The sequence below is a fragment of the Nannobrachium achirus genome (assembly GCF_963921795.1).
Source record: "Nannobrachium achirus genome assembly, chromosome: 18".
Taxonomy (NCBI): domain Eukaryota; kingdom Metazoa; phylum Chordata; class Actinopteri; order Myctophiformes; family Myctophidae; genus Nannobrachium; species Nannobrachium achirus.
The window spans coordinates 27,972,531-28,116,709 of record NC_137825.1 but is presented as its reverse complement, the minus strand read 5'-3'; the positions used below and the strand labels follow the sequence as shown (position 1 = coordinate 28,116,709).

Genomic DNA, 144,179 nt, shown 5'->3' with positions numbered 1-144,179 from the left:
CCTACTCGGGTTTGTGTAAAACACGCCCCTTGCGGCTTGGGAGCTGCAGTTTAATTTAACTGATAAAAGAATTTAAAATGTTGAGGTAATTGTAGTGTGTTGTAAATCAAACTACAATCTAATACATAATATACACTTTTCTACTGGGGATTTTCCATAAATTGTTATCACTTTGAGGAGTACATGTGTGTGTCTGTACTCTGTAAAGGCCCATTCCCACTGGGCCAGATAACAGATATCTGGAGATATTTCTCCAGATATTTTTCCATTCAAAGTGGATGGTAGATACAGATAAAAAAAAATATCTACCACAGATATTTGCCACAGATACTTTTATCTGTGGCAAATATTTTTTTATCTGTATCTACCATCCACTTTGCATGGAAAAATATCTGGAGAAATATCTCCAGATATCTGTTATCTGGCCCAGTGGGAATGGGCCTTAACTCTGAGAGTGTACATACGGACCAGTAACCATTTGTACACTCAGAGTTAGGATCTTATAGAGTTTGTGATTCAATATTTCCTTTGTAACTGACTTTTTAATATCAGCCATCATGGGTTCATGGCTTTGATTCAAGAGTTTCATTTGAGATTAAGTCAGTCACAGTCTCAACTGTCTTCCTCACCAAAGATTGTGAGACGCACGTCATTTGAACACTGTTTTATCAGCTGCTTCCCATCGGAATGGGGCTTCTTTGCCTTGGCAAAGTGGAGGCTGACTTGGTATGATGCCATCATTGCTGCTCTGTTCCGGTTTAATGACAGGTAGATGACGAGAAAGAGGATATTATTAACAATCACCACTCTCACTTAACAGTATTCCACCTGGAAATACAGCATTTTATGAAAAGTGCACATTTAATAACAAATAAATATATTTTTTTATTCAGATTTTGACTGAAAATATATTTATATATCACCCTTAATTATTTTCTCCCTCCATTATTGTCTGTATGTGATAGAGACACACACAGGCGCACATATACACACCTCTGTTGAGAATGCGTCACACGATGTTGAGAATGCGTCATTTGGAGATGATCCAATTTGTTCATTTTTAAACTCTTGAGGCCTCTCCCCTGTACTTAGAATGGCGTTGTTGAAGCCAACGTTACATTGACAAACTCTTCCTTGTATTTTCGTTTCCACATCATGCATGTGGTTGACAGTGTTTTATACATTTGTGTAATTCTTCCATCTATCCTGGCAGGATACTATGCCCGCGTTCGAGGGGTGAACCACCTCCTTGATGCGTTCATCAGAAAGACGGAGTGTAACTGTCAGATTATCAACTTGGGTGCTGGTCTAGACACCACATTCTGGAGGCTAAAGGTACACATCAAGGCAGCCATGTTGACTGCCAGAGCATTGTAATAATATAGTAATCCTATATTATATTAGTAATACTATACTGAAGTATGTAGAGTGTGAGTGGTTAAATACCAGTAAGACTCCCTAATCGGGAGATAAGCGACCGTCAGGTAGCATGTATACCCTGCAAAAAGCAACTTCATGGTGGCGCTGCAAAAGTGTGACGTGACGGACAGACTGACTGACAGACAGACGGTTTAGATAGTAACTGCGACCTGACGGTCGCAAAAACTGGTCCTTGCACGGTCGCAAAAACTGGTCCTTTGCACTGTAGAATGGCAATGGAAACAAAAGTGAGGATATCAACCCCAATTGGACCCCTACATGACTACAACTAACCCAACAATATTATATTGTTGGGCTTTTCGTCATGATTACTGATCCTAGATTATAACTAGTCTATATTGTGTGTGTGTGTGTGTGTGTGTGTGTGTGTGTGTGTGCGTGTGCGTGCGTGTGCGTGTGTTTTCACACGGCTTACAGGATGAAGATCTCCTGCCGAAAAAGTATTTTGAAGTTGACTTCCCAGTGGTGGTGGCACGGAAGATCCACAGTATAAAGTAAGGCAATAGTGCTATTGGCTTATTTGTTTGTAATACTGTTGCAGTAGCAAGATAAGTTATGTGTCTATGACAAACAACTTATCTATATTTGGGTATAAAAGGGACACACACACACACACACACACACACACACACCTGAATGTATAGGACCTGTAGCGGGAGACAGAGCCACTCACAATTTATTTAAAGCTCCACTTAATGATACACCCCCCTCCCCCAGAGGTAAACAAAGTGTTAACAATGTTGTGTCTAGAAATGTAATGTTACTGTTTTTCTCCAATTAGGACAAAACCATCTCTATCGAAACCCCTCATCGAAACCCACTCCACAGACTCCTTATTATTAGGTAATAAACTGAAAAACACATTTCTAGTCATTCAACAAATAGACTTGTGTTGTGTTATTAGATTTCTTTTTCTACTAGTCTCATATTTACTGCACTAGACCTAAACTTGTTTTAGTTTGCATGCACCTGATTTCTTTTTTACAGTACATAATGCATGAAATACATGAATAAAATGACAACGCTCTTCATTCTTGGCTGAAACTCTTTCAACCCTTCTATATACAAAGAAAAATCCTTAGTGTTAATTTATCCTTTTGTACCTCAGAGAGTGTACAACTATGTGCGATTCCATTTGGTAAAATGTGTTTAGAGTTAAATGAACAGACTTTTACTGTGTTGTTTTCTGTGTTTGTGGAACTTCAGACAGCCATAGCCTTGACTCAGACCGATTCTGCATCATTGGAGCGGACCTCAGAGACATCTCGAGTCTAGACGAGAAACTCAAGAAGTTCCAGATAAACCCAGAGTGAGTTAAAATACATGACTTGTTGTCCAAAACTATTACTAACCAGGAAATGGAAAAGAAATAACCTGTGTTTGAATGGATCCAGTGTAGTTATTATTAAGTCTCAAGCTCTTGTTAATACCTTTCACTGGTTAAATATTTATAAAGCCCACAGACAGACTTAAACACTTTGACTCAAAAACTTTACATGCTCACAATGCAGCTTTTGCGACACTGTATGACAAAGTATGGCATTAATTTACAGAAAGAAATTTGGAGATACAGGGTTTCTGCCCAACAGCAATATGATATTTTTCAGACTGTGTCCCAGAAAAAATATTGGCAACCTTTGGGGTCTGTTTGTGTCATGTATTGTCCAGGTACCAAGCTGATATTGTATGTTGGGTAAGTTCAACTTAGCATAATTGGAATCATATTCATGTCATAACTGTGTGTTGAGTCTGTCTTAAAGCTGAATTTCAATCATATTGCAGCTAAATAAACCTTTTTGTTATCACATGCTCCGTCTGCTCTGGTGCGTTGTCCTCTTAAAACATAAACATTTGACAAGTGTCAAGATACGTCTTTTTTTTATTTTGCCTTACAAGAGGACAAACGCTTCGGCTATCCAGCCTACTGTACGTCAGTGTGTGGAATTGGAGGTATCTACCTTTTTCCTGTTGTGTCAGAGTCCTCTATCTATGGAATTGATTCCTTAAGTCAGTTTTTCATGAGCATGAAATATATGTTTTGATTATTTTCAGAATTAGACTTTTTAGACAAGAATCCCAAATCAACTTTTCAATCAAAAACCTGTAGGGTTGTTGTGGGACATTGTTTGAACTGTTTGTCTACATGATTTGAACGTAATGTCTCTTCCCCTTGAAAAGCTTAAAAAAAGAAGAAAAAAAAGAAAGGAAAAAAAAACATTTTTTAAAGTTGTTCACAAAAAGAAAACCCTGTAGGGTCCCTCAATCAGTCTTTTTATGCCATGCAGCTTTTACTGAACTGTGTATGAAACTATATAGATGTTGAAGTGTACCCACTCAAACTATTATAAACCCAATCGATGCAGGACTTGTAGCCTTCGTGTATAGTTTAAATAATATGTGTGAGATTTCATTAATGCTAAATAAAAATGTGTTTGAAATGTCTTTTGAAGACCAATTTAACTGTAACAGTGGTGCAGACAGCAGTGTCTTAGTGCAGTAGGAAGTTGTGACAAGGGTATGTGATGTGACACTACACTGTCTGGCAGACCTTCCTAAATGAATTTCTCATTTTTATAAGACTGGGAAATCGTACCATGCAGTTCCTCCCAATGACGGCAATCGCATCCCTGAGGAACTGTTCAATTATCCATGAGTTGTCTCATCTCTGCATCAAAGAGCTGAGCTTTGGCATTGCATTGAAGATGTGGAAAAAGTGGCCTTTATTCACTGGCTCTTTTCCCTTTGTAAAATGAATTAAACCTGTTATTTTCAGTTATATTAGCCAATTTCCCTGTTAAATTATAAAAGTGGAATAATGCCAGCACTCACGGAATGCCCTTCAGGTACTTGTTCTTTTAGATCGGGCAACAGCGCACAAACAGGTTTTCGGCACAATGCCTTCCTGTTAAAACATGCCTAGTCATTCTCTTATAACATCACTTTGTATTCTCCTCCAGGCTGCCTACACTGCTTGTGTCAGAGTGTGTTCTGGTCTACATGACCCCTGCCCAGTCCTCCAACCTGTTGCACTGGGCTGCAGACAACTTTCACACTGCCATGTTTATCAACTATGAACAGGTAACTGTAACTACTGTAAGACCTTTTGATGGTACAGACGAGCGTAGTGCTTGGGGAATTCTTCAACGCACAATGTGTTATAAGATCAATAATGTGGAGAAAGGTTCTTGAATAATATTTAACTGAGGTCATAATTTGTGACATGCTCTCACAAAACCTAAAAGCTTTTGAAATGGATGTTTGAATGAAATTCGCAAGATGCTGGGAAATATCACAAACCACTAGTTGTTGGGCTGGTGTCTTATGTTTTCCATAATTTTGAAGAATGTAAATTTTACATTCTTTCAGGAACTGTTGGTTGTCAAAGCTACTGACTTACTACTCTTCTTCTTATATATTTGGTATTCTTCTAAACAGTACTCTCTGTTTTAATCCAGGTGAACATGATGGATCGTTTTGGCCATGTCATGATTGAGAACCTACAGCGCAGACAGTGTAACCTGGCAGGAGTAGAGGCCTGCCAGTCTCTGGAATCCCAGGTAAATCATATTATCCTCTGCCTCACGAGCTGATAGCAATGCTAATTGATGTTTCAATTAGCATTGCTGCAACATGCTTGTTTTTGACATTTCTCAGTAACTATAATGCAGATTTATAAGAAGGATTTTCTACTAAACAAGTAGAGGCATTGCTTAATGTCAACAAAGAATAAAATAGGTGAATGATCAATGATCAGCCTTGCTAATTGCTAAAGTGATACAAACATCCAGTTATAATACTCACATGGTGGAAAGGAAAGGTCATGGCCCAACTGATAATTTAAAGAAGGTTAATTGATCTCCCACTCAATAGATGTGTTGCTTGTACATTAATGTGTGTGCGTGTGTGTGTGTCCTTTTCAGAAAGAGCGGTTTCTAAAGACTGGTTGGGAGCATGCAGATGCTCTGGACATGATGACTATATACGGTGTTCTTCCACAGGAAGACATAATAAGGTAACACAGATCCACCTCAACCAAGAGTAATAGACAGATATGGGATACACCAGACAGACAGTTAACCTTTCTGACAAAACATTTTCTGAAACTTTGAGAGGGATAGTTGACCAATCCCAAATGGGCGCATTGCTGCATAAAATATACAGGTGTTATGGGCACCTTTCAAAACGTGAAAGGTCTGAACATTGCTCTGGATGTGAGCCTGGAATGTAAACATAGAATTCCATGGTTTACAAAGTTATATTCAAAAACACATCAGTGTGTTGTCTCATTCTATTACGTGTATTACAGTAGGTCTTATTTACTGTTGTGTGTCATTTCCTTCCAGAATTGAACACCTGGAGTTCCTCGATGAGAAGGAACTGTTACAACAACTCCTTCAGCACTACAGCATCTGCTGGGCCACCAAAGACAAGCTTAAACTGGGTAAGGGTTTTCAAGAAGCAATTTGCGTGTACCGTTATTTCACAGTTATCTAAATATACATACATATGTATGTATATGTGTTTAAAAATATTGCACACTTCAGATTCAGTCTGAGACTGAGACACCTAGTGCTACAAAAAGGGTCTCTCATGAAGACACATCATACACTGTTTCTCATGAAAACACAGGGCTGTCAGAGCTGTCAGTGTGGCTGTCAGAGCCCTGAAAGAGAGAAAAAAAAGAAAGATAAGATTTATTCATCTGTAAATAACCATTCTTGTCACATACACACACACACACACACACACACACACACACACACACACACACACACCTCCTTGGCAGTCCATCGTTGTTGAAGACGACGTAGCTACCTTGTGGTGTGCTAAGTTTGTCAGTGGTTATCTTTGCTGGCGACGATGCCACAGTCGGTGACTATCAAGCCCGATTCTGGAACCACATATCCTGCCACAGTCAGGGCATGTGAGGTCTGGATCAGGTGGATGAGATGGTACTGGATCAGCATGGAGGTGTCTTTGCTGGTGCCGCTCCATCCTATGTTGGGTGCGTTTCTCCTCAAGGTGTGTGACCCCTTCGTGGCATGAAGAAGGCCAGAGTGGCTGATTAGCTGCAGCTGACTCCAGGCCGTTGGGTTTGATGTTGCACCTATTTAGAGTCTGTTTCAGCTGGTCTTTATACCGCAGCTTTGGACCACCAGGCTTCCTTCTGGCTGACAAGAGCTGTCCATGAAGCACCTGACGGCAGCCAGGCATCCGGATGACGTGGCCGACCCACCGGAGTTGCCTCTTTGCTAAGGTTGCCTCGATGCGTTGGAGAATGTCAGTGTGTGGAACACGTTCCTGCCAGGTGATGCCAAGGATGCGTTGAAGGCATCTGATGTTAAATGCATCAAGGAATCTCATGTGACGTCAATAGACAGTCCAGGCTTCTTACCCATATATATAGCAGTGTAGACATGCAGACTGCCCTGTAGACTTTCGTTGGTGTTCTTAGGTGGTTGTTTTCAAACACACCAGAGCACAGTCTGCCAAATGCATAGGATGCTTGGTTGATATAGGCCTGGATGTTATCATCAATTTGGCAGGAGGGTGTCAGTATGCTGCAGAGGTAGCTGGACAACCTGGACACACACACACTCACACACACACACACACACACACACACACACACACACACACACACACGTTTATGTATATCATACCCCCCCCCCACACATGTTTTTTCATATTCCCTAATTCTGCACATTGCACATTCCCCATCACTTATGCAAGGTTTAATCATTGTTTAACCTTATTCTTAAAATATCATTACAAACCATCCAGTGTTATCTCTAATTTGATCTTGCTGCTGTTAGCAGCATATTGTTGCTTGTACTGTACCTGTATGAGTGAGTGACAAATGATTGTCTCTTCTTGACACACTAGATGTTGCAGCATACACTGAATGTTGCAGAGATGAAACCACTGAGCTTGTTGATATGATGGACCATCTAACCCAGGGGTTCACAGACGTCTCTATGCTACCCTAAAAATAGAGATAAAATCTAAAAAAGAAATTAAGAAAGATTGTAGATGTTATTTCTGACAATTTTCCTCCATACCTTAGAAATTCCCTGCGGTGCAGTTGATATCCAGGTATTAATGTAACCATCTGCATCTGTTCCAGTAGTGCTGCTGGCTGTAACGTGTACACTGCTTTAGTCAGAGCAAACAGTGTGAGCGTTGGTGGCCGGGTCTGGGTTCCATAACTCTGAATTCTTTTGGTCTATGTTTTTTGTTTTGTTCAGGGAGCCCCGGTCGTTCTGGTGTCAGGCTTTATTCATTCATCCTTTCATCCCATAAATCCACTCCTCCCCAACGATAGGACTAGCATGGTCTATGCATGCGTCAGCAGTCATTGCACTGCTTTATACCGTTCCTGGAGCATTTGGCTATAAAGCCATGTCATGTTTTGTTTCCTCAGGTCTGTCACAGGTGTCGTTTTGAGTGGGAAATCACAGTGCTGGTCAGACTAGCATGGGGATCGGTGCGTGCCACAATCAGCAATTGGCAGAGGAAGAGGAAGGAGAGGCATAGGGTAGAGGACGCTGTCTCCTCCACCACGCTTGTCCTCTCTGGAAGCAGTAAACGTGTGGATTCTCTAAGCATCAGCAGAAATGGCCCTTCTTTGTTTTATTTGCGTCCCAAGTGTTCGCAGCATTTTTTTTGGTGCCATGATTAAGAGGAGGTGATTGACGTGACAAGGAGTGACACTACAGAGTGTAGGACTGGAGCATATCCTGTATAAAGGAATGGATTAGATCTGCTCTGATTACTGGATGACATTAGTTGATTTTTTTTGTTACACACAAGTTAACAACTTAGTCACACCTGCCTAGTACTGAGTAGGGCCCCCTTTTGCTGGCTGCTTGGACCACTGCACCAATAATGCTGTGTTCAGGGAAGCTTAGATTAAGCATCTTTCCCACGCTAATGCTTAGGCCTGATTTATACATAGTTGTACGTCAGTGTCACACTCTGAAAATAGCATCAGAATCTACAAGCTCACAACAAATTGAAGCGTGACATGTTATGAGCTTGTAGATCAGCTATTTTTGGTATGCAACACCAGCACACAACTAAGTATAAAACAATTGGGCAATTAGTCTATCAGTAAATTAACCTCTTGACCCTGTCTGAATACCTAGTATACAGTATTTGCTTTTTGGAAGAGCAGGCTGTTTGTGTCCACAAGCAGGTGTAAATGATCATGTGTCCACTCTGTGTAAGCCATTTTAATGTTATGAATGATTGAAGAATGTAAAGTTTTAAGAACTTCAGAGATCTTGTGATTGTCTCTAGGGTTGCCACATGTCCAGGAATGTTGTTGTCGGTACAGGGAGAAAATGACAATGTCCAGGAATGTTAGTATTTTTGAGTGTTGTCATACTATATGTATGCCAATTAGATGTACAGCTGCCAGTTTTACTTTGTTCCTTCTTCCTACATGGAATTTGGCCCATAAACTAAATATCACTTATCTTATGTGGAAATCTCACAGAGGTTATGCTGCTATGGAACGATTTACCATAAGATTTTGCCTATACTGTTCTAAATGTATATCGTTTTGTTTACCACGACTAATTTTAGTCTTCCAGGAACTCACAAAGCTGACTAATTCACTAAACTGGCTTCTGCATTAGGCATATGTAAAACCTGGAACCCCTTCAAATATGGAAAATAGACTGAAGTAAAAGAAAAATAATAAGTTTCACTCTGCTTAACTCTGATTCAGGTGGCAACCCTAATTGTACCTGTCTGTGTTATTTGTCTTTCAGTGTGCCAATGTTTGTTTCATTTATTTATTTATAAGTTGTACTTCCCAGAAAGATAAAGTATTTTCATAAAACATCAGAAATCGGGAACTATGTTCACCTGCATGCGTCTTTAGTTTTTAGTATTGAATTGCCTGATTTGCATTAAATGCCAATGCTGGCTTATTTGTATTTGCCTGTAACACATTTTCTATGAAAAGAAAGAAAAATAAATGTGATAGTGACGACTATTTTTCTTCAAATATTTGAAACTGCAATACCAATTTCTCATAGATGATGAATGCTTATCTGGTGCAGTTGAATAAAGACATCATTTTTGTGTAAACGCCGTTACATGATCATTTTAACAACGTGGTGCCCTCAGAACATTATAAACTTCTTTGACTTTTAATCCATGTTGGTGTTGCAGGCTGAATTCAAAATGGATGAAATTGGGACCCTGTGTCACTCATCTGCTCATAATAAACGCATAATGTCACTTGGTGATTATAAAGGTATTTTGATTTGACCATTGACATAAAATGTCAATCAAGTACATATGGCATTCAGGCTGCATGCAGGCTGCATGCATGAAACGTCAAGCAGTATTAATGCAATCTGAAGACGCTGGATGTTATTTAATGCAGAAGTCAGCATAATCTGTTGAGGGTGAGATTAAAATGTAATCTCAGAAGGAAGATGTCATTGATTCATCAGTAAAACACCTTTATATCAGGTAGCTCATTAACTTGTCAGCTCTACTCCTTTTCACCAAGAAACAATAAGCCAATGTGACCTTGTTTTAACTCTCAATGGTGACATTTGACCATAATGGACAACCTTTTGCATAAGTTAAAATATATTTTTCACCAAAAGGATTCTGCATACAATAGTATGATATTTATTTTGAAATGCATTTAGTAAAACGGCTCAAGTTGTGATCATTCTGGATAGTGTTGACTGCTGTTGTAATGATAAGCCATCCCTCATACTTCCATCTGTGTTCTTTGATAGCCAATAACTCCAAAGCTAATAATTTCTATGGATTAGCGCCAATAACAATGAGAGCTTGAATAATACTGAGTAGGTGGGGCAACAGAAAAAACAGGGATGTGCATGTGTCCTTTCCTGTCTGCATCAGGAAGACGTCCACAACTTCTCTGAGCAATTGACTTGTAGAACCAGCAGGTGCACCTGGCACACCACCACAACAGCAGTCAAGATGTCTGGTACAGAGACGAAGGCGGAGGTATTCACCATAGCCGGGGAGATGCCGACAGAGCAAGCCAAGAGAAAAAGCAAGAAGGTCTCGATCTTTGAAAACGGTGTCCAGCCATGTCTGGCCGAGTTGATGGGGACTACCCTCTTTGTGTTCGCTGGTTGTGCCTCTGTGATGGATAACACTGCTCCACACTCCATCCAGCCTGCTTTGGCACATGGGCTGGCACTTGCATTGCTCATCGCAGCATTTGGAGAGATCAGGTAAGGCACCAGAGTGTGTAAGCTTGATTTGTGAACTATGTAAGCCTTAATGGGAACTTGATCTTGAATGTAATATTGATTGAGTAGTGTTTTAAATCAGTGGGCTGTTGCTCATAAGTTGGGGTTTGGAAGGGTTGCAATGCCTTAACAGCATGGCATCTTTATTTTTTATGAGGCAGAAGATTTTATGATCAGTTTATGTTCCCAAAATATTAGGAAGGTGCTACTGTTGCCCAGAGCTTATGTGCTGGTTAAAGAAATGTGACATTTAAATATGTTACCTTTGTCTCTTTGGAGATAAAATCCCATACAAATTTCTCCTGTAAGGAACAGAATTAAATCTGCCATTTGATGTATGTTGTTATATTTGGAGAATGATGTACATTAGGCCAATGGCCATATACATATCTATGTTTAGGTGAAATCACTGGTTCTCAAAGTGGGGTCCAGGGACCCTCAGGGTCCTTGGGGGCGTTCCACGGGGTCCCCAGCTAAATTAACTGATTTGACACGTAAGCTTGCAAGCTGGTATCTTCGAAAGACTTAGACAAATCTTGTCAAATCACCTCTTATGAGAGTCCCTGGCTCAAAAGACATATTTGCAAATACAAAGAAACCCAGGTTTGAGACTTTCATACAGTACTTGCAGTATCGCTAATTAATTTACATGTGAGAGAAGGTGTCCTAAGATAATACACTCTATGGTTTCAGTGGAGGGCACTTCAACCCTGCGGTGTCTATGAGTGTGTACCTGTGTGGAGGATTGAAGCTCGCCCTCCTGTTGCCCTATGTCCTGGCTCAGCTAACTGGAGGAATGATTGGTGCTGCTTTGGCCCGGGTAAGAGTCAACTGGTTTATAATGCCTCACAATGACAATATGTTCAGTTCATATTTATCCTTTCATATTACTGGATTAGTCATATATATTATTTTTAGACTTATTTTTTAATTTTTTGTATTTGTTTTGTTTTGTTTTGTTTGTTTGTTTTTGCCCAAAAAATACTATATTGATTAATTTCTTTCTATATATTCTTATGCTCGTACATGTAGTTTCCCCGCACCTGCTGTTCCAGCCTTGGCCAGAAGGGGATGGCTGCTTCAATATTTACAAGCCGTTCTGGGGGCTTGGCCCAGGGTCACATTGGCAAAGCTTTGTGGGGCGCTTAATGAAATTAACGAAATAAATAAATAGCACCGCTCACTTCACTCTAGGTGTGACACTTCACTCTAGGTGTGATTTTTTTTACTTTTTTTTAATCACTCAGCATTGGTAAACTCAAACTGTGAATTGCTGTACTTTAAACATAGCTTATACCAAAGGTATTACATTATTCAAAAGTGGACTATTATTCTCTTTGTTTTCTGTTTTCTTTTTATAATTTTGAACCAGAGGGGGTATGATGGTGCTTATACGGGACATGCAGGTCACCTTGTACAAAAAGTCTGTGTGGGGGTATGGGGAGGGGGTTAAGAAGCCTCTAACCGGAGGAAGAGACTCTTTGTCCTTACAAGTAGGCAACCACACACACACACACACACACACACACACACACACACACACACACACGTGCGTGCGTGCGTGCATGCGTGTGTGTGCAATGTAATGTCTCCTAATCTATTTGTTTAATAAAAAATAAAAAAGTTGGGTCACAAAAAAAGTGGACTGTCTATTAGACACAATTCTTTCAACTATTCAAGAATCAAGACATTGTCAAAAGACAATTATTGGGTTATTTTGGCAAATTATCTGGGCTCTGTTGTTATTTCTACGTTATAATAATGAGTTGAGCACTGTCAGCTTATGATTTAGCACTGATGGTCTCCCATAATGACCTGAACCAAGAAAGACTGTCCCAGAACAGAACAGGTGGGGGTGGTGTTGGTCCACTGAAACTTGTAGGCAGGAAATACTTTCATGTCTTAAAATGGCTTCCAGTATGGGCCAGAATAACAAAGTTTAGTCTCAACATGATAACTGATTGTTTGAGGAACTCATGTTTACATCTGAACTTCTTTCGCAAATCCACAGACACTGTTCATTGTGACATTTCTGTCAAAGGACACAGTATTAACGTCGTATCAGAATTTAAATATCTTGAATCAAGACTCAAATGTGACATTTTAAAAAACATGTTACAAATGTAGCCTACACAATCAAATTCAATCTGTCTATTTTCAGGCACTGCTAAACTCTTCATGCATGCTCACACATAACATACTGCTTCACAAACAGGGTCACAGACAAATGACTTTACTGACATTAAAAACACTTGACCGAAAGCCCAATTGTAACCACCATTGCCATATAGTTCAAAAGTACAATTTATTTAATTTTGATAGCTTTTAACATTGTCCAGATGATTGTCAAGCTTTTAAATGGGCTTGCACCTCTTCCACTGAAACAGTTCATAGAGCTATGGGAAAGTGTTGGCAGAGCAACAAGGGCAAATACCAGAGGGGACTGCAATGTACTGTTCAGATGTAGTGTGTTGGGTGAAACAGTCTTCTCTGTTAGAGCCTCCCATCACTGGAATAGTCTCCCTGCCAGTAAGAGAGGTCACCAACTGGACTTTGTGTGTATGGGTAATTAGCAGCTGTATTTGTCACTAGGGTCATTTCTCATAATTTGTTAATTGTTCTGTCTCCTGTATGTTGTCTTTTACTGTATTGATTGTTTTGGATGGATGTGAAAACTCGCATATTGATTAATTAATGTGCACTGTCCCAGGTAAGTGTATGTACAGTATACATAAATAAATAAATGAAACTAGCTGAACACATACATAGTCCCTGAAATATTTGCCAGGAGCCACCACAGTAATAAATACAAGGAGGGCGCGATAAACACGATAGGCTGTAAGATCTTATGTCAGAAAAGCAGGTTATTTGACTAATCTATAGATTCTATTCTATGTTATATGACTATTGAACAGGATATAATTATAATACAATATAACTAACCTAATCTCTCTTGTATGTCCAGGTAATTTTCCCCACTGCACGGTACGAGTTGTTTTCCGGCGGTGCCTTCATTCAAGTGAAAGGCTCAGAGTTCTTTGCTGGAGCCATTGTGGCTGAACTGATGACGACCTTCTTCCTCACCTTGGTGGTGTGCATGGTAGCTGTCAACAGCCGTACCCGTTCCATGCTGGCTCCCTTTGTCATCGGCCTTACTCTGACTACTGATATACTGTCTACGTAAGGCTCAGAGCACCTTCATCTACATCTCCACATTGTAGGGTTGGGTAGCTTAGTTTCAGCGGTGTCAGTATCAGGGAATATTTCTATGTTCAGAATTATTTTATATTTTTTTGCAGCATGGCTATTAGCAGACGAGGGTTGGTCTGTCTGTCTGTCTGTCTGTGTGTGTGTGTGTGTGTGTGTGTGTGTGTGTGTGTGTGTGTGTCTGTCTGTCTGTCTGTCTGTCTGTCTGTCTGTCTGTCTGTCTGATTTCTGTTATTTGTTTCAGGACACATTCTCAGAAATGTTGCAAAAATAAATAATATTTCAGACCCATCCCCCAACCACTACATGTGATACTTTATCAAGGAAGTAGACCTCATATAGCCTACTAAACTAATTCAAAATGGGTCATGACCAAGTTGTCAGTGAGGTTGTTGATCTATGCCCATGCACAAGTATGCACATGAATACTTTACAGTTATCATTAGAAATCTGCTCCCATCTTTGTTTTGCTTTTCTTGACAAGCACACAACCCCTCATGCCGCAAGACGTTGTGTCTGCTATTTTCACTAGTCTTGTGCGACAGTCTTGTATGATGAAGCAGGGCTTTACTTTACGAAAAAAACATACACGTTTGAAACTTGGAGATATGAGGTTTCTGCCCGACAGTGACGAAATGCATCTTTGTATGAGAAGCCATCCAGTGTGTTCACACCCAATATTTGTGGTTTCAGAGCATCGGTATCTGGAGGCTGTACGAACCCAGCCAGAGCCTTCGGTGCTGCAGTGGCAGCCAACTTTTGGGATCATCACTGGATCTACTGGGTCGGACCCTTCATTGGAGCACTGCTCTCTGTCAGCTTCGTCAGGTATCGCACAAATTGTTACGATTGTCGCAAGTTCATACCAACGAGTTTATTATATCTGCTATTTTGGAATAATATAAAACAATGGTTAAAGTGGTTAAAGTTATTGTGATGCTGTATTTACTACATTAGCTGGGGACACCCCTGGAAGTGTGTCTTCTGTTTATTCTCTCCCTGTTCTTTTCTCTCTCTCTTTCTCTTGCCCTCCACTCTCTTTGAAAATTAGACTGTTAAACGTATATGCCCATATATGAACATATCAGTTAGATCAGAGGTTATGGGCTGATGAGCTGTATTAATAGTAGTGTAGATGTAGTGTGCGTCTATGAAACCCACACAATAAGTGTTGTAAGCTTTCCAAATGGTTGTCCTAAAGGGCATTCAGTACTGTACTACAGCAGTAATATAATTGGTTGCTGTTGCTTGATTGGACAAAGATCTTCTCTCTCCCAACACTACCACTTGCCTCCTTCATACCTCCTATTGATTTAATGTATTCAAATCTTATTTTAAACTTTGCCTCAGTTAAAAGTCTCTCGGGTGGAAGGCATAAGGTGTTCCCCCCCCCCCCCCCTTCCCCCCCTTCCCCCCCAAAAGCTCTATATTTTTCTAATTATTTGCAAACACTGTATAAATGGGACTGTGCGGAAGGAGGTGGAACCAGCGCAGAACAAGGAGGAAGGAGCCTCCTAGTTGGTTGGTCAGAGACCAATCAGAAGGCTGTGATAATGGATTTTAGTCTAGACAAACATTACAACAGAGTTCAGTGTCTGGTCAAGGAAGCTTTGATAAAATGCATTGTTATAATTTGGATTAACTTTTTTATCCGCTGGGCTACCTGCTTCGAAGACACCTCTGTTTTCCAACTGGATTTTTTCTTTTTCTGGATTTAAAACTTCCAATTTTGTACTTGGCCCTAGGCCAAAGTGTCACAATGAAAGTATATTAATATCTGGCTGGTGACTGTGACAGTAGTCTATGCTAGTACAGGGGTAGCCTGGCTGGCTTGGCCAGACTATATACTAATGCAGCTGGCAGTATACAGTCTATCCCCTCCTTGTTTTAACATGGGTGGATTGTCTAGCTGCGCTAGGCTAGTACAGGGGTGGGAATTTGTTTTCCAGGTGGCCATACTGACATTGAAGTGAAGTGAGTGAAGGGCCACACATTGGACAACAAATCTATATCAGATCTGCGTCAATTTGGTAGACATGACAAATTGCATAACAGTGCGCTATTTGCCAGGCCAAGAAAGCCTGTGTCCTTGTTTCACAACACAGGAATGGTCTGATACAAAATGTTGGCTTTTTCTTTACAGCTGTATTATGTCACTCTGGTGGTGACACTTGGAAACAAAGGTGTTAACTTATTGCTCATCTATCAATGGCAGTTCTGACATCCCTATACTTATTTCTTTGTGTTCTTTATTGCAGATTGTTGTTTGGAGACCAGGCGACTCGGGTCTTGTTGAAAGAAGACTAGAGAAGGCCTCCCATTTTTTTAAATCATTTAAAGAAAATGCATTACACTTTTTCATGCACCCTTTTTCTTGGGAGGCTGAGGGGAAGTCAGAGATTGGATTGTATAACTGAAAACTGTCCATCACTGGGGTCATTCAAATGTAGAGCATTTAATTTCAATTAGGCCTCTTTTCAGAAGAAACAGGGGGTGGTGGGGAATGTTTGAAAACATTCACCTATAATGACATGCCCAAAATAGGGATTGAAAGTGGTTAATAAATGTATGATCGCAGACTCAACAAAATGCATACATGTGTCACATGGTCGGGAATGGATTGAGATGCACTCAGTGACAGTGTTGATCTGAAATCGGATTAATCTAATAATGATTAAAATAATGTTCCAAGTTGGGGAAAATATGCATAAAATAACTGAATTTAATGAGGTTAAATATGTACACTAGGGCAGGGGTTTTCAAAGTGGGTGACGGGGCACCCTGGGGTGCCGCAAGATAATTCGATATGTGGAATTTATTTGGACATAAAAAAAACATTTAATATCATTTTAAACGTGAAGTACAAAGTTAAGTTAAGTTCTAACCAAAATGGCTATTATCTGCATGTTTTCCTTAACATAATACAACATACATAATCGCTATAAAATATAGCCATATACCATTAAAAATAAGATGCTGGGAGTGAAAATTATGAATATAATGTAGGGACGCCTCAGATGAAAAAAAAATATTTATAGGGGTTCCCTGAGCCAAAAACGTTTGGGAACCCCTGCACTAGGGGATGGCAAGTGCCATACCCCTGAGACCCCAAATGACACCCCTGTTGTGAACTGAATCTTTCTTTAGTGGCTGGAGCAATTTATATTGAAGGGAATATCCGCACTCTCTTAAACGCTGAGGAAGGCCAGTAGGCCGAAACGCGTCCGTTTCTCTAAATAGACTGCTGCTGCTGTGCATGCTTAAATAAATAAATAATTTTAAAAAGTCATCATTCAAGAGAGTGCGGATATTCCCTTCATTCTGAATTCTACTAGAATCTGCACCCAAAGAAACTACAGACCTCCCCACAAGACTCCAGCAGAGAGCGCGCCTTCTCCTAATGGTACTGAACCAGTTAGGAGTTCTATTGTTCTGGAGCAATTTATATGAAATGTAATAATACAATCTATACTGACAAATGATTAAATGTTTCTGTTATCAGTTTACTGTCTTTTTATAATCATTGTTTGGTTCAAAGTTCTTGAATGGAAAACCATGCTACTATAATTTTATTACTTTGCAAGGACAAGGCACTGACTTGCACAATAAAGCTAGATTAAAGTCATGATAAAGCAAGTGCCCTTGTCTACCCTTAAATATAACATACTGTAGCAATGTACAGTCTCCTTCTTATCTTGAAATGTTTCTACACCCATCGTACCCCATGGCACCCCCATGGATGTATGCTATGCCACAGACCGAAGTTTGTGGATCTGCACACCAACAATGATGATGGTCATGATGGACGTGCGGAATCGAGTCCTGTGCATGTCTGCCTAACTCCAATATCACCAAATTCCACCTACATCCGGTATACTGCAGGGAAGAAGCTTTGATCATCCCATGTCCTTCGCCGCTGTTTGCTCAATTAATATCAGTTAAGATTAGCAGCTTCACTACCTTTTCAATACCACCTTACACACTGTCACTTTGATCCCTTCATGCAACTGTACAGCTTTATCTACACACTGGCTTGACAATTTGACAAGAAGTTCTTTGTAATAAAGATTGAGGTCATTCAACGTGCTTAATGATACACTGTCTGTAACAGGCCCTCTTTGAGGTTTTATGACATGTGGTAATATCAGTCCAGCTCTGCCAGATTTTGCTATTCATAGTTGGTCACACAGACCATATATAATCACAGGTGCCAGTGTTGGGTCTGACAGTCCACAGAGAGTCACGGACTGTTGGTTTGTTGTTACATTAGGCCTATATCACAGGCAGGTCAAGAATACCTTTTTACCTACGATGGCATCTGAAAAAATGGAGATGGAGGATACTGACTCCACACTGATGGAGAAGGGCAAGAAGCCGCCTGCTGCCAGACCTCCCAACAAGTTCGAGACGGTGTTCCAGCCCTGCCTGGCAGAGATTGTGGGGACCATGTTTTTTGTCTTCATTGGATGTGTGTCTGTCATAGAAAATGTGCCTGCAGCAGGAAGGTTGCAGCCAGCCTTGGTGCATGGACTGGCTGTGGCAGTGATGGTTGCTGTCATGGACAACATTAGGTATTTGTTGGCTTGTTTGTTTGTTTTTTCAAATAAAATAGATGCCATGGGTGGATAATTATGCCTCCTTTGGAAAATACTAAATGCATATTCACAATAGAATTGCATCACCTGCAGTGCACATGGGCTTAACTTTCAATGGCCATATGGCACCTGCTCTTGCTTTTTGTTTCTCACTCTTAATTTCTCACTCCACTCCCAGTGGTTCCCATTTCAACCCACCTTTCACCATAGCCATTTACCTGTGTGGAGGCATGGAGCTAATGATGGTGGGGCCCTATCTCGTCAGTCAACTCATTGGAGGTGTCCTGGGAGCTGGAATGGCGAAGGTCAGTGTCAAATCCATAGCCATTGGTAAATGAACCACTTGAACCCTAGCATCCCTATACTGGGGTGAACATTCCTCAAAAATAGCAGATCGACAAGCTATGCGACAATAACATGTCACATTGCAATACAATGAACTTGATCAGCTATTTATGGTGAAGCAATTTGGTGGCGGGTCAATAAAGGTCAACATGGTTTAAGTAAATATAAGATTTAATATAAAGCCATGGCTACATAATTATTCAAGTGAAACTGCTGTATAGTATGATGAACACTTTCTAGCTGTGAAATTATGCATTTTGTGTTTTCTTGAAGTTTAGCCCTTTGTTTCTTACAAATTGCTTACTTTGCTTATGGCAGTCCATCAATGTCGACGATGATGTTGCTATAAGTTAGAATTATGTGTATGGGAATTTAACATATAAACATATAGTCCAAATATATAGTACAAAACTGTGATGTTATTATAAATATTTCACCATAGATCATGACACCTGCTGACCGTTACTTCAATGCCACTGGGGCTGCTTTCGACATTCTCAAGTCAGAAAACCAGCTAGCAGGCGCCCTCTTTGGAGAAATTGCCATGACCTGCTTAATCACTATGGTGGTGCTGCTGGTGGCAGTCAACAAAAAGACAAAAACCCCTTTGGCTCCCTTCCTAGTGGGCTGCACTGTCATCATCAACGTCCTGGCTGGGTGAGATAATGTGGCTGTGTCCAACTTTGGCCTTGAAATGAACAGTGATCTCAGTAACTTGAATACTTTTTTGGATAATTTCACATTCACTCCACTACATTTCCAAGACAAATATTGCACTTTGACTCTACTATATTTCCAGAAATGGGAAAAGTACATTATGAATACTTAAACCGTATTTCAAAGCAATGCTGATATATAAAAAGCTAAATGTAGGCTATTTGTCATTTTTATTTTTACTTATATTTGAGCTACTGCTCTACAGAGCAGAGAGTTGCAGTTAATTCCATGGCAATCCAGCCAGAAGCGTTGGATGGCTGGACGAACCAACCGACGGACATAGCAATCCTTACAGCTAAAACCTAAACAGCTGTATCTGTCTTCACCTGTAAAACAACATTTCCACCATTTTACCATGGTCTTGTCTTCTTAAATAAGACATGAAATATATAAAATAAATATATATTTAGGCAAATTCAGATGTAGCAAACAACTTTCCCCTAAAAAGCTCTCATTGTGCTCTCTGTTCTGATCCAGTGGAGATGTATCGGGGACATGCTTGAACCCTGCCAGGGCCTTTGGTCCAGCTGTGATGACCAACTATTGGACCTACCACTGGGTTTACTGGGTTGGACCAATAGGAGGAGGCTTGGTGGCTGCTGGACTTCTCAGGTAGGTGCCATGTATGCCTTCATGCTGTGTAACAAAGACAAAACACAAAGATCTTGATTTATTTATTCATTTATTTTATTACAGGACCATCCTTGGTGATGAAAAGATTCGGCTTATTATGAAGTGATAAACGTCTCCTCTGTGTAGATGTTTCCCTCCTGAAATGTGATGTCGGTAAAATGTCAGTACTTGAAGATGTCATTTCACTTGTAGTCTCTATTGTGTTCTCTATTGCTTTTCTATTGTTTTCCATTTTTTCTTCTTCTGAAGAAGTATCACTTATTGTCAATTAAAACAAGGTAACTGAAATGTGTCCTTTTTGCATATCTCATAGACACACACGCATGCATGCACATTGCACACACACACACACACACACACGCACACACACGCACGCACACACACACACGCACGCACACACACACACACGCACACACACACACACACACACACACACACACACACACACACACACACACACACACACACACACACTCTCTCTCTCTCTCTCTCTCTCTCTCTCTCACACACACGCACGCACGCACACACACACACACACACTCGGTTTCGTCAGTGGGTCAGACCTTTGGAGGATTGCGGTTTAGAGCCTTAATTGGCATTGGGAAAACACCCTGCATTCCATGCTGTTGTTTGGACCAGTAATATTTGTGTTACTGGTAGGTCGCTATTGGGCAATGCTGACCTGCCATGCACCCAACACACTCTCTCTCTCTCTCTCTCTCTCTTTCTCTGACCAAAGTTGTCTCGTATAAACCACAATTGTGGGAGTCAACAGTCTGGCTTGAGACTAGGGAAATAGGGACTGAGGTGTTGCAAAAGTGTGACATCTTGTGGCTGAATGTCATCTAGTTCCCCTTTAAAGGACTACTTTACCCATTTCCAATAAATGTTCATATAATTAAGCCCTCACTAATGGTCATCATAAGATGACACCATTTCTATCTACTGGTTCCATGTTTCAGTCTCAGAGGAGGGCTGTGGACAGTGCAGAAACCTTCCTACCAATGATATCATCAGTAGGTGGTTTGGTAATATTTCAAAAAAAGATTTCAAACTTTTGAAACTGTAATAGCTTGGATTACCCAGTGATAATATCATTTTATGAAGTGTCCCACCACTGAAACACAGAGTGCGTAGGTGGGAATTGTGCCATATGCCACATCTAGGCAAACAAAACACAAGCAGCATACATGAAGCAGCATCACTCAGAGAGAGAGAGAAAAGAATAGGCAGAATATGCTGCTTGTGCAGTAGAAAAACGTTTGCAGCAGATACAGAATCACATTTGTGCAGGTGTGAGAGACATGGGTGGCTTAGCAGCCGATATCAAACATAATGTGCCCAATAAGCGATAGTGCATTTGCAGCAGCAATGGAGTGCAATCATTTTAATATGTACACGATAGGCTAATGTGATCATTCTTGTGTGACAACCTTGTCACCAAGACTGACATGGCGACAGGCCCGTCGGACAGGGCTCAGCACTAGATTGCCTAATTGTCGGTTTTGAGATCTGAGATGTTTTGGATGATGGTAGGTAAGTGGTAAGTCCATCCATTAAAATGCGAGGTTGGATAGGTCTACAGTTAGCTGCAGGAGAGGTCAATAAAAAGCAATCATACACTTTTCTTTGCACCATCCAGATAATTCATGGTCATATTTAAAAGTCACCTCAGGAACCCTATGGAGTTCAAGTGACTTTTTTTCCCCCTCATAACATTTTTATCGATTTGAATCTCAAGCAGCTCAAAATCAACATCATTGAACTCCTGTATCCCCCACCCTTATCCTTTTACCCACCTTTCATCATCCCATCCATTCCCAACCCTTCCTCCTTCCACAATCCATTGTATCATTAAGTCAGAAAATCTTTCAGAGATATGAAATGTGTCCATAGTGAAAGTGTGCCTTGTTGAATATGGTAAATGGTTGATGAAAACAGTTCCAGATAAGCAATGTCCAAAAAGCTCTGTAGCCAGTGTGTGATGTCGTGTGGAGGTTTCCACCGTTGGACTATTTGTTATCATTTGGGCTGCTGTAAGTTATGTCGGACACTTAAAGTGACATGTGATGAGGAGTGATGAAAATGATACTTCACAGTTCGTCAAAAGTGTACTGACATTTTTAAAACCTTGTCACTATCGTCAATCTTAGGTGCCGGCTACATGAAGCTGGATATTTCTGAATCTAGACATTTTTTGGTGCTGTTGGGGCTTGCAGCCACACAAAGCTGGATATTTCGGCCGCAAAACTGGATATTTTTGAATTTGGATAAATAAGTGGAGAGATTGAAAAATATCTGATTCACTGGATCCGTGTAGAAGGGAACCCGGATATCTCTGAAGACCTTACTGTGTGTGTGCTTGTTAGACCTAGATATCTTTGTCGTGTGGACCTAGATATTTTTCTATGTGGATATCTGAAAAACCGGGATATATGAAATATCCAGCTCTGTGTGGACCTAGATATTTCTTCTATGTGGATATCTGAAAAACCGAGATATATGAAAAATCCAGCTCCGTGTAGCCATGGCCTTAGTTCCTTGCTAAAATCATGATTCTTGCCAGCAAAGGGCATTCCCTTTGGGGATTCCTGATAGACTTCACACCCTCCCATGCTGGTCATAATTTACCAGTGCTTAGCAAGGTTTCCGTAATTTGTCCTAAATTTAGCAGTTGATTCGCTTCTTAACTTGTTTAATTGCAATTCCCTGCTACAAGAGAGTTTGTCTATAAAACTGGAGCTAGATTATTCGCGTAAAATTGTGGCATAGGACCGTGTGAAATGGATCTGTGTTGTGGCAAGTTGCACCATCAAAAACCCTGTCCCTTTCTGGAGGGTGGTAGGCTACTGGCTATATCATCGACATAATGCTGGGTGAGATAGTAATGCGGCTATGGCCAACTTTAGTCTTGAGATAAGAGGGTATCCCCCCTCCCCCTGCCTTTAGGTTAAATAGGCCTATGTTTTTTATATTCCATATATGGTCTAATGTTTGAAGACTCTATGTTATAGTTGCATAGTACGATAGTAGTGATGGACATCTGAATTTATAGATGATATGCAGTTGTATGTTGGGTAATTGTTCGTGTTATGTTATGTTGAATAGAGAGCGCTATTGGATAGCCAGAATGTCCTTAACAAAAAAAAAAAAGAATCCTGTTTCCCAATGTGTTTTGTTTTTTCTATCATGTAAAAAGGGTTTCTATAGAAACCAATTATAAAAAAAAATCTGTAATATCTTTAACTTCATGCTTCTTAGGTTCCACCTTAATTTGGCCTTCTCTCTACCATCTGTCCAGAGCTAGGAATCCACCCTGTGTGTTTTAGATTTTCTCGATTCACACCTCTTTATTGTGATCGATGCTAGATTGTGCAAAACAAAAAAGACCAACATATTGACCATCGAATAAAGGACAAGGTTTAAGTTTTGTATCAATTACATTATTTATTATTTTCTTAATGATAAGGATAATGTAGCCTTTCACTCGGTGGACTGCGTCTGGCGTGCAGTCTATCCAGGACAGGCGCGCCTTATCTGTACTTGTCAGAGCAGGGCTACGAGGTTCAGGAACTTATCCATAGTAGCCAAGTGCATAACAGGAGTGAACTCATCCCGTATTGAGTCTGACAGTCCACAGAGAGTCGTGGACAGTTGGTTTGTTGTTACATTACTATATAACAGGCAGGTTAAGAATACCTTTTTTACTCACGATGGCATCTGAAAAAATGGAGATGGAGGATATTGACTCCACACTGGAGAAGGGTGAGAAGCCGCCTGCCGCCAGACCTCCCAACAAGTTCGAGAAGGTGTTCCAGCCCTGCCTGGCAGAGATTGTGGGGACCATGTTTTTTGTGTTTATTGGCTGTGTGTCTGTCATAGAAAATGTGCCTGCAGCAGGAAGGTTGCAGCCGGCGTTGGTGCATGGACTGGCTGTGGCAGTGTTGGTTGCTGTCATGGCAAACATCAGGTTGTTTTTCAAATACACTGACACTAAGTATTGTTGATTCTCATTGTCTTATTATGCATCCTTTGGAAAATTGCATCACCTGCAGTGCACATAGGCTTAACTTGCAATGGCCATATGGCACCTGCTCTTGCTCTTTGTTTTTCACTCTTCATTTCTCACTCCACTCCCAGTGGTTCCCATTTCAACCCACCTCTCACCATAGCCATTTACCTGTGTGGAGGCATGGAGCGAATGATGGTGGGGCCCTATCTTGCCAGTCAACTCATTGGAGGTGTCCTGGGAGCTGGAATGGCGAAGGTCAGTGTCAAATCCATAGCCATTGGTAAATTAACCACTTGAACCCTAGCGTCCCACTCCCTATACTGGGGTGAACATTCTTCAAAAATAGCAGATTGATAAGCTCATCATAACGCATCGCATTGCAACACAGAGACCTTGATGATCAGCTATTTTCATTGAAGCAGGAAAAAGGGCAGTCAATATAGGTCAAAAAAGTACATACAGTTTAAGTAAATACTTTCTATCTGTGAAATGATGCATTATGTGGTGTTTTGTTGTTGGGTCTTGTGGGAGTGACTTTGAACAGCGTAGTTTAGCCTATTTGTTTCTTACAAACTATTACATTTAACATATGGCTGGTACTGTACATACAAATCTGTATCTGTGTAATATTTCACCTTATAGATCATGACACCTGCCGACCGTTACTTCAATGCCACTGGGGCCGCTTTCAAAATTCTCAAGTCAGAAAACCAGCTAGCAGGTGCCATCTTTGGAGAAATTGTCATGACCTGCTTAATCACTATGGTGGTGCTGCTGGTGGCAGTCAACCAAAAGACAAAAACCCCTTTGGCTCCGTTCCTAGTGGGCTGCACTGTCATCATCATCATCCTGGCTGGGTGAGATAATGTGGCTGTGGCCAACTTTGGCCTTGAAATGAACAGTGATCTCAGTAACTTGAATACTGTACTTAAGTGCATTTTTTAAATATATCATCATGTATTACATTTTTTTTATTTTTGGATATGACTTTCACTTTCACTCCACTACATTTCCAAGACTTGACTTTTCAATATTTAAATATTTGTTGTGCTCTGTGTTCTGATCCAGTGGAGATGTATCAGGGGCATGCTTGAACCCTGCCAGGGGCCCAGGGCCTTTGGTCCAGCTGTGATGGCCAACTATTGGACCTACCACTGGGTTTACTGGGTTGGACCAATAGGAGGAGGCCTGCTGGCTACTGGACTTCTCAGGTAGGTGCCATGTATGCTTTCCCATGTGCTGTGTAACAAAAGAAATTAAAAATACAAATAAAAATGTTTTTATTTTTTATTACAGGACCATCCTTGGTGACGAAAAGATGCGGCTTATTATAAAGTGATACACTTTGCCTTCATCCCTTCTGAAATGTTGCTCATAACTTTATCCACCGTCCAGCAGACATCTTCAACTACTAGTTCATGTTATGTCAAAGAAAGAACCCTATTGGATTTAAAAAAAAAATCTCCTAAAACATGATCATCAGGTAGGCCTATTATAATTATACTTGGAGGATGATTTTTTTCAAAAAAGTGTACAGAAAGTGTTACAATTATGTTTTTATGTATACTTGTTTTTTAGGTGGGTGGTGAGGGTGACCCAGCTGAAATTAGCAGCTGTTGCCGAGTGGAAAAAAGGGGAGGGGATGATTTTATGATCATTACAGCAGTGTATTTCAATTGGGCCTTTTGACTCAGAGGCTTTCAGCTTTCAGGAATAAAACAAAAATAGAGAAGACATATTTGTGTAATGTTAATAGACACATACAAAACAGAAAAAGTACAAAACATAATTGCACCACCTCTTTAAATACTTTGGCCCCTAATGGCCTGAATGTCCATTTTTATTTCGTTTTTTTACTGTCAAAAAAAGAAGGGAAAAAAGTTTTGATAGAAAACTATTTGTAATTATTTTTCTGTAAAATCTTTAACTTAATTTGACCTTCTCTTCCAATGTCAGTTCCAGAGCTAAGAATCTACCCTTGATTTTCTCATTTCACATTTCACACCACTTTATTGTGATCGATACTAAATTGTGCTGTTTATTCCCCTGGTATTTACATAATTTAACATAGTTTGACATTCCAAGTTGTATTTTTAATATATACTAGCCTACAGCCCCTTGGTGTGAAGCAGACAGACTGTGATGTTGACGCCCATTCGTGATGTAAATCGCATCACAGGACAGCCGCCTACAGGCCAAAATTTGGGAAAATATTTTAAACATTTGGGGATTATGAGAAGTAGAGACACATCTGAAGGTGATAAAGTTGATGTTGGGCAAGGTACATGCGTTATTGATTTTTGTATTGTGTTTTTTAGACAATTGAGCAACTGCTGAACGTGGAGTTACAGATGGACGGTCGGACCAACCAGCATACACACTATTTTTTGGGGCGATTCTAATTAGGTTGTGGGATTTTGTATAGAATTTATTGCTTGTGCTTGATTATCTTAATTTTCATTCTAATCAATAAGTGATAAATACTCACCCTATACCTCAGGGCTTTTTTATTTATTGACTGACCTTACTGTATATATGACTTCCTGTGTAAACCCTGAGGAAGACCTGTGGTTGAAACATAGTTTAATAAACAATGTACAGTATCAGGTCATGGCTACGAGTGTGCGTCCTCATCCATTTGATTCGATTTTACCTCCACAATAGACTAATAGTGTGGGACCTTGCTTTATTATACCAGGGGTCAGCAACCTTTTTGAAATGAAGTGCCATGTTTTTATTTTCTAGATAGTCAGTGTGCCTTGTCAACATCAATTTTAATGAGACCCCATCAAAATTCTGACATCAGGACATCATATGACTCAGAGCAATAATCCACCTATTTCCCCGACTCCCTCCTTAGTCAGAGTTCAGAGTTTTAATGAATGTAGAATTATGTGCAGGCTGTAATTTGCTGTAAATTATTTGACTTCATTTAATTGACCCCGTTTAAAAAATACATTTGATTTTAAAATAAAAATATTCTCTCTTACTTCTGCCAGTGTGCCAGTGATCACTCTCCCCTGCGCCAATGTTGCCACCCGCGCCTAAGGTTGCCTACTCCTGCTATATAACTATATACAGTAGGGGGGCCTACTGTGTTTTCTTGTCCACAAATGCAGTATAATTTGGATAGCATGTTGTCAGGCATTCCCCTACTTTGTAGCAAGGTTGTCTTTGCACTCTATTTACTTGCATTTAAAGGAGTAGTTCACCCACAAAATGACTTTTTTTTCTATTGATTAGTCACGCCATGGAGACTAGAGTTCAATAATATTTTTAGTTTTTTTGTCGCATTACTAAGACAAAAAGGTGATAACAATAAATGTACCCCCATTCGTTCCGGATGGGGACCCGTTTCGAAACGGGTCCCCATCCGGAATCAATGGGGGTAAATTTACTCGAATCCAATTTTTGTCTTAGGAATGTGACAAAAAACAAAAAATATTATTGAACTCTAGTCTCCATGGCGTGACTAATCAATAGAAAAAAAGTCATTTTGGGGGTGAACTACTCCTTTAAGTAAATTATTCGTTTAAAGGCATCTTCTAAATTGCAAATTGACTAATAGTCAAATTAGTCTGGTTGCCCATGCAGCAGGGCAACCAGACTATAGCCCTGAGGAAACTTTATTCTGTTTCTAGAATAACGAAAGGTTTGACCCCTACTCCTCCCACAGTTTTCGCGCCACACACTTGTGCCATATGTCAAATCGACGGCTTCATCAGGAATTTGCAATTTTGCTAAGAGAAAAGTTGTATTGTTTAATTGATATTAATTTATTAGTGAATTAATTTTCCCCACTGACTTTAATTAAAATTTTAACTTTTCCCAAATATGGAGATGACTGACATCACAGACCACATGAGACCATATATGGGCAATGGGCATTCCCCCCGAAAACGTTAATATTAAGTCCATATATGTATATGGATATATATTAAAGGACGAAATAAATAAAATGTCCATATATGGGCATTCCCAGATGATGCCCTGTTAGGCCCTGTTGGGTACGGGGATATACCCAGGCATCTGGATGCATTTAGTTCATTGACACACTAAAAGCAGCTGGCTCTGACTGGTTCCACATAGGTCAAATCAGCCCAGAGCCCAGTAATGCATTACAATGCTCAAGATGCAGCACTTACTGGTAAACAAACATAGCCCCCAAAATAATGGAAATTCACTTCCCAAAACTCAAATATGATTTGAACCACAGCCTGGGGCAACCACACTTGCAATTTCACAAATTGCAAATTTATTTTTGGCCCAATTTGCCCAAATAATAAATTAACTATAATATTGATTTAAAAACAATTAATACGATCTGCTTACCTATATACAGTATATATATGAGCCTAATCTATTTCTTTTTAAAGAAATACAAATTTTGCTAAATTCACCTATTCTATATCAATCTCTACCTATTATCATTCTATGATTATTATTATGAGTGCAAAAAATACCAACATATTGACACAACGAATAAAGGACAATGTTTAAGTTTTGTATCAATTACATTTATTTATTATTTTCACCAGGAATGACAGAATGGCCTTTCACTCGGCGGATTGCGGCTGGCGTGCAGTGCAGTCTATCCAGGGCAGGCGCACCTTATCTGTACTTGTCAGAGAGGGCCAGAGCTACGAGGTTCAGGAACTTGTCAAAGGCCAAGTGCATAACAGGAGTGAACTCATCGGGGAAAGCTTTGGCAATCGTCAAATGAAGGTTGTAGATCAGGTACTGTGGACAATAAAGAAAGCGTATATTTAAATCGTGATTGTATATAGGCTACATTAATAATGTGACCTCAAAATCTGAACAAAAATCGATGCTATCACAGTGGGATGTTATAGTGTAACTTTCGCTTGAGAATATACAGGCTAAAACATATTTATAGCGATGTATACGCCTGTCTTAATTAGCTAATTTGACAGGACGGATTTTATTTTTATTTTTTCCATCTCATCTGCACAAATAATTATCAACCACCACTGCAACAGATAGTTACTTAACTTATCCCATAGCACAGTGACTGTCTTGCGCTCACCTTGTAGTTGACGGGATCCACGCGGAGCTGGAAGGCGTGCTGCTCGCTCAGAGACAGCATGTCTTCGTCGAGGGTGTCCATGTTGGCCACAGCGTCTGTGATGGCCCTCATGACATTGTTGGCCTGTTTCTTCACGTGGGGGCTCTTCGGGCCCAGGTCGGCTCCCCAGTGAGCGAAGTAGGTCTTGGTGTGAGGATTATTGTAGAACATCCTGTCGAGAAGTGATCAGAAAATATTTATGAGAGAGAAATTCGATTTGTTTTCGCCTAGACGTTGCATTTGTCAGTATAGTCTACAGCGTACTTTCACTGAACTGTATATATTTATCAATATGTAACGCTATGCATACCTGGAAATTGCCTCGACTCCGATCGATTCTGATCTCCTTTGCACCATGGCCCACCCGACCTTGACCAGGGCCTTGTCTTTACTGTTCAGACTCATGGTGACGGTTCTCTCTCTGTTTCTGGTTCAACAGGGGAATGGAGAGCACTGGGGTGGTCCGCGCAACCCAACATGCTTTTATATTCTCATGGTGTCGGGATGGGCGCTTCTTGAAGCGGTGCCAAGTCAGTGACGCAGGCTCACCCACCCATCGCCCATCTTCAGCTGATAGGCCTATAATACAGTCTTCATATGGAGGAGAGCCAACAGTTGAACAATGTAGGTTAGTAGGCCTATAGGCTATATGTATATGCATTGCCCGAAGAATGGGGAAAATAGTCGAACGAAATGGTGTGTGTGGGGGGGAATTATCTCCATGTAAAATTATCTCCATATAATGCTTGCTTATTTCATGTTTTCTTCAGCTGCACGCAACCAAATTCAACTTTAGTCTCTCAGAATATAATATAATATATATATATATATATATATATATATATATATATATATATATATATATATATATATATATATATATATAAAATGAATTCTTATTCTTCCTGTTGGCCTACATGCAAATAATTAGCTGCACATCATCATTACAAGAAAAGACGTGTCTAACAGCATACTTCTTCCATCTCTCACCCACCCTCTAGTTTGGTCGTTGCACAATGCGTTTGACATTCTCATTCTCTCAGCATATTCTTATCAACTTATTCTCGTTGAATCATCTGAATATATCAACACACAAATCACACTATATGACATGGACTAGTAGTGGTTTGAATATAGCCATATAGGCCTAGCCAAACTGCCAAACTCATCAACATGACTGCAGTGCATACATAGGCCTATATATAATATATATATATATATGTATATATATATATATATATATATATATATATATATATAGGTCTATATATATATATTAGCATATGAACACACCTAACATAACTGTGAAGCCCGTTTGTCACTTTCACAAATCATATACTGTATATTAGCATTTTTATGGTGTATCTACTATCTATTCTGCATCTAGCATGAGGCACATCTATTCTGCATCTAGCATGAGGCAACATGTTTAACCAGCTGTGTGTGTGTGTGTGTGTGTGTGTGTGTGTGTGTGTGTGTGTGTGTGTGTGTGTGTGTGTGTGTGTGTGTGTGTGTGTGTGTGTGTGTGTGCGTGCAGGCAGGCAGGCGGGTGTGTGTGCAGGCGGGCGGGCGCGGGGGGGGGGGGGGTTGGAACACAGTATCTCTGTAGCCATTAAACAAAACGGGTATTTCTTACATTGATGCTCCTACATATTATCATGCAAGCACCAGTTAAAGTTACTTTCCATCCCTCATCCCATAACCATAAACTGCACATCATTTCGGAGCTCATATCTTTGAACGGGTAAGGGCTAGTATATATAGTTGGTGGTCAGCCCGTCTGATCTGAATGTCAAAGGTGTTTCTCTACCAACACAGGCGTCGTGAATGATTATTATTGCTATTGCAATATCATACCCTAACATAAACTAGAAAAATATTGTTCCTTCGAAACAATTGTGGGCTCGCTTCTAGCCAGAAAACAATGGCTATAAAAGTACAAAATGTCAAGATCGCAGGCAGTGCTCTCTTTGACGTTACTGACGTCAAAGATTGGTCCATTTTTTCCAAAAATGTTATGCAAAAGTTGACCCGCTGGTGGCGCTATAACAGGCCAATGATAGAAGGGTGGTATCTGTTCCTTGACCTATTGGGAATGTGCTTGCAAGATTTCACGCACATCCCAGGCTGTGTTCATGATTTGAGGTGTTTTTGGCTTTGGCCACTTTATCGCTGCTTGCAGCTATATTTATTATTATTATTTTATTATTTTATTGTATGCACTTCATAGGCATGTTAGATAAAGGTCCTTAGATTGCGAGTAGAATGTTTCATGCAAATTGCTAAAAAGAAATCCTAGAATAAAAACGGTTTTAAGCGTTTCACAAACTGCTCAAAATGATATAGCGCCCCCCTTTGGCCAATTGGGGTATGATTGGTTTTAGTGATATTTGGAATAACACTCTACATCTTTGCCAAATGCCATGAACATGCTACGTTGTATGTATGATTTAGAGGCAGAAGAATAATTTGCATAAAAATGCAATATTCATTGAATTATTTAAAAAAGCATGTTTCAATTTTAAAGAAATCCGATCTGACAGATCTTTAGATATCGGTCCAAAGTTCACGTAAAAAAAGTTTTGTGCACGTGACGCGAAAATTTCAGAATAAAAGCGGGTTTACGCGTTTTACAAACTGCTCAAATTGGCGGAAAATCTAAGGGCGGAGCTTACTTAACAACGACACAGATGTCTTCCGCTTGAGTCAAAGCACGCGTGTAACAAGTTGCATGTCTTCAAACGAAACGAGTCAAGACTTATGCCCGTTTGAAGTTTGAATTTTCAAACGCTTCGTATAGCGCCCCCCTTTGGCCAATTGGAATAAGATTGGTTTCAGTGATATTTGGACTAACCCTCTACATGTTTGCCAAATGCCATGAAAGTAACACTTTGCATGTTTGATTTAGAGGCAGAATAATAATTTGCATAAAACCGCAATATGAATTGAATTATTAAAAATTAATGGTTTAACGTACAAACTTCTCACCACATAGACTGTATAGGTATTGGTCCAAAGTTCATGTGAAAAAAGTTTTGTGCACTTGACGCGAAAATCCCAGGAGGAGATAGATTTTTACTGTTTTTCATATAATTCCGAATTGTGGGAGACCTAAAGGTCAGAGGTCAAAAGTTAGAGGGTAAAAGTTGTTCGGCATGAGGAGACGCATAAGTGTATACAGGTTTCATTGCTGTATGTATAACACAGCATGAGCTATACCTGTTCAAAGATCGCACTTTCGAAGGCTTCCTACAGCGCCACCATTTGGCCGATTGCTATAGAAAATAATAGCACACTTCGCCACTGTAAACTGAACACATTGAGGTTTTTATTTTCATTTTCTCACTAAGTATGTAGGAGTAGAAAGGAACCGAAGTTTTGAGGAGAACTTGATATAGTATAGTATAGTATAGAAACTAGAAAAATATTGTTCCTTCGAAACAATTGTGGGCTCGCTTCAAGCCAGAAAACAATGGCTATAAAAGCACAAAATGTCAAGATCGCAGGCAGTGCTCTCTTTGACGTTACTGACGTCAAAGATTGGTCCATTTTGTTCCAAAAATGTGTTGTGCAAAAGTTGACCCGCTGGTGGCGCTATAACAGGCCAATGTGAGAAGGTTGGTATCTGTTCCTTGACCTATTGGGAATGTGCTTGCAAGATTTCAAGCACATCCCAGGCTGTGTTCATGATTTGAGGTGTTTTTGGCTTTGGACACTTTATCGCTGCTTGCAGCTATATTTATTATTATTATTTTATAATTTTTTTGTGTGCACTTCATAGGCATGTTAGATAAAGGTCCTTAGATTGCGTGTAGAATGTTTCATGCAAATTGCAAAAAAAATCCTAGAATAAAAACGGGTTTAAGCGTTTTACAAACTGCTCAAAATTATATAGCGCCCCCCTTTGGCCATTTGGGGTAAGATTGGTTTCAGTGATATTTGAACTAACCCTCTACACTATTTTGTCATGAAAATGTGACTTTGCATGTATGTTTTAGAGGCAGAAGAATAATTTGCATAAAAATGCAATATTGTTTGAATTATTTAAAAAAGCATGTTTCAATGTTAAAGAAATCCGATCTGACAGATCTTTAGATATCGCTCCAAAGTTCACGTAAAAAAAGTTTTGTGCACTTGACGCGAAAATTCCAGAATAAAAGCGGGTTTATGCGTTTTACAAACTGCTCAAAGTGGCGGAAAATCGAAGGGCGGAGCTTACTTAACAACGACACAGATGTCTTCCGCTTGAGTCAAAGCACGCGTGTAACAAGTTGCATGTCTTCAAACGAAACGAGTCATGACTTATGCCCGTTTGAAGTTTGAATTTTCAGACGCTTCGTATAGCGCCCCCCTTTGGCCGATTGGAATAAAATTGGTTTCAGTGATACTTTGACTAACCCTCCACATCTTTGCCAAATGCCATGAACGTGTAACTTTGCATGTATGATTTAGAGGCCGAAGAATAATTTGCATAAAACCGCAATATATATTGAATTATTAAAAAATCATTATTTAACGTACAAACTTCTCACCACATAGCCTGTGTAGATATAGGTTCAAAGTTCATGTGAAAAAAGTTTTGTGCACTTGACGCGAAAATCCCAGGAGGAGATAGATTTTTACTGTTTTTCATATAATTCCGAATTGTGGGAGACCTAAAGGTCAGAGGTCAAAAGTTAGAGGGTAAAAGTTGTTCGGCATGAGGAGACACATAAGTGTATACAGGTTTCATGGCTGTATGTATAACACAGCATGAGCTATACCTGTTCAAAGATCGCACTTTCGAAGGCTTCCTACAGCGCCACCATTTGGCCGATTGCTGTAAAAAATAATAGCACACTTCTCCACTGTAAGCTGAACACATTGATGTTTTTATTTTCATTTTCTCACTAAGTATGTAGGAGTAGAAAGGAACCGAAGTTTTGAGGAGAACTTGATATGACGGTTAGATATTGTCACTAGAAAAATATTGTTCCTTCGAAACAATTGTGGGCTCGCTTCAAGCCAGAAAACAATGGCTATAAAAGTACAAAATGTCAAGATCGCAGGCAGTGCTCACTTTGACGTTACTGACGTCAAAGATTGGTCCATTTTGTTCCAAAAATGTGTTATGCAAAAGTTGACCCGCTGGTGGCGCTATAACAGGCCAATGTGAGAAGGGTGGTATCTGTTCCTTGACCTATTGGGAATGTGCTTGCAAGATTTCACGCACATTGCAGGCTGTGTTCATGATTTGAGGTGTTTTTGGCTTTGGCCACTTTATCGCTGCTTGCAGCTAGATTTATTATTATTATTTTATATTTTTTTTGTGTGCACTTCATAGGCATGTTAGATAAAGGTCCTTAGATTGCGTGTAGAATGTTTCATGCAAATTGCAAAAAAAATCCTAGAATAAAAACGGGTTCAAGCGTTTTACAAACTGCTCAAAATTATATAGCGCCCCCCTTTGGCCATTTGGGGTAAGATTGGTTTCAGTGATATTTGAACTAACCCTCTACACTATTTTGTCATGAAAATGTGACTTTGTATGTATGTTTTAGAGGCAGAAGAATAATTTGCATAAAACTGCAATATTGTTTGAATTATTTAAAAAAGCATGTTTCAATGTTAAAGAAATCCGATCTGACAGATCTTTAGATATCGGTCCAAAGTTCACGTAAAAAAAGTTTTGTGCACGTGACGCGAAAATTCCAGAATAAAAGCGGGTTTACGCGTTTTACAAACTGCTCAAATTGGCGGAAAATCTAAGGGCGGAGCTTACTTAACAACGACACAGATGTCTTCCGCTTGAGTCAAAGCACGTGTGTAACAAGTTGCATGTCTTCAAACGAAACGAGTCAAGACTTATGTCCGTTTGAAGTTTGAATTTTCAAACGCTTCGTATAGCGCCCCCCTTTGGCCAATTGGAATAAGATTGGTTTCAGGGATATTTGGACTAACCCTCTACATGTTTGCCAAATGCCATGAAAGTAACACTTTGCATGTTTGATTTAGAGGCAGAATAATAATTTGCATAAAACCGCAATATGAATTGAATTATTAAAAATTAATGGTTTAACGTACAAACTTCTCACCACATAGACTGTATAGGTATTGGTCCAAAGTCCATGTGAAAAAAGTTTTGTGCGCTTAACTCAAAAATCCCAGGAGGAGATAGATTTTTACTGTATTTCATATAATTCAAAATTGTGGGAGACCTAAAGGTCAGAGGTCAAAAGTCAGAGGGTAAAAGTTGTTCGGCATGAGGAGACGCATACGTGTATACAGGTTTCATGGCTGTATGTATAACACAGCATGAGCTATACCTGTTCAAAGATCGTACTTTCGAAGGCTTCCTACAGCGCCACCATTTGGCCGATTGCTGTAAAAAGTAATAGCACACTTCCCCACTGTAAGCTGAACACATTGATGTTTTTATTTTCATTTTCTCACTAAGTATGTAGGAGTAGAAAGGAACCGAAAATCCCGTCTACTTATAAATAAATAAACTAGAAAATATTGTTCCTTCGAAACAATTGTGGGCTCGCTTCAAGCCGGAAAACAATGGCTATAAATGTACAAAATGTCAAGATCGCAGGCAGTGCTCTCTTTGACGTTACTGACGTCAAAGATCGGTCCATTTTGGACCAAAAATGTGTTGTGCAAAAGTTGACCCGCTGGTGGCGCTATAACAGGCCAATGTGAGAAGGGTGGTATCTGTTCCTTGACCTATTGGGAATGTGCTTGCAAGATTTCACGCACATTGCAGGCTGTGTTCATGATTTGAGGTGTTTTTGGCTTTGGCCACTTTATCGCTGCTTGCAGCTATATTCATTATTTATTTTTATTTTTTTGTGTGTGTGCACTTCATAGGCATATTAGATAAAGGTCCTTAGATTGTGTGTAGAATGTTTCATGCAAATTGCAAAAAAAGAAAAAATCCTATTTTGAGCGTTTCACAAACTGCTCAAAATGATATAGCGCCCCCCTTTGGCCAATTGGGGTAAGATTGGTTTTAGTGATATTTGGACTAACACTCTACATCTTTGCCAAATGCCATGAACATGTTACTTTGCATGTATGATTTAGAGGCAGAAGAATAATTTGCATAAAACTGCAACATTCATTGAATATATTTAAAAAGGCATGTTTCAATTTTAAAGAAATCCGATCTGACAGATCTTTAGATATCGGTCCAAAGTTCACGTAAAAAAAGTTTTGTGCACGTGGAGCGAAAATTCCAGAATAAAAGCGGGTTTACGCGTTTTACAAACTGCTCGAAATGACGGAAAACCGAAAGCCGGAGCTTACTTAACAACGACACAGATGTCTTCCGCTCGAGTCAAAGCACACGTGTAACAAGTTGCATGTCTTCAAACGAAACGAGTCATGACTTATGCCCGTTTGAAGTTTGAATTTTCAAACGCTTCGTATAGCACCCCCCTTTGGCCGATTGGAATAAAATTGGTTTCAGTGATACTTTGACTAACCCTCCACATCTTTGCCAAATGCCATGAACGTGTAACTTTGCATGTATGATTTAGAGGCAGAAGAATAATTTGCATAAAACCGCAATATCTATTGAATTATTAAAAAATGATATTTCACTTTAAAAGAAATCCGCCGAGATAAATCTGACCGTATTGGTCCAAAGTTCATGTGAAAAAGGTTTCGTGCGCGTGACGAAAAAAACCCAGGAGGAGATAGATTTTTACTGTTTTTCATATTATTCCAAATTGTGGGAGACCTAAAGGTCAGAGGTCAAAAGTTAGAGGGTAAAAGTTGTTCGGCATGAGGAGACGCATACGTGTATACAGGTTTCATGGCTGTACCTAAAACACAGCATGAGCTATACCTGTTCAAAGTTCGCACTTTCGAAGGCTTCCTACAGCGCCACCATTTGGCCGATTGCTGTAAAAAGTAATAGCACACTGCGCCACAGTAAGCTGAACACATTGATGTTTTTATTTTCATTTTCTCACTAAGTATGTAGGAGTAGAAAGGAACCGAAGATCCCGTCTACTGATTGCCTGCCTGCCTGCCTGATAGATAAATAAATATTGACAATATCTAAAGTGTGCTCGCCTTATAGGCGAGCCCACAATAATGACAATATCTAAAGTGTGCTCGCCAGGTACTGGCGAGCCCACAATAATGACAATATCTAGAGTGTGCTCGCCTTATAGGCGAGCCCACTAATAATGTAGATTGTGGCCTATGGGTATAGCCTACATTGGAGCAGCAGCAGCTGTAAGCTCTATGAACAATTTTGGGGGACCCAAAATGGCTGATGTGGTTTCATCTTTCTCAATATTTCTGCTCTCCCGTCTGGACTTGGCTGATGTAGGCCTATCATAATGATTCATATAGAATATATCATCATCATCATCATCATCATCATCATCATCATCATCATCTTCTCATGTCATCCACAAGCTGCTTCTCTAACCTGATATAAGCTACCGGTATATTAGCGAAAGATCAATTGGCAGTTGAAATCAACGAGGCTAAATTAACACTCCTAAAAACTTGGTTCACATGCATGTCTTCCCACTGTCTCTCAGTAAAGAGAATATATGCTATACTATTTTGTTGCCCTCATTTCACAATAATGATTCAACACAATAAAGTTGTTATTCGTTATGTTTAGCGTCTTTGAGCACTAATACATTGGATTTAACAATTTATTCCGTACAGTGTATAGGCCTGCATTATAGCCTAGTGCCAGTTGTGGACAGTATTCGAGAACATTTACTTGAGTACAGATTCTGAGGATATTTACTTTACTTGAGTATTAGATTTCTTTGATACTTATTATTGCTCTTACTCTTTACTCGAGTAACATTTTGACTGAGCTACTTTTACTTGTAACGGAGTGCATTTTGACCAGGAGTATAAAGTATTTGTAGGGTCCAGTACTCTGTCCATCTCTTGAGTGCTTATTAGGCCGGTGCCCGTTGGGAACCATGCGATTCATTCATGTTCTATTCCTTCTGTGATTAATTACTTCGCCTACATTATTCAGGTAGGCTATAGCCTACTATACACAATTACATGTTTTGACTTATATACGCAAACCAGTTTGAATAAAATCGTGTCTCGTCGTTGATTAAGTAGCCTATACCGTTCTTAAATTCAACAGTGAATTGTCATATATAGCCTAGGATACTAAATAGCCTAACGCAGGGCATCGTTCGTTATCACCCTGCTCAAGTGGGCAATTTTCTTAATCAAGACTTATTACGTCTTCGGTCCTCTGGTTGGCAGGGTGGGGGTGGCACATGCTGCTGGAGATAACGCTTGTGTTTAGACAGATAAAGTGGCAGGACGTGGGCTAACGTGCGACTGGTTTGCAAAAAGAAAAAAGACATAGGCCTATTTGAACACAAACAGCGACAGTTTCATTTCCCATATAGGATGAGATTTCAATTAGAAACTAATTTATACAGATGATGAGATCTGCATTTAATATACCCTTTATAGTTTTAAGGCAGATTGAAAAACACTGCAGCGCTATAACGGGTGTGTTTGTTTTGCATTGGTCCAGAGAGGGGCATCGATTCGTGAGGGCAAAGGGTGGTGATCTTACTTGAGACCACTGTTGCCACACCCTTCTGTAGCACGTGCCTGTCAGTAAAGATATACATGACCATGGTGCGTCTCAAATCCATCATCACCCGGAAACTAGGCTACAAAAAAAAAGAAGAAGCTTATCAGATACCTAGCCTATCATCTCCAACCTATGACAACTCGTCTTCTCGTTCAGGGCGGAGGAAGTTTCGGGTATATTTAAGAGCGGTCGGGCCCTTTGGGGGCCAGAGACTGTTTCTAAGTAACTCACAAAGAAAGCAAACATGGTTGAGTGGACACAGGAGGAGAGAGATTTAATTACCGCCGTCTTCAACTCGGTGACCTTTGAAGATATTGGCCCCAAGGCTCTGTCCAGGTATAACTTCCACTCACAATTCGTTTATTAGCAGGCTTCAACGTTATTATTATTGTTGTTGTTGTTGTTGTTGTTGTTGTTGTTGTTGTTATTAAATTATATATTTTAACATATACGCTGTTCTGATCAATCTGTTCAACAGCGCTTCAACTTACTCTATCAATATGAAATGAATATTTCCGCAGGTGTCTGATCGTCTACCCATGGACACAGCGGTACTTCGGGGCCTTCGGTAACTTGTACAATGCCGAGGCCATCCAGGAGAACGAAATGATCGCTGCCCACGGCATCAAGGTGTGCCACGGTCTCGACAGGGCCCTGAAGAACATGGACAACATCAAGGACACTTACAAGGAGTTGAGCGTTCTGCACTCCGAAACGCTGCACGTCGACCCCGACAACTTCAGGGTAACCTTTATAAAACACATATGACAGCGCATATAACAGTAAAAAGTCCTGGCTAACTTGTAACTTTAACTGATAACATGGGGTTTCAGACATTTTCAGGTGTATTCACATCAATCACATGTCATTTATTGTGTCTAATTGTAAAATGTCTCTGTCCCGTAGCTGTTTTCTGACTGTCTCTCCATCTCCATCGCCGCCAAGTTGGGAACAAAATTCACTCCTGAAATGCAGACCGCATGGCAGAAGTTCCTGAACGTCGTTTGCTCTGCTCTGGGAATGCAGTACCACTAAAGCTCCATGGGTCTCTAGGCCTTAAGGGAATTCAGCTTCTGTGCTGTTTGCATTTCCTCAATAAAGAATCATAATTTGCTAGCCTATTTGTTCTGTCTTTGTTTTCCCTTTACGCATGCGTATTTACGCACGAGTCACGACTTTAAAGCATTTTTTTGTGGTAGATCCAGGTCAGATTAGCCATTAAAGATACAATCACTTGTCCAAATCAGGCAAAAAGATAGCTAATTGTTTTTCAAAGTGGAGAGGAGAGGAAAATAATAGTAATAATACAATCATAAAACATGAAAATGAATAAATAATTTGTTTTTCTGTCTATTTGTTTGTATATTTAAAGGTAGGCCCTACCTTAAGTTAAGCGATATTGTTAAAGTAAGTGTTAAATAGCTATATATTCCCATATAATCATAGCCTATAGTATAGACTGCTTGTCTATAAAAATATAAATAAAACATTGGTCTCCCCGTCCCTTCATCTCTTTAGTAAACTGGAAATACATTTTCAGGTCGCGATACCAATTTTATCCAATCAGCAGAGAGAATTGGAAGTGACGAAACAATTAAATTGAACGAACAATATAACCTACTGGTTACTAACTTAGTATCAAAATATAGAGCTTTATAGCTCTTTAACAAAAGTTTTGTTTTCACCAAAAATCGAATTTACTCCACATTTAATTATTTAATTTCCACAATTAATTTCAAGATTATTGTAGCCTACATCCTGAGCGGCGTCCCTATATTTTGAGCATGTACAACTGTTCACTGAACAGTAATGGAAAAATATTTTCCATTATCTGCTAAAGATATTTCAAATGTAAATTGCAATAGACCTATTATTAAGGCCTATTTACAATTACATTTGAGGACTCACTTCTTCAGACTCCATTGGCCCATAGCACTTAACGTAGGCCTATACACTTGCCTATACCCTCAACAATTGACCATAGGCTACTGGCTACATGTAATTTAGATAATATATATTTTTTTGTATATATATTTGTTTTTTATAACGTTTTTTACTGAATAGGCCTAGGTGCGTCACGTGCGTGGTCGACTAGGCTACGTTTTCTTATAGCCAATTAACTATTTGCATTCAATGGCCTATTCGTGTTGATGTGCTTTTGATGACCTTGATTATTGTAAATCGCTCTGGCCGGATTAACAGCGTCTGACAAATGCCTAAATTGGAAATTATAAAGTAGCCTAAGTGCTACGGTACAGAATACAAATATTTGTATATTTGTATTAAAAAACATAATTATCGAGAGAGAGAGAGAGAGAGAGAGAGAGAGAGAGAGAGAGAGAGAGAGAGAGAGAGAGAGAGAGACACACACACACACACACACACACACACACACACACACACACACACACACACACACACACACACAGATATTTGTATATTTGTATTAAAAAACATAATTATCGAGAGAGAGAGAGAGAGAGAGAGAGAGAGAGAGAGAGAGAGAGAGAGAGAGAGAGAGACACACACACACACACACACACACACACACACACACACACACACACACACTAGTGTAAAACCCAAAGCGTTATTAAAAAGGAAAGTCTTAAAAGGAAAGTTGTGTGCTCTATTGAAAGCTTCAACAGACTGTGGGACTCATCTGGTCCAAGAGTGAGACCAGAAGAGTTCACAGTCGAGGAGGCCAAAGAAAAATATATCTCACGACAAAAAATAAATTGTTGTTGATCCTTGTATTTAGTTTTCGATTTCCATGGTGGATGTGTAGGCGGCCTATGGCATGGCATTGGTAAGGGTGAATGGATTCATTTTATTAGTCTATTTTATTAAGCCCACTGGTTTTGGTGACGCCAGTGCCTTTCCTTTAGGCTTCAACGTCACCCCATGGCCAAAATGTTTGGTTCTTTATCAGAAGCAGCACGGACTCTAGTTGATGATGGGGCTTTTGGCCTTTTCTCTCCATCATCATCTCGCTTTACTAATGCCTAGCCTCCCCTCACCCCTCATTTGCGTCTCGCGTACTCTCATCTGAGTTCCGACCGACCACCTCCACATTTTACAAACTGCGGACTGGGAGATATAGTCTTGTCTGCTTATATTTGTGTGTCTCTGTGGGGTCTTTTCGGTTAGTTTTTCTGACAAGGGGAAAATGCATGAATAGGCCCTATTTATAACCGTCCTTTTGCATGACTGCATCACTGACTGTGAGAAATGGGATTTGAACCCACGCCTCCATTTGGAGACCAGAAGTCCCGGCTCTGCGGAAGTTTTTGTCCACTCGGCCGTCCTGACACTGTTAACTGTGTTTTTGTAGAAAAAAATAATTCTAGGCTAGTGAAGGCGTATGACATGATTAATCATGTGATCCACAACGAAGCACACAGGGTGGTATAGCCATGGCACCTCACAACCACCAGAGGGAGCCACACTCCACACATCACTAGTTTTTTGCTTCATTTATTCAGTTTTCAACGAAATGTATTCTGTTCCAATCGTTTTATATCAACGTGTTGCACAATAGAAGATGAAGTAGCCAGATGTGTTAATTTTGTCGATATAATTCGGCCGCGTCAAAGTCAACGTTGGTTGAACTATTTACATAGTGTGCGAGTAGGCTAGTAGAGACAATCTACTGCATAGTACTGTGTTATATCCGTCTGTCATTCAATGTTATATGAGATATATAAAGGTTTCCTGTGTAAATAAGCCGAAAAGCTTACTATGATCTCCTTTTAGTTGACCATTGAATGACATTTGTCTGTCATTCAATGTTATATGAGATACTTCAATGGTTTCCAGTGGAAATAAGCTTAGTCTTTTCATGGATCTCCTTTTAGTAGACCTTGTAGGGTAGAGTGGGGGAAAAGGCCCCCCTGGGGTAATAAGCCCCCCAGCTGTATTTGACTACAGAACTACAAGGTGGCAACCTTTTTGATTTCAGCACATTCCTGGCATCCTTAGCTCTTCATGGATACAACATTTCATTGTCTCACCTTAATCCAGGTCATAACTTTCTCAATCAAACACATTTAAGATAAACTGATCTAATTCTTTGTCACTGTGAAAATGTTCCAAACTCGGTGTAAATAAGTTGAACCTCTTCACTTATTTTTTGTATATCATTAGGAAGGCCTTATGATAAATTATCAACTTTAAAAAATAAAAAAAATAAAAAAGGTTTAAGATTTAAGATGACACTCTTTGCAATGACAGCGTTGGGGTAATAGGCCCCCCCTCGTGTGGGGTAAGAAGCCCCCGGAGGCTTTTTGCCCCATGGAGAGAATAACTGCTTATTTTTGGCAGAATCGTTCAGTTAATGATACAAATGTGAAAATTGGCATTAGCAGTTTCCATGGGTCACTTTGAAATGGACACTTTCAAGATGACAGACATTTTTCAAGATGGCTGACACCTAATTGGAGCAGTTATGTGATATAAAGGGTTATTTTACCCAGGGGGCAAACCAGCCTTTTTTTGGGAAACCTGCATTTGCCCCGACATAAAAAGTTGTCCACCAGAAATATTATCTATGACCCAGTAGGATCACAACCTATATGGACAACCCGGTCAATTTGTACAACAAAGTCCAATATGGCCGCCTCAATATTAGCCCCTATTAGTTTTAATGGGGGGTGAATAGGGCAAAATTTTAAACTGAGGGATATTGCCACGAAACTTCACAGGTTGATCAATGGTATACATATGAACATTTTTTGTATTGCAAGTTTCCATGAAATCCAATATGGCCGCCACAATATGGCCGCCATAATGTAAGGACCCAGAAAATAGGTTTTGCCTCTAACTTCTGAACCAGATGAGCTAGAAACGCAAACTTGGTGTCTATTTCATGGTGTCTGACCATGGGAGACTCAATGGAATAGCTAATTTTATTATTGGGTGTGTCTGGACCTTTATTGTGCATATTTGCAAGATGGTGGATTCCCAAAATAGAGCTTTAACATAATTTCTACCATGATTGTTGACTGCTTTTGCAAATACAAGCAATATGAATCCATTTGCTAAGATTTATGGCACAGACGGGACTTATACCTGTATTATTCTTGAGTTTGCATGTTGTCAAAATGGCTGTAAACGAGATATTATATTTCCTATCCGATTCTACTGTATGTAGTTGTAGCAATGACTTCAGATAAAATCAGAGACCAAAACAATGTATCTTAGAAATTATTTTTTTATTAAAAAAAATATAAAAAAAGAGAGAGATTATCTCAATGAAATGAATGCAACTGCCTTTTTGGGTCTTTCACATAGACATGCACATGCTTTCCAACAACTTCAGCTTCAGGGAAATTATAATGAACACATGATTAAAACAGGCTGCATTATAATGCAAATAATTGCTAGTCACTATCACTGCCATGTGTACCTATCCTGCTGCATCTTGTCTCCAGTCCTTGGCAACAACACCCCAAGTAGCATGCAATTCCCTTCTTCGCACATGAACAGTTTTTCTGGCAGCCTTTGATACAGCTACATGATATTGCCTTGTCCATTGATATAGGCCAGGCTGGCTCTGTAGATGGACAGGGGACTGCCTTCCCATGGCGGCAGCATGATATAGGCATCTATATCATGCTGCCACCCACCTCCTAGACCTTCCAGAGCTGTGGGTGAGAACAGAGCAGGATGCATATCTTCCTATCCATCACATGGTCTCAGCCCTTGGACTCGCACAGTGTCGTGCCCTGCCCTTTATTCACAGCCTGAGTGGCAGAGATACCACCAGCTATCCCTTTTTCACTGGAAAGAAGGCATGGTTCAAGACCAGCATGGGTCTAGATCTCCCTGCACTTCAGGAGTTTGGTGAAAATTCCTCTTATTCCCTCTCAGAGGATGTCAAGAATCAGGCTAGAGACCTCACAATAGCTGTATATGCATCAAAAGCTGACCATTCGGAGGACTTTGACCTGGCAAAGCTGAGAGTGTACAAGTTCCTAAATAACCGATCAACCCTGTTGAAGCTGCTGCCACCTACAGAAAATGCCTTTGGACTGCACCTGAAAAGAGCTGCTCTTGCAGCCATAATAGATAAAACTGCACACATCGCGAAGCCAGACATCCCTTGCTTCACTGAATATGGATGGTCTCTCAGTGATGGGAAGGCAGTCCCCTGTACATCTACAGAGCCAGCCTGGCCTATATCAATGGACAAGGCAATATCATGTAGCTGTATCAAAGGCAGCCAGAAAAACTGTTCATGTGCCATCCATCCAACCATCCATCTTCAACCGCTTATCCGGAATCGGGTCGCGGGGGTAACCGTTCCAACTGAGACTTCCAGATTTCCTTATCCTGCGCAACTTCCTCCACTCCCTCTGGGAGTATACCGAGGCGTTCCCAGGCCAGTCTGGATATATAATCCTTCCATCTGGTCTTAGGTCTGCCACGGGGTCTCCTCCCAGTGGGACGTGCATCGAGGACCTTCCTAGGAAGGCGCTCGGGGGGCATCCGTACTAGATGCCCGAACCACCTAAGCTGACTCCTTTCCAAGTGAAGGAGCAGCGGTTCTACTCCAAGTCTCTCTCGGGTGATTGAACTTCATGTGCGAAGAAGGGAATTGCATGCTACTTGGGGTGTCGTTGCCAAGGACTGGAGACAAGATGCAGCAGGATAGGTACACATGACAGTGATAGTGACTAATTATATATATCATGTGTTCATTATAATTTCCCTGAAGCTGAAGTTGTTGGAAAGCATGTGCATGTCTATGTGTGAAAGACCCAAAAAGGCAGTTGCATTCATTTCATTGAGATAATCTCTCTCTTTTTTTCTTTTTTTTTAAATAAAAAAATAATTTCTAAGATACATTGTTTTGGTCTCTGATTTTATCTGAAGTCTTTGCTACAACTACATACAGTAGAATCGGACAGGAAATATAATATCTCGTTTACAGCCATTTTGACAACATGCAAACTCAAGAATAATACAGGTATAAGTCCCGTCTGTGCCATAAATCTTAGCAAATGGATTCATATTGCTTGTATTTGCAAAAGCAGTCAACAATCATGGTAGAAATTATGTTAAAGCTCTATTTTGGGAATCCACCATCTTGCAAATATGCACAATAAAGGTCCAGACACACCCAATAATAAAATTAGCTATTCCATTGAGTCTCCCATGGTCAGACACCATGAAATAGACACCAAGTTTTGCGTTTCTAGCTCATCTGGTTCAGGCAAAACCTATTTTCTGGGTCCTTACATTATGGCAGCCATATTGTGGTGGCCATATTGGATTTCATGGAAACTTGCAATACAAAAAAATGTTCATATGTATACCATTGATCAACCTGTGAAGTTTCGTGGAAATATCCCTCAGTTTAAAATTTTGCCCTATTCACCCCCCATTAAAACTAATAGGGGCTAATATTGAGGCGGCCATATTGGACTTTGTTGTACAAATTGACCGGGTTGTCCATATAGGTTGTGATCCTACTGGGTCATAGATAATATTTCTGGTGGACAACCTTTTATGTTGGGGCAAATGCAGCACACCTTCCTTTGCCCCCTGGGTATTTTGGTGATACAAGCCTGAAAATTGGCATGAGTAGTCTCTGTGGGTCACTTGGCAATTAGCCTCGGAAACCCAGACTTACTTGGCAATTAGCCACCCACAGTTACTTGAAATTTCAATATGGCAGCCATTTTTCAAGATGGCCACCACCTTAGTGGAGCACCAAATAAACCATTATATCACTTAACTGCTCCACAGGGTGTCGGCCATCTTGAAAAATGTCTGCCATCTTGAAATTTCAAGTAGCTGTGGGTGGCTAATTGTCAAGTGACCCACAGAGACTGCTCATGCCAATTTTCATACTTATACCACCAAATAAACTATTATATCACATAACTGCTCCACTAAGGTGTCAGCCATCTTGAAAAATGGCCACCATCTTGAAAATTCAAATTCCTCTGACAATTATCTTGTCAAGTGACCCATGGAAAATGCTCATGACAATTTTCATGATTGTAGCACTTATTCTGCTCCAGGACATAGAAGGGGGCCTATTACCCCATAGAGGGGGGCCTATTACCCCAGTAGTGGGGCAATAGGCCCTTTTTACATGTTTTTCTTTTTGTACTATAAAATCAAATGTATCTAATTTTTCAACATGGTGCCCATATAGGTGTATTGGGTAAAGCATTGTTAACATGTACATACTGAATTAATATCAAAATGTATTTTAATTGGTCATAAAATAGACATTATCCTTAGGGGGGGCCTTTTACCCCACCTTACTCTACCAGTGAACTGTACCGTCATGAAACTGTACCTTTTCCTATGCAAACTTCTAATAAAGTCTTCAATCAATCAATCAATCAAACCTTGTACCAGTGAACTGTTAGCCTACTGTCATGAACTGTACCTTTTCCAATGCAAACTTCTAATAGTCTTGAATGAATCAATGAATCAATCAATCAAACCTACTGTCCCTGTTACAATAAATGAAAACAACCAAGGTTTAAAATATGACATTAAGGTACACAAGAATTTAATTTATAGATGATTATGTAAATTCAAAAACATATAACATTTGGAGGATGCGGGCATCGATCCCGCTACCTCTCGCATGCTAAGCGAGCGCTCTACCATTTGAGCTAATCCCCCGCGATGGTCATTTATGAGGAGATAAATCCGATATATACTGTCTCATGAATATTGGACACATTCAAGCAATATCGTAAACGCAATTATTTGAGAGAACAACTTGTTTAACTGGACGAATGAAGACTAATCGAACAAACAAAATGTTTGCGCAAAACAAACATAAGACATAGCCGGTCATGTGATGTCTCTCTACACCAATCAAACTCATCCAGGAAATAAATCAGCTGACTTCCATCCATATGCCAAATATTACAACCAAATCTGAGTACAACTTTGTGTCCACTAGTACCGTTATACTTATCTGTGTTGTATCTAATTCCGCGCCCACTTTTTTTCATACTTTTTGTACAAAGAGAGTGTACTATTGTCTGCCTCTCTTTATTTACTACACTGGACTTTGTACCACGACTTCTCAATGGCCAGTCCAGTTCCTAGTGTGTCCGAGCTGGTTGAGGAGGCTCGCCGCACCTACGAGCAGGTGTTCGGGGGAGACGAGGCTCCTGAAGTGGCGGTTTGTTCACAATTCCAATTTTAATCAACTAACATTGTCCCACTGTACATGTGATAACAGTGTTGTTGTAAGATTTTACTGTAGAGAAGTGGAGTAGTGGGCTGCATACAACTCACAGTTTCTCTGGACATTGAGCTTTAACCAAAACACCCCCTTCATAGGTTTGTTCACCATTCCAATGGGAAACAACTAACAATGTCCCACTGTACCTCTGATAATAGTTTTGTAAGATTTTACTGTGGAAATGTGGAGTAATATAGCCCCAAAGTTGCCTACAAGTACATATTTTACACGATTTCTCTGATCTTTGAGCATTAAACCTAAAAACTTCCTTCATAGGTTTGTTCACCATTCCAATGTGAATCAACGAACAATGTCCCACTGTACCTCTGATAAAAGTTTAATAAGATTTTACTGTGGAAATGTGGAGTAATATAGCTCCAAAGTAGCTTACAGGTAAGATAGTAATAATATAGTAATTTATAGACTATTTCTATGGACTTTGAGCTTTAACCAAAAAACTTCCTTCATAGGTTTGTGCCCCCGGAAGAGTCAATCTCATAGGGGAACACACCGACTACAACCAAGGATTCGTGCTGCCAATGGTAACATAACACAGTGTTTTCTTTAATTTCTTAGTGGTTTATCAATCACCATGTTTAGGTATGGTTACTGTACAAACAAAGTGATCAAAAATTGAGCACTGGATAATAGTAGTGTAAATTGTTTCCCCCCTCAAGTTGCAAATAAAACATTGTCATTACATTTTATATATTTGTATCCATTTTCCATAGTACATGTATGATGTATATGACAGCCTCTGCCTCTCTGTATTAGGCACTGCCCCTGGTGACTGTGGTGGTGGGGAGTCGTACCTCTGGCCAGAGTGTCTCCATAGTAACAGTAACTAAGGATGTTGAGGAGCCCAATAGGGTGGACTTCAACCTGCCCAGTGATGGTTCACCTCTGTCTCCTGGGAATCCCAAATGGGCAAACTACGTGAAGGGTGTAGTGCAGCATTACAGGGGTAAAAAAAGAGTGATGGCATGGCCATATAACTGAAAAATATATATAACCTCAGAAAAATCAAGAATGTCAAAGGTTGCATGTATGCTGTTTTTGTACAGCTGCGGCAGCGGAATACCAGATTTAGTTATAACATTTAACTTGAAATTGCGATGCACAACAATAAGTTGTCCCCTACCTCTCACTCTCTTCAGCTCAACCTGTCCCTGGCTTCAGGGCCGTTATAGCCAGCAGCGTGCCGCTGGGAGGAGGTCTATCCAGCTCAGCATCTCTCGAGGTGGCTGTCTACACATTCCTACAACAACTTAACCCAGGTCAGAGTCAGAACCAGGGTTGGAATCAAACACACTAGTGATCACTGATCACAATACAATTCAGCACTTACTTGGCTCTCCAACCTGTACTGATAGCACAACGGATTAATGGTGATTTGAGATTCTTAATGTATGTTCTTCTTATGGTCCTCAGATGATGGAGACAAGGTAGCCAAGGCAGTGGCATGTCAGCAGGCAGAACACACCCATGCTGGCGTGCCTTGCGGCATCATGGACCAGTTTGTGTCTGTTCTGGGGAGAGAGGCTCATGCTTTGCTAATTGACTGCAGGTAACAAACACGTTTGCCAGAAGTAAGCACATAGTTTCCGATGTGGTTTCAATACGCCGTCCAGATGGCACAGGGGTAAAGTTTGGTGGAGACTGGATTGGCTAGATGGCACAGGAGGGTGCTCTCACTGCACTAGAGAGTCCTACAGTTTGGTGGCTGTTCAGAATGGAGCACAACTGGGAGGGATAGCATGTTTCTCCTCCCTCACTGTGAAGGCATTATGGCAACTCCATGTGGAATAGACATGGTTGTCTACACCAGTGAAACTCAAGTACTCAAGGCATACCAGTGAGCAAGTCAAAATCTGAAGGTGCAAAAATAGATGAGATACAAGATTAGTTACTGTATTTGTGTCTGCTATTTTCACAATTTTTAGAAAAATATCTGTTACATTCAAATAAATAAAAATGTGTTTAAAATATATATACCGTATTTTTCTAAGGCCCTGGTTCTCAAAGTGGGATATGGGGACCCGCAGAGGTCCTTGACGGGGTTCCAGGGAGTCCCCAACAAAATGAGGAAGACACTTAAGTGTTTTTTTATTTGTTGGATATTCAAAAATGTCAGATCTACAAGCTGTGCAGCATGTTGCAATGGGAGCTTGTAGAGCTGCTATTTTCAAAACATTTACAATTTACAAATGTTTTGCATGGCTATAGAATATTAAGTGTCCTGGTGTAACTTGCAGACACATCAGAACATGGCAAGTTAACAATTGTTTCGCCACACCGCATTGTCATTTATGCTGCTTTGTTTACAAACTGCATGTCTAGAAGCTATTGATAGCTAATGATTGGACAGGGAGGGGAGACTATTATTATGTCATTATCAGACTGTATATGTCTTGTTTTTGAGTGGTGCTAGCCGCTCCAATATGTGTTTGTTTGACGCAGCGAATTGTTAACTCGCTGCGTCGTGTTAACTTGTGTGTCTGGGAGTTATACCACGGCACGGTTAATATTGGATGTCATTAACTTAGCCGTGTGAGTAATGATTGATCTACATACAGACAGACCCTGTTCTAGACAGCTTGGCCATCAGCCACACTGTTAAAATATGTCATGATATGCATATGCTTTGGTGATGCAAGTATTATCAATCATGTATTTCTGTGCCGCTTACTCAGGTCCCTGGAGGCAACCCCAGTGCCACTGTCTGACCCCAGCCTGGTCATACTCATCACCAACTCCAATGTCAAACACTCTCTGACTGGCAGTGAGTACCCCACCAGACGTAGACAATGTGAGGAGGCTGCTTCCATCTTGGGAAAGGCCAGCCTCAGGGAGGCTACCTTGAAAGACCTGGAGGGTATATGATGCTCTATTCTGTTGGTGGTTGACATTACAAAAAACAAACCTGCTTAATTGGAGCTTAGTTCTTGAGGTGCCATAGACAATTTCATGTTCAACATATTAAGTTTGTCCTGAAACACAGGATCAACCATAGCATTGCTAAGGTGTGGCATACTGTATGATCTCTAACCACAAAATTGGTGCTTGGTGACAAATTAGTGGTAAAAGGGAACTTAAATTGACTACAGGAAGACTTTAATTTTTGTAATTGTTTCAGATTCAAGGGACCGCCTGGATAATGTGACATATCGTAGAGCTCGTCATGTAATCGAAGAGATAGAGAGGACTTCCAAGGCTGCTGAAGCTCTGAAGACAAGCTCATATAAAATATTTGGCAAGCTTATGGTTGAGAGTCACAACTCTCTGAGGTAGGAGTCACAAAGTTACTGTAAATACATTTCAAGTGTCATTTTTCAAGTGGCATCATCCCCACAACACACGTCAAATCCTGGAAATTAATTTAACTCTGAAAGGGTTAAAATGTAGGTGTCTGTGTGACGTGGATTTAAAGTACTTGCTGCACTTTGGTTCAATTCCTCCACTTTGTTCCAACGTACACACTCCAAGCAAAGTAACAAACATGATTGTTCATGAGTGGGAAGCCAGCATGAGATTGTATTCTTTGTCGCTGAACAATCTGGGAACCCATCATCAAAAAAAAAAAAGAAGGGAAAAGCAGTGCCCTCTCTGTTTTGTTCCTTTTCAGCACTGAATCTGTTCTTGAGATATTAGTCGCTACTCGCTACACAAAACATAGTGTGTTCTGCCGCGCACCGGTAAAACTCCTCACTGTGTGGTGAAAAGAAGTGACTGGCGATGTGTTTGTCTACATCCTCTGGCCAACTTTGGGGATTAGCCGTGACAGGGACTGTGTTGTATAGTTCATTGTTAAAACAACTGAATTGGGCAGAAAAATAAAACGTTTTAGAATGAAATGAACACTGGATTGACTGTGTATGATAATCATATTAAGACACGGTGTATGCATTGCCTCTCTGCCAGAGACTTGTATGAGGTGAGCTGCAGGGAGCTGGATGAGCTGGTGGCTGCAGCTATGGAGGTGGATGGCGTGTTTGGTAGCAGGATGACAGGCGGAGGGTTTGGTGGATGCACTGTCACTTTACTGCAGGCCCACGTCATTGATAGGACTATACTTCATATACAGGTAGGTGTTTATAGACACAACACAAATATAGAGAGTAAATCATTCAAGTATTCTGAACCAACATTTCCCTTTTTTTGTTTTTAGGCTAAATTTACATTTACAATTTACAAACATGTTAACTCAAAGGTGAATTCAACTAGGCTTTGTTCATTGAGGATAAAAGCCACTTTTCAGTGCTTGGGCTGTCACTTTAAGAAGGCCATTTGAGATAAATTGTCCAGTCCCCCGTGTCTTGCCCGGACGGCCCCAGAATCTCTGTGTGTGTGTATGTGTGGGAGCATGAGTACACAACTTTGTGTGTGAGATTGGGAGGGTATGAGCAGAGAATAAAAGCGAGTTCCGCTGAGGCCGAGACAGAAGAGTCCCGTTATTAGCATGCTAGTCTGGTCACTGCGCCCCTCACTTCCATTCTCTGTTTGGGGCTACTGAAACGCTGTCAAATTGGGCTTATGCAACAGGCCTGCTGTTGGCTACTGGCAGTGACACCGTCTACAATCCCAAGGCTAGAGGAATCAATAAGGATATACATTTGATCATTGGAAAACACCTGCTTTGGAAACTCACACTTGTGAACATACAACAGAATGGAGAAAAAACTAAGCGGAAACTGTGTTTGTAAGGTACACAGCTTTTTCTTTTAATAAATCTTCAGTGTTGGCAGATTTCCTTGCATCTTTTCTAACTTGTCCGTATCCTGGTTACTGATGTGCCTTGCTGACTCTCAAAAGAAGAGAAAGTCTTTCTTGGGAGCAAAAGAAACACTTGAAACTCCACATCTCTCACTCTGCTGCATTCCTGACCAGTGCAGAAGGATCCTTGTTCTCTGTACGGCAGCATCTACAGCCCAGACAAGAGACAAAGGCCATCAAGCCCAGCGTTGAAAGGGCTTCCCGGGATCATAAAATCTCAGCAGTTTGCCTTCCCTGACTGTCCAAGATGCTTAACCTCAACTCGCCAGACAGCAACAGTAATTCTCTCCAGGACCCAATATCGCTGAATGTAGGTGGTGAAATCTACACTACAACACTTGACACTCTGACACGGTGTCGTGACTCTATGCTCGGGGCCATGTTCACTGGCCAGATCCCCGCACTCAGGGACAAGCATGGAAACATTTTCATAGACCGTGATGGGAAGGTTTTCAGGCACATCCTGAATTACCTGCGTTCAAGCTCCCTGGATTTACCGGTTGAGTATTCGGAGCTCACTCTGCTTCGTAGAGAGGCAGATTTCTTCCAGATACGCCCTCTGTTGGAGGAGATTCGCCGCTGTGAGGCGTTGCTGCCACTCAGCCAGAGAGGGGGGCCACTAGGAGCCATGCTGATGGTTGATGTCGACTGCAAGGTGTGTGCAAATTATTTTGTATGCATAAAAACTGTGTGTGTGTGTGTGTGTGTGTGTGTGTGTGTGTGTGTGTGTGTGTGTGTGTGTGTGTGTGTGTGTGTGTGTGTGTGTGTGTGTGTGTGTGTGTGTGTGTGTGTGTGTGTGTGTGTGTGTGTGTGTGTGTGTGTGTGTGTGTGTGTGTGTGTGGGTGGGTGGGTGGGGGGGGGGGGCATGGAAAGACAAGTTCTTTGTTTGTGTACACTCTTCAGAATGCATCATCAGCATGTTGTGCCATCTCGTTCCCAGGTGCGAGTTCTCCACTTTAACTTGCGCCGCGGGCCACAGAACTATGAGCTTCGCACATGCTCGGTGCGTTTCTTCACCGTTGACCTCTTTTGTTCCTGGAAGGCTTATGTGGCGCTGCTCTGTGAACGCTTCTCCTACCGGACCCCACAGGGTCTCGCTCACCCCCGTCCCTGCAACTCTAGACACAACAGGCTGAAACTGGAGTGGGTGCCTCGGCCAGATGAACTACCCCTGGAGCAGTATGACAAACAGCGCTACCGGGGTTTAACCATCTCTGACCCTGAGGTCTCTCAGGCTCACTGTGACGAAATCATCGGTACACACCGGAGCCCCTATGACATCACAGATGGGCAGAGTTTCATGGAAGAGCTGCTGACCTTGTCACTGGCCGAGGGCTTCAAAGTTGATTCGGTGACCCCTGACCCCACGGATATTCTTAACTGTGCCTCGTTGCGGCTTGTCAAGTGCTGAATTCTGCGCCAAATAACAAACGTAACCCACTGCCCCCAGTACTTGACTTTCTATAATAACAATGTTACCTCCTTCTAAACACAAGTTACGTCATGACCGTAATATAGAAATCAAAGAAATTATGAAATTATTATATGACCACTAAACACTAAAACAAATGTACTTTCTACCTCCCTCTGTGTCTGTACATCATCTACCTTAGTTTTTGTCATTTTAAATAATTGTTTACTTTGTAAAATGTTGACCAGTCTTAGACCATAGATGCTTGTAGCAATTCAATGAACATTTATTAAATAATTTGAAAGTCCTTCCTTCCTCATCCTGAATGTAAATTTTGTACATCCGACTTTTCAATTGAGATGCTCTCATTCTGGAGTGGTCAGATTAGATATGGACTGAGTGTGTAATTTTAGCTAAGAGGAAGTTGTGCTGAAGGAAGTATGCAAGAGGAAAATATTTGCGTCCGTTAGAGAGGAAAGGTGCCTGGTTGCAAAGAAAAAAAGAAACCCTGTGGCTCTTTCCTCTTGTTCCCTCCTTCCTGCAATGTGGAAAGATGAGAAATCCTCCAAGAAACATCCATGTATGGATTTTAATTAATTACTGAATAAGCAGTTTCTGTGTTCTTCTTCAACAGGAGCGCTACAGTGGATCGCCAACATTCTATGTCACTACTCCATCAGTGGGAGCTCAGGTTCTCTGTCTGTCATGACCTCACATACTGTGTGTGTGTGTGTGCAAGTCTATTCTGAGTGGTATAGCCACAAAAGATGCATTCCTCTCTACAATCTTAATGTTTTTCAATGTTCTCAGCTGGATTATTGAAATAAACACTGTTGAATGAAGATGAAAAGATTAACCATCTGATGACTGCCTCAAATGTTTGTATGTGAAATATGCCTTCAAAATAAAACGAGTAATCTCAATTAATAAAGTTCTCTTATTCCTCTTTGCATAATTATGTATATAACATCATATTGTCTATAAATTATTTGAAAAAGAAAAACAATTGTTCTAAAGGTATTTGACAATCTTAAATAATACATATGATTTGGTCATGAGGCATGAATGATTGGCCCTACTTCAGTTAAATTAAAGTTGTTTTCAATATTTTTTATTTTATTTTATGTGTCTGAGGAAATCAAAACAGAATGAATTAATGTATTGGTTTAAAGAAAGGGGATTAATTATGTGTTTAGTTCTATTATTATGAGCTCCCTGGAGGAAGGGGGAGGTTGAGGGAGGAGTTATCAATCGAGTCAAGTTTAGCCCTGCGGAGGGACGCTGGCTGCCGCTGCTGAAGATCCAGGAAACATCGAGGCTGCCTGCCTGCCGCACCGCAGTGCTGAAAGAAGGAAGAAAGCAGCAGCCACAACAATTCCAGCTCTAAAACCTCACAATACCAAAACTATTCCGTCAACAACAACAACAGCAGCAACGTGGGCACCGCAGCAACACCAACACCAGTGGGAATACGTGTTTTTTTTTTGTTGCGTCCAGTCTGGTTCGCTTCGTGGGTGAACTCGCAAACAAAACAGCCGTGCTGCTGAATAGCCAACCCAACCTGGATACTAGTGACTGACACACGGAGTTTGCGGTTAAATCAGTGGACATTTGTTGGAGCAACGACCGTTGGGAGTCAGGTGAGTTCACACAGAGGAGGGCCTCGGACACCCAGCTCCACTAAGACCTGAGATCCTTTCTAAAAATGTGTTGTTTTTCTGAAAATCGCCAGTGGTGCTCAAACATGTTAATGTCAAGGACCCCCAAAATGATACGTATTTGGCCACGGACCCCTATCTCAAAGGGGACCCCTAGAAGAAGCAAATATGAGTTTAAAATGTTTGCTTTAAGACGATACATATTCAAAGATTTGCACAACTTTTCATGATTTTTCAAAAAAGTAGCAGATCTTTCAATAGCTAAAGTATAAAATAAAGGTTAAAGAGTATTCTTCTTGGGGCGTATAACGACGTTATTTTGGCTGAAAAGTGTCGACGCGAGCCCCGTTGACACTTTTTTCTTTCCTCCAAATGATAATATACGTCATGTTTTCCAGGTGAATGTAGTATGTACGTCATTTTTGCCGAGCGACGCGCCTGTCTGGTCACCCACAGGTGTTTGATGCCGACCTAGTTGATTCAACAAGACTGTTATGAACTAGTAGTCTCAACTTGAAATCAGTTGTTGTCTGAAATACAAATGCAACTCAACTCATGCTAATGCTAGCTGGCTAATCTCCGAGACGCTTGCTAACGAGCCATAATCAATATTCAACCAAATCCAGGCTAATCTGTGGAGTGGACCAACTAGCATAGCTGCCGCTAGCATGCTAGCATGTGTGCTTTAACTTGGGTTTAGTGAGTGAGGAAGCTCCGCAAGCTCGCCAACTCATTCATTTTAGTCAGTCTCAAACTTTCATGTCAAGGACCCTCAAATTGACACTTTTTAGCCCGCGGACCCCTATTTGAAAATGTATACCAGGAACCCCCATAGGAGAAGATTTCTTTACGGCTCTAGCTGTGATTCCCAACCATTTTAATTTCAAGGACCCCCAGTTTGACATGCATTTAATGGTATTTCTATCTCTGGGACCACAATCTATATTGTAAAATCACTGTTAATAGCGGGTCCATTAGGTTCCATTTGTACACTCTTGAGTTATATACATACCACCCATAAGGGTCCATTTGGTTCCTAAACTATCATTTAGCTGGGGACCCCCCTGGAACTCCCTCAAGGAGGACCCCACTTTGAGAACCAATGATTTAGACATGTACTGTTGAGAGGATAGCAGGCACAAGAGTGCTGTAGCCGTGGTGTTCCTTCCTTGTAGTAAACCCTAGCCTAGGCTGAAGTCAAGTTCAGTTTAATGTCTACAAACATACTGTATACGTTTGGCTAGAGGAGTATGGTGGTGGTGGATTCAGAAAGGTGTGTCTCTGCCTTCCTTGTAGTAGTAAGTAATCCATTTGAGTCAACGGTCTGGTTTGGTTTCATCCATGAGTAATAGTCTGTTTGGGGAGGGGGGCGTGTGTGTGAGAGGGAGAGCTGCCTCACCGGTTTGACCAGTTTTAGACTAATGCTATGAACCAAGCGACAACAATCTGACCTCGACCCTCTCAGTAGAAATAAAATTGCACCAAATTCAATTCTGACAAAGCTATTGTCGTACACAGCAGAAGTAGGGGAAGCCGTCGCCTGCTGTTAGACTTTTATCTATCTGCCATGCTATTCTGTCAGTGTAAATGCATGACATCATCTCATACCTCACACCCACAGTATCACCTTTATTCATTTTGAGAGGCAAAACAGGTGCGAGTCGGGAAGGGAGTCCAGGGGCTAAGATAAGCGAAGGACAGTTGAGCAGTGTCCTTCCAACTCCCACCTGCATTCAGTGCAAGGGTAACTAAACAAAAAGCCTTAGTTTGTTCTCAACAAACCTAGTGCCATTACACACCAGCATGGTAAAGTCCACCTGAAACTATTGTTGGTGAAGGCAAAATAAATATTCCCTCCCATGGGTCGGCCGTATGCTGGCTAGACTTGAGTTGGCCATGTTCTGTATCCACAACCACAATATTACTTGTAGAAATGATGCGAGTTTAAAAGCAAGGAATTTGACATACTGTTGTAGGTTGGTTTAGAAAATAGAAATTAGTTGTAACAAAGCACACTACACAGTATACAGTATGTTTACAACTCTGAAACATAATTTTCTTTAGATTTCAGATTTGTGATGTGATGTTTAATTTTCCAATTGGCCTACTTCTACTCCACTACACCTCAGAGGCAGTACTTTACTCCACTATTATATTACAGCTTTTGTTACTTGTTACTTTGTAGATGTGGATTAGTAGAGCAGAGGTTAATTTCAAACTATATTATATACCTTACATGGATATTAGTACCTTACATTATGGTATGTAAATTTGAGAGAATATCCATGTCCATCCATTATAGCAGGGGTTTTCAAAGTGGGTGACGGGGCTCCTGGGGTGCCGTGATGGCAGTCCAGGGGTGCCAAGAGATAATTTGATAATATTAAACTTGAACTACAAAAGTTATTTTCAGTCAGTTCTAATCAAAATGGCTATTATCTCAACGTTTTCCTTGCAACATAATCAATAAAATATGGCATAAATATAAGGTGTTGAGTGAAAATTATGAGTATAATGTAGGGGTGCCTCGGATGAAAATAATATTTATAGGGGTGCCCTGAGCCAAAAAAGTTTAGGACAGGATAGTTATAAGACAGGTTGAAAACTTTATACTTGACGTTTAACCAGTTGAACCCCATCATCCCTATACTGGGGGGAACATTAGCAAAAAATAGCAGATCTACAAGCTTGAGCGTCACAACAACACGTTGAACTTGTAAGCTTGTAGATCGTCTTATTTTTGGGGAAGAGGTTTAGTGTAGATTGAAAAAGGACAGTTTGGTCCGTTTAACTAAGTCTAGACTAGAGCATACATGGGCAACTGGTGGCCCGTGGGCCACATGCAGCCCCCACCTTCACTTAATGCGGCCCACAGGTTTATATCGGAATAGTAATATAGTATTGATTTCAGCTGTTAGAATTCCAAACAAACATGACACTCTTGAATTACTACTTCTTTTTGTCCAATGTATTTGTATTTAAGTTAATTAATAATAAGAATAATAATTCATAAGAATACTTAAATGCATTTGAAAATAAAATCAAACCTCGGTTCGAAATGAAGCCGTGAACTTCTATTCTATGTGTTCTAGAGTTATGAACTCTGTGATCTATACATTCTTTATATATTCTGAATTCTACATTCTTTATATATTCTGAATGAATGAATGAATGATTTTATCTGGAGGGCCGAATTATCATGTGAAGCTTGACCAATCCTCAAAGTATCCAATCATCAGACTGGGAGGGACACTACACACATATTCTGGACGTACAGGACAGATAAAACCTCTTCATTCTGGACTGAAATGACCATATATGGACATGAGGTGACAGACATTTTGTTTTCGAAAAAACCTGTTCATTCTGGACTGAAATGACCATATATGGGCATGGGACACAAAGCCACTCATTGGAAGCGGTTTTCACCGCTTCAAAAATAATTCAGGATTCCAATTCAGAAATACCTAAACATAATCAGGAATCCAATTCAAATATAGCAAAATATTGCGTCGCATTTTGAGCTTGTAGATCATCTATTTTTGCTATTTTTGACAGTATTACTTTGTCAGAGGGTACGTTCGGAATTGCGCACCGGGTGTGTGCTCAGTGTTGTGAGTGCAGTGGGCGTGACGTTGTAGAGGGCATTCAGTGTGGCTTATTTACAAACGACCAGTTAAGAGGCAGTGGTGCGCTTTTTCACTCTGAACTAGTCTCTTAAGGTAAACTTTCTGAAAAGCAGCAGTTGCTAACGTAACGTTGCTATTGAAAGGAGATGTAATTCATAACATTGGCATACCTGCTTTTAGTTTACACCCAGACGACCAATTAAGCTGCAAATGCTGCATTTTGCGGTAATTTTCTCCATTGTTCACAGCTGAGAAGCACTCGAGACACGGCCATGAAAACCAACCAATCAAAACACCGCACTGCCGCCACACTGTCAAACCCCATCTTCTGAGTAGGGTCGGTCAGTGCGTGCACTCGGCACACCGGTGCGCCGTGCACTGGATTTCCGAACGACAACGCACCAAGTGCACCGAATAAACGAACGACAACATGGCACACCAGTGCGTTGAGTGCGCATTTCCGAATGCACCCAGAGTACCCGTCTGTCTGGTTCTCTTGTGCCCATGTATGGAGATGTCTGTTTATACCTGTCCCCTATATGCCCATATATGGGGATCTCTGTATGTTTCAGTCCCTTTTATGAACATGATAATGCTGATCCCTAATGTCAGCAGTATATTCTCATATATTGGAAGGTGTCAGACCGCCATTCCGAAACACCGCCATTCCGAAACAGGGTTAGGGTTAGGGTTAGGGGTAGGGTTAGGGTAAGGGTTAGGGTTAGGGTTAGGGTTAGAAGTCAATGTTCGGAATGGCGGTGTTTCGGAATGGCGGGGTGTAACCTATTGGAATGCCCATATTTGGGCATATTGTTTGGACAACTGGATATCTGACCTACTCGATGGCAGGCACCACACTCCTTACCGTTGTGCACGCCAAGTTTGAATTTGGTCAGACCGATATATGCTATGCACTTGACCAATGACCATATAGGGGCATAGCGTTTGGATCTTTTCTTAACTGATTTATCTGACCAAGCATCCTTTGGCTCAGTCATTGATGCTGGTAGTTCTGTTACCTCTTTCATCTGATTCCTGTTTTACCTCTGCAATGTGGAAGAGATTTACCAAGCAGATGGGAAAAGCTTTGTCTGTGGTTTACTAATGAGACAGCAATGGGAAGTTGAGAAGCTATAAAATAACCTGTCCTCCACTAAACTGAATTCTCCTGCTTTACGAGATGCATTAAAGTCAAGTCATCAAAACACAGGCGAACGCCATACAGTGATACCTTAACTACAAAGTTTCCACTGCAGTACATACCAAAATAAACCCCTCAATTGATTATGTCAGGGGTAGTTGACAGTGAGGTGAGCAGCTCTGCTGTACCATCACCACCCTCTGGGTCTGCTTACAGGAAAAGGGGGTGGGGGTTGTTGGGACACTGACATCCTGCCAACCACACCCTAAACTGACAAGATCTTATTTCTGTTGTGTAAGGGACAGTGCAGAAGACGAGCTGCGGTATGAAGCATCTCCACAATGTTTTTCTGCAGCGTTCATGATGAACACGCCTCCATCTCGCCTCTCTTATTAGCTGCATTCTTCTCTCTGTAAACACAGAGAGGGAATTTATATTTCACATACATGACTTCTTGGCACCAGTGTTTTTAAGAGAGGACTTGAAGTTAGATGTCCACTTAATTATGCTGAGATGCCTGACAGACAGACACACACACACACACACACACACACACACACACACACACACACACACATCGTCTCTCTCTCTTGTTGGTATAATATTACTGATCACACCATATCATTTGATAATGAGTGTGAGAAGAAGAGATGTCATCACCACTGCCAAGAATAGCCAGGCTGTGCCCACTGCCCAGTCATCATGGTTCTCTAAAGTGTCACAGGTTTCGTCCTGCACCCCTTGTTTCTTTGTGTTGTCACTGGTGCTATTATTGTAAATGCAAAGAAAGGAGGCTTGTTTGGTGTGATGTTAGCATTTTGAGGGCAATGCCTCAATCATTTACTTACAGAGCTAATTATGTATGTAGTATCTTAATTGTAGCCGTCAAGCAGTTTTTTCTCAGATTGTGTCAGTTTTTTCTCTTGACATTGTGAACTTAAGCTAGTCTTTTTTTTTTTTTTGTAAAGGAAGAAGAGTTTGTCAAGGGAGCGGCTCATTAGTACTATGTTTTTTTTTCTCTGTCTCAGCAAGTGCTGACATAGCCAACCATTGCATAAGCCCATAAGTAGAATATTTTGAATGCCAAGCATTTCCGGGCCTATCATTCTAGTAGTATGTTAACTATGTTGTTTAAAGATGGAACTCTCTCTGCAGCATTGTTGGTCTACTCTAGTTTACTCCTCTGGCTTGTTGTTGCCATGTCCAGGCATGTTTAGGACATTTTCTTTCCTCCATTGACTCCCTTCTCAGATGGTTACCTTGATATGCTGAGAATTTGATGACCTCACTAGATCATAGCAATAGTAGACCAGTGGTTCTCAACCTGTGGGTCGGGACCCCCAGGGGGGTCCCCAAATTATTTGGAGGGGTCCCCAGATAATTCACTTAATGTGCAACATTGTTTTCTCACTCAACAGTAAACAAACCAGCATAAAGTTTAAGTGTATGGAGGGTATCTGCACATTTCTAAAGTGACAATTTAAGGACTTTTTGATACCTCTAAAATGACAAATTAAACATTCTCGCCAAATTGTCAAATATTAGAGGCAGAAATTGTGAAAATAGCCGATCTACATGCTCGCGTTGCGAGGCATTGTGAGCATGTAGATCTGCTATTTTCACAATAGAACCGTGTTATACAACATGTAATGCCTCAACCCTTAGTGCTCGTCAGGGTTGGGGGGTCCCCAATTAAAATATGATGATTATTTTGGGGGTCGCGCCGCGGCCTAAAAAGGTTGAGAATGGCTGCATTAGATCATAGCAATAGTAGACAACACAGCAATGCTTGCCTTTAATGAATTCAGACTGACAGGTTTTTGGAATTATATTGTAGAGTGTGGACAGCAGCTGAAGGATTTGTCACACATAATAATTGGCCAAGTTTGCATTCTGTCTCCCCCCCCCCCCCCCCCTTTTTTTTTTAGTGAGCATTTGTTAGTGTATGTAGATGTGTATTTTAGATTTATTGAAGGGATGGCCCCTTTAGATGCATCATCTAATTGTCATACTGTATGTGTATAACACATACAGTACGTTGCATTTAACATCACTGGGGAATTTATTACCGTCTCTTGCTTTTGACATCATCAGTGAGGAATTTATGACCTTGTATTCTTCCGACAGTAGCTCGCCCTGTGTGTGTGTGCAGATCAAATACAGCGACGAAAGTGCCGACAACGCAAGCATCCAGTGACGTTGAATAGGGCTCCAGACTAACATTTTACATGGCTTGCAATGCTAAACATTTTTTTTTCATTTACTTGGAACAGCATATCATTTAGGTGCACCAAAATATTTTTGTCAGCTCCCATAGGACGCATACACAAGTTCCTAACACGTTAAGTACATGCTTGTAATAAATGCAGCTTGCAAAGTTGAAACCTACCTTCACTTATTTCATGTCATTTTTTAAACGGGTCAACAGGTGCCATATGTGCCCTCGACTTCATGTTTACTTACCGACGGCGCTAAATTCATCTTGTACTGCATTAGTAATAAGCAATATGATAATGTCATTAACAGTATTATTCTTCTTTACAAACGGTTGGGAAGCGGCATTACACTGTGGAGGGTTCTGTTTGCAAAATGTCTTAATGTAGCATCAAAACCAGCTTAACCACTTAACTCTATATACATCAACTTACCGGTATCTACAAGCTCACAATATGACTATATTTTAACAAAAATCTGGAAGCGGGTCCCTGGTGTGACCATGTCAACACTGCATCAGTGTTACTGGTTTGGTTCACCATTTAAATTAATAGGTTAGACTTGTGCGACCAGTTAAAAAATGTCAGTGGCACTTGATCAATTAACATTTTTTGGGGGGGTGTATGTGCAACCACAGTGGTCGCTCTCTGGAGCCCTGTTGAATGTAATCTATTTCCTGAATCCTGACACAAGGTATTTACACCTCTTTGGCCCATATGTTGTCAGAGAAGGCCTTTGAGAAGAGCATTAGGATGGGCCATTGCTCAGCTTTTGCCTTGAATAGGCATATCCCACTCCAGTTCTGTGTCTCACCCATGACCTGACATTGTTTTTTAGAATTACCTGAAACTGATGGAAGCATTTGCTTTAGGGACATCCCTTCCCTGCAACTTTTCAAACGCCGTCCACAGCCTGACAAAGGCAAACAAAGCTTGTGTATATGTGCAGTCAAACATAGAGTCCACATGATCCCCACCAAACCTGTCCCGCTGTGGAAAAGTTAATCGTTGATGGTTTTGCCATTTTCCTCTACAATATTATAACCAACCTCAAATATCTCATATGACATTCTACTTCAGCACTAGTCTGTTTGTGCTTAGCAACATAGAAGTTCTCTAAAGTCCTAAGGATTGCTACATTGTTGACCCATGGTTAACAAAGAGGGTAGAGCCTCGAGTTAATTAATATCTTTCTTTATACACACAGGCACAGATGCACCTAATAAAAGCTGTAAACCTTGGGAGCAAAGGAGGAGGTTGACATATCTGACAGTATTAAACATTGCTCTGCCAAGCTAATTGTGCTGTTCTTTTAAAGCCGAGCCCCTGATAAGTACTGGGTGTGGGTGTAATGCTCTCCAGTGCATTTAATAGCTAGTTAAGTTGCACTCGGGTGTCTCAAGTTATTGGAAAAGCCACAATTAATCCACTTGGACTGTCTTTAGCTTAGCATGTCTGAAGACTGGGGAGGAAAGACTGTGTGTACAGTACATTGACTTTTCTCTATAGACATTTTTAAACGGTAATGCCACTGACTGTCCTCAACATTACCTTTGTGAACTTCCTCTTTTGTAACTGTTGCCCTGGCAAGTGGCAATTACATTAACAGAAAATGTCCACATGATTTGTTTTTAATACTTTTTTATATTAACCACCTGAACCCTAACATCCATATTCTGAGAACTTTGGCCAAAAATAGCAGATCTACAAGCTCACAACATTGGGTGAGCTTGTAGATCTGTGAACGCTGAAACTATATGGAATCTAGGGGTCCCTGCTTCATCGCTCTCTCAGCTCCTTGGCCTGAAAACGTTGAAGACCCCTGTTTTGCTAGTGGTGTACATAGCTGTCAGGATGATAAGGGATTTCACGTCTCCCAGTAACAATGGAACCTGGAAACCATCTACAGTGCAATCAATGGTTTTCAACTATAAAGAACACCCCTACAATGCTAGCCAATTGGTATGGAATATGAAATGTCGGACAGATCCGTCTTGATCACATGACACTAGAGATGCTGTGTACGGATCTGCATGATTTTTGGATAAAATCTAAAGGAGTAATATAAAGGCTTTACATAAGTCGGCCTCCTGGTGGTGCTGTAAATGGCAAATGTGAAAAATGCAGGACCAAGGTTTTTCCTTGAGAGTACACTGATTGGTGGAGTTATAGGTTAAAAATAACTAATCAGCCAGTTATAGCACCACCATGAGGCCGATTTAAAAAAAGAAAAATCAAGTGGCATTTCTTCCTCGGCCTAGTGGGAATGTATGTGCTAAAATAGAGATACTGTGTACAAAGTTGTGTGATTTCTGGACAAAATCTGTTGGAGTACAGTCAAAAAATGTGTTTTGCACAAATCTGGTGTTGCTATTACAGGCCCATGTGAAGAATTTGGGGCAGAGCCTGCTCTGGCACCTAACGTGCGTGCATAGTTTTGCTGCCATCTTTCCAACGGTGCCAGATATTAGCTGTCCACAGACAGACGGAAGGACTGACGGACCGACAGACAGGGTGCAAAGTCTCAGCCATGCCTTTCGGCCTGGCGGAGACAATAAATGACTGGGCTCTAAGAATTAAAGTAATCTGGTTCTCCAGTTATGGCTATGGGATGATACACTTTGATTACCTTATTGATTACCAAAACTTGACGTGAGTGTGTATTGGTGGGTTTTCCACCAGGGGATTCTTATCCTAGTCGAAGGAGTCCATGGAAGCCATTCTTAATGTGTGAAAGAGACCTCCCACCCTGTCATTGTTAGCCAGGCTTATGGCTTTGAGCTCCCTCTTTCTGCTCCACTGGCACTTGTGGGACAAGTTAGCCTCGCTTAGCCAGGCTTGCTCATATGCGAAGAGAAAAGCCTGGCCCTGGTCAAGAAAGATATGAAGCAGAGAGAGTTCTAGGAGGTGGGGCTGAATTTTCCCGGAAGTTGTCTTTTTTTCACAGTGCGGTGTCCCTGCAAACGTATTCCCTGCTGAAATCTGTTCTACGGTTGCACTCGCAATATACAAACAAAAACATCGATTCGGACAACATAACACCTATTAACACATATGGTGCCAACCCCGAGTTTCCCGAGTTTGTATTGGTACTACCGCTGTGCCAACCCAGAGTTTCCCGAGTTTGGGCCGTTTTTGGAAAAACATTTTTTTTTTCTTTTTTCATTTTTTTTTTGGACCTCCAGAAATGTATTAGGCATGATCGCGATCGCGAAATTGCATGTTTAACCCCCATACCAACTCATTCTTTCAAACATGGCAGCCATGTTTGTTTACATCTGAAGAAAACATAATGGCTGATAAATCATGAATGCCTGAACGGATTTCCAAGCGGATTTTTTTGTTTGAAAGCTGTGAACAGCATCTACACACGTGGTGCATCATCTAGGCAGGGGCTAGGGCTGTCCTCGACGCAGGATTTATCAAGTCGATTCGAGTCGCAGGGGTTAATCCGACGCGTCGACGAATCGTTTATGTAAAAAAAAAGGGGAAAAAAAAGTGGTGCTTTAAGCTTTTAAACCACGTCAACGTAATACAATAAAACAGCAATATGTTTTAAGCCTTTAAAGTGAATTAGATCCATGAACTACCGTGCATATTGAGACATGATAGAGCTGGACACTGGACATTAATGACGATAAGATTGCGTCCAGCCGTGCGTAATTTGCCGTGCGTACTTGTGAATTGTGGAGCAGAGTAGAACAACGGAGGAGAGAATAATGCATCTCTTTGACAGCATGTCGTGTATTATTTCCACAAGTTGTATTTTCTCAGAGCACCGCTGCTGTATCAAAAGAGCTATGTTGCCGATCTGGTGCGAGATAATAAAAAGAAAACAGTTCGCCCGTCGCTATTCCTCAGCCTGAGTCCAACCACCCCACACCCACGGCAGTGAAAGTGAAAGCGCATCGCGCTGGCTCTGCTGCTTCTTTGGCCAGCTCTCAAGTAGAATAACAACTCGTCGACGCATTTCCTTTCCAAGCGGTTAACTTCAAAATAAGAGCTCCGTTATATGATCAAGGCAACTTTCAAGTCACGTGAACTGATTTTATTTTTAAGTCTAGTAGTAGGAAGTATGGACTCAATAAGAATTACATGACAGTCACAGTCCAGCGCTCTCATACCGCACCACAGTATACTGGTGTGATAAAAAAAATTATATATTTTTGACGGCTCGACTCAAACAATTGGCGTCGATTCCGGGGGCTTAAAACGACGCGTCGATTCGTCGATTTTTAGAGGACAGGCCTAGCAGGGGCATGCACTTTTTACACAATTGCACAATTACATGGAAGTCTATGGTAACCATGGCAACGCGAGACATTGAAGAGAAAAAATCATTGCAACATAAGTGTTAAGAGTGAGTTAAGAACTACAATCTATTTGTTTGTTTCGCTGGGGTGGGGAATGTAAACAGTCTACCACATAACCACACATAACCACATAACGTAACTTCCGTTAAACGCAGCACTTCCGCCACTTCAGCTAGAACCAGCCGGAAGTCATATCTTGCCCAGGGTGGGGACAAGTAATGTCCCGCACACCCAAAAACACATACACTGTCACCCACATGCTCATGTCTGTGAGGACAACAGGACTGTCTCACTGCTGCATCTCACTTGTTGCTATCAGCAGTGTGAGAGCTACATTGGCTATTCTGTTACTGTAGCATTTCTACCTTGATAGTCCACATGATTCATGATGACTGAAATTCTCTATTGGCTCAGAGTGGTTTCACTGTGTCTGATAAAACATTCCAGATGCCACCAGTCCAGACACTGTACAGTTTGGCAACCAGTGACTGCTGAACCCGTTTGAACCCCCTAGGCCTATCAGGAACCAAGTTGCCCAACTGTTGTCCTTTCTGAGGAAGTTTACTCGGGAAGTCTGTGAAATGCCAGAAATGAGTAAGCCAGTGGCGATATGAGGGTAATAACTGAACTATGTCTCCATTTGGACTGAGACAAATGAGCTGGTTTGGATGGAAAATTGTGACTCATAGCTTAGGCCTGTGTCATGGACTTGTGATTTATATTTATATATGTGTATCATATGTCTGGCTGAGTGGCTGTTGTCAGATATGTCCTAATCTACTGTTATTTTTTCTCTTCTACCGAATCATCAGAAATGTTGCCTGTTGTTGGCTCAACCTGCACACGTGAAACTACAACCTGCTCTTTTTCTTGAGGTGGACATTCCTTAGTGTCACTCTGCAAAGGGAAACGGCTTGCTTTTGAGTGCCTGTGCAGAGAAGAAGTGAAGAACCACATGCAATGAGGCTTTGGGGCCCTTAACATGCGGTTAACATGTGGTTCAGCGTTTCCTTCACGTGATGGAGCTTTGTAAGTCCATTCCTGTGAGGTGAGGGAATCAAGTTCCTCATGATGGGGAATGAAAAGTCCCCCCCCTTTTTGTTTTTGCTTTGGAAGTTAGCTTTTTCATCAAATGACCCATGTATAACTATCTAGAGCCCCGTTTTCACTGAGCAAAACTTCTGGAAGTCTTGTCAAAAATGACGGCAATTTTGAAATTCACGCCATGTGAAAACGGCCACTTATTTTGTATTCCGGGAGTTTTGGAGGCCGAAATTTGACGGGAAAATACCTAGTAATTTTTGGCTAAAGTACCGTTAGAATACAAATTTCCCTTCTGTGAAAACGCATACCGTTATTTTTGACGGTTTTTTGACAAGCAGGTGCGTAAGGAGCCAATGATAACAGTTAAAGCATTGTATTTGGGATTGAAAACGATCAGAATGTGAATGGGATATAGGCCTACAGTCGAAATATAATACAGCTTCACCTTGCATTAGGGATAATTATTTAGGCTATAAAGAGTAGAGTGAGAGTCGCATTGTGACCATGGCTGGCTGCCTGCAAAAGTGCAACGATTTCTTAACGGCAGCTCCTTTTGGAACCTCTTCCTCCGCTATCTGCGGAGGGACTGGAGAGGTTCTGAAAGAAAGAAGCTGTTCTCAACAAAAGGTGCATCATTAGTTTATCGCCGTTGTCATGTGATGATTAGCCTAAAAGTCTTTTGAGCACCGAGCGAGTCCACAGACCACAGCTAATCTAAAGCCCACAGGTGCAACACGTTGCATTAGATGAGATCCTTTCTGAACGGACCTTATGTGTTGTTGCTGAGCATGAAGAATATTTTGTTTTAGTAAATCCATTTGTAGCGTTCAGAGTGAGAGAGAGAAGAGACAGGACAGGCACCGATGCCACCGCAGTGAACGCAACGAACTGGGGAGAGTGTTTCTTTTTTTTTCATTTTTTTTTCAGGTCTTTCAGTGCAAGTGTTGCCATGTCTGCTAGTTATAAGCGACTCTGGGCTTCATTTCCGTAAAGTTGTTTGTATATGATAGTTGCTGGTTTCGTTTTATTTGTTGTGAGCTTGTAGATCGGTAATTTTCAATTAGCTGATGTGGCGATGCGGGTAGTTTTAAAGTGCTCGTGTGGCCTAGATAATATCACTTTTTGGGGATTATTTTCGTACACCTGGTTGCTTAGTTCTCTCGCAAAGTCTGGCAACACGGACACGGACAACGGACAACACCGCGACAACGGTTTAGTGAAAATGAGGTATTTTATGGCTATGCCAGCATTTTTGCTTATGTGAAAACACCCAAAAAACTAAACTCCCGGCAAGTTGAAAATCATTATGCTAATTATTTTGCAGGAAAAATTCCGGAACTGTAGTGAAAACATGCCTTAGGACATATGTATACATGATGGGAGCCAGTCAAAAAATACAATGGTGAACGATATAGTTATAGTATCTTTATAGTTATCATGCCTAGTGGGAATGGCGGGGTGCTTAACAATACTGTCTCACCACCGGTCTAACCAATTGCATCATTCTTCTCTGCGCATGAACCGGAAGTGCTTTTGATCGCTTTCCGGGGCAGATTAGCTTTTCCCATAGGCTTACTGTGTAGACGTTAGCACTAGCCTAGCCGTTGTCCTAGGGGCTAGGCTAATGAAAATTATTCCATGGATAGTACCTCTTGAGATGATCACATGCGCCCCCTTCGATGTGCATGGATCCGTGTACGCGAAGCGCACAGGTGGGGAGACGGCTCGGCCAAAATCCCCACTATATGCCAATGGAAATCGAGATATTTATGGTGAGTTTACGACCGGGGGATCGAAAGAAAAAGAACGGCGCCGTCCAAGAAGGAGCCCGAGGGGAGGTGCGCTAATGTTTATAATCATATTATTCTGTCTCAGATCATAATACAATATTAGAAATTTCCGGCTAGTCCACAGATAACCATTCTGGCCAGGCTGGGAAAGTGTTAATAACATTTGTACAAAATAACGGATATAAGCAAAAACAAATCGAATTTGGGGACTGGCACAATGAAATGTTGAACTCATCTGGTGAACTCAACTCAATGGTGAACTCAACTCATCTTTCTGGTGGTATCATCAGAAATCGACAAAGATGCCTGTATCTTTTTTCGTTCGGTTGTGTGGGGTGTTCCTTCTCTCTCCCCTCCCCTTTCCTCAGATTTCCCCCTCTTTTCTTGCTCAACGTCCCTCTCTTATGACAGGTGTTTTTATCAGCGTGCGTTGTGCGTGTGCCTGCTAACTGTGTGTGGTTACTGTGGCAAAACAATAGTTTCTCGCTTGTGCTCTCCTTGACCCCTGACCCCTGTCTCTTGTCTGAGAGGATCCAGGGGAAGCCAGGGAATGGACAATATCAATCTTGTGAGTGTGTGAGTCAGAGAGGGAGAGTTCACAGGCTGCAAGAGATGAAGGGCCTGACTTTGCCCATCAAATTCCTCTCCTATTATCAGCCTTGTCAGTGAACACTGACTGTCTCGCACACACACACACACACACACACACACACACACACACACACACACACACACACACACACACACACACACACACACACACACACAAATATACATCACTTGTGGGAACATTACATAGACTTCCATTCATTTTTATGCAAGTACTGTGGCCTTACCCTAACCTCTATCCCTAAACCTAAACCCTAACAGTTGTGGGGACCTACTATTTTGTCCCCACACTGTCAGAGGTCCCCTGCAGGTGACTGTGTGAACATGCGTTAGTCCCCATAAGTATAGCTAGACTCACACACACACACACACACACACACACACACACACACACACACACACACACACACACACACACACACACCGAGTCTTCATGACTCCAAAGCTTGTTCTCTCTCTCTACAGACATTTGTTGTAATTCTACTTCCCTATGGCTGTTCCAAGAACGTTAGGTTTTATCTTTCATTCCAGGGGTCTGAACTGCTCTCGACTCATTCTCTCTGTCTCTCTGTCACATTCTTAGCCAACCTCCCCCTCCACTCAGAACTTATCTGAACTTCATGAATGACAGTGATTTAGCTAGTCACCAGTCAAAATGTAATGAAGGCTAGAATCAGAAGTATACCGTATGTATGGCCTCTCCCGGGAGAAAGGGGTATTTGCAACAGTGTCCGAACAACAATATAGATGGCCATAACTTTATTGACGTTGTCAACCAGAAGGTGCCCAGCCCTAACCAACACAAGAGTAAGGAGACCAACTCCAACTGTTGCAGATGTGCTAGCTCTATTGTATTAACATACACTATGCCAGCTATTAATTAATATAGTCGCTTCTGCCAGCGTTTTCAGTGTTTTTACCTTATTTTTTTAGAGCGATGAAGAGCGTGTGTGTCCTGTCCGTGTCTATGTGGACATGATCCTCATTGTGTTTGAATGGAACACATATTCCTCCTGTTGATGTAGCTTTTGTGCAGTTTTGCAGTTTGTGAATGCACTATGGGTGCTGTGGAAACCTAGAACCAGAGATAATCGCATTTCTCCGCAGAAGAGCGTTGAACCGGATGGAGAAGTGATTTTCATTTCCGGGTTAACTTTGCATGCATTCGGTCTCATTGCAACAGCGGATCGCTCTTACAGTAGACAACGGTGATGTTAATAATATGATCTCTGACCTCAGCACGGAACCGCACATTTTTATCAAAACAGATCTCCGTCCTAAGCACGAAATGTGTTAAAATACTCGACCATATACGTTTAAAAAAATGTTTTATTCATTAAAATAAGCCCAGGATTTCACCTTTAGCCAAATCTTTTATATACAATGCATCTTTTAAATGCAAAATCTTATTTTTGTCTGTCCATGTCCAGGTGGTGTGTAGTGGCCCTGGGCCTGTTGGCTCCAGGCTGAGAGGATGAAGAGGTTCAGGCGACATGGACACGAGTCCCAGAGAGACCGAATCAAACAGGAGCTCTTCCAGTTCAATAAGGTAAAGCAGAGGTCTTCAACGTTTTCAGGCCAAGGACCTCTAAGTTGAGAGAGAGAGATGAAGCAGGGACCCCCACAATCTGTTCATATATTTAGTTTCATTGTTTGACAGCACGATACAGTGTATTTTGGATGTGTTTTCAGATATTTAATTGAATTGTCAATACTTAATAAACTTGACTTTTCACTCTGTACTTAGTCTGCTCTTTTTCCCCTCTAAGCTCTTTGCCAAAAATAGGCGATCTACAAGCTGCACGTTGTGAGCTTGTAGATCTGCTATTTTTGTCTAAAGTTCTCAGAATATGGACACGAGGGCTAAAGTGGTTAATATAAAAAAGGAGAGAAAGAAAAAACTTTCTTGCTGAAAGATTTGCAGGACCCCCTGTAGTAACTCTGAGAACCCCATAGGGGTCCCGGACCCCCTGTTGAAGACCCTTGAGTTAAGAGAGACCAAGAATAACCATCTGTAGCCACCCTTGAACTTCCAAGTTGTATAATTTGTCACATTGCAGGTTTACAGTGTGAGTGGGTGGAATTATTTACAAGCTCCCAATGATTTGCAGTTACAAAACCTAGTTATAAGAACTGGGAAAGGAACAAAGGAAAAGTCGGATAACGGGACAACAGTATCTATAAAGTACGCAAGGTACAATAAAATTGTAAAAATTAGTAGGAACAGAACTCTGTGATAGTGCCAGATAGTCATGTATACGTGAAATGATAATAATAAATGATGGCCTATGTGGCTCAGTTTTTGGACATATTTGTACTTTACCCCTTTTTGTCTCCTGTCCTGGTCTTCTTCACACTCATGTTTTTTGCCTCATTCTACATATAACTCCCTTTTCAGACAGTGGAGCATGGGTTCCCCCACCAGCCCAGCGCTCTGGGCTACAGCCCCACCCTGGACCTCCTGGCCATAGGCTCCCGCTCCGGAGCCATCAAACTGTATCCTCTGTGGTTCCTATACTGCCTAATCCTGGGTGTTAATTTGTACATTCTCTGCTGCTATTGTATAAATAAATAAACACTTTAGATTCTGCTGCAACGTGAAGGAGTGGGTGTGTGCAAACACGTGTATTCATGTTCCTGCGAGGTCGTGAGCACGGCACGAGGTGGAATTGGGTTTTACGTTTTCATGCGTGTCATGTTTAAACTTGACACAGGCGGTGCTAATGTGTGGCTGTGACTCTGCTTAAATCCTCGTCTGTGGTTCACATGGGCACCTGACGAAGGTATTTAATTTTCCCACGCTGTTGCTCAATGCAGCCTAGTACTCTCAGACACTGAATTCTGTGTGTGCGTCTCTGTGTTGTCTGTCTCTTTCTATAGCCTTGCACACAATTATACTCATTGACAGCGTGGTGGAGCCAGTCAGTACACTCTACCCATTCACACATTCTCACACACACACACACACACACACACACACACACACACACACACACACACACACACACACACACACACACACACACACACACACACGCTGGCTGTGATAACCCCAGTGCCTTCTCTTGTTAGACTAATCCATTCATACAATGAGGGAGATTGTTCTGTGATAAAATAACACTAGGGACCAATAAAGGGAAATCTGTGAATGAATTTTATTAGCCAAGAACAAGATGCTTCAGGCTAAATCACTGAAGAACGGAGCAGATTGTGTTATTTTTAATGACTGCCTGGACAGATTGTTTTAATGCTACAAGTCATAGCACAAAATGGTAAATGATTCTAAGTACCTAGTTCACACAGCATGGCAAATGTACATTTTATCTGTATGAATTCAAGGAACAAACATACAGTATCTGTTGTCCTTGTATTCTGTTATCTCTGTGTGAGTGTTTGTCCAGTGTGCCAGTATGGGTGCATGCATGCACGGTCAGTTGTTTCTTGACAGTTATTCAGTTATGGTGCCCCAGGGGTGGAGTTCATGGGTCTGCATGATGAGAATGCTGCCGTTACACAGGTGCACTTCCTGCCACACCAGGTGAGAGAGTGAGCGCGCACACACATACACATACTCTCTTTTCTCAGTCATGCACATTTGTACCATTATTTTTTAATGAAATATATTTGTATAAATCAGTTTGGATGAAATTATCATCATTCCTAAGGCTTGGACAAAATGGCAGAACAATCGTTATGAACACTAAATGTTATTGGGCCTGTACGATGTCTGCAATGTGGAAACAAAACAAAGAATTAGGACATAAAAGCTGATTTCTAATATTGGATACAGAAGTGTGTGGAACTTGCATTTTAAGGAAGTTTGTGATCAAATCTGAGAATACAGAAGTGTGTGGAACTTGCATTTTAAGGAAGTTTGTGATCAAATCTGAGAACATTAAGTATTTAGAATAGTTAGTTTGTCTTTAGATCATGTGTTTCTCCTTGGCAGCAATGCTGCCGTTGGTAAACAAAATGATATGGAGAGGAAAAAATGCAGTATAGAACAACCACATATAGGGCATTTTGCTATTAGTTTTTATTATGCTAGTTGATTACACAAGCGTTCTTGGATTCAACATGTAAAATTCCCCAATAATACAATGGATGAAAGAAAATGTGTGCAAAATTAAAAACTAAAACAAAACCACATGGATTCACACTGAGGTTATTTCAGTACGTTCAGTTCCATTGTTATTACACGACTTGAAACACTCATCTTTCACACTAAGCTGGTTGTCCTGGTGACGTCGCTGTGTTTGTATAATGACTCAAGGTTGAACTGGTGACTCTACTGGATGACAACAGTCTCCACATGTGGACTCTGAGAGCTCACAAAGGATTGTCTGAACTACTGGAGATAGGACGCTTCACGCTAACTGGACCCCCTGGGTAACACACATACACAAACCCGCTCCCATACTGTACAGTACACACACACTTAGTCCTCTGTCAATACACACTCAATAAACCGTATAGCTCTGTCCTGTAGAGTTTCTCAAACCTTTTAATTTCAAGGACAAGTTTGATTTACATTAGGCCACAGACCCCCATTTGATATCTTTGTGACCCCCATCTACACTGTAAAATACATTCATTTAAATCGGAGTATAAATGTAATCTGTCTTACTGAGTATCTGAGTTCTGTAAAAGTTCGGTTTTGGTTCCTAACTAGAAATCATTTGACTGGGGACCCCCTGGATCCACCTCAAGGACCACTGGGGGTTCCCAGACACCACATAGACAACCAGTGGAATGGAGGATTGACCATGAATGACACATGACCTTATTTTTATCGAATGTACTATATCTGGCTTACCAACCTAATGATCTCTTCATCTCCCCAACTCAGTGCTCCTCCCAGTGTCACCCGTGTCACGGCGGTGCTGGCTCACTCCTCAGGAGAGCTGCTGCTGCTGGGGACGGAAGGAGGCCATGTCTTTGTGGTTGAGGTCCCAGGCTTCAGAGAGCTGGAGGAGAGAAACATCAGCCTGGACCAAGTCACCAACAGGTCGGTGTCAATCACATCATAGACCCACACCTAGTCACATACGCACTTTAAAAGACACTTAAACTCTCTAGACTTAGTAAACTGAACAAGAGTTGGCTCTGTACGTGTACTGCTTAGGTCTGGTATTTCATTATATTCCCAAAATAGACGCCAGGTTGTTATACTCTAGGGCTGGAAAATATGTTATACTCTCCAATAATGAAATGGCTGAATCTAATAGGAGATTTTCAAAATTAGTCAATTTTGAATATTCCAGGTAATTATATCTGTGTGAGGGACAATATTGAACTCAAATGAATTCCTTCAATCTTGCCCAGCTCTATTAGACACATTTATGCTAGTAAGGATGTGACTCATTAGGATATTCGCAAATTGATTAGTCGACAGCAGTAATCCTGTAGTTTCATTTTCAACTCCCAAAACGAAATTAGAGTCAAAGCCAGGGCTTTTTGCCTTATTCATTGTGTAAGTGGAAACAGACAAGAAACTGTGAGAGAGAAAGACGGGGAGTGACATACAGCAAAGTTCGTCGGGAATGGGACTCGAACCCACCATGCATTAGATGTGCGCCTGTGTGGTGGGCCAGTGGTTGCCCCTCATGTATCTATTTAAAAATAATTGTGTGCATTTAAAAAAGAATTGTGCCTAAAATGAAATGGTTAAACGAATGGAAGCTTTATTGACAATGTACCTTGATAGCCCCTCTCCTACATAACAATAGGAAATAAAACCTGACACCAACACTACATCACTGCTATACACACTTGTTCACAAATTCACCCCAGCTCTATGCCGCTGCAGCTCAATAATGACATTTTAACTGCAATGTCTTTGTTTCCTTGTCTCCCTCTCTCTTTTCCCATACCCCCTTCTTCTCGCTCTACCTTTTGTCCACCCTCTGCCTCTGTCCAGTGTGCCAGATGACTACATAGGCCGGAGGAACCTGGAACACGTAGAGTCCTTGCAGGAGAACCCAGTGGATCCCAACCAGGTGGTTATTGGCTATGGACGAGGTCTCATGGTCATCTGGGACCTGGAGAGACAGTGTGCTGTCCAACACATACCCGCTACACAGGTACATTACACTGCTGTCAAGCCAACAAAACGTAACGTGTCACTCTTGCAAGATTTTTCTTTTTTCTGTCATGAAAGAACGCCACCCAGTACTGTATAAACTGAGATTGTGATCTGTGGAAAGGAGCTGCATTCTTTCTCTTGTTATAGTTGTCTGTCTGTCATAAATTTGTCCCATGACCCTCGCTGTTTGTTTCCACAGCAACTGGAAAGCGTGTGGTGGACGGAGGACGGCGGCCATATTCTTAGTTCCCATAGCGACGGCAGCTATTGTCGATGGACGGTGGGTGGGGAGGACACAAAGGACGAAGAAGAGAAATCAGATATCCCTTATGGTGAGGATTAAAATGCAAGCCTCGCTACAAACGTCCCAGGGTAGCAATTTGCTTCAGGCTGTTTACGAATAAACCCCTCTTCATTTAATCTGTGCAGGACACTTCCCCTGTAAGGCCATTTCCAAAATTGTTCAGCTACCTACAGCAGAAGGGTAAGCTCTCTTAGTGCACTCCTTCATTCATTCTTACTTTAATTTTATTTTCCTTTCTTTTTTAGTATTTTTCATTCTTTATCTTTCCTTCCTTTGTGACGTTTACGTTCTGTTTCTGCCTTGTCAGTGAAAGTGATAACTGAGCTTATTTGAGTCAGAACGTCTGAATGTTTAACCAGTGTTTCACATCCACCTGTTATACATTAATCCTCAGCAAATAGAGCTGAACTTGAACTTTCTTTTCCCCCCCTTCCTCTCGGTTTGTGTGTGCAGGCCTCCGTTTCTGCTGTTCAGTGGTGGCATGCCAAGGGCCAGTTATGGGGACAGACACTGCATCAGTGTGATCCACAATAAAACACACGTCGCTCTGGACTTCACCTCCCGGATCATTGACTTCTTTGTCATCAGAGACGGGCCGCAGCACACAGGTGGGCCCTACACACCAAACCAAACAACCAACCCATGCACTGACTTCTTTCATAAACATGACTGACATACTGCACTTATGCTACGTTTTTGGCAGCCGTGTTATCACCATTGCCAATGTTGACACATGTCACAAAATGCTAACGGCAATACCTCTTGGCTGTTTGCATTTTGACACCCTCATACAAATCACTATTTTTAGTTTTGTAGTCACCTGACAACAGACTTTGTTGGCAATGGTAAGAACGGATCTACAGTATACCCTGCTAAGATCAAACAAACGAAGTATGTTTTCCGTTTGTGGAAAATATACATAAAAGATATGGCATAGCTGACGTATGGCACAGGAAAGATCCAGCCTGAAGTGGAATGTAGAGCTCTTCACTGGTCCAAAATCAACATGTCAAACACTTCTAAATTGTAAGAAAAGATGTCAAGGAACTGACCCTGTGTGCCATCACCTACTTCCAAAACCTCAGTATCTTTCATTGTCTGTGTATCAGATTGACACTTTAAGTGTTCATACAGACTAACGTCCCGAGCTTTGTGTGCTCTACTGACAGTTTAAGAAATCAAGGATGGGTGCAGAGTGCAGACTCACAGCAAACAGTCTTAAGAGTCTCACTCTGTCAGCACTCACAGAAGTTTTAGGGTTTTTAATGTACTGCAGCGGCAGTAAGACAAACAGACAACGGTGGCTTTCGCTGATGAAGGCCTGAGGAGCCGAAACATGTCCATTTGTCAGGCGGCAAATTAAAAACCTTTTCCATGAGTGCAGGCTGTTTCTTAAGACTGCCCAATCTACTGTAAGATCTATATTCGATATTTTTTAACTGAACACAAATATTAAATTAACTACATGAATATCTGCCACGAACCATACATTTACAAACCGTAGCAGCTGGTTGTTTGACAAGAGTCTGTGGTGCATTATTGCTTTCATAATGGAGTTTTGAGTGTCCCCATGCCTTGCTGTCTGCTAGATGATCCCAGTGCTCTGGTGGTTCTGGTGGAGGAGGAGCTGGTGGTCATTGACCTGCTGACAGAGGGCTGGCCGGTCATCCAGACTCCTTACCTGGTACCGCTCCACAGCTCTGCCATCACCTGCTCTCACCACATCTCTGCGATCCCCCTCAAGCTGTGGGAGCGTGTCATTGCTGCCGGAGAGCTACAGAGCACACACTACTCCAAAAGGGTAGGCTGACGTTGTCCGACTCTTCATCTGTGCATTTTTGGCATTTTAATGTATGAAATAGAAATAAAGTTTGCAAAGAGATGTTGAGTCCAAAAAGCCTTTATTAGATAATTGCGGACATAATTATATCCATTTCTGCATCTATACCACTAGACACCAGTACAGTGTTTAAAAAAAATTGTAATACTTATTCAACCTACTGTACAAACTAAAAAATAAAGCAATGATGTGCTCTGACTGAAGCACATTAAATGTTCTCTTACTGACATGTAGAAATGCTCCTAGAATGGCCTCAAACTCCTCAGCTATTCATCTGTGGAATGCTGTATCCTAAACATGGATGTATTTGTAGTCTCAATCTTTTGCTGAAATGGACCGCATTAAGGTGGTATTATTGGAATTTCGCATCCTAAACATAGATGTTGCCTCAATCTTTTGTTGGACTTGACCGCATTACGGTGGTATTATTGTTAAACTTTCATTTCCCCTTGTGTGGGTTTTATTTTTCTCCCTGCAGCCTTGGCCTGTTACAGGAGGCCAGAACCTGGCACCAGACCCCCCTCAGAGAGACCTGCTGCTCACTGGGTCTGTTTAAAGTCACATTTTACATCTTTAAAGCAGTTTTAAATTTCTGTTGTTGCTCGCTGTTAGATTAGCCTACAAATAGATGTAAAATATAATGTCAAAACAACAAATTCCAGCAGATATCAAATTTGCATAAAATGTTTGGGAGTGTATTCAGTCGTATAGAAGTTATCGTACCAATGTAGTGGGAGCGGCACGTAAGACTGACATGGCGACAGGGTTCAGTGGCCTGGCTGTGGAAACTTTCCCTTAATCTATTTGTTCAGCTTTTGATAGCACGGTATTGGCTGCCTGCTGGCAGCAGTGTGAACGGAGTGTGGCTGGGGTTGTTGGTGTCTTTGGTACACTTGGCGTAGATGTCCTGGAGAGGGGAAAGCTCACCTCCAGTGTGGTGCTGGGCCGTCCGCACCGCCTCTGTGCTATTATGTTGACTCGGTTGATCTTTTGGATATAGTACTTTATTAATGGTGTGTTCATTTTCGTCCATAGGCATGAGGATGGGACCGTGCGCTTCTGGGATGCATCAGGAGTGTGTCTCTATCCCATGTATAAGCTGAGCACGGCCAGTGTGTTCCACACGGACGCCGACCCCAATGATAACATGAACCAGGGCACTGAAGGAGAATGGCCTCCATTCAGGAAGGTACGTGCGCAATTCATGTGCGCATGTCAACACACAAAGAGGGCCCTCAAAACAGTGCATGTTGTGATAACATTACAAAAAGGGCAAGGATAATGGATGTCGTCTCAGAGGAAATGTCACTCACAATTACGACAAACATGTTACTCTTATAGAGGGTATGTGCATGCATACGGTGAATGGCAAATCGAGTGGCAAAGTGAGTTTAATGTTGTTTAATGCAATCAGATAGGACTTTTCTGTTTGGATGTATGGGCTGTCTAGGCCAGAAAGTAGTTTTTTGACACTCAGTAGGCGTTCCCGCATAACTTCCGGGTATGATGATGACGATGTCACGCGCATACCCTCTATTGACTATGATATCCTTGGCACAAATCTGCCCATTTTCCCTTATCCTTCCTTGCCTCTCTTTCAGGTAGGCTGTTTTGATCCCTACAGCGATGACCCAAGGCTGGGTGTACAAAAGATCCACCTGTGTAAATACAGTGGTTACCTGACTGTGGCCGGCACTGCTGGACAGGTAAAAGAGCACTGTAAAACATCTGTGAACTGAAATCTGATTCTGAAATCTGGATATACTCCCCCCCCCTCCAATGATCTAATTGTGTTTTGAGCTCGTAGATCTGCTACTTTGCCTGAATGCTTGCCTATTTTCCCTAATGTTCACCTAGAATAACTTGCTCAGAATAGGGATGCTAGAGTTCATGTAAAGTAAGTAAGCAAAGTCCATCTTGTCTGCGTGGTCCAGATCCTGGTGCTGGAGCTGAATGACGAGGCAGCGGAGCAGACGGTGGAGGCTAAAGTAGTGGACCTGCTGCAGGGCCAGGAGGGGTTCCGCTGGAAGGTAAGGATTAACTCTGCCAGTCAGACAGAATGATCATGCTGCTAATGGGATACGCTCATCTGATCAATATTATAGAGCAGGGGTCTTCAACGGTTTCAGGCCCCGGACCACTTAGTTGAGAGAGAGAGATGAAGCAGGGACCCCCACAACCTTTCCACAGGGTTCCCACGGTCATGAAATTCCTGGAAATATTTTGAAATTAGAAAAATATTTTTCCAGTACTTGAAAAGTTTTGGAATTGATCAAGGGTCCTTGAAGGTCCTGGAAAAAATAACTATGCATTGTCTTTCGTTATAGATTTTGTTAATACTGAAATGACAAATTAAACATTGGCCAAATTGTCAAATATTAGAGGCAGAAATTGTGAAAATAGCAGATCTACATGCTCACAACGCCGTTGTGAGCATGTAGATCGGCTATTTTCACAATAAAACCGTGTTCTACTAAATTCCTCAACTCTCTTCAAATATGATTATTTCGGGGGTCACGGCCTGAAAAGGTTGAGAACCACTGGCATACACAACCTGTCTTTGGGCATTGCGCATAGGTGTAGCGACTCGTTATTGAGCTGAATTATTGTTATATAGTCCTGGAAATCGGGTTAAATATTCTGGAAAAGTTTTGGAAATTAATTGGTAAAGATGTGTGGGAACCCTGTTTCCATATAGTTTCATTGTTTGACAGCATGTCATCAGTGTAAATTGGATTCATGTCAATTTGTGTTTTCAGATATTCAACCACTTGCATCCACAACCACACCAGCATCAATACTCCCCCCTGTTGAAGACCCTTGATGTAGAGCGTATCTGTGCTGTGGCAATAACATTTTTATCCTCCCCGGTTCAGGGCCACACTCGTCTGGACGTACGAGAAGAGCCTGTGATGTTTCCTCCAGGCTTCCAGCCCTTTGCGCTGGTCCAGTGCCAGCCTCCTGCCGTGGTCACTGCCCTCACACTGCACTCCGAGTGGAAGCTGGTCGCCTTTGGCACCAGCCACGGATTTGGACTGTATGACTACCAACAGAAGAACAACGTCTTTGTCAAGTAAGAAGACGTGTGTGCTTGTACTTTGTAATAACCTGAAGTTCCCTTAAGGATAGAAAACCTAGTGTTCTCTTAAGGATAGAAAGTGGAGGGCAATCACAGGTAATCTTTGGTTGTTACTTTTCAAGAGGCTTTTTTAGGGTTAGGACTTGCGTTTTAATGGTTTGGGTAAAGATTAAGGTTATGCAGTTGGAATGGTAAAGGGTGGAAAATGAATGTAGTCAATGTAAATTAGTCAAAAGTTAAAAATACGTGTGTGTGTGTGTGTGTGTGTGTGTGTGTGTGTGTGTGTGTGTGTGTGTGTGTGTGTGTGTGTGTGTGTGTGTGTGTGTGTGTGTGTGTGTGTGTGTGTGTGTGTGTGTGTGTGTGTGTGTGTGTGTGTGTGTGTGTGTGTGTGTGTCAGATCTATTTGAGTTGCTCTGTGTGAGGAAGATAAGAATACAGGAAATGGACAATAAATGTCTGTATTCCTGAACCTGCCTATGCATGTCTGCCTGCACAAAGTATCCATGTTTATTACTCATCATTTTGTAAAGGTGGATAATAAGTCTAAGTTGTATTTATTGTTAAAAGAAGTGTTGAATAGTTCTATATTAGTCAGCAGTCATTGCTATGACAGGTGGCTCCTGTCTCTCCAGTTCTTAGTGAAATTGGAAGTGATGAGACAGAGAAAATGAGCAGACAAAATTGGAACTGAAGCCGATAAATGGGTACTCTCTCCTGATTGGATGAAATTGGCAGCCCATCTGAAGATGTATTTTCTGTTTGATTAAAGAGGCAAGCACTCTATAACAATGATTAGTATCATAATGTAGAGATTTAATGTTTTTAATGCCGTTGGCAAACTTGGCAATTAGTTCAAACACATTATTTGGTCATGCCCTCTTCTCACCATCACCCAAGAGGTTAATAACCTCTACATTGTACGACGCATCTCCCTATCCTCCCTATCCACCAGGCTTAATATACTCACACACACTACATATAAGCATAATGAGCAACAAAGACATCATGGACATCCAAAAAACATTAAGCTAAATTCAAAATAATTGTGATTATTATCACTTGAGTTCTCCATTCTTCATCATACACTACCTCACTGTTTCTCAATGTTGGAGGACCACCAGGGGTCAAAATGGACCCTTTTGGGTCTCCATTTGGGAGTTAAATCAACCCTGAGGATATAGATTGGCCATCAAGATAATATTTTGTGCCAGGGACCCCCATACAAGATTTGTGTTCAAACTTGAAAAATATTCGAAAATCTTTTGAAAACAGCAGATCTACAAGCTCACAAGGTGTCGCTTGTGTGTATAGGTTTAAGTGGTTAAACAGATTTGAATGTGTTAACTGGTTTTGCTGGGGACCCACTCAAACCCTCAAGTTGTCTCAACGACCCCTTGGGATCTCTGGACTCTACTTTGGGAAACGATGGAACGATAAAATGTAAGATGTTGTGAAAACACTGCTCTGCCTCTTCCATAGGTGTACCCTGAACCCCAGTGACCAGCTGGCCATGGAGGGTCCTCTGTCCAGAGTGAAGAGCATTAAGAAGTCTCTCCGGCAGTCCTTCAGGCGGATCCGTCGCAGCAGAGTGTCCCTAAGGAAACACCATGTCAACAACGCCGCCAAGGTAAACACATGGATCAAAGTTCTCTGTTGCCACGACTGATTTCAGTCATTTGGAATTACATAGAAGCCAGCATGTTTTCTATTATAGATGCATGTCGCACACCAGAAATAGCCAATCTACTGCACAAGATCACAGTGATGTTGTGAGCTTGTAGATGGGCTATTTTAGGTTATACCGGCCTAATATGCCTTTGGCATCTTGTTAAACAATATCTCTTTCTCCCTCTGATGGATTTCTTTCTCCTCCCTCTGACCGGCTGCTCTTTCTGTTTAGCTCCAGGAAGCCAACGCACGTCTAGAAGCTGAGCTAGCAGAGATGGAGCTGGCTCCGGTCCAGAGGAAGATAGAAGCACGCTCCTCGGACGACTCCTTCACCGGCCTTGTGCGCACACTATACTTCGCAGACACCTTCCTCTCAGACAGTAAGTTTACCTTTCACAACCCCCCACGTTATCATTAGGGCCTTTTTTATGTATTATTTGTTGCAAATATCTTAATATGTATTGTGGCATGGGAGGTTGATTCCTTATCACCCCTAAAGGTCTGAAGATGATTTCTGCCAGATGTGTTAACCACTTGGCCCAACTAAGTACACTAACAGTCTAGGGTCTAAGTATAGCCACCTGGGGGCTCGCCAAACCTCTTTGCGCAAAATGGACGATGTACAAGCTCACAACGTGTTACGCCACACTGTGAGATTGTAGATCTGCGATCTTCACCTCGCCCCAGAATGCTTTGAGGCACATTCCGCTGATGTTTCCCGCTCTTCCCCCAGGCAACCACAACACACCCTCCCTGTGGGCAGGGACCAACGGCGGATGTGTGTTTGCCTACATGCTCCGGCTTCCACCTGTAGAGCGTCGAGCAGATGACCCTATCAGCGCACACCCCGGTGAGAACCATGCAGACCCAAACAGTTTGGAGTCGTTGGCACGTCGACATACAAAGTGTTTGCCAACTCCAACAATGGGCCTTTGATAAAAAAAGGAACACACTTGATTACATCTAAGTCTTACACCCTTTCCCCCTTGCTTCCTGTCCTTTCTTCCTCTCGTTTCCTCTGCCTCTCTCTCTCTCTCCCTCTCCCTCTCCCTCTCTCTCTCTCTCTCTCTCTCTCTCTCTCTCTCTCTCTCTCTCTCTCTCTCTCCGTCCTTTCAGCCAAGGAAATCCAGCTAATGCACCGTGCCCCGGTGGTCGGCATTGTGGTGATGGATGGCCATGGCGCTCCTCTCCCTGAACCCCTGGAAGTGGCTCACGACCTGGCCCGCTCGCCCGATATGCAGGGCTCCCACCATCTATTGGTTATATCCGAGGAGCAGTTCAAGGTCAGCAATACAGTACTTCAGGATACTATCCTCTCTTGCACAGCCAACACTTAACATGGACACACTCGCAGCATATATGCACACACAAAGGAACCATAGGAACCGTTGTTGTAGACTACAGCATTACATTAATTTCAATCATCCTACAGGAAATTGCAATATTGCAGTTGTCAAAATACAATCTCGGTAAAAAATAAGTCCAAAGGTTCAGAGTTAGAATAATAGAAATGATATCCTCACAGAAAGAATGCAATAATAATTGATTGTGGCAATCGCAAAACCAAGACAAGTTATAAGTTGATCAAATCTTCTAAATGTATCCACAAACACCAATAATTGCTGACCCCATTTCCTTCTGTGCATGTCTAGGTGTTCACTTTGCCAAAAGTCAGTGCCAAGATGAAGCTGAAGCTGACGGCCATCGACGGCTCCCGTGTGCGGCGGGTGGGTGTGGCCTGGTTCGGCAGCAGTCGGACGGAGGACTATGGGGAGAGCGGCCTGGTGGTCCTCACCAACCAAGGGGACGTCCATGTGATCTCACTGCCGGGCGTCAAGATGCAAGTGCAGTACCCTTGTATCCGCCGCGAGGACGTCAGTGGCATCGCCTCCTGTGTTTTCACCAAGCACGGACAGGGTAAGAAAGGCTTGTCCGGGACACGCAGTCTGAAGCCCCATATAAACTTGACGGCATGAGTGTTGCTCGCTAGAAATAACTTATTTACAAGCTAGCGACGTTACAAGACGCACCCTTAGTGTTAAAATCTGTGGTTTTCAATAGCGGTTTTCCTGTATGACAAAGTATAAATTAGACTTAAGGCTCCTCTTACCTTAGTTTCTAAAGAGAGTTCACCCCAAACTAGAAATGACAACAGACATTATATATCAGGTTGCACTTGTCGTTTTAGTTTCTTAAAGAGAGTTCACTCCAAACTAGAAATGACATCAGACATTATATATCAGGTTGCACTTGTCGTTTTAGTTTCTTAAAGAGAGTTCACTCCAAACTAGAAATGACATCAGACATTATATATCAGGTTTCACTTGTCGTTTTCTGTAGCATAACAAATAATAAATTACACCAAAAGCGACTTTTGCACTTGTGTATTGGCTGTTAGAACAGGATGGAACTTATTGTCACATAAACACCACGCAGTGAAGTTTTATATCACAGCCCCATATTATGACTTTCTTTTTATGACGCCACCCCCTCCTGTCCTAAGTAAATCGTTAATGAACAGCTTAAATCAGTTTGCCTCTGCTCAGTCTGTGTAAATGTCATTCCTGGGTTCATGTGGATTACTTGAAGTGATCAACAGAGCATCGATCCCATAGCCTGGGGGAGCGTAACGGTGACGACAGACAGGACATTGTTGAGAAGACATTGATAGCCCTCTTTGGCTACAGCGCCAGCCAATGTGGAGAAAGGGTTGACCCTGGCCAAAGAGTCCCCACATTATTGCCTTAGGAATTATTGCCTTAGGAATGCAACAAAAACGAATAAGTGCTTTCTCTGGTATTGACTTATTCTGAATGAACACTCCTCAGGCTTCTACCTGATCTCTCCGTCTGAGTTTGAGCGCTTCTCTCTGTCCGCACGCTGCCTTGTGGAGCCGCGGTCCCTTGTGGAAGTGCCGCCTCTTTCACCCACCTCCACCCAACACAGAGCACAGCCTGACGGGGCGTCTGCAGACCACAGGTTCACACATGCATACATATTACATAATACTTTATTTGCTTACGTTTCTTACTCATTCAGAAACTAGTTTATTTCTGTACTGATCAACTCTTGTTTTTTTTTGTGTCATTCCAGAAATGCCAGAAGGGACAGTGATGATGCAGGTAAAAGAGAATGTTGTGAGACGATAAATGAAAAACTCCACGACATGCTCAAATGTGCACGATTCACAATACTACATTCTCTAATGTAGTGCGCCCTTGTTGTCAACTAGCTGTTTGCTTGTGCTAATATGCAATATACCTGTCTTGTTTGTACACACACTCCCTTTGTATGTGCCTGTGTGTACTGATGTGCTGACTGCCTGCCTACTGCCTGTGTTCCAGAAAGCGCTGCTAGACGTGTTATGGAGCATGCTTTGCTGAATGACGAGAGTGAGTACTCGGGGAGAGATGGACAAAGAGAGAGACGTATTAGATCATACAGTTAAAGAGAGCGATCATATTAGATCATACAGTTAAAGAGAGATCATATTTGACACTGGCATCTCAATTATTCAAACCCTGAAAATATAGCTTGAGTTACCCATAGTAGTGCAATGTTTGCTGCCAGCTGACTACCGGTATGTCAGCTTTCTGTGTTGTCATGACACCCATTGTGATAACGGACACACCTACTGTAAAATCTGCATTGTGCAAGCTCAGAACCTGTGCTGTATGTTTTCAAGCTCAGAACCTGTATGTTTTGTCAAATGCCAAACCATCATTCCTTTGCATGATTCAAATAACCTCCCTACTAAACATGGTTCACTGAATGCTGTTTGATATCGTCACGTCACTTAACACGGTTGATTTGCACGAGAACTAAACTGTTTAACAAAGTTGCTAAAAGTGTGTGGTTTTGTTTCATTGCAGAGGTACTTGAGGAAATCCAGAAGTCATTAGAAGGAGACCAGACGTAAGTATGGGGCCTCCCACACCTCAAGATCACATTTTATCTTAACACATTCATTGTTGGGTATTAATTAAATAATAACCGCTACCTCTGCCAGCGCTTTTACCGTATATTTTATCTTTTGAGATCCACAGAGTATTATTTATTTCCAACTTGGATTTAAAATAGGATGTGATGTTAGACAGACTCTTCTTTCTTCTTTCCCCTGGAAAAATAACATTGTAACCGCTATCTTCCGTTCTAAAGTTATGGGTAGTTGAATATAGCATGTTTATAGCTAAAACGCAACCTGGGGAAATAAATCAGAGATAAATGCAGTTTTCTAAATCTGATAAACAGCAGACAGGATAGATTTCTTTTTATAGATTACATAATTTCCAGTGGGATCACTCACGGTTTTTGGAAGAGCGCAGAATCACTGAAAACACGGAAATGGCTTAGATCTACATCAATGGCAGTAAATGTCTTTTGTGTATCATCGTCCATGATGTGTTGAGTAACAACTTGAAGCACAAACCGATGGTCTCAAGCACACATTCATAAAACCTTACTTATACATGGAAATGATGTTATGTCTCTACATTAGGGCTGTGATTTTTACACCCTTAGTGAATTTCCAGCTGTTTATGGTGTGTAGTCTTCTGTAGACAGGGCAGTGCAAATCCTCTGAACCGCCAAGAGATGTGCGTTCCCTTTGCGACATCTTGCCATAGCATGGCATTTTATCAATTACAGGTGTGAGGATTTAACGCAATACCCAAACCCATTTATTTTTAAATTAAAGACATGGAGAGATGAGAGATGGTATGTCCCCTTTCAATGGTGTACTGTATGTCCCCTTTCAAAAGGGACATACACAAGTTAGTCCCCCCCAGGATTTCTGTTGCAAAGACTATATTGTCTTCCAAACCATGCCCATAGTAACTACTTTTTAGAGGATACCTAGTATGGGTGTAAAATGTATTCTCTTCTGCACGGATGGCTGAGAAATTTGCGGAATCACGGATTCCTGGGGGGACTAACCACAGATATAAAGAGCTAGATGCCTCATTCGCCTCTGCAGTTCATTGGAGCGACATGCAACAGTTGTAGTCCGGACATCCTGGAAAAACTAAGGGAACGCTGTCAGTCAAAGTGACTACTGGCCAATCACAGCGCGACTTTTCCGGGACTTATCCAAGGACTACAATTCAATTCAACAGAGCCAGTTCCGATGTTGCGCGGCTCAGCTGTTCTTACAGGCTGTGTACGTAAAGACCCGCCCCCACCTGCCTCTGATTGGCCTAGCAACTTCCCTATGTGTGACGCACGTGGAAGCAATGCACACGTGATTCCCTTAGTCCCTCGATGCACATGCATCAGAGTCGAAGGAGGCGTCTACCTTTCTATGTCTATGGGACTAACGGGTACATACTTGTGACAACATTACCAACTACTCTCCACTCTGGGATTCCCCCCTACGGAACATTCCAGAGGGAACTCGGTGACAAGTCGTGGACTTATGTATCCCATCTGTCTCTTCGCATCCTGCCCACTGTGATGCAAGCTATTCTACATATCTAAATGAATGGATGGTTCAATATGAATAGACACTAGTATTTGTGCGGTACATTTTATTTATGCCATGTTACAAGGCCTTGTGTCCATCTCTAGCCATATTCTTACTAGGGGTTTTCTGTCCACAGAACATTTCTGGAGAATAATGTGAACAGATTAGATGGAGGAGAGGTGCTTAGCAATGGAGGTACGGTAATCAATTTTTCTAAGTTCTGTAATGAAATCATACAACTTATGCCTGATTTATATTTAGTTGCATGCGTTCTCACAGCACATAACACTGTGACAACGCACTGCCATATGTGGTGAGCTTGTTGATTTTTGTGCGCCACAACTGCGCATAACGAGTATGTTGAGTCTGATCTGTTTGAACTTCATAATATCTAGTGATGATTTTTCTTGTTTTCATCTTTTTTTTACTCAGACTGACCGGCACTGGTCTCCTGGCCTATTACATCAACACTACTACTATACTACCACTACTGACCCCTAGCCTCAGACTGACAGCCTGGCTGACTGACTCCAGCCACCCCCCCAAGTGTATTACCAAAGGGCTCTCGTCAGTAGCGCACTAAGAGGACTACGGATGCTATTTGAGACTTGCCCACTGCTTCAGACAGAGGGGGCATGGAGGGACCACCGCCTGTGCCTAGACCAGTCACTGTACCTGCCCCTCAACCCGCTGTGTTCTGCAGCTCCTCACCGACTCAGCCGCCCTACCAATGGCAGCGTGGCTGGTCACCATTTAACCCAAAGCCTCTTAAAACACATTCCTAATTATGTGACCATGAAATCACACAAAGTCAAATGTTCTGATCATGCCAGCGACATACCAGCATCTCAAGCCTGCCATATGCGTGCATCACTTAGTTAGACTTGCTCACTAAAATACTACCCCTTCCCGATTCACCTTTGACCTCACCTGTGGAACTGTGGTCTGTCCAATCACCACCACCCTGCCTCTGTTGCACAGCCTCACTGGCCTTTTATCTCCCCAGATGGACAGAGGTACAGGGAACGGGGGAAACGGAGTCTTGTTTTTATGCTGATGATTGATGTAACTTAATTACTACATGTAATTTGTGCCTGTGTTTTTGTTTTTATTTTTTTATGTTTTTTATCAATTACTGATGAAACCTCAAATCTACACAGACAAACTTATTCAAGGGAAAAAAAAGTTTTCAGAATTATGTTCCAGCATTAAAAAAAAAGTGACACAGGAGCTGTTTTTATATATTAGAAGTTTTTTGTTGTTGTTGTCACAGTCCATGACAGGTTTATTTAGCAGCACCAGGCAGGTACAAACCCACTGCATTTAATTTCTTTCAACATTATGTTGCTAACTTCCCCTCCCGTCCACTCGATAGCATGTTTAGTAAGTTTGTTACCTGCCATAGGTACTTCTCCACCACTGTGGAGCACAAAATGCTGTACTTTTTAGGGGATTGACATTTTATGGGGCTTTGGTTTTTAATTATTTTATGTAAACTTTTTTTTTTTATGCCAGCCATGAATAATGTAATTTAGGAATGTAATTTTAAGATATTGTAGTCAAATGTTTAATATATATGTATATGAATCTGTACCTGTGTTAAACAGTGGGTCTATTTTAACTGGGGTTTGCTGCTATTTAGTCTGATCTTACAAGGAAATATTTTGGTACTGTATCAGAATGCTGGGTATTTTAGCATTTGTGGCCTAGAATATATTTTTGTAGTGAATGATTAAGTCTAAGAACCCTAATTTCTGTTGATTTGTAACTTCACACTACAGTTTCCTGCTGGATGATTATTACATGTTTTTCACAAGAATTCACGTGCCTGTCATTTTTAACATGCATTTCATGCACACGTGCATTAACAAGTCCTTCACTGCAAAGTAAATTAGGATTAGAAATATTACTACATCCACGGTGCTTTTCTGGCTAAAAAGGGGTATAATATTTAAACTGTTGATGGTGGTGTGTACAGAATTTCAATGAAGGTTTATTCTACAAGACCGACCACAGACTTGGTAGGCTCGCTCTAGCGATCGCTGGGTCGTTTGTGGTGAAGTGGGTAAAGAAGGGATCAGTTGTCATACATGCACAGCCAAGAGTTTTGATCATCCATTATGAAATGAGTTGCTTTGTCCACTAATTGCCCCAGCCATAGTGGCTTGACTGAAACATGAGCCGTCTGAAGGACCGTCGTGAGGCTGTGCTGAAGAAAGCCTAATTTATTCTGGAATTTTAAGTATGAATTAAGTTTGGGGGGGCGGGTGATATTTCACATGTTGGGGCCATTTTAACTTATTCCTCTGGCTTTTGTGAACACCCCAGACAGCTAATATATCTTGACTCGGTATTTAGATATTTGTTATTTATTTTAAATGATATATTAATTATAAGTTAAAAAATCAAACCTCGGTTCGAAGTGAAGCGGTGAAATGTTGTTCTATGTGTTCTAGAGCTATGAAATCTGTGTTCTAGATCTATACATTCTGTGTGCTTTAGTTCTATATTTTTATGAATTCTGAAAGATTTTGTCTGGAGGGCCAAATTGTCATGTGAAGCTTGGCCAATCCTCAATTCTGCATGCACGGGACACACAAAGCCACTCCTTGGAAGCGGCTTTCACTGCTTCAAAAAAAGAATTGCCCTCTCAAGCATTAAAATGACAATATTGGTCACCAGAACCAAGGGCGTTAAAATGGTGTTTGTTACAATGGGTTTGTGTGGGAGGCGAGTGAGGTGTGTCTGATAAATTGAATATCAAATATCTAAATACTGAATCAAGCAACTTAGAAATTGTCTGGGGTGCGCACAAAAGCCAGATGAGTCGTTGGATTACTCCGAACAGGCTTGAAAGTGAAATCCATTTACAGTCTGTTACAGAAAGGCAAAATAGAAAGTTGGAAGAACCAGTTGGTGCGCTGATCCTGTGCTCCTTGTGAGTTGCGAGGACGTTGGTTCGAGTTTGTATCACATGTCTTCTGTCTCTATCTGTCCTTAGAATCACGTCTCTGCACTCTGAATCTGAATAAAACTGAAAATGCCTCCACACATTCTAAGAAAAAGGACTATTTGCAAAAATGCAGGTAAATCTTTGGCTTAAAGATGGTGCCCTATAATTATGGTGTCCTTGAACCCTATTTTAATTATGATTATGTAGTAGTATCAAGTGGTTTTCCTTTTTTCCAGCATTCCAGCACACACTGATGCAGAGTTCGAGTTACGTGGGTGCCAGTGGGGTCTTAGCTCCCATAGTTAAAGTCTGGGACCCCATAGTCAACAACCCCCTTTGGGGTCTCTTTTTTTCTAAGTGTGTTTTTTTTTTTTTTTTTTTCTCGTTTTTTTTTTTTTTTTATGTTCCATTGGAAGAATTTATATTATTTATGTTAACTAGATATACTAAATAAACATGTTAGACAGTAAGACTGAACAATGACATCACACCGTTTAATCCTACTATTCATTTTATTATTATAAATCAGGCGCATTTAATGTGGGGTGTGAGTCTTCCTTTACCGTCCGGGTTATAACACACTCGCTGCAATGGTTCCTACCTTTCCCCCAGGGCCGAGGAGGCCCTGGATGCAGACCTACCCAGCTGCGTGGTCTCGCCATGGCCTGGGCATAGGCTAAGCTAGGAACCACAGCATCGAGTCTTTGCACTTCTAGCCACGGCCCGGACGGCAAAGGAAGGCGGACACGCCGGACAGCAACAAAAGACAAAACAACCAAACAAAACAACGCTGTCTTAGCAAGACTGTAGCCTTAGTGTGCCTGTGCCCGTGACAATGTTTTTTTTAGTAAATAAATATGAACCCGACCCGCCTTGTTTTGAGAAAGAAAAATACCCATTTTAGCCGACTTTATGCTACCAGAACGGGAACTTTTGGCTGGATGGCTCAGAGCTCAGATCATCAGATGGAGGAATTGGGAACTGGAGGCTGAGCAATAATGGTGAGTTAATATGAACAGAAAAGACTGCCTGGAGTTGTCAACATAGCCAATGTGAAGCCCGAATTAATATTGTGAAAGGAAAAATATGATTTAATATAGGAAATACCCGTTTTAGCCGACTTTATATCCGCGAAATACCCGATTTAATATGATTTAATATAGGAAAGTACCCGTTTTAGGCGACTTTATATCCGCAATTACCCGCCGATTTTTTTTCGGCGCCGCCAGAATAGGGCTCCCATAGCTCTGTGGGAATAACTCGATCACTGCACTGATGGAATCTTCCTCTCCTACAGGAGGGGGCAAGGCAATGAGTTCTTTCGCCAAACCCTTTCTCTCTCCCCTATCAACACCTATTGTCAGTCACTCCACACACTGCCTCTCACCTTTCGTTCCAGCCATTCACCAGCTGCCCATATGAAATGCTGCAGAGCTGTATGACCTGCCAAATAGAGGTAAATAATTCAGAAGGCACTTTGTGTGCTTGTGCTCGTGCGTGTGTGTATGTGTTCACCTTTGTTGGGTGCATGGGCATATTGTGTGTGTCGTGGGTGTGTGGACATAAACCCTACGCCCATCCTTTGATGGGTGGATATTGTATGTGTACTTGTGTATCGTTAGTTGGTGTGATATCAGCTCGTAGCTGTGTCCCAACCCTCAAGCGAAGCATCCATGTATGTGGTCATTGACACCAGTTCTTGAGGACACATCGGAGCACTTTTCAGACCCCCAGCCATGCCTGTGTTTCACCTGAGAAGACAGGTAAGCTGCACTAAACTCAGATGAGCTCTCAATGCTCAACCCCCAGGGTGTACTGTCTATACAACTGCTTTTGGATGGATGTAAAGATGGCCAATCAATGCCACTTTGATTTGACCTAGAGATAGAACTGTTTGGGGTTACAAAGGGAGAGGAGGAGTTTGTGTTTTCATCCGGCCAAGGAAAGAACTTTTAAAAAGCACTTGTACTCGCATGTTGCTTATGAGCACTTTGGTTTAGTTTCATTGAATGAACACACATTTTTGACACAGTGAAGATACGTTACAGCTGAACATTGCAGGTCTAGAGGATTTGTCTTTGGAAAATTAGGTCAGTAGTGGCTAAACTAGGTCTGACCTGGGTGTATTTAGTCTGAGAACAGGGATCAGGGTCAGCTAAATGAGTGAAACCTTGTCTAGGTGCTGACTGACTGACCGACCCAAGTACCTGGTTTCACTGGGCTTGAAGGACATGACATTCGAACTGCTGCCCTAAGATGTTAAATTGAGTAATGGATCTGTCAAAGTGCATCATAAAAGTGTGTTCATTTAATGTGTGACAGAGATTATGTGCAACATTTGTTTTAAAATGTTGTGATTTAAAATTCACATTCAATAATTTTGTTCTTATAGGTAAAGAATAGATATTTCCAGATATTTCCAACACTGAAGATCTAGCCATGTCTGCTGCCAAATCCCGTAGCAGAGCACATGGCACAAAACAGAAAACACAAGCTGGGAAAAAAGAAATTCAGCAACCGAAAAATGGAACAAAGAATGTCTCAAAAGCATCTCATCCTTCTTCCAAAGTTCCTTCTGGTAAACAAAAAAGTAGGGGGAATTCACCTATTCCAGATAAGAAAGATGAAGCCAAAGATAAAGTTAAGAATAAAAAGGATGAAGAAAATAATAACAGTAGAATAGTACAAGAAAAGAAACCACACAAAGAAACAGGGAAGCAATTGATAAATGGCCGAACTGTGAACAGCAAAGTACAACCCCAGTGTAAGAATGGCAGCTATTCAGAAAATAAGAGAACCAAACTCCAACCGACCCCAAAACCCACTCCAACAAAGTCAAGGAGGATCAATAATAGAACCCCAGCCAAGGCTGTGAACAAGAAAAGAGGCAGGGTGACAGGGTCCTCAGAAAGCGAGGAGGATGAGGAGGAAGGGGAAGAAGAGGAGGAATCTGAGAGTGACGCAGGAAGCTCTGCGGAGGAGCCCGAAGAGGGTGAAAGTAAAGGTGAGAAGGAGGAGGAGGAGCCGTCGTGTAATGAGACTGCTGAGACGCAGGGGAGCGAGGACAGCAGCGAGGAGGAGGCTGAGGTGTCAGACACACAGGGGGACACAGAGAGAGCCATGGAAGAATCCGCGGCAGAGGAGGAATCGCTGAGAGAACTCTCAGATGAAGACGTGGCCAAAAGTGAACCAGAGGAAGTACCTGCCACCGCTGGGGGAGAAGAGGAGGAAGAGGAGGTCAAAAGGTCAGAGGCAACGGACAGTGACGGGAGTGGAGAAAAGGAGATAACTAAAGGAAAGCGGTGTCGACAGTCTACCACTGATAAACCCGGGAGGAATAGGCGACCCAGACAGGCAAGTTCCTCTGGGCCTGCTCAAGGGGGAAAACACAAGATGTTTAAAAAAACAAAGGAAGATAAGCGAGCCGAGAAGGCTGAAAAACAAAGGGCCAAGGCGGAGAAACAGAGGGCGGAAAAGGAAGCAAAGCAAAAAGCAAAGGAAGAAAAAAAGAATAAAAAGAAGTTGCAAAAAGAGGGAAAAGCCTGCGCTGTGCAAGAGGAGACGCAGTCTCCGGGAACGGTGTCTCAAGCCAAGGTTGACACGGCAAAAGGGAAGGCCCAGCTGCTTCAGTTAGCCAACAAAACCAAGAACGTCAATGAGAAGAATGCGCCATTAGAAGATGTGGATGAGGAAGAACAGGATGCTACAACCACGGCATCCAAAGCTGCCATAGGCCAACGAATGATGCTACTCAAAGTCAAAAGTAAAAGCCCCAAAGACGGCCCTGGGCCTGAACCAATGAAAGAGGAGAAAAGGGAAGCAGGAAGTAATGCCAAAGGCCGCGCCCAGAGTCTACTTCTGGGAAAGGCAAAGATGGCCTCTATTCAAAGTAAGACCAATAAGACATCAGAGAAGCCTGCTGAGGATGCATCAGAGAGTGAGGCTGCAGATGGAGGGCCCAACAATATCAAGGAAAGTCTGATAGCACGAAGAAAAAGTGTGACAACTCTTGGCCGGATGTCTGGCTGGATGCAAAGGAAAGTGCCAAAGGGCTTAAATCTGAGGAAAAGGATGTCGGCTTGCGCCAGGGCCATTGGGATCTCCCACTGGCTCTCGCTTCGAGCCGCTAAAAAGAAAGATGGGGGGAAGAAGTCGAAGGGCAACTTCCTCAAGAACAGGATGGCTATGAGAGTTGCCACAAAAAGCAACCTGGTAAGCAAGAAGAGCAAGGGCCCCTCTGATGAGAAGAGTGCTAAAGAAAGACCCATATCCCAGGGGAAGGCAGAAGGGGAATTAGACGAGACAGCTCCAGCTGCAGAGAAAGATCCAGATGCTAAATACGCTGTGGTGCTCCCCAGGATGAACAAACTGGGCCTAGGAAAGATAGCCCAGAAAACCCAGGCAGCTTCTGGCTCAGCGAGCAGCACTGGAACACAAGGCAGTGCCACCACCTCAGAACCCAAACCCCCGAAACCAGGCGCCAGGCTTGTATTGCCCGTTAAACCGGACCTCGGCCTCCTCAAGGCCATCAAGAAACCCACTCCGGGGTTATCAACGTCGAGTGGGGAAGCGGAAAGGAGTCCTGGGCCCGCTGCCAGCACAGCGGCCCCGGGGGGATCGTCTGACACGGAGGACAGGAACAGGAAGACTGCCCTGCATAGTCAAAATGACGTCAGCGTGCTCCAGGCTGCTCGGGGGAGATTGGGCTCCTCCCATCTCAACCTGACAAAGATGTCCCTCTCTGGGGGAGGGGTCATCGCTGGAGCCAGAACGCCAGACCCAGAGAAGGAGCCTGCGCCCAGTAGGAAACCCAGGTCCACTGACAACAAGCCCCCTCAGAATGGTGAGCCAGGGAGGGCGGCGTCAGGGAGGAGGACCTTCTATGAGGAGGATGCAGACAGGGAGGTGGCCCACCTGATGGGTGACAGAGGACAATACGTTACACAGGTGCACTGGGCTGGGAATGCACGGATGAGTGGAGACCCTCAGGTAGGTATCAACTAAACATTCATTTACAGTATGTTTATGTGGAATCCTTATTAAGCAGAGAAAGTACAATCATATTATGTGAAATGCCTGTAAATAATTCAAATGTTTTCTTTGTGTTGTCTTAGTTATCCACTTATTTCCTCCAGTGAATAGCTTTTTAAAAATGAATTCCTCATATTTAATGATTCATATTCAGTGATTTGTGACCACATTCTCCTCCTGGTTGTGTGTGGCTCAGGACTGGCTGCGTGCTGAGAACCTGCTGCCTCACCAGACGGTGGAGAAGCTGACCAAAAGAACCGTGTATGATGATGAGGGCCAGGCCCAAACAGTCCCGGCCCACAACGGCAGAGGCCCATGGGAGTCAGAGGACCCTACCCAGGACATGCTGGAGAGCCGCCTCTACAGCACACAAGTACTGATTAGGGCTGTCACGATTATGACATTTTACATGACGATTAATTGTCTCTCAAATAATTGCGATTAACGATTTAGTTGTGTTTCTGTCATTCACAATTACATTCCTGTTTGGCTTTTAGCCTTTGAAGTTGCACATGGCAGATATGACACAACACTAAATATGAAGAAATGAAGGACATATTTGACAACTTTACACTTTGATACATTGACAGTGGAAATAGCCGATCTAGTAGATCTGCTATGTAGATCTGCTATTTCCACAATTTTGTTTTCATATAAACATTTTTCAACATGTAAACGATTATGGCGATTATCACAAAATAATTCCGATTATGTAAAATAATTGCAATTAGACGATTATGTAATAATTGTGACAGCCCTAGTACTGATGCTGCATGAAAATGAATCTTGCATTGCATGTTTGTTTGCCAGCTTCCAGCTGCTGTGAAAATGTACTCAAAAAGTCATTGTAAAGTGCTTCACATGACATACCATAGCAAGGTTGCATTATCTCCTCTGGACCATTTTAATCCCAGGTGAACTCATTTATGGTGCCGCCTGTTGGTTTGAGTTTCAGCATATCATTATTTCTACATCATCACTTATGGCCAGTGTTTATTGAAGGCCAGAGGACATAAAGGGCTGCAGGCTGCTACTGGTTTATTTATTTCCCAGTCTGTGACAGTACAAAAGAGCATACAACACACTCTAGCATGCTGCTATGAGATTGCACTATATCAGCTATCACACTGTTCCACCACTGCAGGTGGATTGGTTACCTGGCATGGAAAGTTTATGAGTGGACTATTTATCACTATAAGCTCTAAGGGAGAAGCCTCAAGCCAAAAAATAACTTAGCTATAAATCCATTGTTAGCTAAATGGGAAGGTAGCTGTGGAGAACAGGTTATGAGGTTGAACACAGCAGGTTATGGGGTCTATTGTGAATCCTGGTTCTGTTTTAGACAGGGTTCATTGTTGTCTACTCATGCCTTTCCATTCCTCCCTCAGGTGAAGATGCCAGGGAGTGACAGAGCAGTGGAGGTGGACGAGGTAGAGGATCTCTCCCAACTTGAGTGAGTCATATGCACCTGTGTGGAGGGACACGCTCACACGCTCACGCGCATGCACGCACACACACACACACACACACACACACACACACACACACACACACACACACACACACACACACACACACACACACACACACACACACACACACACACACACACACACAGACAATATATACACATATACAGTGTAGTATAAACATAAACGCATGTCTGACCAATGGTCCTTCACTGTATGCTCTGTCTGTCCTCAGAGAAGTTTCCGAGAGTTCTGTGCTTCTGAATCTGAAGAAGAGGTTTCATCGAGACTGTGTTTATGTCAGTTAAGTGTCCTCACCTTTTTACCCTGAATAAAAAAAGGACAATTACCTCTTGTTATCTGTACATGCCTATACAGCAGGGGTTTTCAAACTTTTTTGACTCAGGGCACCCCTGTAAATAACTTTTTCATCCACGGCACCCCTGAATTACACTGTTATTTTTTTTAATCTTACATCCCATCTGAGAAATATCCGTTTCCATCAGAACTGACTGAAAATAAGGTTATACTTGACGTTTAACCACTTGAACCCCAGCATCCCTATTCTGGGGGGAAGGTTCACCAAAAATAGCCGATCTACAAGCTCACAACGCGTCACAACAACGCGTCACAACGTGAGCTTGTAGATCTGCTATTTTTGGTGAAGGGAGTTGCCGTAGATGGAAAAAGAACTCTTCAAGTACAGTGCAAATCAGGTCTGTTTTACTAAGCATAGTGAAGTGATATTGATGTAATGATATTGATGAATTTCAAATATTATCAAATTATCTCGCAGCACCCCTGGACTGGCATCACGGCACCCCAGGGTGCCCCGTCACCCACTTTGAAAACCCCTGCTATACAGTATGTTACGCCACCATCCCTGTGTTGACTGGCTGTATCACATTCCCCTCCTCCTGTCACTCTCAGACATACATAGGAAACATGTTGCTGTCGGTGAACCCCTTTAAGCCTCTGAGTATCTACACAGAGGAACTGAGACAGCGGTACCAAGGCAAAGAGCAGCAGCGCAACCCACCGTGAGCACAAATCCTTCTCTCTGTTCCTTGTTATGAGCTGTAAAATGTCGAGTGTACAGGGTTCCCACGGTCATGAAATTCCTGGAAATATTTTGAAATTAGAAAAATAGTTTTCCAGTACTGGAAACGTTTTGGAATTGATCAAGGGTCCTGGAAGGTCCTGGAAAAAATAGCTATGCATTGTCTTTGGTTATCGATTTTGAACTCTGAAATGACAAATTTAACATTGGCCAAATTGTTAAATATTAGAGGCAGAAATTGTGAAAAGCAGTGGTTCTCAACCTTTCCAGGCTGTGACCCCCCCCCCAAAATAATCATATTTGAACCCTAAATAAGCACTACGTTTTCAGATGGGACACCAATTTCTTTGGAGAACCAATTTATCAGCTTCAAATTTATAGTGACCCTGATTTTTTGTTTCACCACTTCTAATTTCACTTGTTTATCCTGTATCCTATGTGAGTTCTCTCTCATGATTTGATTAAATTGGTATCCAAACCAATATTATTTTTTATTTAAGAGTTGGAGAGACTGGCAGAGAGCCCTGTTACAGAACAAACATTCTATGTTGAGCTGTTGAACACTTATTTTTAACAAAAGAATTTCACTTTAATGATGATGTTTCTAACTTTTTGAAGATCAAAGGGATTAGAAATGTCATAAAGCAGTGATTTATAGTGCTGTGTTTAATGGAGTTTAACAAGATTTTACAACATAAAGAACTGAAGGTGAACATACAAATCCATAGTGTAGAGGTTAAAATGACCATAGCATTATTAGCATACCAACATATGCATGTTAGCATTTGCAAATATATTAGCTTTGCATCACAAGATGTGCTACATAAATTAATTAGAAAATAAATTTCATTGCAATTAGCTAGCCTATATTATACATTTCACATTTGATCAACAATCAGTGAATTCACATTATACTAATTTATTCTCATACTTGTTTATCCACCCATGGAAACTCGGTAGTCAAAGACCTTTAGCAATGTCTGACCAACTGAGCCAAATACCTCCAGCTTGCCTGCCTGAAGAAACAAAGGGGAATTCAGTAGCCTATATGGCAACTTGGATTCCAAGAGTCTCTCCTACCTCCATTGCCAATACTATTGTGGGTGTTTTACTCTCTGTTTTTTCTTCTACAGTCATGTGTATGCCATGGCTGATGTAGCCTTCAACAATTCCCAGAACTCCACTGAAGAACATTGCATTGTTGTAAGGTATTTCGGAGAATCAAAACATTTTCTTGAAACACTTTCGTCCATTATTCCATGTTATCTTGTGCAATATGGTTGTAAGTCTCTATACCCAGGCTGATATAAAACAGGTTTTTCTTTGCAGTGGTCAGAGTGGTTCAGGGAAGACTGAAGCTGCCAAGCTGATCGTTCACTACCTCAGCTCGATGTACCAGGGCAGAAATGACAACCTGCGACAGGTACAGTTACAGTACTGGACCGCTCCTTGGAGAAGACTATGAAACATGACTGTTTCTTAAGCCTCTTAATCCACACATGATGCCCGAACCAAGTGTTAGAATGCATTGGAGATTATTTTTGAATCGTTGTTGTCGGGTGGAAACCTTGTATGTCCAAAACCACTGGTTTTGTATTTATCATTTAAAAAATGTTTCAAAATAGTGAGAATAGCTGATCTACAAGCACACAACGCCTCACACCGCGAGGCCTGGTGTGCTTGTAGATCTGCTATTTTCACTAGATTTGTGTCACAGTCTTGTATGATGAAGCAGCTAGGGCTCTACTTTACAAAGATATGTACCAATTTGAAACTTGGAGATACAAAGTTTCTGCCCGACAGTGACAAGATATTTCTTATTCGTCCATTTCTTTCTATTACTACTTTCTACTAGCCCATGGAGGTTCTTCCTATTCTGGACAGCTTTGGAAATGCCAAGACCATCCTGAACAACAACTCCAGCCGCTTCGGCAAATACCTTCATGTCCACATTCTCCAGTGAGTCCACCCACAATCCCCCATGCCGTTGTGTATTTTGTTATTAACTGCTTATTGAGCTAGATTACATTATTGATTCTTTAGTCACTCCCTCTGAAGACATTGGTTGTTGTGGGTGATTTATGTTTGGACTGAGTGTCTCCTCCTGTCTTGTCATTGGTCGCCAGTGGGGTCGTTGTAGGGACCTCATTGTCAAAATATCTCCTTGAGAAGTCCAGGGTTGTCTTTCAGGTAAAGACTTCGAGTGAGGTGTGCAGTGTCCTCAAAATGGCTGTTGTCGATGGAATGCTGTGCATGAAGTGATGTGGAAAGTAGGTATGGAATCAACCGATGACGCTGACTAGGCCTTGTCTCTCTTTTTCCTTTGTAGGCCAAAGAGGAGAGAAACTACCATGTGTTCTATGAACTGCTGGCTGGTATGAACGAGTGGGATAAACAGGAACTCTATTTGCAGGGAGCAGAGACATACTATTACCTCAACCAGGTGCAATTTTGTTGTCGTTTACAAATCAAGTTCTATCAATATTTGTATTGTCTTATACAGTACAGAGGCCTCTTATCACCCTTTGGGCTTTTCAGATTCTGTGTACTGTTTTTGTATTGTTTTTATATTGTGCTAAATGCGTCAAATCAAATCAAATCAAAACAAATACAGTACATGGCCATGCCTTAGCACTGCATCGAGATTCGAGACCCTCTCCACTGTTCATCATTGTTTCTCTTGTTTCTCTTCCTCTTCTCTTGATCACCATATTTTCCACTTATATCCGTTGCAATTAAATGATCTCTCACACTGTGCGTTGTTGTCTCTGTCAGGGTGGTGCTTGTGAGTTAAAGGGGAAGCAGGATAAGCAAGACTTCCAGCTCTTGGTTCAATGTTTTGAGACAATCGGTCTCCATGCCGAACAAATTTCCACCGTCTGGGCCATCCTGTCTGCCATCCTACAGCTAGGCAACATCTGCTTCAGCTCATACGAGGTGTGTGTATATACATATAGATACAGTGGGCCCTATTATGATCCAGGTCTTATGCCTTATGCCTTAACTTCTTTGCCTTTTTTTACTATTTTGTTTTTGTTTTTTAAATATTTCAAATAGCTGGTCTGCAAGTTCACGACGTGCAGATGTAGATCAGCATTTGAAGTATTTAAAAATGTTTTTCAAAATAGTGATAAAAAGGTAAAGAAGTTAAGGCATAAGACCTGGATCATAATAGGGCCGCGTGTGTGTGTGTGTGTGTGTGTGTGTGTGTGTGTGTGTGTGTGTGTGTGTGTGTGTGTGTGTGTGTAGTGCACGTGCACAGGTGCATGTTACATGCCCCAGTCTAGGGGTACAAGGTTATGCAACATTAGTAAGGCAAAGGGTAGGTGGAAGAAGTATTTTTATTATAACTTCTTATAGGTGAGTATTTAGGGAACAGATTACAAATAATGAATGAATGGAATAACACAAAAGGAACAACTTTAACAATAAATCAAATGAATAACTACCCTGCAAAGAAAAGAAACAATCAAAATGTACTAATCCTAAACTTATATATTAACCACTAAATAACTAAACTAGACCAAATCAAAATTACAGGAGATTACTAAACTAACATAACTACACTATTCTAAACTATCAAAACATGAGCGATTACAAGAAGCAGGCAGTGGTAGCTACGTGTTAGCTGAATGCCACAACCTAGTTGTGGGTTTAAACAAAGTCAAGTTCAAGTTCCCAATGTTCTCAAAGCTCACAAAGTTAAGAATGCTATACGCTAAGCAGTAAGCAGGTTCTACAACGCTAACATGGCAGAGGGAAACTACTACTGAGATTAGCTCCCAAAGCTGCAGCAGCATGTGAGTGACATTATGCAGGTGGACAGCATGTTTCCCCATGGGCAGGGAGAAACAGACTGACGAGGAGCTCTGGGCTGGCAAGGCTTTTGTAGGGAGGCCCCGCAGGTGATTGGACCAGGTGGAATCAGGGTGTAGCTCTCCATCAAGCTCAGCTCACTCAGGTCTCCTCCAAGTTCAGGTCTCGTCTCCTCCCACTCCAACACAAGGCCAAGACCTAAACTGACACTAGTATGAGTATATGTGGACTCCAACCAATATTGGGAACAATAGTAACGTAATACTAAGGATAACTAGAAAATAGTAATATAGAAAAATAGTAAATTACATAGGGATGTAACACCCCCACCCTCAAAATCAAACATCTCCCCTGATGTTTGTATAATTTAAAGGATTTTAAATGTACTGAGTTTAAGAGGATTTACATTGATGTATGAATTTATAAAAGCTTCTTTCAGACCTTTTTAAGTAACCACCTGTTCACAAAATTCGAAAGAGTGAGCCTCAACTACACTCTAGTGAGGGGTTAGGGCTAGGGTTTAAGACTCCCCCTGCACTGATTTGTGTTACCAAAATCCAAAATCTGAGTTAAATCGCTTGACAGAAGCTAATCCAACTAACCGTCAACCAAAGGCTGCCCCGAAAATCTTCATCTTAACTTGTCACCTTAGCAGATTCAACATTTCACAACCGGAGAGTTACTAACATTTAGCACCCACCGTTAGTTGGGTCAAAACGGAACATTTGCGGGTTCAAGAATTCAAGGCCGGTATATATTCAAGAACTTTGTCCATGGACAGAACCTAATCTCTATAACCTAAGAGAAGTAGCCTCGACTACTCTCTAGTGAGGGAACACCTTATTGAGATGCCCCTGCACCTAGTAGTGATACGGTAGTTCTACATCACAGTAGTCAATATCATTACAAAACACAAGACCCCTGAGTAATGCATATTACTACATAACCCCAAGTAGCAACCACCTAACACCGGGTTGGACATACTAAGAGCACCAAAGTCCAACATAATCGAGTAGTGAAGAAATCACCACATACAGAGTAATGTTACCACTACATATACTGTAGCACCCAAGTAATGGTAACACCACATACCAAGTAGTGATAGTGCTAGTACGTAATACCTAACCCATAGACCGTTAACCAGAATACTGAAATTACTAAACTGAATAGCACTTATCACCACATACAAAACCAAGTAGATATCACATTAACAAATTCAAAAGTAGCGATATCTACAACGAAAACCTGCATCGCCATTTTGTGACTGATCCACCCACTGATGGGCCAATTAATTACTTTTAACCAGAATAAGAAACCACTTCAGACTCGCGAAACTGTGGCACTAAACCAATAAACTTGGAAATGTCAAATGGTAACGTACCTTGATTTGAGCTGGGAGTGGGGTTGGTTAGGGGAGTGGTTGGCACCGGAGCGGGTGAGGGAGAGACGGGAACAGAATCTTTCTGTGCCATTTCCAACTCGAGCTGGCGAAGTCTGAGCTTTTCCTCTAGCTCAATTTTTCGCATATCCAACTGAAAAGCTCGGTCGTTTGCCCTGTCCCGTTCTCTCTCCTCTCTGTCTAGCCGTGCTATACGCACTTTCACCCTGGTTTTAACTGAGACCTTGGATCCGTCTGAATCCGCGGAGTCCGATTCTAGGCCCAGTGCGTTGGGGTCGGGAGCCAATTTCAATGGTGTCTTTTTGGGCTTTGCCTCTGGCTCAGCCACTGCTCCTTTTTCGGACCCCTCAACACCTGCCACCTCATCACCCCCCGGACCAGACTCACCTTGGAGCGGCCTCGGCACAACTTCAGGCACGGCTAGTTCTGGTGGCACCACCAACACCCCTTGATCAACCAACTTAGTAAATAAAAAATCTTTAATTCTTTTCTTACTAAGCGCCTCGTTAACAACGAATCTGAAGTGGTCTGCCATCAGTAACAAGTCATCTTTGCGACAATCGTCGAATTTGCCAATGGTGGGGTCTTTAACGAACTCCTCCAAGTCAAAGTGCACCATTTTTGCCGATTAAGCCCACAATTGTTTTAGAACCCGCTAATAAAATTTAAAAAAACTTGATTCACTTACCAATTGCCTCAGTTAACGAGCCCCCATTAATGTTACATGCCCCAGTCTAGGGGTACAAGGTTATGCAACATTAGTAAGGCAAAGGGTAGGTGGAAGAAGTATTTTTATTATAACTTCTTATAGGTGAGTATTTAGGGAACAGATTACAAATAATGAATGAATGGAATAACACAAAAGGAACAACTTTAACAATAAATCAAATGAATAACTACCCTGCAAAGAAAAGAAACAATCAAAATGTACTAATCCTAAACTTATATATTAACCACTAAATAACTAAACTAGACCAAATCAAAATTACAGGAGATTACTAAACTAACATAACTACACTATTCTAAACTATCAAAACATGAGCGATTACAAGAAGCAGGCAGTGGTAGCTACGTGTTAGCTGAATGCCACAACCTAGTTGTGCGTTTAAACAAAGTCAAGTTCAAGTTCCCAATGTTCTCAAAGCTCACAAAGTTAAGAATGCTATACGCTAAGCAGTAAGCAGGTTCTACAACGCTAACATGGCAGAGGGAAACTACTACTGAGATTAGCTCCCAAAGCTGCAGCAGCATGTGAGTGACATTATGCAGGTGGACAGCATGTTTCCCCATGGGCAGGGAGAAACAGACTGACGAGGAGCTCTGGGCTGGCAAGGCTTTTGTAGGGAGGCCCCGCAGGTGATTGGACCAGGTGGAATCAGGGTGTAGCTCTCCATCAAGCTCAGCTCACTCAGGTCTCCTCCAAGTTCAGGTCTCGTCTCCTCCCACTCCAACACAAGGCCAAGACCTAAACTGACACTAGTATGAGTATATGTGGACTCCAACCAATATTGGGAACAATAGTAACGTAATACTAAGGATAACTAGAAAATAGTAATATAGAAAAATAGTAAATTACATAGGGATGTAACAGTGCATTTGAGAAATAAAAAGAGAGCATTGTAACTTGTCCAGCCAGCATGGAAATGACATCAGTCCAGGGACGTGCAGAGAAAGTTAGAGAGGCAGGGGCTAAAATTTCTAAAAGGGCCTTTTGGTGGAAATATTGAAAATAGCAGACCTCCAAGCAGACCTTGTGAGCTTGGAGGACGGCTATTTTCGGTGCGTGATACCACACTGAACTAAGCATAATCAAGTCAATACTGGAGATGTGGCGCAACGGCATGTATTTCAACACTGAGAGGGCAATTCTTTCAACATAAGATACTGCATTCAAGTTCAGGAAAAGATGGACATGGCAATTCTCTTGAATGCTGCTTTCAGGTATGGCATGGAAAGAGGGCATTTGCATTTCTTTCACTATAGTAAAAACTACATTCATAGTCTGGTGAGGGCACTTTTTACGGACGGATAAAAGAAAGGGCAGGGGCTCAAGTCCCCTTTGATGTCTATGTGTTCACGTGCCTGCATCAGTCCAGTCAGAAATAAACCAGTGTCATCGTTTCAGAGTGAGTCGTTTGAGGTGGCTCGTATCTTCAGCGAGGCCGAGGCCAGGAGAGTTGGCTCCTTGCTGCAGATCTCCTCAGAGGCCCTGCAGACAGTCATCACACACCGCGTCACAGTCAGTTGCTTCCTTCTATACATTTGTCCTAGCCAACAGTCTTGTTTCTCCGAGTGTTGATCCTCTTTTTGTTCCATAGGAGACTACTTATGACAGGATCTACTGCCCTCTGTCTGTGGAAAGTGCCATAGAATCCAGGTATGAACCATTTTTTGGCAAAAACTAGACTCATCATTTGCTTGTATATATTTTATTTCTGGAAAAAGAAGAAGAAAAGAAGTGGAGAGCCTTGAGGTTTTGTGGAACAGCTACATTCAAAAAAACCTCACTGATTCTTTTTTTCCCCTTTCCTGCCATTTCTCTGTAGAGATGCCATTGCCAAGGCCCTGTATTCCGTGCTGTTTGATTGGCTATTAGAACAGATCAATGATTGGCTGAGCCCTAGCGAGATGGACAGCACAGTGGGGATAGTGGACATCTATGGGTTTGAGGTTGGTATCTTGTCTGGGATGAAACACTCTACACCTCCATCTGAAATACATAAAGTGTCAAGTGTCGTTCATCTCTCGTGGTTTCGTTGCAGGACCTTGGAGTGAACAGCTTTGAGCAGTTCTGCATCAATTTTGCCAATGAGCAGTTGCAGCACTTTGTCAACATGGCAGTGGTCTCTCAGGAGCAGGTCAGTGAAACAGGGTCAACCTCTATGCCAGGGGTCTTCAACGTTTTCAGGCCAAGACCCCCCACAACCTTATCTAGTATTATATAGTTTCATCACAATCATCAGTGTATTTTGGATTCATGTCAATTCGTGTTTTCAGATATTTAACCACTTGAACCTTCAATACTTAATAAACTTGACCTTTCACTCTGTACTTAGTCTGCTCTTTTTCCCCTCTACACCAAAGCTCTTTGCCAAAAATAACTGATCTACAAGCGAGGCGTTGTGAGCTTGTAGATCTGCTATTTTTGGCTAAAGTTGGCAGAATATGGACACCAGGGTTCAAGTGGTTAATATAAAAAAGGAGAAAAAGGTTTCTATCACACAAAGGTTTGAAGGACCCCCTGTAGTAACTCTGAGACCCCTGCTCTATGCACTGACCTCCAGGCATTTACACGTACAGTAAGAATGTGTGCACAGGACCTCTGCATGTGTCTGTCTGTGTCCAGGAGGAGTACAGTGCAGAGCAGATCCAGTGGTACCCTATGGCGCTCCAGAACTTTCACTCGTGTCTGGAGCTCATCTCCGCCAAGCCACATGGCATCCTCCGCATACTGGATGACCAGACCTGCCTCCCGCAGGTACATGCATACCAGTGGTGCATTGGTGATTCAATGTTTGGGGGGTCGCTTACCTAGAGACGTCCCGTGCACGTCGCTTAACACCTACTCATTGATATGCATATAGGCTTGTTTCTTTGTTAAAACACCCTGTTGTGACACTAAAGCGTTGGCGAGGTGTGAACTTGGGGGTTTTGGGATCAATGCATGTCTGTTTGCGTGAGAGGCGAGACCCCTGCTCAGAAAACATATGGGGCGGCGGGGGCGCGTGACCCAAGACTAATTCAACAAACACTGATGTAGACGCACGCACACGCTCACACACACAGACACACACACACACACACACACACACACACACACACACGTACACAAACCCATGAGCTGACTAAATTTTTACGTCCTTTTTATGTCATTTGCTCTCTCTCTCTCTCTCTCTCTCTCACACACACACACACACACACACACACACACACACACACACACACACACACACACGCACACACGCACACACACACACACACACACACACACACACACACACACAGGCCACTGACCACACCTTCCTTCAGAAGTGCCACTATCACCATGGTAACAGCCCCTACTATGCCAAACCCAAGATTCCACTGCCAGTCTTCACGCTTTACCACTATGCCGGGGCTGTCACCTACCAGGTATGACTGCATACAGATATTAACAGTAAATCCTGTTTGTGAGCCATCAAATCTGCACATGCAGCATAAAACAGGGGTCTTCAACATTTTCAGGTCAAGGACCCCTTATTTGAGAGAGAGATGAAGCGGGACCCCCACTGTATGATAGATTCCATATAGTTTCATCGTTTGACAGTACAATCATCAGTTTATTTGGGATTCATGTCAATTTGTTTTCAGATATTTAACCACTTGAACCGTCAACTTGACCTTTCACTCTGTACTTAGTCTGCTCTTTTTCCCTTCTACACCAAAGCTCTTTGCCGAAAATAGCCTATCTACAAGCTTACGTTGCCTCGCAGCACGAGGCGTTGTGAGCTACTGTAGTAGATCTGCTATTTTTGGCTAAAGTTCTCAGACTAAGGTTCAAGTGGTTAATATAAAAAAGGAGAAAAAAACTTTCTAGTCACTCATAGATTTGGAGGACCCCCTGTAGTAACTCTGAGGACGCCCTAGGGGTCCCGGACCCCCTGTTGTAGACCCATGGCGTAAAACATTCGCACTCCGTCGCAGAGCCTCTGGCTTGGCCCGGCCAAGGCGCTCCAAGACACAGGATGGTCAGTGTTTGTTCATGGATGGGAGGCCAGCAGTGGATTGTGTACCTCAGTGCTTCTCAGAATGGGGTCCGGGGACCCCCAGGGGCATGTCCTTGAGGGGGTTCCACAGCAAAATGTGTTAATATAGCATAACAATCTTGTAAGCAAACTTTAAACCTGCTACTGAAAATCTATCAACGATCTAACAATGAGGAATTGTTGTCCAGCCATCCTGGACGTCTATCCTGTCCAGGCTAGATCTATATCCAAAAGATCTGGAAAAAGATTTAATATTTTTGAACAACATAAACATTATAGGGGTCCTTGGCAGAAAATATTTTCAGATGGGTTGTTCGTGGCCAAATAAATAAAATTAAACTGGGGGTCATGAAAATGTTTGAGAACCACTTGTTGCATCTGATGCTGCTCTAGTGACCCCTACTGGTTGGTCAGGGCACCTGTTCAACTAGCAGGGAATCTGGGTGTGCTGTGCTGTGCTCATGTTAAGCTCTCCCAGTGAAACTCCTTGCTGTCAGCTGGGAAGAATAAGCAGCTACTGTATAACAAAGTCTGCATTCATATTTTCTCCGGCCCCAGGTCCATAATTTCATAAACAAGAACCATGACCATTTCCGCACAGAGGTGTTGGAGTTGTTCGCCAGGAGCAGACTGAAGGTGAAACAAGAAAATAAATAAAACGCATAAAACACCTACCCACACATTGTTAGTGTTTCCACTCCCTGAATGAGATGGACCTGATGCTCAGAGAACTGTGCTGCTACTGTGTTTTAGTTAGGCCCTGAATATCATATCGCTACCTGTCAGGCTGTCAGGCTGCCTCAGGCAGAACCATTGTATGTCCAAAACTGTTACTTTTCACAAACTGGAAACAAAAATAACTTGTGTTGCAATGGATCCAATGTATATTAATTTTGTCACAAGCTCTTGTTAATATGTTTTATATATCCATAAAACCCACAGACAGACTTAACCTCTTTCGATTTCACATTTTCACATTTTCAAAAATATGCCACTGTACTATGCCGAAGAAGGGCTTTAATTTCCCCAAAAATTACACCCATTGTGAAGTGAGCGCTGCTATTTATGATTTTTAATTTCATGCCATCCCGCAAAGCTTGCAGGCCAGTGTGAACCTTGGCATACAAACAAACACTTATTGACCAATCACAGTCAGAAAAAAAAAATAAACTAAAAAAAAAAAAGCTAAAAAACAACAACATAAAAGGTGAAATACAGAGATATAAGGTGTCTGACCGATGTGGATATTGACTCATTCACCCAGATGGTTTCGGAGCTGTTCCAGAAGGTCCAGGACGGCTACGTCCAGCAGAGAGAGCTGGGGAGGAGAGGAAAGGGCCTCCGCCACCAGCCCTGGACCGCCTCCTCACACTTCCAACAGTCGCTCACTGAACTCCTGACACGCCTGGATAGGTAGGCCTACATGGATGGACCAGCAACCACCTGGGGTCATCAATATGTTTTTACACAGACAAATGTGTCTGCGGTTTTGTCCGTGGCAAATTCTTTTTTTTGTTCTTATCATAACACCCAATTACTGAATGTCTTCAGGTTTTCCTCCTTTCTTCCTTCCTTTACTATGACACCATGGCATATTAGGAGTCCACTAGCCTCAGGATCCAGGCATTTCATTCAAAGGAGTCCACTAGTACTAGTGGTTCTCAAATGTTTTATTTGCAAGGACCCCCATAACACTGAGAGTGTACAAATGGAACCAAATGGACCCTTGCGGGTCCATTTGGTTCCATTTGTACACTCTCAGTGTTACAGACCTGTTATGGTCATTCATGGCTATCTCTTTGTAAGTCAGCATGGCCATGACTCATGCTCACTCCCACCCCATCATCAAATGCAGTTGCACTTTTACTGGAAAGGAACTTTGGCTGGAAAGGTAAAACAAGATCATTAACCACATGAACCCTAGCCTCTATGTTCTGGACAGAGGTGAACATTCGGTAAAAATAGGTGAACGTAAAAAAAGAAAAGGAAAATGTCATTTATTGAGTGCTGGCTGTTTTTGTGTTCTCATAGACTTATAATGAACCTGTGTTTCTTTCTTTCTTTTGTTCCCTCTGTACCCCTAGATGCAAAACTACGTTTGTCCGTTGTGTCAAGCCAAACTACGTCAAGGTAAAGTATTTTTCACATGGACATTAAACTGTAAAATGGAAACAGCGAATTTATTTTTCTTTATATGTAAAAAAAAAATCATTAATCACAATTAATTGTCAATTCAAATGCGGTGATGGTAACGGCCCTAGTTTGTGTGTGTGTGTGTGTGTGTGTGTGTGTGTGTGTGTGTGTGTGTGTGTGTGTGTGTGTGTGTGTGTGTGTGTGTGTGTGTGTGCGCGTGTGTGTGCGCGCGTGTTACGTCAGCTCCCTGGCATCTTCGATGTGGATTATGTGCTGGACCAGCTGAGGCATGCTGGGATGCTGGAGACCATTCACATCAGGAAGGAGGGATACCCTGTGCGTCTCCTATACTCCTACTTCATGGAGAGGTGCTGAGCATCATACTCATGCATGCACATGCACACATACTCACGCATACTCACATGCACGTACAGTACTAGCACGCACGCACGCACGCACGCAAGCACACACACACACACACACACACACACACACACACACACACACACACACACACACACACACACACACACACACACACACACAGTAAAAATCAGCTGTATTCCTTTCATGAGAGTGTAAAAATGAAACTTATTTTAAGAATTGAAGATGCTTGGTTGTATAATCGTATCTCTAGTGGAGTACCTGTTTTTTTAGAAGACTGGTGTCGGGGTATTAACCGCCAAGAACTAGACTTCCCCACAAAGCCAAAGTGCAGTAACTATGAACAAAAATGTGTCTGAAAAATGTGGTTAAAAGTGTTCCAACTGGTCAGCCATATAAGTGATATTACACTCATTGTGTTCTTGAGATAATTGTTTATCCCCAAAAATCACAAAGGCTAATTTGACTTTTGGGATACACAAATAAGTTGGTGTGCCCTAAACGTAGTTACTGCACATGTTGCCTTTGCAGGACAGTATAGTTTTTGTATACCTGTATACCTCATTATCTTATCTTATCTCCCTTCGTGTCTCTATTCGCCTTTTCCATCATCGTCTGAAATCTTTGCGGTGTCTGAAAATGACGCCTGAGTTCTGAGTTACTGTACAGCATCGTTAACAAGAATGTCTCTAGGTGGCACTGCAAGCATGACCTGACATGGCAAAATGGATCAGGTTTCCCGTTCATGTGGTGTTGGCTTCTCAAATGTCCTCTTTTCTGTCCACCCATCGTCCCTGAACCCCCCCTGCCCCCCCCCCCCCCCCCCCCCCTCTGTGTGTCAGGTATGGGATACTGTTGGTGCAGCGCTCCACCCAGGCTCCAGACAGGGATCAGACGGTGGCTCTGCTGGAGATGATGGGGGCAGAGGAGGGACAGTATCAGCTGGGACTCTCCAAGGTATCCCAACACGTGTGTACACGCACAGGCAGGCACACGTGCACACACATACTTTTTGTCACAGAAAGAATGCTTTTAATCATACACAATCTTAACACAATCTTTGTAAAAAACTACACGTTTAACACAATGTATTTATACAAAGGGTAACGTCGCTGTCGGGTGGAAACCTTGTATGTCCAAAACCGTTTTTGTTTTGTGTTTATCCTTTTAAAAATGATTCAAAATAGTGAAAATAGCCGATCTGCAAGCACACCACGCCTCGCATCGCGAGGCGTTGTGTGCTTGTAGATCTGCTGTTTTCACTATACTTTCGTGAAACACTCTTGAATGCTGAAGTAGGGCTTTAATCTGGAAAAATACAAACAAACTTGGAGATGCGAGGTTTCTGCCCGGCAATGACGATAAGTGAGCCTATACAGTCCGCGTTTGGGTGGTTACCTGCAGGTGTTCATGAAGGAGCTCCTGTACCAGCGCGTGGAGGACAAGTGGAGCAGCACGCAGACCTGGGCCGCCGTCACCATCCAGAGGAACATCAGGGGCTTCATCTGCAGGAGGAACTTCAGGTTCTTCAAGCAGAAGGCCATCGTCATCCAGAGCCACATACGAGGACACCAGGCCAGGTAGGCATGCATGCAGAGAGCGTGGCTGTCTGACTGTGGAGAGAAGAGGTGATGAAGCGCAGCTAAAGGGGAGAAACAGATGTCATAGGGGAGAAGAGAAAGGAGTCAGGTTTCACCTGAAATGAGGTCACTGTACTGACTGAGGGAGCAGTGACGTTCAATATGTTCCTAGGTGACCCGATGCCCCCTGTCTTCTGCAGGAAGTACTACAAGCGCCTGAGGCAGACCATCACTCAGTTTTGGGCGGTGATGATGATCACGAGGAACACCATCAAGAGACGTCATTGGAGGAAGGTACATAATGCAAGCAAGCGCACATAAACAAACACCAGCCGGTAGAAAGAGAGATAGAGGGATCTGAAAGATACAGGGAGAAAGATCCTGACTTGGTTTCTTAGCAACCATTTGTTTAGTGACTTTATAGTACTATAAAGCCCTGCCCTGACCTCTCTTATGCAATAACAGCAGCGTTGGAAGAACTGAAGATAACTTAAATATTACGCCCATCCCTGGCTGTTGACAATCAACACCCTAAAAAACACCTCCAAAGTGTACTGTATTGTTAAATGTCTCTTTCGATATGTTCGTCGCTAACAGTGCTCGCTTACATATCCAGTTATTAACAGGGCTTGTTCTCTTTTATGCCAGGCAGGTAGACTTTGAACTTTGCCATTGTTGCCAGTGTGACTGTTTATAACGTCAAAAGTAATCGATTTGTTTAAGTTGTAGGGTTGGCCGAAAATGTATTGATGTTGAATGTATTGAATTCCACACCTTTTTGTGATGCTTTGAGGTCTAGAACAGATATCATTTCTTGGTTCCACAAGTTGGTTTGACATACACAGTGCATGCAGTGCACGCCACGCAAACCTTTGGGTGTCACAAGTCTAAAGGTCGGCAACAAGCCATTAAATGCATTTGTCACAGAGGCTACGAGCATGTGTTGCTGCTGTACATAATTATCTTTACCTACTGTATGTACCGATCATAAACAATTATGTTGTGAACTCTGTAAGGAAGAGTTTTATGACATGCTATTCTGGTATAGATGTCTGTGCTTTATCTATCATGATTAAGTGATAGACAAAACCACAACAGTTAAATCCAGCTATGTCATTTAATCTATTATGTAAAAAAAACATCGATTTGAAATTTGTTTTGCACAAATTGTCAAAATGTAATTGTTCCAGAGAAAGTTACAGGAGTGCATATGGTGTTTGATATGAACTTTTAGCTTAAGATTATATAAAAACAATAATGATTGTTTAGTTATCATCATTGACTGTCTTCCTTCCTATGCTCAAGGGCTTCTGGATAAACAAAACCTTGCTCTTCCCTTCAGTGAGGGGGAGTGGCAGTCCGTCATTATTAAACACATCCTCCTGAAATCTGTAATCTATGTCTCATTTCCCATAACCGTCATCCTTTATCTGTTTTCTGCTACACATACAAAGCCACACCTACAGGGTACAGTACAACACACGCACGCACGCACGCACGCACGCACGCACGCACGCACGCACGCACGCACGCACGCACGCACGCACACACACACACACACACACACACACACACACACACACACACACACACACACACAGCACACATACTATTATTAATAGTATTATTACTATTCTTCTGAGAACATCCACATTTTGGGATGGCTTTTTTTTTTTTTTTTTTTTTTAACCCCTAACCCTGAAGCCAAAAATAGTCGATCTACAAGCTCATTACACGTCACAATACGACAAGTACTGTAGATCAGCCATAATTCTATCCCAAAACCTTGAATCTAATCTCTAAATACCAAATGCTAACCCTAATGCCAACCTGAATCGTAAAAGAAAAACGTTAATCATAAAAGAACCATTTCTCTTGTGAGGATCAGGAAGATTTCTAAATTAATTGTGGGGACGTTGAACCTCACAAATAGTAATACAAGTGTACACACACACACACACACAGACACACGCACATGCACACACACACACACACACACACACACACACACACACACACACACACACACACACGCACACGCACACTCACTTCTGTGCACACCTTCAACCACACTCCGGTCTCGGACTTCACCCCCTATTACTGAAATTAGAGGCGGCAGGGCATCTCTCCTTCCGTCTACTGAAACCTTTCCTCTCGGACTTAGTTCCAACCCAGATGCACTGACAGGTAGGCTTTCTCGCTCTCCTGTACATTTCGCGTTAACATTGTGGCAAAGAAGTGTTTTCACTTCACCATTGTTGTTTAATCAGTCTGATATGGAACGCAATGCAGAATGAATATTGTCAAGGGAGAGGCATTTCGGTGTTAGATTTCACAACAGCATAGTGTCAGGTTATGTTTCTTGACCTGTGTTTGTCTGCCGTTCTTCTGGTCTAGAATGTTACATGTTGATCTGTGTATTATTTTGTGTTTCCATCGCTAGGTGTCATTTATTTAGTTTTTTATTACCGGCACAGCAATTGGAGTTATTGTTTTATTATAGGGTTGGACTATGGACAGTGTAGTTGTCAATCCGCTGCTCACAGACAGAGAGCAAAGACTATTGAGCTTTAAAGTTACTTCATATTATTCAAAGCTCTTGCCTGCTGTGAATATTTGTTTTAAAACGAGGACTTGGAGGGGTTGAATGCTAACAATAAAGTTTACATACATTATAAACAGAAGACAATTTACACTGACACCTGTGTTGTGTGTTAAACCCTATAATACTTTATGATTATGATGATGATTATTCATCTTTTATTTGATTTAAGCACATTGTTTTGAAGTTTAATTAAATGCACTTTAAATCCTTTCAGGTAGGCCTAGTGGTGGTGTTGGGCAGAGGCGTATGAGCTGTTTGTTTGCGTAAACCCCATTTCCATTATGTACTGTTCTAAACTATATAATATAATAAAATGTAACGTAATAATAATGAAAGGATAACTGTTGACCCGAGAACCAGCGTGCAGATTACATTTTTACATCAACTGTTCAGATGGATTATGATTGTGCTCACAGCCTCACACCAATTTGTGTCCAGCAATGTCCACTTTATCTCGCAATGTGAAGCATCTAAATTGCTGTATGTAAAGGAAACACCTTATTCCCCAGCTGTAAAGCTCCTGATAAAACGCCCTCTCTCTGGACTCTTGTAACCGTGACCAATACTAGAGGTGGGGCCACGAGCACATGGGTGGCACGGGTCTATATAACAAGATGTGTTGCTAAGAATAGCATTCCTGATGTAGAAATGAAGGAGTGCTGACTGTTTGCTTGTGGTACCAGGATAAAGGACGCTCGCTCAGCTGAGAGTGTTTACATTGTACAGTATAAGAGTTTATTCATTACTGGACCACGAGGAAGGTACAACTCTATGAAGCTGTGAAAAATTATGGATTCTGATGTGTTTCTCTGCGATGTGTATTAATTTGTCAGATAGCATATATGTAGTGTTCTACTAAACCAGAAACTTGTATGAATCTTGTGTGAATATCCATCAAGTTATAAGAGCACTATGATTAACAAGATGATATACTGGCCAAACAGTGTGACTGATCGACTGGCCTGTTTTCACTTCCAGGAAAACAAAGAGAGAAACAAAATAAAGGCTGCCACCAAGGCTGAGTCTGTCTCCCCTGGAATGGTAAGTTTGATTATTAATCTGACTCTGATCCCATATGATAAAAACATCTACTCGAACACATTCTAGTATCTTCTAGTATGTCAATAACAGAAGCAAGCCTAATTCATGGGACAGGAGGAATTCTTACTGTTGCGAGACTCCATAATGATAATAACCAATATTTATCTAATGTTTTTTCCTGGTAGGATGTGGGGATGTTGGAGATCCCGGCGGAGTTATCAGCCAGGCTTCGCAGTGCGGAAGGTCAGCATAACACATTCAGATTACAAAATATGAAAAATTGGATTCGATAATCACATGAAATCTATGAATACTATTTATTCACTGTCCAGAATATGCCATTGAGTTGTCAATGTGTTATTGTTGTTCTTTCTGTCTCCACCAGGGCGGCAGCATGTTTCAGGGGTCACAGAGGTAGCGCCTCCTCAGGTGAAGGCAGAACACCAACTTTCCTTGCCAAAGGATATAGACAGATACCCATTCTCTCGCTATGCCAAATTCATACTGAAGGTAAGCCACACTGGTACCCCAAGAACACACTTACACATAAAGTACTCACTGTACATACAGTATATAGGCTACTGTGTGGCGATCCTCCAACGGTCGCAATTATTTACTATCAGATATTTACTATCAGAACCGTCACATCTTGTCCGTGTCTGTCCGGAAGACCTGACAGGTTGATTGACTCTTACGCTCTGACATCGCGCTCTGTCATCCCTGTGATGCCAGGGGAACCAAATCCCTTTTATGCCCATATATGAAGATATGGAGATCCCCGTAATGCCATGGGAACCAAGTCCCTTTTATGCCCATATATGGAGATCCCTGATGTCATCAATATTAAAGGAGTAGTTCTTTTTTCTATTGATTACTCATGCCATGAAGAGTAGAGTTCAATAATATCTTTTGGTTTTTGTCACATTCCTAAGACAAAAATTTGATTCGAGTAAATTTACCCCCATTGATTCCGGATGGGGACCCGTTTCGAAACGGGTCCACATCCGTAACAGAATGTGACAAAAAACTAAAAATATTATTGAACTCTAGTCTCCATGGCGTGACTAATCAATAGAAAAAAAGTCAGTTTGGGGGTGAACTACTCCTTTAAACCCATATCTGCGAATGCCAATATATAATCACTGTGATGTCATGGGACCAAATCCCTTTTATTGCCATATATGGAGATCCCTGTGATGCCAGGGGAACCAAATCCCTTTTATGCCCATATATGGATATATGGAGATCCCTGTGATGCCAGGGGAACCAAATCCCTTTTATGCCCATATATGGAGATCCCTGATGTCATCAATATTAAGCCCATATCTGTGAATGCCAATATATAATCACTGTGATGTCAGGGGAACCAAATCCCTTTTATTGCCATATATGGAGATCCCTGTGATGCCAGGGGAACCAAATCCCTTTGGCCAGATGGCCAGACATGGCGCAACCTCGCTTTCTGTTTTTTGTTTATCCCAGACCAGTATACAGTACACACCCTCTCAGTTTGTCTGCCAGTAAGGTGGCTCTGGTTGGCCGTGCCACGGTGACATTGTACACATGGCACATGCACATACTTTTAAAATAAGCTGACACTTTGGCAGACGCCTGCCCTGATTTCTATACTCCCTGATCAATGAGAGGATTCATTCATTCATTTGCAGTGTCGGACAAAGTATATGGTATATGTACAAGTAAATACTCAAAAGTACAAGTTCACTTTTTAACTTTTTAACCCACGATTATTTTTACCCGGTGTCAATTGTCTAATGTAATCCTGGGCGCTACACTCCCTCTGCCAACCTGGAGAGAGCAACGGACTGACCTCATGCTTCCTTCCATGCATGAGTCCAAGCCGCTTCTTTTAACCTGACAGGGGGGAGTTTTCCCGGCTGGACGTAGCGCCTGGAAGGAACACGTTATTCCAACCAGTTCCTTTCTTTTCAATTTCCTTTCTTTTTAATTTCAACACATTGCTGTATTCAAATTTAGAACAGCTCCAAAACACAAAGGTATGTATATTTTAATAGTCACAAGCTCTACAAGCTTGCAAATCATGGTTCATTAATAATAGATTTTTGTAAGTTTGGGTCCCAAGAGTCCCTTCCTAGAAATGTATTGGAGTCAAATGTACAACATGTCTATTACCAGTAAGACGCCTAAGGGGCGAGGTCGCGCCATGTCTGGCCAAAGGGATTTGGTTCCTCTGGCATCACAGGGATGTCAGAGCGTGATGTCAGAGCGTGAGAGTTGATCAACAAAAAAGACAAACGTTACCCATACGGAGAGGTACGGTCAAGATGTGACGGTTCTGATAGTAAACTGTAAATGTCATGTAAAGGTACTTTAGTTCCTGTCCACCACTGACGAGTTGTCTCTTTCTAAGGACACATGGTGCCAGCGTCAGGACCAGCCCCTCGAGAGACCTCTGACCCCTCTGGAGCCTGACGATGCACGCACCGCTCTGGACATCTACAAACTAGTCAGTGCACACTCGTTTTTCAATTTAAGAATGAGTGTGTGTGTGTGTGTGTGTGTGTGTGTGTGTGTGTGTGTGCGTGTGTGTGTGCGTGCGTGTGCGTGTGCGTGTGTTTGAGTTACTTTAGAAAGTCAATCAAAATTTTGCCTTTGAGTGACTTTGTATTTCATAAGGGAATTCAGCCAAACGTATACGCAGAAACCCTTAACTACTTGAATCCCAGAATCCCTATTCGGGGGCGTTTTATAGAAACAGCAGATCTACAATCAGCCCATGACGCATGTAGATCTGCTGTTTCTGGTGATGACATTTGGTGTAGAAAGAAACAAGAGCAGACTAAGTACGGTTGCAACTCAGGTATGGAGCCAGGGTTGGAAGTGGTTAAACTTAGGAAGCGTCCGAATGTCTCTGCCCACACCACTGCTTCAAATACACTGTGTGCTGCATCTGGCTTGGCCAGGCGCTCCAATGAACACAACTGACCCTGTTCGAGGGTGGGAAGACGGGCAGGGGAGGACGTTCTCTGTCACTGTACTAGAGACTCCTACAGGTTGGTCTGTTCAGCAGGGGTGAGGAACTATGAGGGATAGTGTGTTCCTCCACATGCATTACATCCTCCCGGTGAAACCCCTCGCTGTCAGGTGAAATAAAAGGAGTGCCATGCGATTTCAACATAATATAGTAGCAGAAATGTGGTTGCTTCTACCATCCCTAAGAACAACCAACAGGGGGCAGCAGTGACAGGAATCTGTGTGTATGTGGGGAAATGGCATAATAATTACTAAATTCGGATAAACCTCTCCTTCCCATTTTGCACTTTCTTTCATATTGTCAGTGTCGGCAGAAACCTCGTATCTCCAAGTTTCAAATTTGTATGTTTTTTCATAAAGTAGGCCTAAAGCCCTGCTTCAAGACTGTCGCACACAACTAGTGAAAATAGCATATCTACAATCACACACACGTTGTGTGCTTGTAGATCAGCTATTTTCACTATTTTATATCATTTTTAAAATGATAAACACAAAACAAACAGTTTTGGACATACAAGGTTTCCACCCGACAACAACGATATACATTACGAATATACTGTATGTTTTTCTGCCCACTTTGTCAGGTGTTGCGGTTCACGGGTGACTCAGACCTCAGTGACTGGCAGGAGTACATGTTAGGCAACTACATTGTGGAGAAGGGCCAAAGCCGACCAGCCTTGAGAGATGAGATCCTGGCCCAGCTGGCCTACTGTAGCTGGGACAGCAGAGAGGACGAGAGCAGCCTTAGAGGATGGCTGCTGCTTGCCTGTTGCCTCAGTGCGTTCACCCCCTCACCAACACTGGACAAAGCCCTGCTGAAGTAGGTTGTATATGTACTGTATGTACCCAGACCAGTGGTTCCCAAAACTGGGGATTGGGACCCCCAGGGAACTGAGGGGAGTCCCCGCATGATTTTAGGACTTTTAAGACCTTTTCAAAAGTAATCCACAAACTATACTATAAAAACTGGTCAAACATTGGCCAACTTTTCAAGTTTCTTTTGCCGAAAATGCTGATAATTCTGTTCAGTTATGATTATTTGGAGGGGTTGTGGCCTGAAAGGTTTGGGAACCCTTGGCCTACCTCAACTGTTAGGAAGCAGCTTGACGCACAGAAATGGCATAAATAGATTACATTTCCTTTTCCGCATAATTCTTGTTGTGCTGCGCTATGAGCTTGTAGATCTGCTATTTTTGAAAAACGTGAAAATGTGTGCAAATCTTTGAATATATATTATTTTAAAAGCGAACATTTTAAATTCATATGTATCTTTGCTTCGGGGCCGGGGGTCCCTGGAACAACATATATTTAGAGATGGGGTTCCGCAGCCAAATACCTATAATTTTGGGGGTCATTGACATGAAAAAGAAGAGAACCACTGATATAGAAGACATTCTGTAGAATCGGCCTCAGGTCTTAATGGGTTAATGTACCTCTCTAGGTATGTCTCAGACCGCAGTCCAGGGGAATACCGCTCTCTGTGCCAACACAAGCTGCTGACCTCTCTCCAACTGCCTGCGCCCGCTGCCCGCCTCTACCCCCCCACCCAACTGGAGTGGACCACCAACAAACGGAGGGGCAAGATGGTGCTGGATGTACACACCTTCAATGGTACCGAGAGCTTATCTCTCTGTCTCTCTCTCTCTATTTGATTGTATTTTACAGGGCACATGGTGTGCGTGCGTGTGTGTGAAATGCATGTAAGCGAGCTTTAATAATGTGATTCAGTCAGGGAGGTGCTGGGCCCCTGATTCAGCCCGGGAAAAGAAGTTGGAGAGGCCCTCATTTTCGCCTTCCCGACGCGCCGCAAGGCCCCAAATACTAACTAATGAACGGTTACTGTGATTTTAGTTCTCATCGTTTTTTCTGCTATAAAATGAGTCTAATGATGTTGTATGTAGACCATCCAGGAGTAGCCAAGGAAGTTAGGGAGTAGTGGGCCGGTATTCAGATGATAGACAAGCCAGTGGGGCCAATGTGATGGCTCTGTGGGCTGCGCTGCTGCTACTCAAAGATTGGCCATTTCAGATCATGAGAGACAAGCCAGTGGGCCAATTACTAGAGTTATATTTACTTTGTGGGCCGGCCATTTTTTTAAATGGCAGGCGTAGATCGGCCCGGAATTGCCCGGCCGAATGGTCCCTCAGTGGTCGGACTCCTTTCCTCTCTTTCTTTTGTCAGATGAAAAGTTTACAGCTGAGGTGGAGTCCTGGACTACAGGAGAGCAGCTGGCCTCATGGCTTCTCCTTTTCAGGTAGCCACACAACTTCGAAATGCAGATATTTGTGCATGGCAATGTACTGTAACTACTGTCCTGCTGCCTGCTTATCTCTTTAAAGTGTGCCTATGACATTTATTGCATCATTATAAGTCACAATCGGAGGCACGTACAGAAAATATGCAAAGCTCCAGATCACCCAGATGCAAATAAGTCCTTTTATTGGTGCAAATAAAAAATAACGATGTGTTTTGACACTTCATAGACCAGTCGTGATATGGCTTACTGGTTTTATTTCTATTAATATGATATATTATATTAACATTAATATAAAATAATAGAGCTGCTATTTTCCGATACATTTTTGTGTCTATTTGAGTCTTTCAATGCCATCCTAAAATGTTTATGTTGTGTGCGTGTGCGTGTGCTGTAGAGGCGTACCCGAGGGTCCACAGGGCTGGTCTGTGTCTCTGCTGGCTGATGAGGGCTGGTCAGACCTGGCCGGGTCAGACTTTGTCATGGACCTGTTAGCTGGTGCTGAGGCTGAGGTGGTGCCTCCACCGGGAACACCGTCCTCCCAGTCTTCTGACTACCTCTTCAATGGTGATGGAGACAGGTAGAGCAATATACTGTAACCACAACCTGCATGCACACTGCAGACCTAGCCACTAATGTCTGCAACTGCTTCCAAACTTGTGTGTGTATCACACGTTAGGGCTATGGTTCTCAACCTTTTCAGGCTGCGATCCCCAAAATAATAATATTTTAACATTGGACCCCCCCACCCTGACGAGCACTAAGAGTTGAGCATTACATTTTGTATAACACGGTTCGATTGTGAAAATAGCCGATCTAGCCGATCTACATGCTCACAACGCCTCGCAATTCAGCCTCTAGATTTGACCAATGTATAATTTGTCATTTTAGATGTATTGAAAAGTCCTTAAATTGTCACTATACAAATGGGCAGATACCCTCTATACACTTAAACGCTATGTTGGTTTGTTTACTGTTGAGTAAACAATGTTTCACATTAAGTTGATCATCTGGGGACCCCCCAAAATGATTTGAGGACCCCTCTGGGGTTCCTGACCCACAGGTTGAGAACCACTGCGTTAGGGGGAAGTTTCTGTTTTGTTTCCCTTTTTATCATTGACGTGAATATGGTTTTGAAAATGAAATCGTACTTGGGACTGTGATGTATCTCGACAGCAACCTCAATGTCTTCTTGAGAATAGATAAAGGTTTGAATGAATGAATGAATGAACACGCTGTCAATTTCGTCAACCTTTTATCAACACTCATCCCTTTCTCCAGGATGGTAAACAGAGATCTGGATGGCTTCATCCCTCCAGCCCCCTCCATGCAGGCTCCAGAACTGCCTGCGTTTGACTCGGCCCCCTGGACCAGAGATTACCCAGCAGAGGGTAGGCATTCATTTCATTCACACCCAAGCCACCAGTGGTGTAAAGTAACTACACTAGGCCTACATTTAGTATTTTCAGCACTTTTACTTCTACTCCACTACATCTCTGAGGCAAATATTGTACTTTCACTCCTCTACAATCATTTCAAAACTTAAGTTACTAGTTATTTTGTAGATTTGTAGAAAACATACATTAACCACTTCAGCCCTATATATTTCGGCCATTTGAAAATAGCAGATATACAAGTTCACATTGCGTCGCGAGGCGATGCATTTTGAGCTTGTAGATCTGCTATTTTCAAAAGGTTTTCACACATTCTATACATTTGAAAACCTGCGAAATGGGACATTCTGCATAATGAGTACTTTCTATTTGGTTACTTAAGTACATTTTGATACCAAAACCTTTGCTCTTTTACTCAAGTATATTTTGAATTCCGGACTTCTACTTGTAACAGAGTATTTCTACACTGCAGAATGTATACTTTTAAAAGTACCTTTTCCACCACTGCAAGCCATACCCAAAGTGTGCCGCCCTTGGGTCCAATGTACCAAGTCCTACTTGGATTTACTTTCTTCCTATTGTCCAATGTTGGATTTACTTTCACTTGGTAGTGTTCCTGCTTAATTAATTCACCCAGAGTGGCCAACTGGCTAGGTCAATAAGGAAGTAATTCTTTATTGATGGTTGTTTTCCTTCGGCCACTAATTTATTTAACCCACGCAGCACAGGAGCCATTAGATCCTGTTGTGTAATATTTGTTTCTGCTTCCTCTGCCTATGTTTACAGGTCGTGGTCGACAGATGGATGCCTACCTAGATGACCTATTTGATCCTGTACTGGACCAAGGACCGCCAGTCAGTGTTTAAACGTCTACTAAATGTTTTATTTTTCTAGCTATAACCTGCACTAGTTGCACGTTGTCCTATACGCCCGCTTATAACTGAAATTGTCACCTATGAGTTTCACAAAAGCACAGGTTGGTTGTTTTATGGATACCGTGACTGTCTTCTCATTGTATAAGCTTGTTCCAATGGATTGTGTATCTCCATTTGTATCTTATTACAGTGTGTGGTTTGTGTTTCCTTCCGCCTTGGGTGTTATATTGTGTGTGTGTGTGTGTGTGTGTGTGTGTGTGTGTGTGTGTGTGTGTGTGTGTGTGTGTGTGTGTGCGTGTGCGTGTGCGTGTGCATCTATAGGACATGGAGAGAATGGCCATGTTAAATCGTAGGATGAGAGGGGGAGGAGGTGTCGGACCGATGCAGCCTGGCATGCCTGGCATGTATGGAGCAGGTAGGACTTTCCTGTGTCCTAGTTGGAACTCCATCCATCCATCCATCGATACATACTGTAGATACATACATCCGAACATCCATAGATTCATTCATACATTTATCCATCCATCCATCCCTCAATCCCTCTCCTCCTTCCAAAATATCTATCACTATTATCTTATGATGGCCTGGTGGATAGTTGTATTTAATTGATTCAGGATTGTTTTTAGTCTTTTTATATTTCCCTCTTTTTTTATCTCAATTTAGTCATTTTGCCAATTCCCACTTCTCCTTGTTTGGTTGTCCCTCATTGCTGCTGAACCCAACTGTTTGGTTTGTTAGGGAGGGTGAAGGTGACCACGACCTCTGATACACTGTCAATCTCCACTGTACTAAATAAAAAAGACGATTACTGCATAAAAAGTCATCAACAAACTATACTAAAAAAAATTAGTGAACTGAAAATATCCAATCTACAAGCTCACAACACCTGTGTTGTGAGCTTGTAGACCTGCAATTTTCACAATATTCATCTGTGGAACCGAGACAAACAGAATGTAATGCCACAACTCCTACAAGTCCAAGTGCTTGTCAGGATGGGGGGTCCCCAGTTCAAATATGATTCTTTTTGGGGGGGTCGCAGACTGAAAAGGTTGAGAACCACTGGTCTATGCGAACACAATTGGCCTGTGTATGGGGGAGGGAATTAAGTTGGGCGGGTGATATTCGTCACTGCAAATACTCCTACGGGCTGGGGCGTAGGCTGTCAGCAGGGAGTGTTGGGGCGGGTGGACTAGTATGAAGGCTCTACATCCTCCCGGTGGGGGCTCCTCACTGGCAGGTGAGCCAGTAGGATCATCATCAGCAGAGGAATTAATTGGCATTACGACTGAATTGGGGAGAAAATGGTGGTAAAAATAATTGGCTACTCTAAATTAATAATACATGAATAAAAATCTAGAAATGCTAATTCTATTTTCCAGGTGTCCCGATGACAATGCCAGGCTATGCGATGGGTAAGTGAGGGGAGTCAATCTGTCTCAATGTCTCAACATTGAAGCTGCATTGTGTGGTTTTGTTTTATAGGGGAGAACATACAGCAATCCCCTTGTTTGTCTGTAGAGGCCATCTATCATACAACAAGGCTTTATTAAATATGTCTAATGGCCCAACAGTGGTGGAAAGTAACAATACAATTTTAGGTATTTGTACTTTACTATTTCCAGTTCCCAGTACTTTTACTTCTACTCCACTAAATCTGAGAGACACATACTGTACTTTTACTCCACCACATTTATTTGAAAACATTAGTTACTAGTTACCGGTACTTTGTAGATTTTGATTATTCAAAAACATACATTAACCACTTCAGCCATCTATTCATTTTGGCAATTTAACAAGCATTTGTGTGTCTTCATATTGCTCCGTTTTCTGAATTGTCTCTCTCTATCCAGGAATGCCTGCATATGCTGCCAGTCCTATGATGCCAACCATGCAACGTAATGCATAAAAATTAACATACAACACCATAATATCTGATAAATAATACACCAGATTAACATGTAATGATACAGCATGCAGTGTTTTAACGCTGTCCGTTACTATCCGCAGCTATGATGATGCCCCAAGTTGCCATGCCTGCCGTTGACCCTGGTCAGATGGCAGCAACACAGCAGGCCCTCATCAACCAACAGGCCTTCCTCATGGTAAGACCCTTAGACCTGTGTCTGCAACGGCAATACAAAATTAGGTCATAAATAAACATCCCAGGGTGCGTGGTGGTGGTGGTTCAACCAGTGATTGCACTACCACATGCTCCTTGTTAGTGTTGATTTTGACAGCAGATCTTGATTTAGTTTTAGTCATAGGGCCCCTAGGATTTATGAGATGCTAAATCCTCAATTTGGGGGTTTAGTATTTAGGAAGGGGTGTTCCCACACAGAAGTTGCTATTTTGGGGACCTGCTATATCCCTAAAAACACCTGTGTTACATTATGCAAAGGTGTGATTTGAGCGTTACAACAATCAAACCAATCACCATGCCCGATGCCATTGCCTTTAAGAGAACACATTTAGGTTCTCCTAAATCCATTTCCCCTCTCTCCGTATGAAAGAGCAGCGTTGCCTTGAAATAAAATAAAATCGATACAAACATTATGCAGTGGGAAAAAAAGTCAGTCGACGAACATTTTTCGTTGTGGTTTTAGTCAAAAATCTGCATGGGTTTCGTTCCCCCTCCCCTCCCTGTCCCACAGGCCCAGCAGATGACCATGCAGGCCATGACCCTGTCCCAGCAGCAGACCCAGGAGCAGCAGAGGCGGCAGTCTGACCGCCGTCCCACCACTAGCTACAGGCACTATGAGCCAGAGGTGTGTTTGTGTCTGTGCGTGTGCTCATGTGCGTGAGGGATAGCGTGTTCCTCCACACACGTTACATCCTCCAGGTCAGTGGTTTTCAACCAGTGGTGCTTGAGGGGGCTCCAGGTGGTCCCCAGACTAAATGATGGAGTTGGTAACCAAACGGACCCTTATAGATCTTTAACTCTTAATTATTGTGAATCCATGTGTATTGAGGAAATAGAGTGTTTGTCTTCCGCAGACCAAACAGTAGGGGATGGCTGTAACAGGGACTATACAAACATGGGAGGAATTTCAAAAGACTAAATTGGGGGAGGAAATAATACATTATTTTTTTGTCTAAGACAGCGTTAACATTCAGCTTGTGTGGGAACTGTATGTCTTAAAGCGTTGTAACTCATCTACAGTATACTGTATATAAATGCCTTTATATAATTTATATTCCGTACACAGCCAGAGATTGACCGCCCTGACCCTAATGATCTGGAGTCTTTCAGGGAGAGGAAGGATTACTTCCAGAAGATCGGTAGGTGGAGCTACAGTAACACTGTTGTGTATAGCATAATGCACCCAGCCTGTTTGCTTGCTATTGCCACCTTTATTAACTGTAGTTACATTGATAATTGATGTTACACTGTATAGATCATAAAGACATATCATGTTCTGATTGTCCCCCCTGCCCAGCCAAACAGCCAAAGCCTCGGCCCACCGCAGTCAGCCCGCCAAGACAGCAGCGTTCCCCTTCGCCATCTCGGCCACCTCCACCTACGGCCCCTAAGCCTCAGGGTAAGCACACGAGGATGAACTAGTGAAATTGGGGATCCCTTCTTACCAAGACTGCTTTGTAGAACTTGGTAATGTTGCCTTATATCATACAGAAGAATTGATAGGTTAGACAAACAACTAAACCATTTCAATATCTAAACGTATGTTTATTAGCAACAGAGTCTGAGAGGTGGTGTTGGTGCAACTTGTTTTTTTCTTTTGCAGTAATGATTGTTTGAACATTATTATGATTCATTTTTTTAGTCAGTTTAATGCGGTTCTATTGTGAAAAGGCGTTGTGAGCATGTAGATCGGCTATTTTCACAACTTCTGCCTCTAATATTTGACAATATGGCCAATGTTTTTTTTAATTTTATTTCACAGGTATTAAAAGGGTCTTAAAGTCCTTAAATTGTCACTTTAGACATGTGCAAATTCTCTCTTACTTATATACTTAATACTTATACTCTGTGTTGGTTTGTTTACTGTTACTGCTAATCATCTGGGGACCCCACCCACAGGTTGAGAACCACTGGTCTATATAACCGTGTTCTCATTCACATTTCTTCAATCTATATACCTCAAACTTGCACAACAACGTTTGTCGCACTTCTCATTTCATTCAATCATTCGTTCATATACAACAAATGAGTCGTCGCTCTCCGATCCTTCTCCTCCTGACAGTCAGACGTCCCGCCTCGCCTCCCGCCAGAGAGGCTGACTCCGCCAGGCCCACTCCTGCCCCGCTCTCTGGCTCCAGGGAAGAACCCACCTCCAACATCCGCGACATCATCAAACAGTACAACAGCAGAGCTGCCCAAGAACCCACGCCTTTTGAGCCCGTTAGGTCAGAGTCAAAGCTACCCCCATACCCGTCCATTTCATACTCCAAATGAGTCAATTTTTGCCAGTGCCACCTGGTGTAAATGTGTACACGTTCACTATTTTTCATGCCAAATGAATCTCTAATAGAAAATGGCCAAATGTCTTCCAAACTGTTGGCTTTTGGCAAGCTCGCAATACAAGTTGTTTATTTATTTTGCTGTTATATATATGTTTCCTGTCTTTACAGAGTTCCTGGTATCCATTTTGCGAAGAAAAATGACCCAAAAGAGGAAGCGTTAGCTAAGCTCAGAGGACAGAAGGTCCAACCGCAGAAGGTGAGATAGTTACAATACACAGTGGTGTAAAAGTACATTACAGTATTGATACTGTACTTTTACTTAAAGGTGATACACCATGAAATTTCACTTTTCCTATTTTAAAACCTTTTTTTGGGGTCCCACTAGCACCTTCTATCCTCACAAAGTCCCATTTCTTTTTTTTTTAAATAATTTTTGTCCCACAATTTTTGTAACCCATGTTTTCACCCAGTGCCAATTGCCTATGTAATCCTGGGCTCTGCTCTCCCTCTGCCGCGCCTGGGGAGACAACGGACTGACCTCATGCTCCCTTCTATGCATGAGGAGTCCAAGTTGCTTCTTTTCACCTGACAGTGGGGATTTCCCTGGTTTGGACGTAGCGCGTGGAAGGAACACGTTATTCCAACCAGTTCCTTTCCCCTCCATCAGGCGCCCCGGCTGGCCAGGGGGAGGCATTTTTGAGACCAGGATTACTTGCATGTTTTTGTGAGGGTATCAACCCTAGGAGACACGGGGAGAACATGCAAACTCCACACAGAAAGCCAAAGTCCCATTTCTGACCGTTGTGTCTTTCTCTGGTTTTGGGAAGGCGAAGGTTAAAAGCATCCCACGGGTTCTCAAAACAGGCTATCCAGATTTGCTGCCATTTTATTTTGTTCTTTTTCTTTGGCGCAGTTCAGGCCAAAGGTGGTACTGCAGCTGAAAATGCTCTGAGAGCCATTCAAAAATGAGAGAGGCTCTCTATTCAGGAGTGGTAATTGAGCATCAAACCTTTTGAAAAACGTTTTTGGGACATAAACAATATGACATAAATACTTTTTAAATGCATGGTGTATCACCTTTAAAGGGGAAGACCACCAATTTTCAATATTGAACTATGTCATTAATATACCTTAGAGGAGTTGTGTGGAAATAGAAAAAAAGTTCCCCCTCTTCTGTGTTGCCTAGAACTGGGGGATTGATTTTGGGGTTTGTATTGTAAAGTACAATGTGTGATGTCATCAAGTTGTGATTTGCAATACAAACCCCAAAATCAATCCTCCAGTTCTAGGCAACACAGAAGAGTGGGAACTTTTTTTTAATTTCCACACAACTCCTCTAACGTATATTAATGACATAGTTCAATATTGAAAATGGGTGGTCTTCCCCTTTAAGTAAAATATTTTAGTATTTTTCCCACCACTGCTGTCTTCAACTTGACATTAATTCAAGCATTGCTTTCTCTTCTTCCACTGCTAACTGCTTACAGAAACAGTGGGCACCTCCTCCAGTGCAACCTCCGGTGAAAGCCAAGGTGGAGCGGCCTCCACCCGACAGACCCCCTACGCCACCTTCTCCTGCCTCCAGTAGGGGTCCTCGTTCCATCTCCCATAGCATGAGACAGAAGCAGCGCTCCCTGGGTGATCTCTTCGGCTCCCAGCGCTCCCAGAACCCCTCGTCTGTCCCCCCGGACAACCCCCCACCAGCACCAGCACCACCTCCAGACCCCGTCCCTCAGACCATCCCAGACCCACCCCCCATGGCCGCCCCTGAGCTCAGTAGGTGCCTGCCCCCCAAGACAAGCTAGCGGTCATGAATATCATTCCAGTTCATTAAAGGCCTTTATAGTACACTAATGTCTTTTGAAAGAAAGAAACAAAGCAGTTCAAAAGGGGTTCATAAATTCTTCAGACATAAAAAGGCAACCTTCTGCAGCATCTAGTTAGATATGTTACTTGTAGCACATTATTTGTTTTCTTAACACTGTCATTATTTGACTGCTGTTGGGGCTAGTTGAGTGGCTTCAACAACCTCAGGTGTGACATACAAACATATGAAAAGAATACAATAGTTTGGGGTTGCTATGATGTGCAAATAAAGGACGTTTTTCAAGGTGTACAGTATTAATTTTGAATCTGTTCTGGTGTGCAGAGCCCATGTCAGAGGAGGACGGGGTTCGCTCTCAGCTGTTCAGATTCTCTGCTAGTGTCTCCTTCTCCTATGCAGCCATGCCTGGGAAACTGTTCCTACGCAAAGAGGTTAGATTGCGCACACATGCACGCGTGTATACAATACAATGTTTTTGCCATCTGTATTGCTGAATAATTACATTACATATTTCACGATCGTGTACAGTACAAATATGCATATGCGTATTCTTTTTTGTATATACAGGTTTTTTATCCCAAAGAGAAGTTCAGCCGCCCCTACATCCTCAATCTGCTATGTGAACAGGTTTGTAATTGTGGAAATGGTTCCATAATTTTTCACAACACATTCACCAGTTACGACTCATTCACTGCTAAATCATTGGACAATGGACATTCACTCATGTCCATTGTGTGGTGTTTAGATCATGAGGGACACCTACTCCCACAGCTGTTTGAGGATCACCAGAGAGGAGAAGAGAAAGATGAAAGATCTGCTGGGTGAGAAAATATCAGAAGACAACATGATATGACTGGGTGTGATTGTCACTTAAAGATATGGTCAACACCATCAAAAAGACATTACCTGGGCACTTCAAAAATGACTACCCACTCTGAGGAAGACTAAACGTTGAAACGTCAGTCACCCTGTCGCTCTACAATAAATGAACATGCAGACCAGTTGAGTGCTCCATCTTTTATTTGGGTAGTCATTTTTGAAGTGCCCAGGTAATGTCTTTTTGATATAGTTTGTCCTTGTTGAGCACCGACGAGTCCTTCTACCAATAACTGCTGGCTGAAGCGCGCAGACATCTCCTACTTGTATGGTCAACACCATATTGTTTAGATTTCAGTAGACTTCACTAGGGTGATGCCCGTTGGGAACACATGGTAAGCCAGTCTAGGACGTAATGCGTTTGGTTATTCAGTATCCGTTGTACAGAGTTATTGGAGGCCAGACTAAGATGTCCGTACTATGACATCATATTGATGACATCAGGGTGGTGATACACACACAACTAGTATGAAGTCAGTCGGTCAGAGGGTTCTCGAGATATGCACTAAACAATACACACACACACAGATTGTAATTCACCACAGCGATTCTATCATTTCAACAAATAAGCATAAACAATACTTCACATGAACGATATTGATGTAACTAAGATATCCGAACGGCACAGATGGTTAGTTATGCGAGCAGGGGAACAAGGAAGGGACAGACGAAACTTCTCTCTGTGCGGGGGGAGCTTATTACATTATGAACGTGTGGGGATACTTACAATATAAAATATACACTGGCCCATTGTGACGTCAACAATCATATTAGTTCATTTGATAGCCTTGAGTTCCAACTTTTCTGTTATGATCCCTTTAAGCCAATTTAAACTGTAATAAAAGATATGGATTTAAAATGATATGAAGGGTATGATGAATGCAGTATCACATCATAATTTAATTCACTGTTTGCCTAATACAGCGAGTTTCCATGTGGGCACCACCATAAGCACCATCCAGGATGACAACATGAAGAAGAGGATAGTCATAGCTGCCCGGGATAACTGGGAAAACTACTTTTCTCGCCTGTTCCCTGTGAAGGTAAGCGCTGGTATCTTGCATTTCTGCGCGCACACACACAGCCGGAAACACATACAGTATGACAACGTATTAATATGTTTATGGATCAAATCCGCTGTCAAACCAATCAAACAAAGCTATGGGAAAGAACAGGAATCTGGTATGTTACCTTCGGGAAACCCAGGACTACAGTTACACATAGCCGATTGTGTGGTTTGTTTTATTAGTCAAATACTCCACTAAATGAGTCAAAAGCGTATAGAATGTAGATTCAATGTACACATCAGTGAAATCATCAATGTGCTAAGTATCTTCTTGTTTTAGGCCGATAGCGGTGATGCTCAGGTATTGGGTATTTCTCATCGTGGGCTTCGTTTGCTGAAGATTATCAGAGCATCAGGCATCAACCCCAAACACCTCCATCTGCTAAAGAGCTACAGGTATGCCAATGCACAACGTTGTTTGTTTACATTGTTACATTCACCTGTGTGGATGCAAGTATAAACTCAGATTTCTGTGTGCGTGTGTGTGTGTGTGTGTGTGTGTGTGTGTGTGTGTGTGTGTGTGTGTGTGTGTGTGTGTGTGTGTGTGTGTGTGTGTGTGTGTGTGTGTGTGTGTGTGTTTTAGTTTTGCTGAGCTTCTGTCTGTGGAGCTTCAAGGGGCTGACACGGTGGAACTGGAAATGAAGAATGAACAGCTGAAACTGCAGTCCTCCAGAGCACCTCAGATCGCCTTTATGATCCAACACTTCAGCAGGGAACTCATCAAGGTATTTCATCTCGTTCACCTTCAGTTTGGATCATGGCACTGCATGGATTTAATCTTGACCTAGTAAAGCATGTGGAAGTACCATTGAACCTTTCAGCTTACCTAAGATGATGTCTCACCATTCAGGACTCGGGCCACGTGGTTGCTCTGAAGAGCTATGTGACCGATGACAAGAGCGTGCTCACTTTTAGCAAGGGTGATGTCATCAAGCTGCTGCCAATAGAAGGACTTCAGCCAGGTGAGGTCATCATAAGGCGTTCAGATTTGCAAGTGCACTCAAAAGGCAGTAGTGAAGAGAAGACGCATATACCAACGGTCTGCAAAAGTGCACATGCTCCCCTTTCCAGAGAACTGCACATGTGCAGCTCAATGGTGCGAGCTGAGGAATACAACATGCACAGTCTGTGAAAAGAATATTAATTTAAATTATAATATTCTTGAATAAATTATACATGTTAAGTAAAGATCGTTTTCTAATGTAAGCCATGACGTTTTGAAAAAACTATATCGTGCATGTGCCAGATTGATCTTACATTTATATCAATACATTCATTAATGTACCCAACCAGGAAGTAATTACCTTCATCTTATACTTATAATCTGTTGCTTAAACAAGCTGCTATGATTCATGCGTCGCGTTGTGTCTCAACTAAGGATTTCAAAATTGAATACTGTGTTGTTGAATGTGTTGTTCTGAAGACATCATGTTCGGGAACCATGCTGGAGTTAATATCTGATGTTCCACTCAGTGACAATTTTATATACTTGCTACCGTCTTGCAGGATGGTGTTTTGGCACCATTGGAGGGCGCTCAGGGCTTTTCCCCAAAGACGCCACTCAGCCATCGGCTGCACCAGACTACCACTGTGTCCACCTTGACCGAAGAGATGAACGGAGGAAAAGCATGCGAGCTGGTCGGCCTGCCAGGCCTCCAACCTCCAGGCCATCGCCCAGCGCTGATTCAGGCTTGCACAGCAGAGATGGCTCAGTCCAGGGGTCCGAGCTAGACTATCTACAGTGCACCATGGTTGACTTTGCCATGAAATACTTCAGGTACAATGGTTACGAGTCAGAAAGTTGGTTCGGGTCGGATTGAGTAAGGTATGTGAGTTGCAACATTCAAGTGCCTTGTCATGACTTTATGAAACTCTTCACATGACAGAGTGAAGGCAACAGGTGGACCAACAAGCTCATCGGACTTTTCAGAGATGGTTCAGCATACAGAGGTATGTAAGGCAGCACCACCAAACCTCAGCATTCATCATCCCTCATCACAAACATTTCACATCTAATACAATATCTATGTGTTCTCTTCACATAGGTCCTCGTAGAAGAATCCCTCATCTTTTACGATGACCCCGAAATGAATGACTTGGCTGTACAGTGTTTCTGTGGTGAGCTTCCCAAAATCTAGCATCCACATTATTACTGCTCCTCTTTTAAGCTCTACAGTGGTTTTCAACCTTTTTCATATCACGGTCCATTATTTATTCAGCTTTAAATCATTTGATGAGATTTAGCCTCTCAGACCCAAGACTTTGAATACTTTGTTATCGTTGGATAAGACTTTGTCCACAATTCCATGCTGTATTGATGTTGGTACCAAAGGAGAGATAACAGGCAAACATTGATCAAAATTCTTCTATACACTCCAATTGTGTGACTTCTTGTAACTTAAGTAATGCAGATGTTTAAAAATAATTTTGCTCTTAATAGCGTTTCATTTTACGCTCTCAAGAGTAAAATATCTACAAGGGTCCATTTGTTTTCCAACTCTCCATCATGGACCACGGATCACTGGTTGAAGATTTGTCTCATTTATTGCCTAATGTTCACATTTCTCTCTCTCTCTCCAGGGTTGATGCAGTTCATGGGTGACATGCCGATGCAGGAAGACCTCACTCAGGCAGACTGTTTGCTCTTCATCTTACAGGTCTGTGTTTACTCTTTCAAGGATGTCACTGAGCTGAATTGTAATTGAAAGCCAATTCAATTGGGATCTGAATCTGTTGATGTGTTTCTGTTTTTTCCTCTCTATTAGCTAGGGAAGGAGAAAGAGGCACTGAGAGATGAAATCTACTGCCAGATTATCAAGCAGACAACAAAACACAGTGTCAAGTAAGCACGTTTCATGTATTATGCGTAATATTATACATTGTGTGATCATAGCATGTAAGTCAGGGGTCTTCAACAGGGGGTCTGGGACACCTAGGGGGTCCTCAGAGTTACTACAGGGGGTCCGTTCACATCTTTGTGTGATAGAAAGAAAAAAAGAAAATCTCCTTTTTAGCCAGATTCTTAACCAGATTCTGCGAACTTTAGACGAAAATAGCCGATCTAATTGTAGATCGGCTATTTTCGTCAAAGAGATTTGATGTAGAGGGGAAAAAGAGCAGACTGAGTACAGAGTGAAAGGTCAAGTTTATTAAGTATTGACGGTTCAAGTGGTTAAATATCTGAAAATACAAATTGACATGAATCATAAAAACACTGATGATCGTGCTGTCAAACAATTAAACGACATGGAATCTATGAAAAGGTTGTGGGGGTGCCTGCTTCATCTCTCTCTCAACTAAGGGGTCCTTGGCTTGAAAACGTTGAAGAACGAGACCAAATGAATGTGCACACAACAGTGAACTGTAATGATTGTGGTTCCTGTGTCCACAGGGAGCGTTGTACCCTGGGTTGGCGTCTGTTGAACCTGGTGACAGGCTTCTTCCCCTGCTCCAACATCCTGCAGCCATATGTCAAACGACATCTACGAGACATCGCTCATGACCCCACACACTCCTACCAAGGTACACACACACACACACACACACACACACACACACACACACACACACACACACACACACTGTACATTAGGGGTGGGCAACCAATGCAATCATCTCTTTTTGATCTACCAGGTGTTTAGATTGGGATCAAGTAAGTTGATCAAAAACCATTATTCACTATTATTGTTTGATGTGCACATAGATGTCAAAATCAAACTTTCCAACCCTATAAATCAAATATTGGTTTTCAGTTTCACTGTGTGGCACTGAGTGATTATTCCTGCATAGCATACGCATACACTATGTCCAAATCACACATGCAATCTACATGTGCATGCACACGCACGCACGCACGCACGCACACAAACACACACACACACACACACACACACACACACACACTAATTGATATTTATATGCCTTCAGAATTAGCCAATATGTGTCAAGACAACCTGCAGCGCACCAACAATCATGGAGGTCGTCGTACCGTCCCCTCTCAAGCAGAGTTGGAAGCCCTCCTGGTAAAGTGAAATGCAAATCCATGCACATACAGTACACCTCTGTTACAACCCCATTTACCTTCAGTATGTTGCTGGTTGTCAGTGCACACAGCAGCACTGGCCTTGAGTCTGTCTGTCTGTCCTCTCACAGGTGGGGAAACGTTCTCGCCACGTCGCCATTCAGCTCCCAGGTGGTGTGGATTTCCCCATCAAGATAGAGAGCTTCAGTGTAAGATGGATTCATCTGTCGTGCTGTTTTGCTTGTCATCCCCACCTCCTATGAAGACAATGTCATGGTCTCCAATTAACCGTCAATAACCGCTTCTGCACAGGTGGCAGGGGAAGTGGTGGCAGAGTTCTGTACGGGGATGGGAGTCTCGCATCCCGCAGAAGTCAGGGAGTTCTCCATCCATGTTAACTGGCCCCATGGTAAACATCTCTGAGGAATGATTTGACCTCCTTGTATTTATTTGACTATTTATTAATTTAATCTTTTATTCTTTCCTCTTATTCCTGCTTTTTATTTTGAATGTCAAATCACTTTGAAGTCTTGTTTTTAAAGGTGCCATTATATATCTGTCGGGCAGAAACCTTTTAACTCCAAAATGTTCATATTCCGGAAAATGAGCTCAAGTGGAGTTAGGTTTTGACTGAAGGGCTTTTTACTACTTTTCATTGGTTCAATATTATTTTAACCAACACACAGACTTAAAGGGTGTTCAATAGCACATATTTATGAAAAAAGTGAGGGCCAATCGGGTGGAGTTAGCTGGTTTGGCAGAAAGTGTGGAGTTAGGAGGTTTTGTCCCAAGCACTTTTTACTACTTTCCATTGGTCCAACATTATTTTAACCAACACTCAGATGTAAAGGGTGTTCAATAGCCCTGATTTATGCCAAAAAAAAATCTAAAACCTCAAAAATGGAGTTAAGAGGTTTTGGCCATACAGTGACGATATATGAAATATAAAATATAATACATTTAAAATTGTGACAAAGTTATGCCATGAGGAATCACAGGCAAATCACACCTGTTCCGTACTAATACACATTCCGTACCAATAAAGAGTGAAATGTAGGAGCGGATTGCACCGCTCAAGAAGATAGATAAATCCATCTCTCCTCCCCCCCCCCCCCTTGTGCTCTGGTCAGATGGAACGGTGCGTCCTCTCCACCCCGAGGAGTATCTGTTTGACTTCCTGGAGGACCCCTCTGTCATCTTGTCGTTGAGCAGAGTCATATGGAAGCAGCCCCTCTCCTTCTGCAGTGAACTCTATGTCGAGTTCCACTACCAGCAGGTGCAATCTAGCCCCCCACCCCACCCCACACCCACCACTGGTGGTTAACAGAGATCGAAACTGTACTAACTTGTGTGTGTGCGTACAAGGTTTCACGGTGGGCCCTCCAGGAATGTTCTCCGTAGGGGGAGGGGGTTTAACCCATTTAGACTGGGAACGCATTGTTACACATTATTTAGTCTTTAACTATTGAAAAATAGCAGATATACAAGCTCACGGTGCCGCGCTGCGAGCTTGTAGATATGCTATTTTTGAAAAACTGTGAAGTCTTTGAATATTTCAAATCCTTCTAAGGTTTTTTGGGGAGCATGTCGCTGTTACTACATGACGTACATGTCATCTTTTCGACACCCGACTCTAACCCTCGCCCTAACCCTAACCTCCGTGGAGTGAGTCGCTAACCCTCCGGTCGAAATGATGGTCGTTCGAAAGAGCGCGATTTTGCCGTTTTTAGAATGTTTCTTTCAGTGTTGCTCAAACTTTTACATGTGAAGGATCCCTAAAATGTCCCCCCATCTCAAAATATTTAGTTCAAGGGACCCCCCAGAAGCAAAATTTCAGTTACAAAGGTTTGCTTAAAAAATACATATACTGTATTCAAAGATTTGCACACATTTTCAGGACTTTGCTATTCAAAAATAGCAGATCTGCAAGCTCGCAGCGCGGCACGCAAATAGCAGATCTGCAAGCTCACAGCGCGGCACTGTAAGCTTGTATATCTGCTATTATTCAATAGCTAAAGTATAAAATAATTAAGGCCCCCTCCACTTTGGGCCCTAGTAACTCAGTCCCAATCCCCCCCCCCCCATTGTGACGCCCCTGGGTGTATAGGTGCTAGGTGACTACCTGGATGGGAACTTGTTGTTGCCTGGCAGTGGCTCCTCCTTGGTCCAGCAGATGGCAGAGCTGTCAGCCCTGCAGCACCTGGCTCTGGGACTGTCTGACCAGCTGTCATTGTAAGTTACACTCATTTGGATCAAAGTTTTCAGGCCAAGGACCCCTTAGCTGAGAGAGAGATGAAGCAGGGATCCCCCAGATTCTGTATAGTTTCATCGTTTGACAACACAATCATCAGTGTATTTTGGATTTATGTCAATTTGTGATATCAGATTATGTAACCACTTGAACCGTCAATACTTAAGAAACTTTCACTCTGTACTTGGTGTGCTCTTTTTTCCCCTCTACTCCAAACCTCTTCGCAGCACAAGGCGTTGTGAGCTTGTAGATTTTTGTCTAAAGTTCTCAGAATATGGACGTTAGGGTTCAAGTGGTTAATATAAAAGAGAAAAAAGGTTTCTATCACACAAAGATTTGAACCCCTTGTAGTAACTCTGAGGACCCCCTGTTGAAGACCTCTGCTTTACAGAGTATATATATATATAATCTCTGAAGGCATGGGAATCAATCTTTTCTCTCTCTTTAACTCCCTATAAGGCCTGAGTTGAAGCAGTACCTCCCACAACAGGATGGCATCAAAAGCAACCTGGAGGAGATCCTCTCCTTCTCTTTGGGCCAGCTGGCTGCCATGCAATCTCTCACCCCTCAAGATGCCAAAATACGATTTGTTGGTGCGTTTACTCTTCTTACTATTCTGCTCTGCTGAATACGGTTCTGTTCCATTTTATTTAATTCTAAATCAGACAATTGGGAGTCGATAATCAGGTGTGACATGTGTCTCTGTTCACTGTCCTCCAGAGTTCCTCAGCTCCATGCCTTTGTTTGGCTCCAGTATCTTCCTGGCTCAGAAGGTCAGCCAGCGTGGCTGTCCCTCACCCTGTTTAGTGGCCATCAACCAGGAGGGGGTGCTATTCTGCCACCCCAAAACACAGGTAATTTAAGTGACACACATTTGTGAAGAAAAACGGTCTCTGCACAGTTTTCTGCACAACTTAGAGAAAAGGCAACAGCTTAAGCTAAAGGGAACAGTTGCAGTATCGACTGAAAAAACAGTCCCTTAACCCCAGAACTCTACAGTTACTGAACATGTTTTGGGACTGGGAGAGCACATATTGTTGCTGTTTGCCACAGACACACTGGGATGTGTTGTTATTTCCTTTGATTGCAGGAGAGGACATTTGTGATTCCACTGGTGGAAGTGCAAGCCATGCGTACAATTCGCCCTAAGAAGCTAAGCAAAGTGCAAGCAGTGGAGATCAATTATGGCAATCCAGGCCGTCCTAGAAAAGTCACCATTCATGTCAAACAGGTAAAGAATCCACCAACAATGGGAATGACTTTGTATTAACATTATGTGGAAGTGTCATAAAGGCCCAGCAGAAACAAAATACTCCCCCTTGAGGCAATAATCAATTGCCAAGATGCAATTGCCAATAGCTTGATAGCAATTGATTTTGAAAGTGAAATATCCCTTTAATTAAGTGTGTGAAATGACAATGAAAGGATCTATTCTACGTATTATAGGAGTACCGGTCTCAATGCTTGCAGCCTTGCACCCATCCTTTTCCTGACCTCATATGTACCTTGTAAACACAGTCATCAGAACAGTCATATTGGCTACAACTTTTCACAAATTGAAATCGGTTATCTGCACCATCCATAGAATGTATGCCATGGGATCAGTTCTCTCTCTCTCTCTCTCTCTCTCTCTCAGGCCAAGGCACTGTGCCACATCCTTGCTGTAATTATGGAAGAGCTGGTACGGCCATCTATCAACAGCTCCATCTCAAGTCGACAGTAGACACGTCTGTTAATCATTGATTTGTGTAACAAGAAAGAACTATTGCCTTCGACCTGTTCATTGTTTTTTTCTTTTAGATAGTTTGATCAAACTTGATCCAAGTGTGTACCTACTGTAGCCTATACTTTAGCCGATTGTGTAAATCAGTTCATGCAGTGCATACATACGGTACATAATGCGCATGTATAAACACACAGAAATATGCACAAAAGTGTGAATACATGCTCACCACAATAATTGTTCTTGTTTGAAGTTATTTTAAAGTAAATAGTTGCTGATAATCACAATATTGTCTGATAAAACTACAGCAGGGAAGCAAGTCAATTAATTATTGATTGATTATTGTTTGTTTTTAATATTTAATATTTTTGTTTAATATCAGATTTAAATAAAACATTCCTTATGTTTTAAATTAGTTTGTCATGTGATTATGTCTGTTTATTATGATTTTATGTATATTATGGAAATGTTTGTCTAAAAAAGATAATACAGGAGGAGTTATTATTAAATACTAGAATCTAGTCGGCGACCTGGCCAACTCGGAACAATGTAAATAGGGAATGAATGCCCCGCCCTTTAATGCAAACCCCATTATACCTGTTTTCATAGGACCCGTTTTGACCATTTGTCTGCCTGTGTCCATTTATGCCCATATATGGAGATATCTGTATCTGTCTGTCTGTCGGTGTCCATTTTATGTCCATATATGGAGATCACTGCAGTTATAGTTCTGGGTCCATTTTATGCCCATATATGCCCATATATGGAGATATCTGTCTATCTGCGTCCATTTTATGCCCATATATGGAGATCTCTGTATCTGTCTGTCTGTGTCCCTTTTATGCCCGTATATGGAGATCTTTGTGATTCTGCATCCATTGTATGCCCATATATGGAGATATCTGTTTATCTGCGTCCATTTTATGCCCATATATGAGATTTCTGTCGCTTTTTCAAACAGATGGTCAAAACGGGTCCTATGACAACAGGTATAATGGGGTTTGCATTAAAGGGGGAACCGGCACTGTGTCTGCAACACAGTCGGAGGCACAGACAGATACAGAGATCTCCATAATGGGAATAAAGGGACACAGACAAACAGATGGAGGAGGAGACAAACTTAATGCAAACCCCATTATACCCGTTGTCATAGGACCCGTTTTGACCATCTGTTTGCCTGTGTCCATTTATGCCCATATATGGAGATATCTGTATCTGTCTGGCTGCGTCCACTTTATGCCCATATATGGAGATCTTTGACCATCTGTTTGCCTGTGTCCATTTATGCTCATATATGGAGATATCTGTATTTTTCTGTCTGCATCCATTTTATGCCCATAAATGGAGATCTATGCAGACACAGTGCCAGTTCCGGAAAATCCTGATGTCAGACATCAGAATCCGAACCTTTCGTGCTGGTTCCAGAAAATCGTGTATCGGGTCGGGTCGGGTCGAGGCCGAGCACTGCACTACCTGCTGCGGTGGGGAACGCACGTGCCGAATTTGAAATAGGGAATGAATGCCCCACCCTTTAATGCAAACCCCATGAATGCCCCACCCTTTAATGCAAACCCCAATATACCTGTTGTCATAGGACCCGTTTTGACCATCTGTTTGTCTTTGTCCACTTATGCCCATATATGAAGATCTCTGCACACACAGTACCGGTTGCAGAAAACTCTGATGTCAGACTTTATGCCCATATCTGGAGAACGCACGTGCCGGTTGGAAGAAGGGTTCTCGAGATACGCGGATTACATACATACATACACATTCACAGAGATTTTGTGTTGACTCATGTGGCGTACGTGATGTCAGAGCCTTTTATGAAGTGATGTCACAATGACTCAGCGCTTGCGCCGATTTCCTCCGGAACAGCCTGATGTCAACAATCAGCTCCGCATAAGGAGATTCCGAACGTTTCGCGCCGGTTTCGGAAAACCGCGAGTCGGGTCGGGTCGAGGCCCGGCACTGCACTCCGCGCTGCGGCGGGGAACGCATGCCCATATATGAAGATCTCTGCACACACAGTACCGGTTGCAGAAAACTCTGATGTCAGACTTTATGCCCATATCTGGAGAACGCGCGTGCCGGTTGGAAGAAGGGTTCTCGAGATACGCGGATTACATACATACATACACATTCACAGAGATTTTGTGTTGACTCATGTGGCGTACGTGATGTCAGAGCCTTTTATGAAGTGATGTCACAATGACTCAGCGCTTGCGCCGATTTCCTCCGGAACAGCCTGATGTCAACAATCAGCTCCGCATAAGGAGATTCCGAACGTTTCGCGCCGGTTTCGGAAAACCGCGAGTCGGGTCGGGTCGAGGCCCGGCACTGCACTCCGCGCTGCGGCGGGGAACGCGCGTGCCGAATCTGAAGCCGGTGGGACGAACGGTTCTCGAGATACGCGGATTACAAACAAACAAACAGACAGAGATTTGTCGCATTTATAGATAGATAAAAGATAATAAATATTTTAAAAATATTGTTAAGTATGCTTCAGTTGTTTTCTCTAAAGGGATCTGAATGCGCATAAATGTTTGCTAATAGGAAAGTCTCCTATTCTTCCAAAAACTGCAATTCTACCTTGCAAACCACAGACTATTGTTTTATTATTATTATTTTACATGCTTTACAAATACATTGACTTGACTTGAAGCTGCAGACATTCATACATTTTAAGGTTCATTCCCACCAGACACGATAAGGATAACGATATGTCGGCGTTCACATCAATTATACCGGCTCTATCGGTTTGGTTTGGAATTGCAATTGAAAACGATATTCAGCAAGAATGGCAGCGGGAGAGCAACAACAGCATAATGTATAAACAGCAGCAGGACATAGAAGGCAGCAGCACGATACATAAAGGCAGCAGCATACACTAGGCATAGGCATACTAACAGCCGCAGGAGAGCGGCAAAGCATGACATGACACTGACGTCGACCTCCAGCTGCTTCTTCAGCTTCAGGCCCTCGCCTCGACCTTTCACCTCCACCTCCAGACTTGCCTGCAGTGACTCCAGCGCCCTCTGGTGGCTTTTCCTGCAAGGAGGAGGAGGAGAGAGATGGAGGTGAGTGGAGAGGAGGTAGAATAACAAATGAGATGCACCTTTTCC

At 42.1% G+C, this 144,179-nt stretch overlaps 9 protein-coding genes across 12 annotated transcripts in view; 8 read left to right on the top strand and 1 right to left on the bottom strand.

Annotated features, from left to right (window-relative positions):
• Positions 1-8,256, top strand: part of lcmt1 (leucine carboxyl methyltransferase 1) — a gene marked incomplete at its 5' end in the record, with an annotated part of 9,472 nt that extends 1,216 nt beyond the window's left edge. The window contains 9 exons of the mRNA XM_080748028.1: positions 1,214-1,335; positions 1,858-1,934; positions 2,222-2,283; positions 2,647-2,749; positions 4,398-4,518; positions 4,896-4,997; positions 5,361-5,452; positions 5,784-5,881; positions 7,865-8,256. Coding sequence (XP_080604154.1) covers positions 1,214-1,335; positions 1,858-1,934; positions 2,222-2,283; positions 2,647-2,749; positions 4,398-4,518; positions 4,896-4,997; positions 5,361-5,452; positions 5,784-5,881; positions 7,865-7,887 — 800 coding nt within the window. The 3' untranslated portion in view covers positions 7,888-8,256. The remainder of the gene's footprint in view (positions 1-1,213; positions 1,336-1,857; positions 1,935-2,221; positions 2,284-2,646; positions 2,750-4,397; positions 4,519-4,895; positions 4,998-5,360; positions 5,453-5,783; positions 5,882-7,864) is intronic.
• Positions 8,257-10,416: 2,160 nt separating this feature from the next.
• On the top strand, positions 10,417-20,297 carry LOC308303009 (uncharacterized protein; the record flags this gene model as incomplete). Its single annotated transcript, XM_080747328.1, has 9 exons — positions 10,417-10,676; positions 11,388-11,514; positions 13,660-13,874; positions 14,595-14,729; positions 18,185-18,472; positions 18,675-18,801; positions 19,284-19,498; positions 20,036-20,170; positions 20,255-20,297. The coding sequence occupies 9 exons, from the start codon at positions 10,417-10,419 to the stop codon at positions 20,295-20,297; spliced, it is 1,545 nt and encodes a 514-aa protein (XP_080603454.1).
• A 3,607-nt stretch (positions 20,298-23,904) lies between these two features.
• Positions 23,905-25,542, top strand: LOC308303605 (aquaporin-8-like; the record flags this gene model as incomplete). Its single annotated transcript, XM_080748030.1, is given in 6 exon segments — positions 23,905-24,161; positions 24,332-24,458; positions 24,846-25,060; positions 25,272-25,311; positions 25,314-25,414; positions 25,500-25,542. Coding segments are annotated over 6 exon segments (783 nt in total).
• A 3,156-nt stretch (positions 25,543-28,698) lies between these two features.
• On the bottom strand, positions 28,699-29,739 carry LOC308303610 (hemoglobin subunit alpha-2-like). Its single transcript, XM_080748035.1, has 3 exons — positions 29,600-29,739; positions 29,251-29,461; positions 28,699-28,943 (listed from the first exon to the last, which is right to left on the bottom strand). Exons 1-3 carry the CDS (start codon positions 29,692-29,694, stop codon positions 28,815-28,817), a joined length of 435 nt encoding a protein of 144 aa, XP_080604161.1. The 5' UTR covers positions 29,695-29,739; the 3' UTR covers positions 28,699-28,814.
• Positions 29,740-39,063: 9,324 nt separating this feature from the next.
• LOC308303607 (hemoglobin subunit beta-2-like) lies at positions 39,064-39,994 on the top strand. Its single transcript, XM_080748032.1, has 3 exons — positions 39,064-39,214; positions 39,400-39,622; positions 39,785-39,994. Exons 1-3 carry the CDS (start codon positions 39,123-39,125, stop codon positions 39,911-39,913), a joined length of 444 nt encoding a protein of 147 aa, XP_080604158.1. The 5' UTR covers positions 39,064-39,122; the 3' UTR covers positions 39,914-39,994.
• Positions 39,995-47,776: 7,782 nt separating this feature from the next.
• On the top strand, positions 47,777-55,180 carry galk1 (galactokinase 1). 3 transcript variants are annotated; one of them, XM_080748025.1, is made up of 9 exons: positions 47,777-48,038; positions 48,572-48,643; positions 48,876-49,065; positions 49,259-49,378; positions 49,533-49,668; positions 50,795-50,883; positions 51,238-51,388; positions 52,023-52,185; positions 54,920-55,180. In XM_080748025.1, exons 1-9 carry the CDS (start codon positions 47,943-47,945, stop codon positions 54,992-54,994), a joined length of 1,092 nt encoding a protein of 363 aa, XP_080604151.1. In that variant the 5' UTR covers positions 47,777-47,942; the 3' UTR covers positions 54,995-55,180. The 3 variants fall into 3 exon arrangements, with proteins under 3 accessions (XP_080604151.1, XP_080604150.1, XP_080604152.1); XM_080748024.1 differs by having other exon boundaries at positions 50,795-50,976; XM_080748026.1 differs by lacking the exon at positions 47,777-48,038 and adding an exon at positions 48,055-48,494 and having other exon boundaries at positions 50,795-50,976.
• LOC308303611 (BTB/POZ domain-containing protein KCTD21-like) lies at positions 52,239-54,998 on the top strand. The gene is made up of 2 exons (XM_080748036.1): positions 52,239-53,529; positions 53,815-54,998. The coding sequence occupies exons 1-2, from the start codon at positions 53,122-53,124 to the stop codon at positions 54,283-54,285; spliced, it is 879 nt and encodes a 292-aa protein (XP_080604162.1). The 5' UTR covers positions 52,239-53,121; the 3' UTR covers positions 54,286-54,998.
• Positions 55,181-55,578: 398 nt separating the features above from the next.
• Positions 55,579-90,908, top strand: llgl2 (LLGL scribble cell polarity complex component 2). 2 transcript variants are annotated; one of them, XM_080747683.1, is made up of 27 exons: positions 55,579-55,925; positions 72,113-72,231; positions 73,081-73,178; positions 74,139-74,220; positions 74,956-75,071; positions 75,532-75,690; positions 76,603-76,765; positions 76,967-77,099; positions 77,197-77,251; positions 77,525-77,679; positions 78,661-78,872; positions 79,390-79,457; positions 79,947-80,100; positions 80,513-80,617; positions 80,846-80,941; positions 81,788-81,984; positions 83,470-83,617; positions 83,891-84,038; positions 84,392-84,508; positions 84,775-84,941; positions 85,311-85,575; positions 86,487-86,637; positions 86,752-86,780; positions 87,003-87,050; positions 87,531-87,573; positions 89,256-89,314; positions 89,552-90,908. In XM_080747683.1, the coding sequence occupies exons 2-27, from the start codon at positions 72,157-72,159 to the stop codon at positions 89,554-89,556; spliced, it is 3,048 nt and encodes a 1,015-aa protein (XP_080603809.1). In that variant the 5' UTR covers positions 55,579-55,925; positions 72,113-72,156; the 3' UTR covers positions 89,557-90,908. The 2 variants fall into 2 exon arrangements, with proteins under 2 accessions (XP_080603809.1, XP_080603810.1); XM_080747684.1 differs by lacking the exon at positions 87,003-87,050.
• A 2,900-nt stretch (positions 90,909-93,808) lies between these two features.
• myo15b (myosin XVB) lies at positions 93,809-141,076 on the top strand (the record flags this gene model as incomplete). The annotated part of the gene is made up of 67 exons (XM_080747327.1): positions 93,809-93,835; positions 94,908-97,061; positions 97,300-97,476; positions 98,492-98,556; positions 98,808-98,871; positions 99,503-99,612; positions 100,766-100,840; positions 100,962-101,055; positions 101,488-101,591; positions 101,759-101,822; positions 101,962-102,075; positions 102,408-102,569; positions 106,973-107,086; positions 107,166-107,224; positions 107,394-107,517; positions 107,610-107,705; positions 108,194-108,325; positions 108,853-108,978; positions 110,151-110,228; positions 110,857-111,005; positions 111,677-111,722; positions 111,969-112,093; positions 112,952-113,066; positions 113,514-113,689; positions 113,890-113,983; positions 117,273-117,335; positions 117,521-117,578; positions 117,721-117,845; positions 119,725-119,820; positions 120,932-121,167; positions 121,789-121,958; positions 122,529-122,601; positions 122,999-123,181; positions 123,883-123,992; positions 124,782-124,849; positions 125,192-125,285; positions 126,250-126,282; positions 126,721-126,765; positions 126,878-126,972; positions 127,522-127,635; positions 128,077-128,149; positions 128,308-128,409; positions 129,073-129,235; positions 129,461-129,548; positions 130,780-131,068; positions 131,442-131,548; positions 131,685-131,744; positions 131,863-131,938; positions 132,918-133,036; positions 133,340-133,455; positions 133,643-133,784; positions 133,910-134,021; positions 134,566-134,836; positions 134,946-135,009; positions 135,105-135,177; positions 135,640-135,716; positions 135,825-135,901; positions 136,451-136,581; positions 136,987-137,081; positions 137,212-137,289; positions 137,393-137,489; positions 138,211-138,356; positions 139,188-139,312; positions 139,791-139,924; positions 140,052-140,185; positions 140,422-140,562; positions 140,968-141,076. The coding sequence occupies 67 exons, from the start codon at positions 93,809-93,811 to the stop codon at positions 141,052-141,054; spliced, it is 9,384 nt and encodes a 3,127-aa protein (XP_080603453.1). The 3' UTR covers positions 141,055-141,076.
• Between the last annotated feature and the right edge of the window lie 3,103 nt (positions 141,077-144,179).

What these genes read in the sequence shown, in the direction of transcription:
- LOC308303610 (XM_080748035.1), bottom strand. Translation starts at nt 29,694, where the DNA reads ATGAGTCTGAACAGTAAAGACAAGGCCCTGGTCAAGGTCGGGTGGGCC. An exon ending in GGAGTCGAGGCAATTTCCAG is followed by an intron (nt 29,462 to 29,599) that starts GTATGCATAGCG and finishes ACTTCTCGACAG; the next exon opens with GATGTTCTACAATAATCCTC. An exon ending in TGGATCCCGTCAACTACAAG is followed by an intron (nt 28,944 to 29,250) that starts GTGAGCGCAAGA and finishes TATTGTCCACAG; the next exon opens with TACCTGATCTACAACCTTCA.
- galk1 (XM_080748024.1), top strand. Translation starts at nt 47,943, where the DNA reads ATGGCCAGTCCAGTTCCTAGTGTGTCCGAGCTGGTTGAGGAGGCTCGC. An exon ending in AAGGATTCGTGCTGCCAATG is followed by an intron (nt 48,644 to 48,875) that starts GTAACATAACAC and finishes TCTCTGTATTAG; the next exon opens with GCACTGCCCCTGGTGACTGT. An exon ending in TACCTTGAAAGACCTGGAGG is followed by an intron (nt 50,977 to 51,237) that starts GTATATGATGCT and finishes TAATTGTTTCAG; the next exon opens with ATTCAAGGGACCGCCTGGAT.
- LOC308303611 (XM_080748036.1), top strand. Translation starts at nt 53,122, where the DNA reads ATGCTTAACCTCAACTCGCCAGACAGCAACAGTAATTCTCTCCAGGAC. An exon ending in TGGTTGATGTCGACTGCAAG is followed by an intron (nt 53,530 to 53,814) that starts GTGTGTGCAAAT and finishes TCTCGTTCCCAG; the next exon opens with GTGCGAGTTCTCCACTTTAA.
- LOC308303607 (XM_080748032.1), top strand. Translation starts at nt 39,123, where the DNA reads ATGGTTGAGTGGACACAGGAGGAGAGAGATTTAATTACCGCCGTCTTC. An exon ending in GGCCCCAAGGCTCTGTCCAG is followed by an intron (nt 39,215 to 39,399) that starts GTATAACTTCCA and finishes ATATTTCCGCAG; the next exon opens with GTGTCTGATCGTCTACCCAT. An exon ending in TCGACCCCGACAACTTCAGG is followed by an intron (nt 39,623 to 39,784) that starts GTAACCTTTATA and finishes TCTGTCCCGTAG; the next exon opens with CTGTTTTCTGACTGTCTCTC.
- llgl2 (XM_080747683.1), top strand. Translation starts at nt 72,157, where the DNA reads ATGAAGAGGTTCAGGCGACATGGACACGAGTCCCAGAGAGACCGAATC. An exon ending in GCACACACTACTCCAAAAGG is followed by an intron (nt 78,873 to 79,389) that starts GTAGGCTGACGT and finishes TTCTCCCTGCAG; the next exon opens with CCTTGGCCTGTTACAGGAGG. An exon ending in AGACACCTTCCTCTCAGACA is followed by an intron (nt 84,039 to 84,391) that starts GTAAGTTTACCT and finishes CTCTTCCCCCAG; the next exon opens with GCAACCACAACACACCCTCC.